Raw genomic sequence first — 141,484 nt, 5'->3', positions numbered from 1 at the left:
GGCCAAACAAAAATAAATAAAAAACACACACACACGACACACACACACACACACCCACACACACGACCACACACCACACACACACACACACACACACGACACACACACACACACACATCACACGCCTCCTCTCGCCGGTGCCCCTCACGTCTCTTCCCCCCTCCCACCTCACCCAAATCCCCACGCTCCGCAACATCCCCAGCCGCACCATCACCCTCACCCGTGCGCCGCGGAGAGCAGCAAACTCCAGCCTCCTCTCCCCCCTCACGTGCGCCGCTCCCGGAGAGAGGAGAGCGCGGGCCCGGGCCTCCTGCTCTCCCCCTCACGTGCGACGCTACCCGGAGAGGGGAAGCGCGGGCCTCTGCCTCAGGGAGCGGGCCGGACGAGTGAGTGAGCGGCCTTGCTCACCTCACTCCCCTCACTCCCCTATCACCCAACCCTCACACCCCCCTCACCCTCCCCCCCTCCTCCCTCACCCCCCTCACTGCGCGCCATCCCCTTCACCCTACCTCACCACCAGGCGCCGCTACAGTCAGTGGGGGAGCGAGCGCCCGGGACACAGCGGGGGAGGCGGCCACAACACGGGTGAGGGAGCTGCCGGACGGGTGAGGGAGCTGCCCGGACGGTGAGGGAGCTGCCGGACGGGTGAGTGAGCGGCCGGACGGGTGAGGGAGCTGCCGGACGGGTGAGTGAGCAGCCGGACGGGTGACTGAGCGGCACCCTTCACCTACCCTCACCCCCCTTCACCCTCCCCTCACCCACCCCTCACTTCCCCTCCCTTCCACCTCCACCTCCCTTCACCCCCCTCCAGCCCCCCCTCACCCCCCCTCCACCTCCCCTTCACCCCCCCCTCCACCCTCCCCTTCACCCCGGCCCTTCACCTCCCCTCCACCCCCCCTTCACCACCCCTTCACCCCCCCTTCACCTCCCTCCACCTCCCTTCACCCCCCCTCCACCCCCCCTTCACCTCCCCTCCACCCCCCCTTCCCCCCCCTTCACCTCCCCTCCACCCCCCCTTCACTCTCCCCTCACCCACCCCTCGACTTCCCTCCTTCCACCTCCACCTCCATCACCCCCCTCCACCCCCCCTCCACCTCCCCTTCACCCCCCCTCCACCTCCCCTTCACCCCCCCTCCACCTCCCCTTCACCCCCCCTTCACCTCCCCTCCACCCCCCCTCCACCCCCCCTTCACCCCCCCCCCCTTCACCTCCCCTCCCACCCCCCTTCAACCCCCCCTCCACCTCCCCTCACCCCCCTTCACCCCCCCTTCACCACCCCTCCACCCCCCCTTCACCCCCCTTCACCTCCCCTCCACCCCCCCCTCCACCTCCCCTTCACCCCCCCTTCACCTCCCCTCCACCCCCCCTTCACCCCCCCTTCACCTCCCCTCACCCACCCCTCACTTCCCCTCCCTTCCACCTCCACCTCCCTTCACCCCCCTCCACCCTCCCTCCACCCCCCTTCCCACCCCCCTCCACCTCCCCCATCACCCCCCCTCCACCCTCCCCTTCCACCCCCCCTTCACCCCCCCTTCACCTCCCTCCACCCCCCCTTCACCCCCCTCCACCCCCCCTTCACCCCCCCTTCACCTCCCCTCAACCCCCCCCTTCACCTCTCCTCCACCCCCCTTCACCTCCCCTCCACCCCACCTTCACCTCCCTCCACCCCACCACCTCCCCCCTCTTCCCCCTCCTCCCCCCCTTCCCCCCTCCACCCCCTTCCCCCCTCCACCTCCCACCTCTTCCCCCCTCCTCCCCCCCCCTTCCCCCCCTCCACCCCCCTTCCCCCCTCCACCTCCCCTCCACCCCCCCTCCCCTCCCCTTCACCTCCCCTCCACCCCCCCCCCCTTCACCTCCCCCTCCACCCCCCTCCTTCACCTCCCCTTCACCTCCCCTCCACCCCCCTTCACCTCCCCCTCCACCCCCACCTTCACCTCCCCTCCACCCCACCACCTCCCCCCTCTTCCCCCCTCCCCCCCTCCCCCCCTCCCCCCTCCACCCCCCCCTTCCCCCCTCCACCTCCCCCCTCTTCCCCCTCCTCCCCCCTCCACCCCCCTTCCCCCCTCCACCTCCCCTCCACCCCCCCTTCACCCTCCCGCTCCACTCCCCCCCCCCCCTTCACCTCCCCTCCACCCCCCCTTCACCTCCCCTCCACCCCCCCCTCACCTCCCCTCCACCCCCCCCTCACCTCCCCATCCACCCCCCCCTTCACCTCCCCTCCACCCCCCCCCCTCACCCTCCCCCTTCACCTCCCTCCACCCCCCCTTCACCTCCCCTGCCAGCCCCCCCTCACCTCCCTCCACCCCCCCTTCACCTCCCCTCCACCCCCCTCACCTCCCCCTTCACCTCCCCTCCACCCCCCCTTCACCACCCTCCACCCACCCCCTCACCTCCCCTTCACCTCCCCTCCCCCCTTCACCTCCCTCCACCCCCACCTTCACCTCCCCTCCACCTCCCTCCACCCCCACCTTCACCCCCCTTCACCTTCCCTTCACTCCCCCCCTTACAACCTCCCACCACCTCCCCACCTTCACACCACCTCCCCCACCTTCACACCACCTCCCCCCACCTTCACACCACCTCCCCCCACCTTCACACCACCTCCCCCCCCCTTCACACCACCTCCCCCCCCTTCACACCACCTCCCCCCCCATCCCACCACCTCCCCCCCTTCCCCACCAGCCTCCCCCCCCCTTCCCACCACCTCCCCCCCTTCCCACCACCTCCCCCCCCTTCCCACCACCTCCCCCCTTCCCACCACCTCCCCCCACCTCCCCCCTTCCCACCTCCTCCCCCCCCTTCCCACGCTCCTCCCCCCCTCTTCCCACCTCCTCCCCCCCCCCTTCCCACCACCTCCTCCCCCCCCCTTCCACCACCTCCCCCCCCTTCCCACCACCTCCCCCCCCTTCCCACCACAAAACCCCCCTTCCCACCTCCTCCCCCCCCCCCTTCCCACCTCCCCCCCCCCCCTTCCCACCTCCTCCCCCCCCCTTCCCACCTCCTCCCCCCCCTTCCCACCTCCCTCCCCCCCTTCCCACCTCCTCCCCCCCCCACCTCCTTCCCACCTCCTCCCCCCCCTTCCCACCTCCTCCCCCCCTTCCCACCTCCTCCCCCCCCCTTCCCACACACAATGTATACACACACACGTGTATACACACACACGTGTATACACACACACACGTGTATACACACACACGTGTATACACACACACATGTATACACACACACGTACACATACCCACACATGTATACACACACACACACATACAATGTATACACACAAACATGTATACACACACACATGTATACACACACACATGTATACACACACACATGTATACACACACACACACACACACGTACACACACACACACACACACACACACACACACACACGAACGCACGCACGCACACACACACACACACACACACACACACACACAACACACACACACACACACACACACACACACACACACACACACACACACACACACACACACAATGTATACACACACACACACACACACTATCCCCAGCACCACCACATCAGCACACCGGTATCCCATGCCCCCCTAGCACACTGGCATTCTCGGCTCCCCGCCATTCCCAGCCCCCATCAACACCATCAGCACTCACACATCGCCACCTTTGCACCTCCCCCATCGGCACACCCACATCCGCACCCCCACATCAGCACCAAACCCTCCCAAATCAGCACACCGATACAATGACCATAAGTACAGCCACAGCAGCACTACCACCGCACATGGGCCGCGTGGACCACTCCCCACCCAAATGCACCCCCATACCACAAACATCCCGGGCAACGCCGGGGCTCTCAGCTAGTGTATATATATATATATATATATATATATATATATAATATATATATATATATATATATATATATATATATACACAGTGGTTGACAAATCACCAAAAAATCTACTCGCCACACAAAAAAATCTACTCACCACCTAGTACCAAACGTGTGCTGCTTGGGCCAATATTTACTCGCCCGGGGGTTAAATCCACTCGCCCGGGGCGAGCAAATGTATAGGTTGTCGAACACTGTATATATATATATATATCATTATATTGTGACAAACGGCTTACTCCGGGGCTCCGTCGTTTGTCCGGGACTGTTTAGAACACGGTCCTTTAGGGTAGGTTAAATGATGAGGCGTCACGTACTGTTCCTTTAAACAGGCTATGCCTGGTTTATTCAGTCCCAGGCACTGAGACTGCCACAGTGCATACAACAGAAAACAGATCAAAACAAAAGCTGCTCACCTGAGCGATAACTTAACTTAGATATCCCTGACTCAGGGTTGGAAGTGGCTTTTCCACTTCCAACATCAAAACACGGTACTTTTGCAGTCTTACACAAATGAACAGAAAGATTGAACCTGTTGGGGAAGAGGCTTCTCCCCTCTGTAGTTCAGCAGCCTTCCAGCCTCCTGGCTCTTGTGGGGAGACCAGAGCAAACAGGAAATCAGTCTTTCATACCTGATTCCTAATTAGCATGACAGGTGACAGAAATCAGGCAGCAGACAAACTCTGGTCTGGATCTCTCATCCCTCAGTTCAGCGCTTGCCAAACTGTGGGATGGAGTGTATGTATTATAAGGCTGCACTCCCAGGCCAAACAGGATAGAAACTGTCTAGTATCCTGGGAGCCCTATATACGGAATTTATTACCATCCCTTGGTTTCTGTCACATATCCTCCCCCCCAGCTCAGACCTCGAGGGATGAGCGACCATGGATATTAGGAGTGCATCCTTGACAACCCGTCAGCATTGCCATGTTTGTGCCCTGACCTGTGTTCCACAGAAAATTTAAAGGGTTGTAGGCTTAGGAACCACCTGGTCACTCTAGCATTCTTTTCCCTGTTTTGACACATCCAGGTAAGGGGTGCATGATCTGTGACCAACCGGAATTTTCTCTCCCAACAGGTAGTATTTGAGCGTCTCTACAGCCCACTTTATTGCGAGACACTCTTTCTCTACTATGGAGTAATTTTTCTCCTGGGGATTTAGTTTCCTACTTAAATAAAGGATGGGGTGCTCCTCACCTTGAGACTCCTGGGAGAGTACCGCCCCCAGCCCTACCTCAGATGCGTCGGTTTGGACTACGAACTCTTTGGAGAAGTCAGGTGTGACCAACACTGGTTGGGCACAGAGAGCTTCTTTCAGGCTTCTAAAGGCCTGTTCGGTTTCGGGGGACCACTTTACCATTAGCGGTCCTCTTGCTTTTGTGAGGTCAGTTAGTGGGGTTGCCTTAGTTGCAAAATTGGGAATAAACCTTCTATAGTACCCAATTAACCCCAAAAAGGTCCTTACTTGTTTTTTTGTAACTGGCCCTTGGCCAATTTTGTATCGCCTCCACTTTGAGTGTTTGGGGTTTGAGTAAACCTCTGCCAATAGAATATCCCCAGATACTTGGCCTCCTCCAGACCAATAGTGCATTTAGCGGGTTAGCAGTTAGTCCAGCAGACCGGACTGCGTCAAGCACAGCTTGGACCTTTGGAAGGTGGGATTGCCAATCTTCACTATGGATTACCACATCATCCAGGTAGGCGGCAGCATACCGAGCATGTGGTTTTTAAAATTTTATCCATCATTCTTTGGAATGTGGCGGGAGCTCCATGTAAGCCAAAAGGCAACACCTTATACTGAAAGAGGCCGTCTGGGGTTGAGAAGGCTGTCTTTTCTTTTGCCCTTTCTGTGAGGGGAACCTGCCAGTACCCTTTTGTTAGGTCTAGGGTTGTGAGATATCGGGCTTTGCCCAGTCTCTCTACAAGTTCATCTACCCTGGGCATAGGATAAGTATCAAATTTTGACACCGCGTTTAGTTTCCGGTAGTCATTACAAAACCTTGTTGTACCATCTGGCTTTGGGACTAAGACTATAGGGCTGTTCCACCCACTTTGGGATTCCTCAATTACACCCTAGTTTTAGCATTTTTTTAACCTCTAAACTTATAGCCTTTCTTTTGGCCTCTGGATTCGGTACGGTTTAAGGTTAACTCGGACCCCTGGTTCAGAGACTAGGTCATGTTCAATTACGCTAGTTCTACTGGCCGTATAGAGAAGATTTCTTTGTTTCTTTTCACTAAATTCTGAACCTCTCGTTTCTGATGAACAGACAGGGTTTCAGCTATGCTAACCTCTGGGTCAGTTTCTTGATTCTCTGACGGACCTGGGGGTACTAGGGTTAACAAGACTTCTCTATCTTTCCAGGGCTTGAGTAGGTTTATATGGTAAATTTGCTCAGGTTTCCTCCTACCTGGCTGTCTTACCTTATAATTTACTTCTCCCACTCTTTCAAGACCTCATATGGCCCATGCCATTTAGCAAGGAATTTACTCTCCACGGTGGGAACCAGAACTAGTACCCCTATCACCTGGAGAAAAAATTCTGACCCTAGCACCCTTATTATATGTATTCCTCTGTGCTTCTTGAGCTTTCTCCATGTGTTCCCTCACTATGGGTAGGACTGCAGCAATGCGGTCCTGCATCTGGGCAACATGCTCTATTACACTTCTGTAAGGGGTAACCTCGTGTTCCCAAGTCTCTTTGGCTATATCCAGTAAGCCCCTTGGGTGTCGGCCATACAATAGTTCAAACGGGGAGAAGCCTGTGGATGATTGGGGAACTTCCCTAATGGCAAATAACAGGTACGGTAACAAACAATCCAGTTTTTCCCATCTTTATCAACCGCCCGCCGTAACATGCTCTTTAAGGTTTTATTGAACCTTTCCACTAAACCATCTGTTTGTGGATGATAGACTGAGGTTCTGAGATGCTTGATTTTTAGGAGTTTACATAGCTCTTTCGTTACTTGGGACATAAATGGTGTTCCCCTGGTCAGATAGAATCTCTTTAGGAATCCCGACCCGGGAAAACAGAACTACTAACTCTTTTGCTATGTTTTTAGCTGAGGTGCTACGTAGGGGAACTGCCTCCGGATATCGGGTGGCATAATCTAATATTACCAATATATGCTGATGTCCCCTAGCAGACTTTATTAGGGGTCCTACTAGATCCATAGCAATCCGGTCAAATGGTACCTCTATTATGGGAAGGGGTACCAATGGGCTGCGGTACGCCTTGAACGGGGCGGTGATCTGACATTCTGGGCATGAGGAACAATAATTCGTAATTTCTGCCAGAACCCCAGGCCAATAGAAGCTTCGGAGAACCTTTTCTTTTGTCTTTTCCACCCCTAGGTGTCCCCCCAATGGATGACTATGTGCGAGGTGTAATACTACGTTACGGAATGTCCGTGGTACCAACAATTGTTTAGTTGTAACTGATTCCTTTTATCAACCCGATATACTAGGTCGTTCTCTACCTCGAAGTAGGGGTAAGCAAGTGACCTATCTGGTTGGCCAGGAGTACTATTCTGGTCCCGTATATTTCCCTTGCTACCGCTAATGTGGGGTCCCTCCCACTGGGCCTTCTTAAAACTCCCCAGGACTGACCTCTAGGTCAGCGAGGGTCTTATCCGGTTCTGGGGTGGTAAGTGTCTGCTCAACATCTTGATTTGGGGTATTCCCTACCAAAGTAGTGATGGGGAAGGGAATTTTACAGCACTTCCTCCTTTTCCCCCTTCTTATTTGGGCCCCTCGTCAACCTCCATTTCTGAAAAAGGGAAAGGATTTGTTTCTTCTAATACTTCGTTATGGTCCGCTATTGAACTCTGGGCGCTATTCTGAGCGGGGGGACCACATTTTTAGAAAATGGGGAAAGTCGGTCCCTATTAACACATCATGTGCCAGTTTGGGTACAATACCCACCTTGAAATCTAAAGAACCAAACTCTGTTTCAAAAAAACATCAACAGTGGAATATTCATGATTATCCCCATGTATACAACAAATTGCCACTCTTTGTGAACTGTTTCCCTGTTTCTTCTTAATGGGCAAGAGGTATTCGGACACTAGTGTGACCATGCTCCCAGAGTCAAGAAGTGCCCGAACCCTCTTACCATTAACCTTTACAAATGCCCACAGATGGTTATTCAAGGGGTCCTCTGGGCTAGGGCCCATACATTGGGACAACAGCGAATAAGGTTCCACGCTGTTGCATTGCATGGGCTCATCATTTAGTGGGCAGATTTTTGCTGTGTGGCCCCTCTCATGACAATTTACACATTTAGGTACATAGTCTGTCTCCCACTTAGAGCCTTTTCCCGGCTCCCCATGTTGGCTATTGCCCTTAGTGTGCGAACCACTGTTGCTGGTGCTGCGTGAAGGTGGTCGCCGCTCTTCAACGCCCCTTAACCCCGGTACCCTTTTACCATCTCTGGAAGAGTCCTGGAACCTCGGGTAGTGGGGTTGCTCCACGACTGTGGGTTGCGGGTGCTCTTCTGCTGCATTGTACCTTTCTACGAGGGCCACAAGCTCATCCGCATTGTGGGGGTCACTCCGACTGACCCAACGGCGTAAGGCAGAGGGAAGTTTCCTCAAGAACTGGTCCATGACCAACCGTTCCACGATGTGGCTGGCTGAGTTGATCTCGGGTTGTAGCCACTTCCGGGCGAGGTGGATTAGGTCATACATCTGGCTTCGGGTGGCTTTATCCATCGTGAAGGACCATGCGTGAAACCTTTGGGCGCGAACAGCCGTGGTTACGCCGAGGCGGGCGAGGATCTCGAACTTCAATTTTGCATAGACGTTAGCTTCGGCTGGCTCTAGATCAAAGTAAGCCTTCTGGGGTTCGCCGCTTAGGAAGGGTGCGATTAGACCAGCCCACTCAGCTTCTGGCCATCCCTCTCTCTGTGCCGTGCGTTCAAACGTGAGAAGATTGGCTTCCACATCATCCGAGGGTCCCATCTTCTGAAGGTAGTGGCTTGCCCTGGTCATTTTCGGAACTGGGGCTGCCGCTGCCAGTGGAAGGTTACTGATAGTCCCCCTCAGGATCTCGAGTTCCTGCTGAAAGCCCTGAGCGAACCGCTGTTGCTCCTCTCTCAGCAAGCGGTTTGTCTCTTGCTGGTTTGCATTCGCGTTTTGCAGGGCTTCATTCGTCTGTTGCTGGTTTGCATTCGCCTGTTGCTGGTTGGCATTAATCTCTTGCTGGGCTATTAGCAGCTGTTGCTGGGCTGCATTCGTCCGCTGCTGGTTTGCATTAGTTTCTTGCTGGGCTATTAACAGCTGTTGCTGGGTTTCATTTGCGTCTTTCTGGGCAGCGACATTGCGTACCAGCGCACCCACCACGTCTTCCATCTTGTTTGCAGAGGATGAAAAAAACTTTTTTTTTTTTTTTTTCCAAAGTTCTTCAACCCGCAGACCCCCTAGTGTTCTGCCCGCATTCTCCACCATATGTGACAAACGGCTTACTCCGGGGCTCCGTCGTTTGTCCGGGACTGTTTAGAACACGGTCTTTTAGGGTAGGTTAAATGATGAGGCGTCACGTACTGTTCCTTTAAACAGGCTATGCCTGGTTTATTCAGTCCCAGGCACTGAGACTGCCACAGTGCATACAACAGAAAACAGATCAAAACAAAAGCTGCTCACCTGAGCGATAACTTAACTTAGATATCCCTGACTCAGGGTTGGAAGTGGCTTTTCCACTTCCAACATCAAAACACGGTACTTTTGCAGTCTTACACAAATGAACAGAAAGATTGAACCTGTTTGGGGAAGAGGCTTCTCCCCTCTGTAGTTCAGCAGCCTTCCAGCCTCCTGGCTCTTGTGGGGAGACCAGAGCAAACAGGAAATCAGTCTTTCATACCTGATTCCTAATTAGCATGACAGGTGACAGAAATCAGGCAGCAGACAAACTCTGGTCTGGATCTCTCATCCCTCAGTTCCAGCGCTTGCCAAACTGTGGGATGGAGTGTATGTATTATAAGGCTGCACTCCCAGGCCAAACAGGATAGAAACTGTCTAGTATCCTGGGAGCCCTATATACGGAATTTATTACCATCCCTTGGTTTCTGTCACAATATATATATATATATATATATATACGGGGCGGGTGGATTTAACCCCCGGGCGAGTAAATATTGGCCCAAGCAGCACACGTGTGTTTTTTAAATTTCCCGCGCTTGCGCTGCTGTTTTTACCGCGCTCGCGCTGGAGAAAAAAAAAAAAAGCCGGAGTTCATGTTGTTGGGGGAGATTACTCCGCCTCCGGCTCTCTGAGCAGTGGCCTCCCTCCTCAGCGCTTCTACTCCTCCCGCTTCCGGCAGCCAGCCGCTTCCATGCCTATCTGCCTCAGGCCCCTGCAGGGCCATCTGTCACCCCTCCCATCGGGCCATCCGCTCCCCCCTCGCACCGGGGCATCCGCCCCCCCCCCTCGCACCGGGCCATCCGCCCCCCCTCGCATCCGGCCATCCGCCACCCCCCCCCCCCCCATCGGGCCATCCGCCACCCCCCCCCCCCCCCCTCACACCAATCTCTCCCGGCCTCCGTGACCCCAAACTCTCCCGGCCTCCTGACCCCCCCTCACCCCACGCGGCGTTGATGTGCCGGCTCTACGGACAGTCTGCCGATCTGTCAGCTGTTAAGGAAACCCCTGATGGCCAGCTCAGTTGTTAGCAGGGGAAGTCCCCTAACCGGAGCCTCTCACTGCTCTAAGCAGGGGAAATCCCCTAACCGGAGCCTCTCCCTGCTCTAAGCAGGGGACATCCCCTAACCGGAGCCTCTCCCTGCTCTAAGCAGGGGAAATCCCCTCACCGGAGCCTCTCCCTGCTCTAAGCAGGGGAAATCCCCTCACCGGAGCCTCTCCCTGCTCTAAGCAGGGGAAATCCCCTCACCGGTGCCTCTCCCTGCTCTAAGCAGGGGAAATCCCCTAACCGGCCCTTCTACATCTATCAGTGAATACTGCGGCGTCGGCGTCCCACTCTGTAGGGGGCGCGGCCCCTTGCAGAGGCCCTCCTGCCGTGCGGAGGCCCCGCTGCCTTGTGCGACCCCCTGCCTTGAGTGTTTGTGTGTGTGAGTGACAGACTGTGAGTGTGAGTTTGTCTGAGTGAGTGTGAGTGTCTGTGAGGGTGTCACCCTCTCTCCCTCTCCCTGTGTCACCCTCTCCCTGTATCACCCTCCCTCTCCCTGTGTCACCCACCATCTCCCTCTGTCACCCTCTCCCTGTGTCACCCTCCCTCTCCCTGTGTCGCCCTCCCTCTCCCTGTGTCGCCCTCCCTCTCCCTGTGTCGCCCTCCCTCTCCCTGTGTCACCCTCCCTCTCCCTGTGACACCCTCCCTCTCCCTGTGTCACCCTCCCTCTCCCTGTGTCACCCTCCCTCTCCCTGTGTCACCCTCCCTCTCCCTGTGTCACCCTCCCTCTCCCTGTGTCACCCTTCCTCTCCCTGTGTCACCCTCGCTCTCCCTGTGTCACCCTCGCTCTCCCTGTGTCACCCTCGCTCTCCCTGTGTCACCCTCCCTCTCCCTGTGTCACCCTCCCTCACCATGTGTCACCCTCCCTCTCCCTGTGTCACCCTCCCTCTCCCTGTGTCACCCACTATCTCCCCCTGTCACCCTCTCCCTGTGTCACCCATCCTCTCCCTGTGTCACCCACCCTCTCCCTCTGTCACCCACCCTCTCCCTGTGTCACCCCCCCTATCCCTGTGTCACCCACCCTCTCCCTGTGTCACCCACCCTCTCCCTGTGTCACCCACCCTCTCCCTGTGTCACCCTCCCTCTCCCTGTGTCACCCTCCCTCTCCCTGTGTCATCCTCCCTCTCCCTGTGTCACCCTCCCCCTCTCCCTGTGTCACCCTCCCCTTCTCCCTGTGTCACCCTCCCCCTCTCCCTGTGTCACCCTCCCCCTCTCCCTGTGTCACCCTCCCCCTCTCCCTGTGTCACCCTCCCCGTGTCACCCTCCCTCTCCCTGTGTCACCCTCTCTCCCTCTCCCTGTGTTACCCTCTCTCCCTCTCCCTGTGTCACCCTCTCTCCCTCTCCGTGTCACCCTCTCTCCCTCTCCCTGTGTCACCCTCTCTCCCTCTCCCTGTGTCACCCTCTCTCCCTCTCCCTGTGTCACCCACCCTCTCCCTGTCACCATCCCCCTCTCCCTCTCCCTGTCACCCTCCCCCTCTCCCTGTGTCACCCTCCCCTCTCCCTGTGTCACCCTCCCCTCTCCCTGTGTCACCCTCCCCTCTCCCTGTGTCACCCTCCCCTCTCCCTGTGTCACCCTCCCCTCTCCCTGTGTCACCCTCCCCCTTTCCCTGTGTCACCCTCCCCCTTTCCCTGTGTCACCCTCCCCCTCTCCCTGTGTCACCCTCTCCCTGTGTCACCCTCCCTCTCCCTGTGTCACCCTCTCTCCCTCTCCCTGTGTCACCCACCCTCTCCCTCTCCCTGTCACCCTCCCCCTCTCCCTCTCCCTGTGTCACCCTCCCCTCTCCCTGTGTCACCCTCCCCTCTCCCTGTGTCACCCTCCCCTCTCCCTGTGTCACCCTCCCCTCTCCCTGTGTCACCCTCTCCCTGTCACCCTCCGCCTCCCTGTCACCCTCCGCCTCTCCCTGTGTCACCCTCCCCCTCTCCCTGTATCACCCTCCCTCTCCCTGTGTCACCCTCCCTCTCCCTGTGTCACCCTCCCTCTCCCTGTGTCACCCTCTCCCTGTGTCACCCTCTCCCTATGTCACCCTCTCCCTGTCACCCTCCCTCTCCCTCTCCTTGTCACCCTCCCTCTCCGTGTCACCCTCTCCCTGTGTCACCCACCCTCTCCCTCTCACCCTCTCTCTGTCACCCTCTCCCTCTCTGTCGCACTCTCTTCTTCGCTCTCTCTGTCGCACTCTCTTCTTCGCTCTCTCTGTCGCACTCTCTTCTTCGCTCTCTCTGTCGCACTCTCTTCTTCGCTCTCTCTGTCGCACTCTCTTCTTCGCGCTCTCTGTCACACTCTCTTCTTCGCTCTCTCTGTCGCACTCTCTTCTTCGCGCTCTCTGTTGCACTCTCTTCTTCGCGCTCTCTGTCGCACTCTCTTCTTCGCGCTCTCTGTCGCACTCTCTTCTTTGATCTCTCTGTCGCACTCTCTTCTTCGTGCTCTCTGTCGCACTCTCTTCTTCGCGCTCTCTGTCGCACTCTCTTCTTCGTGCTCTCTGTCGCACTCTCTCTGTCTCTCATTCTCTGTGTGTGTGTCTCTCATTCTCTCTCTTTCTCTGTGTGTCTCTCTTTCTGTGTGTGTGTGTGTGTGTGTGTGTGTGTCTTTCTCTCTCTGTGTGTGTGTGTCTCTCTCTCTCTCTCTGTGTGTGTGGGTGTGTGTGTGGGTGTGCCGCTCTCTGTGTGTGTGTCTGTCTCTCTCTCTGTGAAGCGCCGACGTCAAGACACTGGTTAAGGGGTTCAGGAAACTAGTCATTCACATCTGGCTTTTATTTGTAGATCCGACATTGACACACACACACACGCACACGCACACGCACACGCACACGCACACGCACACACGCACACACACGACTAATTGTAGTTTAATGTAATACAATAAATATATTTATGTCAAAAACGAATGTTCTTCTGACTAGGAATTTATTAAATGTATTTTATTTATATATTTTATTTTAAAGCGGGGTTGGGGGCGGGACTAGGGCGGAGTTGGGGGCGGGACTAGGGGAGGAGGTTGGGGCGGGACTAGGTGGCGAGTAGATTTATTGGTTGGGCGAGTAGATTTTTGGGTGATTTGTCGAACACTGTTATATATATATATATATATATATATATATATAAATGTGTGTGTGTGTGTGTGTGTGTTTGTGGTACGGTGCATCAGAATTAGTATCAAAATTAGGCTGGCAGAGCACCCTATATTGGAGTGATATTACATATGCAAGCTCATATACAATTGGCAAATGAAGCAGCTTTACTGAGATATATTAAGGACCAGGAGGAGTATACACATCTACATGCAGAAGAAACTATCTTTCCCTAGCACAGTGCCTGGGAAATGTTACTGTCTTGTTTCTAATCTACACAGTATGTGACACGTGATCCGTTTTGAACTCTAAAAACTACAACTCCCATGATCCCCTTAGTGTGAGCATGCGCAGTAGGACACAGAGCTGTGACCTGGATGTAGTCAGTGTCTCCACTTCCGGGTAAGAGAAGATGAAATAAAGTGGTGGAGGAAGCACACAGGAGACTTTTCTGTAAGTAACTTACTTTGTATTCAAAGCATCAGAGCAGGTATATGCAAACACGTGGCGTTTCAGGACAGACACGTCCTCTCCTCAGACCATACACCTTACTGCAATAAAATAACTATTTACTTGCACAAAGCGCTTAGCCTAAAAATACCTGTTGGGCAGCGTACCTAGTGTACTCAAATCTATACCTAAAGGTGAAGGATGTGACTGACCCCAAATACAGAGACCCCACGTGTATACATAATACTGACAGTGGGTTTGATCTTAATAACTTCTCCCAAAAATAAATGGGCAACTCTTATATCAACAAGATGAAAGCATTGAAATATATTCCCAATCAAAGGAGTGTAATAGATCAGTCCAAGGTTGAAGAAATGGCAGCTTTAGGGACAAGACAGACAAGTCTTCCAAAACTTGTCAAATCCTGAACTTGAACACAAATCAAATCCCAGACACAAAGGGAACAGAACAGTATCACCTGTGTTTACAGCCGGGCAGCCACTGCATGGTGTGGGAGACCACGCAGAGGCGTCCCGCACAGGGCGCGATCAGACTGCCTTAAGGCAATGATCGCGCCCATAGACCGTGCGGTCGGAGGCAGGAGGAGGTGCGCGTTGTGCAAGAAATCAGTTGAAACTGATTATTTGGCGTGACACGTGGGTCACGTGAGCGAGCGAACCAGCTCCGTGACGCCTCTAGGAACGCCCCCCGCGGCTTGTCAGTGTTTTTTTTTTAAAGAGCAGCTTGAACTGCTGCTTTAAATCCAACCTAGTGGCGGGAAACCATGAAATCACTTGGAGTACACGACTTCCATAAAGAGGATGAAATTACCATTTAACCCTTTGGGTGTCCTTTTGTGTAGCTGCTATGTCACCGCGTCTGGGCCCATGATGTAATAGCTACGTCATAGTAATCCTGCTGGTTTTCCTAGGGGAGATGACATTCTGTGCTCCTGTGCAGGGCAGGACAGATCTATCACTACGTGGGATAGAAGGGAGGGGGTCTCCCTGTCTGTGCTGTCATCAGTAAGGTAGCGATCACGTGACTCCTCCGTCACACAAAGGGTTAAAATAACTGTTTTACTTTTGTGTATTGTGAAAGAAATCCGGTTCTGTATTTCTCCAGGAACATGTATGTGTTTGACTAATGAGGGCATTATAATTACTTTGTTTTCTATGGAAGTGTTGTTTTTTTGTATGCAAAACGAGTTTTATGACAGTTCGCTACATTGAACCTATTAAATATGCCATTGTTTCCTGCCATTGTTGTTGGTTCACGTTCTTCCTAGAAGTGACTGCCCTTTAAATACCATTTTCCTACTCTGCTTCAGTTTAAATAAATCCTGAGATTACAAACCCATATGAGTTTGTGGTGCTACTATAGCGTGCAGTCTACTTTATCTACTAAACAAAGGAACAATATGGTATGTATTGGTTTTTATTATACAACAATATAGCTCATTGGTTTGTAACGATAAACACTTCGTATGTCTTTAAGAAATTGTAAAAACAAATCTTCTGCATCCTTTCTTAGCACTTTCCAGCAAATGTGATCAAGGTGTGATTGAAATAGCTCGTTAGGAACGCCCATCATTTTCTTCAAAATGCGTATTTTGGCATCCAACCATGACCTTTCAATCCCTTGCGTGTTTGCCCCCGACACTGGATCCATGTAATTTTCTTGATGATTCACCGTAAAATGCCTGTAACCAATGGCATTTAAATTTCCATATGCAGGCCACTCGTCGGAATGAATCACTGAACCAATTTCGCATTCCCGCTGAATACTTGATATCTCTATCACGCCGATGCATATAAAAATACCGACAATCAGAGCCTTGCTTGAGACCAATATGCAAAGTCAACTGACTATAGGAATTCAAATGAGGGTTAAACTGACAGAAGTGGACCACAGATCACCGGTAGACTGCACGCTATTGTAGCGCCGAGTTTGTACAATCAGCCTTTTCTCCTTGCTAGCTATCCTAAGCACTCCTTTTCCTCTCACCCCACACAAGTCTTTCCCCGTCTTAGGAACGCAGGGCCACACTTTTCAAAGCCCTTATTTAACCAGAGGCAGCTGTTGAAATTATGGATAACTGTGGTTGCTGTCACCTTCACTACTTTTCCTAGTTTACTGGGCAGCTAATGTCAAATCTATATTCTCCACGCACTATTACTCTGTGACAATTACCATCACTTGGGCTGCGCTTATAGTGCCTGCGTCGACGCTCTAAAACAAAACAATTTACTTCCGTCAACCAGCGCTTATAGTAATCGCAGATGGCGACGGAGCAACATTGCGTCTGGAAAAATTGGTAGTCGGTTCTATTTGATTTTTTAGAGGACAGTCGCCACATGTGACTGTCAAATTGCGCAGCCCGTCCTTAGTGACGTCACTGCCGACAGTCGCAAAAAAAACAATTTACAACTTTCGCGGGTGGCGACGTCATCGGTCGCGTTGCCGTCGCCAGCACTAAGCACGGCCTTATTGTCTTTCAAATCCTTGCAAAACCTCCTGAAACTACTGAAGAAACAGAAATATTCATTTTATTTATCCCCCAAGCAGCTTGTCAAATTATTTCCCTTATATCCCCTAAAGAGAAGAGTTACCCGTCTCACATGGTTTCTCTTACTGTGTTTCTATTGCTGTTTGTGTTCTGTATCCTCCCTTCCTCCCACACCCTTTATTTGCCTCCCAGGTACTGATCGGCAGGGGGTATTTTTCCTTATCCACTTTGCCTCCTCTGTTTACCAAACACTAGATTCACTAAAGTGCAATAGCCTCAATAGCACTTTAACAGCCACTCAAGTAAATGGCAATGAACATGTGATCACAGCAGCTCTTTGCCACCTCTCCTCTCACTCCTGTCTTCTCATAGCCTTGTTCAGCACCATTGCTGCCCGTATGTAAGCCTTAGGCTTGTTCCCCGCTGGCGGCTGCTGCAGCGCTCGCTATGGAGGCGCTGCAGGGACAAGAGCTGCCCCCTCAATGGGGCCGAGGCCTGATGTGAGGGCCAAGTTTTTGAACACAATACATTAAAATTGAGATTGGACCTAGCGACGGAGCGATAGGCCACGCCCCCATCACGCCCCCCTTTCTTTCCCCCCTGCAGACAATGGAATTCGGATGCACGAGCCACCATCCTCTGCGTGCAGCGCAGGCACTGGGGCCTACGGCCATAGTGAACCAGTGAACCAGTGAGAGCTGGTTCAGCCAATGAGGGCGAACCAGCTTTGTAACGCTCCCTGCCACGCGTCTGTACAAAAAAAGTATTTATAACACAAATTACATCACTTAAAAATAAATATTATGATATTTTGTCTCATAGCGTCCCGCAATTTCTGCTGTATTATTAATCTCTCTCTTCCCGCCACATTAGAACCTCTCAGGACCTCTCACCCCTCTTCCAGTCTCTCTCCCTCTCCCTGTATTTCTCACTCCCCCTCCAGTCACGTCTCTATCCGTCCCCTCAGTGTCTCCCCCTCCCTCCCCCCACTCTTTCCCTCCCCCTGTGTGTCTCCCTCTTCTTTCTCCTCCCCCCATTGTCTCACTCTCCTTCCAGCCATTGTCTCTCCCCTCCCCCCAGTGTCTCTCTCGCACTCTCCCTCCAGCCATTGTCACTCCACCCTCCCCCAGTGTCTCTGTCACACTCTCCCTCCAGCCATTGTGTGTCTCTCTCCCTCCTGCCAGTGTCTCCCTCCCTCCTGCCAATGTCTCTCACCTTCCCTCCAGTGTCTCTCTCATCCCCATGTCTCTCTTTCACCCCCTCCCCATGTAGCTCTTTCACCGCCTACTCATGTAGCTCTTTCACCCCCCCTCCCCATCTCACACACTCACCCCCCTCATGTCACACACACCCCCTCCCTCCATGTCCCAGTCCCACCCCCCCATGTCCAGTCCCACCCCCCCATGTCCCAGTCCCACCCCCCCCATGTCCCAGTCCCACCCCCCCATGTCCCAGTCCCACCCCCCCATGTCCCAGTCTCACGCTCACCCCCCCATGTCCCAGTTTCACGCTCCCCTCCCCATGTCTCAGTCTCAAAACTCCCTCCCCATGTCTCAGTCTCACACTCCCTCCCCATGTCTCAGTCTCACACTCCCTCCCCCATGTCCCAGTCTCACCCCCCCATGTCCCAGTCTCACCCCCTCCATGTCCCAGTCTCACCCCCTCCATGTCCCAGTCTCACCCCCCATGTCCCAGTCTCACCCCCCATGTCCCAGTCTCACCCCCCCATGTCCCAGTCTCACTCCCCCCTCCATGTCCCAGTCTCACTCCCCCCCCCATGTCCAGTCTCACTCCCCCCCCATGTCCCAGTCTCACTCCCCCCCCATGTCATGTCTCACTCCCCCCCCCATGTCATGTCTCACTTCCCCCCCATGTCCCAGTCTCATTTCCCACCCCCACATGTCCCAGTCTCACTTCACACCCCCCCATGTCCCAGTCTCACTTCACACCCCCCATGTCCCAGTCTCACTCCCCCCCCATGTCCCAGTCTCTACTCTCCCCCCATGTCCAGTCTCACTCCCCCCCATGTCATGTCTCACTCCCCCCCATGTCATTCTCACTTCCCCCCCATGTCCCAGTCTCACTTCCCACCCCCCCATGTCCCAGTCTCACTCCCCCCCCATGTCCCAGTCTCACTCCCCCCCCATGTCCCAGTCTCACTCCCCCCCCATGTCCCAGTCTCACTCTCCCCCCATGTCCCAGTCTCACTCCCCCCCCATGTCATGTCTCACTCCCCCCATGTCATTTCTCACTTCCCCCCCATGTCCAGTCTCACTTCCCACCCCCCCATGTCCAGTCTCACTCCCCCCCATGTCCCAGTCTCACTCCCCCCCCCCATGTCCCAGTCTCACTCCCCCCCATGTCCCAGTCTCACTCCCCCCCATGTCCCAGTCTCACTCCCCCCCATGTCCCAGTCTCACTCCCCCCCCATGTCCCAGTCTCACTCCCCCCCATGTCCCAGTCTCACTCCCCCCCATGTCCCAGTCTCACTCCCACCCATGTCCAGTCACCCCCCCACTGTCCCAGTCTCACTCCCCCCCCATGTCATGTCTCACTTTCCCCCCCCCCCATGTCATGTCTCACTCCCCCCCCCCATGTCCCAGTCTCACTTCCCACCCCCCCATGTTCCCAGTCTCACTCCCCCCATGTCCAGTCTCACTCCCCTCCCATGTCCCAGTCTCACTCCCCCCCATGTCCCAGTCTCACTCCCCCCCATGTCCCAGTCTCACTCCCCCCCATGTCCCAGTCCCCCCTCCCCATGTCCCAGTCCCCCCCTCCCCATGTCCCCAGTCCCCCTCCCCATGTCCCAGTCCCCCCCCCCATGTCCCAGTCCCCCCCCCCATGTCCCAGTCCCCCTCCCCCATGTCCCAGTCCCCCTCCCCATGTCCCAGTCCCCCCCCATGTCCCAGTCCCCCCCACCCATGTCCCAGTCCCCCCCCCCCCCATGTCCCAGTCTCACATCCACCCCCCCATGTCCCAGTCTCACTCACCCCCTCTCCCCATGTCACACACGCTGATGCAGGAAGCAAGGAGATGCTGCAGTGTATCTGTGTAGCTGTGTAGCGCCACCTAATGGCCAAAAGAAAAAATTGCTGCTACAGACGGCTTTTTTCTCTGCTCCTGGCAAAATCGCCGCTGCTTCCTGCGCCCCCCCTAAACAATCTTGCGCCCCCCAGTTTGCGCACAGCTGGCCGAAGCGATGGGAGGTGGGGGGTGGCAGGGTGTTGCCATGACAGTGGGGGAGGCGGGCGGGGGGGGAGTTTCAAGCCACAAACAGACATTGTTACCTAATCGGCACTGTGGCTCAAGGCTTTTTCCATAGTCCAGTTTCCAAATCAGTCCAGGGCATGTTATAAGCTCAGGTTGCTAATGCGAACATATTCCTGCTACAACACCTTGTTACAGCAACCCCCACTTTGTGTTTAGTTCCACCGGAAGAAAACTCACCTGTGTGTCACTTGTGTCATCTTGTCGGGGACTTTTTAATAATAAGTGGTTTCATTTATTTTTTAAGTAATAAGACAGTAGTCACTGGTGTGGCCTGTGGCTCCCATTCCAATCAAAACTGTGGGTAGATACAAGGGAGCCATCGTATATACATTGCTCTCCATTACTTCTGTTCTCCTCAAACTGTAGAGAAGAAACAAACATTATTAACAACTTGTATCTTTTTTCAGCTCTCCCTTTATAAAATAGACATTACTTTGAGACGCTCACTAACTGTCCCAATTTTAGGTTTGTAAATTGTGCGAGAAACGAGGAAGAAACAGAACCTTGTGGCGTTGCAGTACTCACAGGAAAATCTACTACAGAACCTGCACAGACCTCCCCCCACACACAGAGCTCCTGGTCTGGTTTGGAGATGAATATGGGAAAGAGCTTGGTATCAAGAGGGTACGCTGTGGAAAAGTAACGCGCCAGCACAAGGTAATCAGGAATATGTGTGTTACGTGGTTGTTACATCTCTATTGTCTTATTACTGATGTTAAATTACAAATAGTGATAGATCTACATACATGGTCAACTAGAACTTAATAATCACTAAATCTGATTTGAGTCAAAGGAACGGATACATCAAGCTGCTGTAACCAAAAATGCCATATTACCTCTGTAACGGAGCGGCCTTGTAGATTCTCACTCTCTTTCTGCTGTTGTACAGCCTGTTGTTGCAGAAGTACCTGGAATTGCTGTTCTTGTACAGCCTGGTTTTCAGCCCGATACTTTATCAGTTTTTCCATCTCCATTTTGGAAACTGCAGGTGTATTGTCTCAACTGACCACAGGGGCGCTATCCCACTTCTAACACCATTTGTAACAGAGCAGCCTTGTAGATGTGGTCAGGAAGGAGCTCACACAACACTTTCTTGTAACAAAAGTTCTTTATTCCCTGTATCAGGGGTTGCAGCAATTCGGTAACAAAACAGTATTTAACTTAAATAGCATACGTCTGCAAAACAACCGGACAGTACCTAATCGCTGGTATCCAAAAGGCAGTTCATGCTATCCCCATGACAGGCTCCCTGCAGCCTGTTCATTCACAGGTTGAGAGCAAAATGAGAGAGAGTGTGGGAAGTTTGCTGCCGGCTTTTTAAACCTCCCCTTTCCAATCAGCTTGCAAACCTACAAGCCGGGGTGTGGTTTTCCTGGTCTGCTCAGATGAGTTTTAACCCTGTACACTCACAACCTCCCATAAAAAAGTGCCTTATTATCGTGCAATGAATCAGCGTTGCAGCCCAAAAATAAAGCACTTTTTATCGGACCTGTTAAAAGCATCAGATCCGATTCAAAACAGGAATAATACCACATTTTCAAGTAAAAACTGCCATTCAAGTTCCTGTTTTTCCTATGTATATAATGGCCAATATACTGCCTATTATATACATAGGAAAATAGAAACAAGGCAGAGCACTGCCAAAGGAGAAGGCTCACATTAATAAAATTAGAAAGATTTTATTGGATCAAATAGGACCCTCGATACAAAAATAACGCACCTACGCATTTCGGGCTCGCATGCCCTTTATCAAGGTGTCAATCACAACAGTTAAAATTAGCATTTTTATGTTTACATTTTCGCGTCAGTGGGTGACGTCACGTGTCACCGACCAATGAGCTTCGCGCGTATTCACAAATTTGAACAAAACCAACTTTATTGAATCATTTCATTTAAACAACCCATGTCTATGGATCGGTGAAAGCGCGCTGTCATCCTAATTCTACCAGCCATGCAAACTATGCATGGAGGGGCACAATCTTATACATACAGTAGTATCAGGGAGCACTTAAGGAGATCTATACCTAGAGAGCAAGCATATAAACAACTCCCACACTGTTATCTATTATGCAAATGAAACAAATGCCAGAAGAACTATTAAAAACAAGCAATATGGTACACAGATAAAGATCAATAAATAAAGAATAAAAGACAAATAGTAAAAAATAGAACGGAAATTGAATAACAAAGAAATTATTTTACAAAAAACAATAATAATATATGATCAAAATCCTTTCTAAATAATAAACAATTTAAATAATAATACTGTGTATCCAAAGGCGTATCCAGGGTATTGATACAAAGTTTATGACGTTATATGGATACAATTAACTCTTAAAGCACCAGTTCTCACTTCTACCATAATATACAAAGGTAAGATGAGCTAAACCAGGGGTCATCAAACTCTTAGTCCTAAAGAGCCAAATATGAGTAGCGCAACGATTTAGAATTTTTCAAAGAGCCATAAATATATTTTTACACCCCCCCCCCCCATCACATCAGGCTGTCCCCCCCATCATTATTCCCCCCATCACATCAGGCTGGCCCCCAATCACCTTACCGCCCCACCCAATCAGATCAGGCTGGCCCCCATCATCATCTTACACCCTCCCCCCACCCCAACACATCAGGCTGCCCCCCCCCATCACCTTACTGCCTCCCCCCATCAGATCAGGCTGGCCCCCATCATCATCTTACACCCTCCCCCCCCACCCCCCCATCACATCAGACTGCCCCCACCCCCTAGGGTGACCTTGAAATTGAAAAACCGGGACACTTTTTTTTTTTACATAACAGTTTATTTATTGTAGTACAGGCATACCCCGCTTTAACATACGCAATGGGACCGGAGCATGTATGTAAAGTGAAAATGTACTTAAAGTGAAGCACTCCCTTTTTTCCACTTTACAATGCATGTACTGTACTGCAAACATCATACAGTATACATGCATAACTGATGTAAATAATGCATTTGTAACCAAAATAAATACAGTAGGCTTTATTCAAATAAAATGAATGGGAGCAAGCAAGGAGGTGAGAGGCGCGCACGCGGGTCAGTACTGTGTAGCAGCTCTCTCCTTCTCGCAGTCTCTCCCTCCTTCTTGCAGTCTCTCCCTCCTTCTCGCAGTCTCTCTCTCCTTCTCGCAGTCTCTCTCACTCAGTCAGTCAGTCAGTCTCTCTCTCTCTCTCTCTCTCTCTCTCTCTCACTCAGTCACGCACTCTCTCTCACTCCGTCACGCACTCTCTCTCACGCACTCTCTCTCACGCACTCAGTCACACTCACACACATTCAGTCACACACACACAGTCACTCAGACACACACACAAACACACATTGTCACTCAGTCACACACACACACACACACACACACACACACACACACACACACACATTGTCACTCAGACACACACACACAAGCAAAGATTGCAGCAGAAGATATTCTCCTCCCCCTCACTGTTGCTCCGTCGTAGCTCCGTTGTTCACATCACATGCAGAGGGGGGGGAGGGGGGAGGAGGAGGGAAGGAGGAGGAGGGGAGGAGGGAAGGAGGAGGAGGGGAGGGGGAAGGAGGAGGAGGGGAGGGGGGAGGAGGAGGGGGGAGGAGGAGGGGGGGGGAGGGGGGAGGAGGAGGAGGGAAGGATGAGGAGGGGGAAGGAGGGGGGAAGCAGAGCCAGGAGCAGTGAGTGCGGGCGAAATCACTGGTTTAGCTGCTGATTTATAGAGCGGGAGTGCAAGGGAAACGGAGACAGATGGGAGGGGGAACGGAGACAGATGGGAGGGGGAACGGAGACAGATGGGAGGGGGAACGGAGACAGATGGTAGGGGGAACGGACACAGATGGGAGGGGGAACGGACACAGATGGGAGGGGGAACGGACACAGATGGGAGGGGGAACGGACACAGATGGGAGGGGGAACGGACACAGATGGGAGGGGGAACGGACACAGATGGGAGGGGGAACGGACACAGATGGGAGGGGGAACGGACACAGATGGGAGGGGGAACGGACACAGATGGGAGGGGGAACGGACACAGATGGGAGGGGGAACGGACACAGATGGGAGGGGGAACGGACACAGATGGGAGGGGGAACGGACACAGATGGGAAAGGGGAACGGTGACAGATGGGAGGGGGAGGGCAGAGGGAACGGGGAGACCGGGCGCGCCATAGGGAAAAGCATGAAGGAGGTTGCGGGATTATTGAGCTGCGCACGCCGCCGCCGCATGCGCATGCCGCCGCCGCATGCGCATGCCGCCGCCGCATGCGCACGCCGTCCCCTGGTGTCCGTAATCGCGAAGCACGCGTACGTACACGGGTATGGTGCAACTAAAAATAAATGTACGTACTTGCGAGTGTACGTAAAGCGGGCGTACGTAAAACGGGATATGCCTGTACACTTATACTTTACTACCATTAGTCCTTGTTACATAGTTACGTGTGTGTGTGTGTTCGCGCGCACGTGTACGTGTGTGCGTGTGTGTCTGTACGTGATGACCTCACTAATCAAACAACAAAAAAAAGCCAGATGTGAATGATTCTGAACCCATTAACCAGTGTCAGGATGCCCTCTCTTCGCAATTTCTAAAGCAGCAATTTTGCCTGGGATCTTACCTGATCCGCAGTCCCTGAAGGTAGTGTACAGGAGGGGAGGTGTTCCCTACCTGTCTTCCGATGTCTCCCGTGTGAAACTTGAGTCAGATCTGGAAGAAAGTAGGGTAAGTTACTTCGGTGTAGGTATACGGCAGTTAAGATAAGACATAGAGGGTGAGGGAGACAGGGAGAGGGTGAGGGAGACAGGGAGAGGATGAGGGAGACAGGGAGAGGATGAGGGAGACAGGGAGAGGGTGAGGGAGACAGGGAGAGGATGAGGGAGACAGGGAGAGGGTGAGGGAGACAGGGAGAGGGTGAGGGAGACAGGGAGAGGGTGAGGGAGACAGGGAGAGGGTGAGGGAGACTGGGAGAGGGTGAGGGAGACAGGGAGAGGGTGAGGGAGACAGGGAGAGGGTGAGGGAGACAGGTTGAGGGAGGCAGGGAGGGAGAGGGTTAGGGAGAAAGAGAGGGGGAGGGTGAGGGAGAGGGAGAGGGAGAGGGTGAGGGAGAGGGTGAGGGAGACGGAGAGGGTGAGGGAGACGGAGAGGGTGAGGGAGACGGAGAGGGTGAGGGAGACGGAGAGGGTGAGGGAGACGGAGAGGGTGAGGGAGACGGAGAGGGTGAGGGAGACGGAGAGGGAGACGGAGAGGGAGACGGAGAGGGTGAGGGAGAGGGTGAGGGAGACAGGGTGAGGGAGACAGGGTGAGGGAGACAGGGTGAGGGAGACAGGGTGAGGGAGACAGGGTGAGGGAGACAGGGTGAGGGAGACAGGGTGAGGGAGACAGGGAGAGGGTGAGGGAGACAGGGAGAGGGTGAGGGAGACAGGGAGAGGGTGAGGGAGACAGGGATAGGGTGAGGGAGACAGTGAGGGAGACAGGGAGAGGGTGAGGGAGACAGGGAGAGGGTGAGGGAGACAGGGAGAGGGTGAGGGAGACAGGGAGAGGGTGAGGGAGACAGGGAGAGGGTGAGGGAGACAGGGAGAGGGTGAGGGAGACAGGGTGAGGGAGACAGGGTGAGGGAGACAGGGTGAGGGAGACAGGGTGAGGGAGACAGGGTGAGGGAGACAGGGTGAGGGAGACAGGGTGAGGGAGACAGGGAGAGGGAGACAGGGAGAGGGTGAGGGAGACAGGGAGAGGGTGAGGGAGACAGGGAGAGGGTGAGGGAGACAGGGAGAGGGTGAGGGAGACAGGGATAGGGTGAGGGAGACAGTGAGGGAGACAGGGAGAGGGTGAGGGAGACAGGGAGAGGGTGAGGGAGACAGGGAGAGGGTGAGGGAGACAGGGAGAGGGTGAGGGAGACAGGGAGAGGGTGAGGGAGACAGGGAGAGGGTGAGGGAGACAGGGAGAGGGTGAGGGAGACAGGGTGAGGGAGACAGGGTGAGGGAGACAGGGTGAGGGAGACAGGGTGAGGGAGACAGGGTGAGGGAGACAGGGTGAGGGAGACAGGGTGAGGGAGACAGGGTGAGGGGGAGAGGGTGAGGGTGAGAGGGGGACAGGGTGAGGGAGACAGGGTGAGGGAGACAGGGTGAGGGAGACAGGGTGAGGGAGACGGAGAGGGAGACAGGGAGGGGGAGGGGGAGGGAGACGGTGAGGGAGACGGTGAGGGAGACGGTGAGGGAGACGGTGAGGGAGACGGAGAGGGAGACGGAGAGGGAGACGGAGAGGGAGAGGGAGACGGAGAGGGAGACGGAGAGGGAGACGGAGAGGGAGACGGAGAGGGAGACGGAGAGGGAGACGGAGAGGGAGACGGAGAGGGAGAGGGAGACGGGGAGGGGGACGGGGAGGGGGAGGGGGAGGGAGACGGTGAGGGAGACGGTGAGGGAGACGGAGAGGGAGACGGAGAGGGAGAGGGAGACGGAGAGGGAGACGGAGAGGGAGAGGGAGAGGGAGAGGGAGAGGGAGAGGGAGACGGAGAGGGAGACGGAGAGGGAGAGGGAGAGGGAGAGGGAGAGGGAGACGGAGAGGGAGACGGAGAGGGAGAGGGAGAGGGAGAGGGAGACGGAGAGGGAGACGGAGAGGGAGACGGAGAGGGAGACGGAGAGGGAGACGGAGAGGGAGACGGAGGGGGAGAGGGAGGGTGGGTGGGAGAGAGGGAGGCTGAGGAGGAGAGGGATGGGGAGGGAGGAGGGGGAGGTTGAGGGGGTGGGAGGTTGAGGGGGAGGGAGGTTGAGGGGGAGGAGGGGAGGGGGAGAGAGAGTGAGGGGGACAGAGGGGGAGGGGGAGATGGAGGGAGGGGGGAGAGAGGCACACACACACTGGTACACACACATACACACACACTGGTGTACACACACACACACACACTGGTACACACATACACTGTGTGGTATACACACTGGTACACACACTGGTACCCACACACACACAGACACACTGGTACACACACACACACACACACACACACACACAGGTACACACACACACACACACACTGGTACACACATACACACACACACACACACACACACTGATACACACACACACACTGGTACACACACACACTGGTACACACACACACTGGTACACACACACACTGGTACACACACACACTGGTACACACACACACTGGTACACACACACACACACACACACACACACACACACACACACACACACACACACAGTGGAGTACAGACAGAGGCAGCCACGAGCAGGAGGCAGCCACGAGCAGGCGGCTCCCCGCCTCCCCCCACACCAAAGGGGGGGGGGGGGGAAGGGAGTGTCAGGACAGGAGGCAAAGGCACACAAACCCACCTCCTATCACTCCGGCCCGGGCGGGCAGAGGGGGGGAAGACACTGCGCAGCTGACAGAATAGCCAGGAGCGGGAAGAGAGACACGCACACACCACGTGGGCTCTGCAGAAGGAAGCTGAAGTCCCGCCCCCGGCACCCTCTGACCTGCAGCCAATCCCCTGCGGCCCGGCCGGCATGCTAAGTCCCGCCCCCCGGCAACCATTCATTCATTCAACATGGGGAAAAATGTACCTGCTCTCGCATGGCATCCTCCTCACCGCCGCTGCCCTCGCGCTTGCTGCAGCATGATCCACCTGCCGCCACAAATCCTAGAAGAGCCGCACGGTCGTGCCCTTAGAGCCGCAAGTGGCTCGCGAGCCGCGCTTTGACGACCCCTGAGCTAAACCAACATGGAATAGATGATAAAATAGTTCTTGAAATACATTACAGTACATATTAACCCATTAGGGTCAACTAGTCATCGGTTTCTAGTGGTGATAAATGGTAACCCAGTAATTAATAAATATATCATCAATATTAAAATACATTAATAACCTCCCTCAGTGGCTAACCGCTAAGGTAATGAAAGGAGTTGGTGGATGTACCATGTGATGAATGCCCTTTTTTGGGTGCTGGGTGTAATGCTTGCCCTCACCACAAACAAGGCCGGACCCCGGTACTGTGGTGGGAAGATATGACACCACGCACCCACGGCAACGGGCCAGGCCCGGTAGGCGGATCGTCTGTAATGCCGGGTCGGGGTTGGACAAGGTGGGATAGTAGAATACTTGCTGGGTCATGGGTCAGAGCCAGAAGAGAGGTATGAGCTCGAGTGCTGTGGTCCAGGGTTGGAGCCAGGAGAATGGTCAGTGTTGGAGAGCAGCGGATGGTCAGGAGGTAGCCGAGGTCGAATTCCAGAGAAGGGTCCTAAGTTCAAGCCGGGTGGGTACACAGGAGAGAAGGCAACGAGAGGTTAAAGCACAAGGCAAGGCAGAGATGTGGAAATGCAAGGTAACCATAGAACTATGCTCAGCAAAGTGTGGGGGTGAAAGCAGGAACTAAATAGCAGGGCTGGACGATGAGGGCTGCGGAACGGAGGCGCGACCTCTGCGGAGGCAGAGGCTGGTTCTCAGATGCAGGAGACAGGGAGAACAGCTGATCTGCTTGCCGCGCGGCTTGTGGTGCCATCGCTGTCCTCTAGGGGCTGAATAGGGCAGCTATAGGACTTTTGCAGCACAGAGAGTTAATCCTCCTTGGAATGGCTTTTCAGGTGCTTACTAATTAAGATAATCAGCCTGCTCTGACTAGTCAGGAAGTGCTTTAAAAGGCTGGAAACTGCAAGGCACAGTGAGACTGTTTTTCCCCAGAGAAGGAGGGTAGACAGAGGAGCTCCCCAGCTACAAGAAACTGGTTAAAGAAGCTGGTAGAGAGTGAGACTCTGCTGAGAGTGACAGCGAGTATGGAGGTGCAGTGACGGGGCTGTGTGTGGTAGTGGGGTCTGGGACCCATCATGGATGCAGCGTCAGGTGGAGTGAAAGGAGTAAGACTGCTGAGAAGTGCAGCTAAAGGAAAGAAAAGTTTGTCTACAGAAACAGAGATAAAAATGATGACAGTGTTAAGTAAAATGAATAAACAGAAGAAAAAGTCAGCAGAGAGCAGAGCCAAAAAAGTGGATGAAAACATGAGCAGTGAGCCAGAGGAAGGTACGACGGGTATGTCCTCAGATGAGGCACCTGAGAGCCCCAATCCCCAGGCACAGGGGCTGAGAAGCTCTCTGGAGAGAGGCCCAGAGATCTTCCTGAGAGAGGAGAGGAAAGATGATGCAGTATGTAACCCCAGCAGTGTTCGCAGGAACCAATACTGCTCCCCAGGGCAGGATGGGTCTCACAAACACGAGACCCAGAGACCCAGAGCAGAAATAGAGCCTGAGAAAGCAGAGAAGCAAGAAACAGCAGCTCACATCCCTGAGCATGGAGTCCCAGGTACAGACAGTGTGTGTGTGATTAGTGAGACCTCACTACCTGGGAGCTGTCTGTGTGATGCAAACATTGATCAACTGGCACTATCACAGAGCAGCCTGAGTGCTTCAAACAATGCAGAAGTGGCACTATCAGAGAGGAGCCAGAGTGGTGAAATTACTGAACCTGCACAAGAGCCAGAAAACAGCTCCAAGAAAGCACAGTCTGTGCACAGTGCGGGGGACGGAGTAAGGGGAGGAGCTGCAGCTGTTACCTGTGCAGCCTCAGGAGAAAACACTACAGAGGAGATTCCTGCCACAGAGGAAGCAGCCAGCAGCAGCACCGGAGGCCAAAGGCCACCACCAGCCACAGAAGTTGCAGCACAGAGGCCACCACCAGCCACAGACGGTGCAGCACAAAGGAGCATCCCTGGAGAAGCTGGAGAGAGACCAAAGAGAGCAGAAGGCAGGCAGAGCACGGGGTCCGCATGGAGAGGTGCCGGTCCAGAGTCCAGCAGTTACCCTCAATTCCCAAGCCCCACAGCCAAATGGATAAATGTGGTGAGACTGCAATATAAAGGTACTGGGGAAATCCCTGATAAATACTTTATTGGTAAAGTCCTTCTGAAGGAATCTATGGGGTTTCAGGCCTCTGACATGTTTGCCTTCATACATACCCCAGGTAACAGGGAGTATGATGTAAGCTTCAAAAGGGGTGATTTGTTAGAAGCTTTCTGGCATAGATTTGAGGACTTTAAATTAACACTTAGTTACATAGTAGATGAGGTTGAAAAAAGACGTACGCCCATCAAGTTCAACCTATGCTAAATTTAGACAACAGATACTTTATCCTTTATCTATACTTAATTATTGATCTAGAGGAAGGCAAACAAAACCCCCCAGAGTCATATCATCCAATGATGTCTCATACGGGGAAAAATAAATTCCTTCCTGACTCCAAGAATTGGCAATCGGATTAATCCCTGGATCAACATATTTCTCATGTATACTTATTTGGTATATCCCTGTATACCTTTCCTATCTAAAAAGATGTCCAACAAATCTATTGTATCTGCCATCACAGTCTCCATGGATAATGAATTCCACATTTTAACTGCGCATACTGTAAAGAACCCTTTCCTTTGTTGCTGGTGAAATTTCCTTTCCTCCAACCTTAAGGGATGGCCCGAGTCCTTTGTACTGCCCGTGGGATGAATAGTTCTTTTGAAAGCTCCTTGTATTGTCCCCGAATATATTTGTATATAGTTATCATATCCCCTCTTAGACGCCTCTTTTCTAATGTAAATAAATCTAATTTAGCTAGCCTCTCCTCATAAGTTAGATTGTCCATCCCCTTTATTAATTTGGTGGCTCTTCTTTGGACTCTCTCTAGTTCCATAATGTCTTTTCATAGGATTGGTGCCCCAAATTGTACTCCATATTCAAGGTGAGGTCTTACTAATGCTTTGTAAAGGGGCATAATAATGTTTACTTCGCTTCCATCCATTGCCCGTTTGATGCAAGATAAGATCTTGTTTGCCTTTGCAGCTACTGCATGACTTTGGGCACTATTGCTAAACCTTGCTTTCTTCAAGCACTCCTAAATCCTTCTCCATCAACGATTCCCCCAATTTATTCCCATTTAATTTGTAATTCGCCTTTTTATTCTTGCATCCCAAATGCATAACCTTACATTTATCTGTATTAAACCTCATCTGCCATTTTCCTGCCCACGTTTCCAGTCTCTCCAAGTCCTTCTGAAGAGAAATTACATCCTGCTCTGATTCTATTACCTTACACAATTTAGTATCATCAGCAAAGATGTAGACTTTGCTCTCAATGCCAACCTCAAGGTCATTAATAAACAAGTTAAAAAGCAGGGGTCCCAGTACCGATCTCTGAGGTACTCCACTCACGACTTTAGCCCAACCTGAAAAATTTATGACAACCCTCTGTTGTCTGTCCTTTAACCAGTTTTCAATCCACGTGCATAGACAGCTGAACCCCGTTATAACGCGGTCCTTGGGGTCCACAACCCCAAGACCGCGTTAAAATTTCACGGTATCAAGCCTCCTCATTACAGATTTAATTCTCCTCCATTTTGCCGCCTTACCAGTGCTCTCCTCTTCCTGCTGTCGACGTGATCATATATTTCTGCTCTGCTCATCTCTCTGCTCTCTTGCCGTCGCGTGCCATTTTTTTCAAACATTCAATTCAATGCTTTATTGACTACCAGACACAGACACAATTAAACATTAATACATTTTGTACAAAACACATGCAGGGATTGAACTCGGGACCTTCTGATACCAATGCCTTGCTTCTTACCTCTAGTCTACACCATAGGCTTGGTGTGACAATACATAACCTATAAATATATTTATCCTCTACAACACATTGCCACAGGGTACATGTCAATGTTAAATCTTAAATCTATTTCTAGATGTCTATGACATCACACATCTTCTGTGGTGTAGTGGTAGAACTCATAACCAACATATGAAAGGGTCCTGGGTTCAATTCCTGTATGATATGATATGTTATAATATAATTAAATTTTTTAATAAATTATTATTTTAATTATATTGTATAATTTATAAATAATATATAATTATTATTATTCTTTATTAAGTAATAATTATGTATTAATAATTATGTATTAAGTATTAATAATAATTCTATATTAATAATTATGAATAATTATTAATTAATAATACTATTATTACTAATTATATTATGATTAATAAGTATGATTATTAATTATCATTAATAATTTTTGCTAATTAATAAGTATTACTAATACCTACTAATTATTAATACCCAATTAGTAATAATAATTATTAATACTTAATTATTAATAAAACGTATTAATACTTAATTATTAATTATTAGTAAGTATTCATTGTTATTAATAATTAAGTATTAATAATTATTATTACCAATTGGGTGTTAATAATTATTACGTATTAATTAGTATTTATTAATACTTAATTATTAATAACAATTATTAATACTTACTAATTATTAATAATTATTAAGTATTAATATATTTTATTAATAAGTATAAATAATTATTATTAAGTATTTAGTAATAATTATTATTTAGTTAATTAACTGTTAATAATAATAATAATTAATAATCATACTTATTAATAATACATAATTAATCATAAAGAATGATTAATAATGAATTATTAATACGAATTATTATTAATACATCATTATTGATTAATAAATAATTATTACTTAATTAAAAATAATAAATAATTATATATTTATAAATTATACAATATAATTAAAACAATAATTTATTAAAAAACTTAATTATACCATTTCATACAGGAATTGAACCCAGGACCCTTTCATATGTTGGTTAAGAGTTCTACCACTACACCACAGAAGCTGTGTAATGTCATAGACATCAAGAAATAGACTTAAGATTTAACATTGACATGTACCCTGTGGCAATGTAATGTAGAGGATAAATATATTTATAGGTTATGTCTTGTCACACAAGTCCTATGGTGTAGAGGTAAGAGGCAAGGCATTGGTATCAGAAGGTCCAGAGTTCAATCCCTGCATGTGTTTTGTACAAAATGTATTAATGTTTAATTGTGTCTGTGTCTAGAAGTCAATAAAGCATTGAATTGAATGTTTGGAAAAAAACCATGGCACGCGACAGGCAGAGAGATGAGCAAGTGGACAGCAGGAAGAGGAGAGAGATGAGCATGTGGGCAGAACAGCTGGAAGAGGAGAGTGTAAGGCGGCAAAATGGAGGATTTGAGATGCAGGTAAGGCGGCAAAATGGAGGCTTTCAATTCGAGAGTCATGATCAGACCGCGTTATAACGGGTCGCGCTATAACGGGGTTTACCTGTATTATTACGGGGTCCAATTTTCTTTATTTTGTACACCAACCTCTTGTGTGAAACCGTATCAAAAGCCTTTGCAAAATCTAAGTAGACCACATCAACTGCATTACCCTGGTCTAAATTCCTACTTGCCTCCTCAAAGAAACAAATAAGGTTAGTTTGGCATGATCTATCCTTCATAAAACCATGCTGACTATTACTAATAATTTTATTTTCCATTGGGTATTCCTGAATATTATCCCGTATTAAACCTTCAAGAAGTTTCCCCACTATTGAAGTCAGGCTTACAGGTCTGTAATTCCCCGGTTGTGATCTAGCTTCCTTTTTTAAATATAGGCACCACATCTGCTTTACGCTAATCTTGTGATACTGAGCCTGTGGAAATGGAGTCCTTGAATATTAAATATAATGGTTTTGCTATTACTGAGCTTAACTCCTTGAGAACTCGTGGATGTATGCCATCTGGGCCAGGTGCCTTATTTACTTTAATTTTTTTCAAGTCGCTTATGAATTTCTTCCTCAGTTAACCAATTGTTCATTAATATGGAGGTTGTGGCTTCCTCCTGCGGCACTACTATTGAACTTGATTTTCCCTGGTAAACACAGAGGCAAAGAATTTGTTTAATACCTCTGCTTTTTCCTTATCTCCAATAATCTGTCTACCCATCTCACACTGAAAGGGTCCTATATTTTCTTTTCTCATTTTTTTGTTATTAAGGTACTTAAAGAACATTTTAGGGTTTACCTTACTTTCTATTGCAATCCTTTTTTCATTATTCATTTTCGCTAATTTGATTGCCCTTTTGCAATTTTTGTTACATTCCTTATAATTCTGATACGATGCCTCCGTCCCTTCTGACTTGAAGAATCTAAACGCCTTCCTCTTCTTGTCCATTTCCTCACCTACCTGTTTATTTAGCCACATTGGTTTTGATTTAATTCTTTTATACTTATTACCCAAGGGTATACACTGATAAGTGTGCTTTTCTTGCAATGTTTTAAAGACTGCCCATTTATCTTCTACATTTTTCCCTGCAAAAACATCATCCCAGTGTATTACTTGTAGATTAGACCTCAGTTTATTAAAATCTGCCTTTCTAAAGTTGAAGGTCTTTGTTGAACCCAAGTAATCTGTTTTTTTGATAATTTATTTCAAATGAGCCCATGTTATGATCACTGTTACCCAAATGTTCCAGAACTTGAATATTTGTTATTACTTCTACATTGTTTGATATGACCAAATCCAGTACTGCCCCTCTCCTGGTTGGTTCCTCAATAATTTGAGTCATATAATTGTCTTTAAGCACCCCCAAAAACCTGTTTCATTTTGTTGTAATGCTAATCTCATTGCCCCAGTCTGTCTGGATAATTAAAATCCCCCATTATGCAAACAAGCTTCCTCAATCTCGCAGATATTTGGTGGTTTATAGCATATTCCCACAAACATTTTCTTTATACTTTTACCTCCACTGCTAATTTCTATCCACAAAGTCTCTACATTTTCATCATTTCCTTCATAAACATCATCCCCTTCATAAACATCATCCCTTCTAATAGGTTTTAGATCCGGTTTAACATATAAACATACTCCACCTCCCCTTCTATTTGTTCGATCCTTCCGAAAAAGGGAATAACCCTCTAAATTAACTGTCCAGTCATGAGTTTCATCCCACCATGTTTCAGTAATGCCTATGATGTCATACAGTTCTTTTTTTTTTTCAGCCTGTACTATTATCTTATCTGCTCCTTCCTTTCTGCGCCCACTTGGTTTAGTCTTGAGAAGTTTTCTAGTATTATCTGTATTTACTATGGGTGTCTCGCTGCTTGTCAAACTCGCACTTGCCCCCATTCTACCTCCATAACACCTTGTATCCTCCTCTATTCCATTTAGTTCATTATCTGTTTCATTCCCCTCCTCCCTCCATCCTAGTTTAAAATCTCCTCCAACCTTTTTAGCATTCTCCCCCCTAGCACAGAAGATCCCTCTTCATTGAGGTGCAATCCGTCCCTAGAATATAGATGGCACCTCTCAGAAAAGGAGTCCCAGTGCTCTAAAAACCCAAACCCCTCCTCCCTGCACCACTTTCTTAGCCATGCATTAACCTCCCTGATCTCAGACTGTCTCCCTGTGGTAGTGCATGGCACTGGTAGTATTTCAGAAAATACTACCTTGGAGGTCCTTGCCTTAAGCTTTTGGCCTAGATCCCTGTAATCATTTTTTGGACCCTCCATCTTTCTCTAACTTTGTCATTGGTGCCAACATGTATCTAGACCGCCGGGTCAATCCCTGCCCCCCCAACAATCTGTCTACCCGATCCGCAATGTGCCGAACCCGAGCACCCGGGAGACAACAAACTGTTCGGTTCATGCGGTCATGGCAACAGATTGCCCTATCTACCATCCTAATAATGGAGTCCCCTACCACCACAATCTTTCTTTGTATCTGAGCATCCTGAGTCCCCTCTGTGCTGGAGGATCTATTCCCCTGGCTGCTAGAGGAATTAGTCCCCCCTAGCCTTGCCATTTCTGCCCCGATTCCCAATATCTTCACTCAACATGGCAAATCTATTGGGATGGTTCAGCTCAGAAACGACCTGCCTCTCCCTATTGCCCCTGCTTCCCCTTCTGTCACCCAGTTACCTACCTGCTCCTCACTAACAGCAGCCAAGCTACCTACCTGCTCCTCACTAACAGCACCACCATCTGCACCACTAGTCGAAGCAAGGGCCTGCTCAGTGAGCTCTAAACCCCTTTCAAGATTGCCAATGTCCCTCAATGTTGCAAGTTGCCTCTTCAGGTCAGCAATCTCTGACTCTAAAAACACCACCCGCTCACACCTCACAGCGGTATGCTCCTTGGAACAGCAGCTCCAAGTGCACATACATGTGGCAAGATGTGCATTGAGTGGAATTTTCAATCCTGCTCATCCTAGCAACTATGAAGTTTATAAGTACTAACAGTAAACTGTACTGCAATATACTATACCTTGTTTAACCGCTTCCTTGTTCAAACTGCTTCTGTTTCTTACTGCACACACTTTAAACAGTAAAACAAAGAACAAGGGGAGCAAGGGTTAAAGAGCAATAACAATCAGAGTTCTATACACATAGAATACACATACCTGACTTACAATGAGGTCAGGTACAATGGAGGGAGGAGGGGAAATAATATATAAATATCAAACGATACTTACACGGCCAAGTATAAGTACAGGTACAGTGAGGGTTATCTGTGATGATCGGTCTATCCTTCCCCAATCCAAACAGCGGGGGACCCGTGATTGCTGGCTGGCAATGAAGACCTTCACTCTGTCAGTCTTTTCTAAGCTCCCGCATGTGATGGTATAAAGATGGTGAGCCAGACGTGTTATCAACAAATCGATAAATTTATTGGTAGGGTATACAAATAACAATGCACTCACATAACAACAAACTCCCAGGTCGACGCCCGTAGTAGAGTGGCAAGCCCTGTAACGAAGGTCCCTGCCGCCGCGTCCGGAGGACAGGGGAGTGTGGTAATGACGTGCGGCTGCCAGCGACTGCTACGGAGGCTCCCGAGGGACATAAACAAACGGTCAGTAGGAGCTACGCGTTTCGCCGAGACTTCGGCTTCATCAGGCTCAAGAATGTCCAATGAGGGGTCCATACATCTTATATAGCCCCTCATACTAATTAGGAACAACCCCCACCTGTCTCAAAGTGGGAGGAATAGAGACTGGCTATGCCTCCAACAATCCATCTAGCTGATTAAGCATGCAGCTTAAACTGGTTTAACCCATAGCTCTGGTTAAGACATATGGAGAATCTTAAATCGCATTAGCCTAAGCTGGAGACTAATTATATAGCCAAAGTGAATAATGTGTTAAAGCAATGAATAGTTTATATAAGGCTGAAAACACCTGCAGCTACACCAATTCACACAATTACTGATCTTGTTTGCATACAAAATATATATATGGAGACATGATTCATTGTTTTATTAACATATAGCATAGTCAATAAAAATGAGTGCAGATTAAAAAAGGGCCAACCAGGACAAAAAGAATAAAATGTACAAGAACAAGGAAATTGCTAAAACATAGTGGTACAAGTTAAAATACACCATAATACTAAAACTAAAATTAAACATTCTTAAAAAACGTTATTATGTCTTAAAAAAGCTCAGAAAGATAATAATTGGAGAGCCTGAAAGGAAAGAAAAAGAAAAAAACACACCTTAAAGTTAAAAAATGGATATACCAAATGTACAAAATCACGTACTGTATAAATGACATTGATGAGCAAACGAGAAATGGGATGAATAAATGAATACAAAGTAGGGAAGGAGAGGAGTAGCTGGGGCCCTAGGGAAATGTGCACGTAATAGAAAACTAAAACGACTAAATAAAAGCCCCAATGTCTAAATCTACGTTAAGGCCATATGGGGCCAATGTTTTCAGCTGGTAGATCCAGAACGTCTCTCGTTGACAGAGACGTCTGAGTCTATCCCCCCCTCTCCAGTTCTCTATCACTGCCTCAATCCCCTGGGGATGACTATGGGTTGTGAGGCCTCTGCGAATATTGCCCATGTGGTCCAGTATGCGGACCCTAAGACTCAGTGAAGTCCGGCCCACATACTGGAGACCACATGGGCACACTAGAAGATAGACGACAAATGTCGTCCTACAGTCTATAAAGTGATCAGTCTTAAAACTCTTTTTAGTGATGTTGGAAGTGAAGTTTATTTTCTCTTTTGATGCTTGTCTACAGGCCTTACAGTAAAAACAGTTTAAAAAAAACCCACGGGTTTAGGCATCCAATGGGCGGGTTTAAATGGTATTTCCCATCTAAAGACACTAGGGGCCTCATGCAGTAAGCGTCGATTAAGTGAAATCGGCAAGCTTACCGATTAGTCATGTTAATGGCGATTTTTCCTCTCCGTATGCAGTAAGTGCCGAATACATTCAAAATCAACCAGAAAACAAATCCGCCCACTCTCACGATGATTATCCGATCACACACAGGTGTATCGGCGTCCGTGGCGGGGTGCTGTTAGGTTGCCCAATCACAAATCTTGCTGAATCAGGCGAAACAAGCATGTACAAGAAAAAAATAAAAACCGGGCGCTTCTCAAAGTGAATAATTAAATAACTATATAATATACGTGACAGTGATGTATAATTAATAATCAGTGCACAAAATTGTGTTTAGTAACCTTCACCAGTGTAAGAAAAATTATATAAATATTAAAGTGCAATACAATGAATAAAAAAGCAGCTCTACACCCTTAGGATGGACTGTTCAGGTCCAGATGGTTCTTGTGTAGATTTTCAAATTGGAGCGGAGCGCTGGGTGACTCAGGATTATGAAAAAGAAAAAGAAATACAATAGTGCAGATGGTAATGATATAAAGATATAATAAAATGTTCTCTGTAGTAGTGGTACTCACAGATTGCACTATCAAATATAAGCGTATCAGAGACCCTTCTCTCTCTGATGGGAGCCCTTTAATGGAAATCCCTCAGAGTGGTATGCTGATACTGGAAGCTTGTATTATGGTGGTTCAGTTATCCTCCCAGGGGTATGTAAAAGTGAAAGAGAGAACACACAATAGAGTAGTATAGTCTAAAATTGTATTGGCAGCAATCGATAATCATATGTATAATACACTCACATTTTGTAATAAAATTTGGTTCGTGGGAGAGGACAGCTGTGAATGGAGAACGCCGGTTGTTCCTGGAGCGGAGGAGCCCTTCCGCATACGTCACTGGTACCTTCGTCACGTCCTGTGGTGTCGTAAGTCAGGGCGGAAGAGGCTGCCTGGTGTGTCCGTCTCCTACTGGTTTGCCAGCAGTTGTCTCCCGGTTTCCTCAGCACAATCACCTCCCACAGCGGATCGATTCAACGCGTTTCGCTGTGGCTTCTTCAGGAATCGATTCCTGAAGAAGCCACAGCGAAACGCGTTGAATCGATCCGCTGTGGGAGGTGATTGTGCTGAGGAAACCGGGAGACAACTGCTGGCAAACCAGTAGGAGACGGACACACCAGGCAGCCTCTTCCGCCCTGACTTACGACACCACAGGACGTGACGAAGGTACCAGTGACGTATGCGGAAGGGCTCCTCCGCTCCAGGAACAACCGGCGTTCTCCATTCACAGCTGTCCTCTCCCACGAACCAAATTTTATTACAAAATGTGAGTGTATTATACATATGATTATCGATTGCTGCCAATACAATTTTAGACTATACTACTCTATTGTGTGTTCTCTCTTTCACTTTTACATACCCCTGGGAGGATAACTGAACCACCATAATACAAGCTTCCAGTATCAGCATACCACTCTGAGGGATTTCCATTAAAGGGCTCCCATCAGAGAGAGAAGGGTCTCTGATACGCTTATATTTGATAGTGCAATCTGTGAGTACCACTACTACAGAGAACATTTTATTATATCTTTATATCATTACCATCTGCACTATTGTATTTATTTTTCTTTTTCATAATCCTGAGTCACCCAGCGCTCCGCTCCAATTTGAAAATCTACACAAGAAACAAGCATGTATTTGATTGCGCGCCAGATTTAAAGGCAACGTGTACTGCTAATCATTCTCTGTGTTGTTGGGAGTGAGAGAGAGAGAGACGCACAGAGCTGGCTGATTGAACATTTGCATATTGACGGAGAGACTTGTTGTGTATTGGGTGAGCTTTGTCCATTGTTGTTTTGTTTACATCTTTGTCTTGTTTTATATGTGGAAGTGTTTCGTGTGATTGGCTGTACATTAGTTGTCTGTTTTTTGTGAGTGCTGGAAGTATGCCCGCAAAGCGTGGGAAGAGTGATGCTGGTGGGAGTGGGAGTGCTACTCGTGCGAGTACGCGTCGGAGTGAACGTACTGTTCAGGGGAGTGATGTTGCTGGTGCACCGAGTGGGAGTGCTGGTGCTGGGAGTGGGAGTGCTGTTGCTGGGAGTGGGAGTGCTGTTGCTGGGAGTGCTGTTGCTGTGAGTGGGAGTGCTGTTGCTGTGAGTGGGAGTGCTGTTGCTGGGAGTGGGAGTGTTGTTGCTGGGAGTGGGAGTGCTGTTGCTGGGAGTGGGAGTGCTGGTGGTGGGAGTGCTGGTGCTAGGAGTGGGAGTGCTGGTGCTAGGAGTGGGAGTGCTGGTGCTGTGAGTGCTGCTGGTGGCGCAGTTGCTGATGGGGTGTCTGGTGGTGGCGTGCTTGCTGGTGGCCAGCTTTTGGAGGCTCTTCCATTGGAAGAAGGAGAGTCCAGTCAGCACCAGCCAAGCTCTGACCCTAAACCTGCTCGGAAGAAACGTGTGGAGAAGCCACGTAATCCTCGCTTCAATGACCAGGAAAATACAGCTCTTGTCACTGGCATTCTGGAGCACTATGACAGTATATATGGACATTTACTAGGTAAGTGTACCTTTACATTTATTATTCAAATACATGTGATCCTAGGTCATCTGAGTTTTGTTCATATGCAAATATGGGTTCACAATATCTTTCTATGTTAATTAGTCTGGAAACACAGCTTTTTATCATGCCTTACAAGGACAACTAAACACAGGCGGTCAATTTGCCATAACTGCATACAATATGAATGCAACCTTGCTTACATGTATAGGTTTAGTAGTGAATGCTCATGTGCTTCACATATTACACATAAAACAGCATGTTTGCTATCTCTTGGAACAGCTAGCAGTGTAGGAAACTGGTGCTTCTATTATTAATCATTTACCTCATATATTTTATATGTTTTCCAAGGGCGGACAAGTTCAGCAAGCAGAAAAGAAATGTGGGACACAATAGTCATTGGTGTCAATGCGTGTGGGAATCATGTGAGGGACAAGCGGAATTGTCACAAGAGATTTGATGATATTAGGTCCAAATTGAAAAAGAAAATACAACACCAACGCGTGCATGCTACTGGCACTGGAGGTGGGCCCACACCACAACGTCTTATATTAAGTCCATTGGAGGAGCTGTTTCGGGCAAAATTACTTCCCGTCGTCGTGGAAGGCTTACCTGGTGACCGGGATATAGGAATTTACCCCTCACAATTTCCACCAGGTGAGAAATATTACTGTACTAGGTGTGTCGTTGCTTACAGTTATTTTGCATAGTTACACTGCTTTTTATACTGTCTTCACAATATAAGCATACCTGCATCTATATATGTATATGTCTGATTCTGTATATATATATATCTCAAAATAGACATATATGTTGTAGTCCTACTGAAAGCAGTAACTAATATAGCACGTGCCATTGCGTGCTCATTTACATGTGAATTCCCAAAATGCATTGCTGCAGTGGAAGCAATTGATGGTGGGCGAAGATGGGGAACAACAGGGTAGTACACATGTGTAACACATGTTAATCAGAAATTATTACTAGCTACAGGTACAGAACAGAAATATGTAGAATATTATTGTGTATTTTATTTATTTTACTCCGACAAACATGACATTACTGCCTATTTTAAGCATGCATCAAATATATTGCATGCAACGGCCTACAAACATCACTTGCACTAACACATCTATAGTTGTTTATGAAAAGGTCCATTTTTGCTTTAACTCATATACAGACAGCATAATGAGGCACACGTATCATATTTTATGTCATTGTTTTCATAACTTAAAAACTGCACACGACTATTTAGCTCATCTACCATTGTGTTAAAGCAGCTGCAATTAATATCTCATCACAGCATACACTTCAACAGAGGGGGTGGGGTTCAGCACACACACTAATTGCAGCCTCATTTTAGGGTCAACTTAGTTCACACCATTTTCACCTGTTTCAAGTAATTGAAAGGTGTGGTTGATTAGGCTTTTTGGGGAAGGGAATACCGTTCTTACAACCTGACTAGCACAACTGAAGTTAATCACACTCATTTGAAAGCTTCACTTTAGCTACTAAATGCCCCAACAACTCATTACTTATCAAAGCGTACCTCACACATTAGTTCACTCATATCTATAGTTGAACTACTACTATCAACGACACATTATCACACACTGCATGTGTTGTCTTGTTGAGTCACAGCCACATTCAGGTGTGCCACATCTTATATTAATGTACCACACATATCCTCTACCAAAAACAACACTTTTTGCAATATGACCACCTTCATGATAACCATTGTGAATGGTCAGCTCATGATAGTTATGTACATTATGATACTGATATCACTACACAACATATGATTTTTATGTACAAATTTTATCTATTTATCCTCACGCATTACTGCAGGAACATAGTATGTTTTATGTTAGGGAACTCAAAAGTTCTAAGTACACAGGCAAGTACATTGTTATTACAACTATTTATGTTCACTTTCACACACACATTTTGGGTTAAGGAAATGATGCTGTTAGGTACTCATAAATACAGAACATACAATAACTGTTTGTTCAATATTTACACATGTAAATGTAAAACTTATGTTATTGTTATATATAGTTGCCCCTGAAGGACATGTGTCACCTGAGACTGAACAAGTGTCTTCACCTGGGTCAGCCAGCTCAACACACCTAGAAGGTGAGTGTATCAGTTGGTGGCCATATAATATGTGCTCTTCTATATGTTATGTTGTCATGTTCATTATTTGTTTTGCACATCTTCTTTAAATAGGATTACTTAGTGTCAGTGAAAATGAAGTGTAAGGCAACTTGTATTGTGTTAGTGATGTTAACTATCATGTAGGAGTTGTGAGTTTACAGCAAGTTTTCAGTCACTCATATTTCATACTGAGTCCAAACATTATTCTTAAGTCAAGGTAGTTTTTAATGTGAGGTTATAAAACGTATGGAAACATGTTAGTTGTTACTTATGACACAGTACAATTACATAGTAACACAGCAGAGATTAACATGCCATTTAATAATGTGTACATTTATTTGTAGAACATGATGAAGAGGATTTTGATGATGATGATGATGATGATGATGCCGCCGCCGCCGCCATAGACACACAAATACAAGCAAGTGACCATGAAGAGGTTCCAATTGAAACTGTTTTACCGCCAAATCGTCCAGCAAAAACCACATATGATGCAATTGTAGCTTCTGAGGGAAAAATTGTGGAAGCAGAAAATCGTCGCCATTCTGACCTGATGACAGTGCTGGAAAGGATGATTGCACTGCAGGAAGAAACAGTTTCACAATTGGCACATCTCCACAGAGTCTTCATTGAAGTGCCTAAACAGTTGCAAAAAATCAACACCTCATTCGAAGCATTAGTTGTTCAGCAAACACAAGCTAATTACTGGAGAATGACTAATGTACCACAATTCAACAGCTCACAGGCAGGATCTGTTCATGCAGGTCAGTTTTCACCACATGCTTCTGATATTCATTCACCAGGCCCAAATGTTACCAGTCAAGTAGCAGACATTGCTGTGCAGGTTCCTGACGACATCCTACCGCTGCCATCTGTACAAATTCAGCAGCTGACACCTACAAAGGAGGCCACAAAAAGAAAACACAAGCAGTTACTACTGACCAGTTTTTGGTCAAAAACAACAAAAGACACACATGAAACAGACCAACCATCACTTGTGCAGTGTCTACCAACTTGCTCACATGTGTCAGTGGGCACAAGCCCTGTCCGTGAACAGTCACTACCCAAAAGCCCTGTAGGTGAGTCACTGCCCAAAAGCCCTGTAGGTGAATCGCTGCCCAAAAGCCCTGTAGGTGAATCGCTGCCCAAAAGCCCTGTAGGTGAGTCACTGGCCACAAGCCCTGTAGGTGAGTCACTGGCCACAAGCCCTGTAGGTGAACAGTCACTACCCAAAAGCCCTGTAGGTGAGTCACTGCCCAAAAGCCCTGTAGGTGAGTCACTGGCCACAAGCCCTGCCCGTGAAGTGCCAGAGGCCACTCAAAGTGGCTCTGTTGTACCTAAAGTTGGTGGCAAAAGAAAAAGGAAAATTCAAGAGACAACAAGCAGGCCTGTTACTCGCTCGCAAAAAGAACAAAAAAAATAAATTTTAAAATTCACAAAATATGTCTTTGGCCTTGTTTTGTTGACTTCAGATTATCTAATTACTATTGTATGTATGCTGAAGACTGTGTTGTTTCCAAACTTTCAAGTATGTTCTTGTACACGTGAAGTTTTGGAAATGTTAACACTACTAATTAATGAATAGTGTTATAAATATTTATGTTTTAATCGTCTGTTCAGTAATGGTCCACCAGGAGCCAGTTGCTAAGTTTAGAGAAGCTGCCATTGACTTTGCAGCAAAACATTGCATTTGGGTGTGTTAATTGATGTAATCATTGCATGTGCATATTATTTTCATGCAATTATAAAAGCACCTATTTAACTGCAAACATCTTTCTTGTACGTGTACAGCAGGATTTTGTGTTAAATATTACTTACCTTTGGTGACCATTGTAATGTTGTCCTTTAATCATTTATGTGTTCTTGTTTCAAGAACATCTCTGAATTTATACTAAAATATATGTAGTATGTATTGATATATGCACACACACACACACACACACACACACACTGTGTGTGTGTGTGTGTGTGTGTGTGTGTGTGTGTATATATATAGTACTATCTAAACTGGTATAGATGTATTTACAAAAAACATACACTTCATGCTTCCTTGTGAAAACACACTATTTTAATAATACAGGCCTAATGTTTGACAACTATACTAAGTGTGAGCCTCTAACATTATTGGGTGCAAACAAATGTTTATTACTTAATTCACTCATGTTTATCACCATTTAAATAGGTTTCATACAAGGCCTACTTACTGCCATCAATATGTTGTGTGTACTCCTGCAATATAAAAAAAAAAAAAAAAAAAGATACAATATATATATATATATATATATATATATATATATATATATATATACATATACATATATACACACACACACACACACACACTATACATATAGTACAATATACACTTTATATATATATATATATTTTTATGAGAGAGATATATTTATATATATATAGATACACACGTATTTAAACTCATGCAGACAGGTAGTTAACCAGACTTTCAAATACACACAGAAAAATATGTGGGGAAAAAACATTTCATTTTGCAGGTGTGTGTATTTACTGATATGGCTGTCTAAGCACTATTTTCACACAGTGCTCTTTGTTATTTTTCTAGAAAACTCAATGTTACTGAAATAAGTGTAGCAATGTTTTCACAAACGAGATAAAATAATGATACATGTTTTTCCCACATTCGCCTATCAGTAACCACAAAACTTAACCCAATTAAAAGGACACATCCAATTGGCGTTTGAAATAAGGAGTAAAATTAGTTACTTTTGTTGACCTTGAAAACGAAACACAGGAATTTGTTAGCCATTGAGCAGAATCATTTTGATGAGCAAAGAAGACAGAACTGCACACATCTTTTGTGCTACTCTGACATGGCTGATGTATTCGTTAACAATATGAATCCCCTTTTAGGGTATAAGTACATGGTTTCAGAAGCTATTTTAAACAGTCGCGGACACAAAGCAAGCACACGCCAAATCTATGATTTGATTCGAGCAAAATATCCTTATTACCAAAACCGTAGGCATGCGCGGAATTTTAATTCCTCAATAAGATTCACTTTATCAACTAATGACTTTTTTGAACGTGTGCAGGATAAGCTAGAACACACCTATGGTTTCTGGAAGATTGCAAAGGAAAAGCATTTTACCCTGAAAGAGGGCACATATATTGTTGTGAAAGGCATATTTATTCCTAATGCCAATAGCAATGGATCCGCTACTACTGTTCCGTGTGAATCGATACCTGCTGCAATATCTGCACCCTCCATTCCTGAAACCCACATTGTACAACAACAAAAGTACTATGATTATGTACCAAGCCTTTCAGCTGAAAATGCATTGGAATGGGAACCAGAAGAAATGAACCTACCTCCCGACCAATTGTTTGAAGAAAGCAGTGGCGATTCCTATGAGCGCTTCATGGAGGAGATGTGTGTCATACTGGATTCAGCGGGTGGGTCAAGCGTGGATGAAAATGCCTTGCATTTCTGGAGCCACCAGTTGCAGCCAGACGAAGAGTTAATTCTAGAAGAATGGTAAATATAACAACCGTTATGCGTTGACTGTGCGTTTAAATGTTTTTTTTTTTTTTTTTTTTTTTTTTTAACCACCATTTTCCCTTTCAATGCGTGGATACAGCGTAACATTGCAGACTGCATAACATGTAGCGATCACAAAGAAATTGTTTCCGAATACAATATAGTAGAACCTGAAAGAGTAGTACACATTGCTGACGGAATAAATATACGTACTTTCCTATCACTTTAAACATATTAGCAACATTTTACCATAACTCTAACACATACCTGTTTTGTTATCATGCTACATCTACAACATTTAAAAGCGGGTCCACCACGTATGACGTGGGACCCTTGTCATGGCCCAAGGCGTCCTTAAAAAGGATTACGGATGTAAGTCCCGCCCCCAAGCGACGTGCGCGCCTCAAAGCCTATTGGCTGTCATGTTTTGTTATAGTAACGGTAACTGCAGTGTGTCATGTGTGCGGCTCAGTGTTTGTAGCCGTAAAGTGGGCGTTAGCAGAATGTTAATTGAGTGGGAGGAGAGTTAGCGTGCGTTTCACGCTGGTTTAACATGACGTCACACGTATTGCATTTGCGCATTGTGTTATCGGCCGTCCTTTCTGTCCAAACACGTCTGTTTAAAAAGAATACAGATGTACTCGTTTAGAACGAATGTAGTTTCGTATTCATTGTATTTGAAATAAAGATTTTATGTTTAATGGTATTTTCAAGATGTATTGAACGCACAACGTACGCTTTGTTTTGCGCATGCGCTAACAGTTAGTGCAGCCAAGCGTGAAGTGCGTGCGCACACTAAGATGTGCGCGCACATTTTTCAGTATACAGGCAACGTTCACATCATATACATAGTTATGCCTGCTACAAATTTAAAGAAACATTACATACTGATGTACACTTGTACTTCTAACATATAAGTGAGTGACGTGTGTATGTACACAATCATATAGAGCTGTGTAACGCGTTGTCACGGATACATATATAGTAAGGTGCCATATTTGACCATCATGTGTTTGCTGTATTTCAGAGATGTCGGGGAAGATACAATCGGATCAATGTATGATTTCAGAAGAGTCTACCTTTATATGAGATGATTGTGAGGAGGAGCCACCGACTACTATACTACATATGGAACTAATTTTATATTGCTTGCAGCGCTTATTAACAAACAATTAAAAATGTGATACCCTTATGCCTATATTGCATAAGCACTTAATTAACATAATGATGTTGCAAAATAGTGCCTCATGAATTTTTATTGAGTGTTCTTTAATGACTACTATCATTTTATGGCATGGTGTGTTTTATATATAACAACCATTCCCACTCTGCTAACACATTTGTGAATTCTATTGTGTAATGGAACGTATGACTGTCGAAACTATGTAACAATAATAATAATAATAATAATAATTATAATATGAGCATGTTCATGTATAGCGCTGCTAGTTGTACACAGCGCTTTACAGACACATTTTTCAGGCTGAGGTCCCTGGCCCGTGGAACTTACAATTTATTTTTTGCCGCCTGAGGCACAGAGAGATAAAGTGACTTGCCCAAGGTCACAAGGAGCCGACACCGGGAATTGAACCAGACTCCCCTGCTTCAAACTCTCAGTGCCAGTGTGTGTCTTTACTCACTGAGCCACTCCTTCTCCCAATGTAAAGGACACTTACAACCAACTAGCCATTTCTTGTTAAAAATCTCTTGTTACATGGGTATGTTGATAAAATGGTTTGGGACTGTAGCAAATAATGTTATTGGCCAGATGTTGTGGTCCCCTACAATGCATGATGTTCTGAATATGACATCAACATCATGTAATGAAGTACGTTTCTGTGTATATTTCATTATCCTAACTAACTATAGTTTACTGTGTTTATTAAACGTTCTAAAAATACATAGTATAGTCAATATGATGATATAAGCTACCATAATAAAGCTGGTGTTATCATTTGTCGGTGTTATACATGGATCCTACACAAATTGATACAGACACAAACAGTTGTCTTACAAAGTGTGTCTATGCTAATGTGCACGTGATTGACGTTACAATTGTGAGAATACTTGATAATTATCATCATGATAATGATGAAGTGACGTGATTTATATTGCAAAAATATTACCAACATTGTCATATTGGTAAATTAGAAATGCTAAATGACAGTAACATTTGCAACAAAATTGTGTTTTCTGTTAACAGTTTTACACTTGGTACATGTAGGACACATCCACACACGTGTGACTTATACATACACATGTCACAAATGTAAATTAATGTTGACTATTAATTCCTAGCATTACAAAACACCAACATTGCTAAATATAAGATGTAGTACGCATTGTTGTGATTGCAGGCATTCATGCATGGAGTTTTAGGATCAGTCAATTTCATCCGTGATGAATGATCTCCCGTAAGTAAAGAAATAAGTACAGTTATCCCCTTGTCTCCAAACACCTCTATATTACATTAATGGAATTTATAAGGAAACATACATAAAATGTGATGAAATGGGAGTAATCATTTTCTAATACAATGCACATGAAAGCTCAAGAGTAGCTAAATGCATATACATGATACAGAAAGTACATATATGTAACATTTGTGTTTAAACCAATATGTTGGGTTTTGACTTCAAATAATTATAGGAAGATTGATGTAGGCACATCTTATGAGAGATGTCAGCAAATATACATACCATGATCAGTCATACTGGAGATATACCTATAATGCAAAGGAACAATATAGAAATTGCAAACATTGACATGCCATCTTCAGTACCGTAAACAACACAGCAAAGTGTGTATTTGGTGTTAAATGTGCAACACCATGTATATTTCATGACATTCAAAATGTAAATCAGCCTGGTGTACACATCATATGGATGTACATGTTACACTGCACCAATAACATTGTATGTAAGCATACTAGAAGCATGAATGAGTATGGGCATAATACACTGGCGACACACTTTATTCGAGCTCGGCTAGTCCCACGAATTCGGGTATACCCGGGTGTATTGAGGTTTGTGACTGTTTTCTGCCCGAGTGCATTGAGTTATTTTCCAAGCAGGGATTGAAGCATTTTATTCCCGCTGGCTGCAATACTGCACAGTATATATGTATATACTGCATTACAATTCATGAATTTATGCCATCTGGTAGACACGCGAAGCATTGCAGCCTATTAAATCCTAATCATTATCATTTAACAGATCAGCCGCCCATCAGCCAGGCATGAACCCAGGCTGGGAAGGCAAATGCAACGGGGCTTGTCAGAGGTGAGGAGTGGCGCATTCCAGGTATCTGCCAGGTACATACCGGGTATTTGCTCGAATAAAGTGTGTCGGTGCAGTATGTGTATTGTGTTAGCCTAAGGAACAACACAATGCTAAAATATTAGTGCTTTGTTACCCCAGTTGTATTCACATACACACAACTAAAGTACAATTGAAGAGGGATTATATAACCTGTGCAACAATAACATACCGGTGCCACATCCCTTTGTGCACACAGCAGAGAAAAGAAAGGTGTGCAACCCATATTCATCTGTGTCCTACCAGAAGGGTATATAAAAAAACATTATTGTTAAGATAACATAATGTAAGTATAAAAGTATAACTTGGAACATATATGTTTTTACTTACAAGAAAAAAATGAATTGATGAGATTCTGGCGTGTCTGGCCACCACTGGCTGTTTGTTCATTTTCAGCAGCTACATGGGTGGGATGCTCGTCTACCAAAGGCTCAGCTAGGTCTGATTGTACATTGTGCCTGAGTGCAACATTGTGCAAAATGCAACAGGCAAGGATAATATCAGACACTTTTTGAGGCTTGTATAGAAGAGCCCCACCAGTTCTGTCCAGACACCTAAATCTGGTCTTGAGTAGGCCAAATGTCCTCTCTATAACAGATCTTGTAGATATATGGGCTGCATTGTACCTCTCCTCTGCTTCAGTTTGAGGGTTTAGCACCGGAGTCAAGAGCCACGGCCTAATTCCGTATCCTGAGTCACCTATAATGAATGGAGCACACATAAGCTGACATTAGTGATCAAATTGTACAATGCCAACATTCCTACATAAAAATGTGTTTTGTGTTAGAACATGTAAATGTGTACTCACCCAGCAGCCAACCATGTTCAAAATGTCCCTCTTCGAACGCATGGAAGACTGAAGAGTTCCTCAGGATAGAGGAATCGTGACTGGAACCAGGGAATTTGGGTACCACATGCATTATCCTCATCGTGGCATCACATACCACCTGTACATTGAGTGAATGGTAGTGCTTCCGATTGCGGTACACATGCTCACTCTGACTAGGTGCAATCAAAGCAACATGTGTGCAATCGATTGCACCCAGCACACATGGTATCCCTGCTATATTATAAAAGCCAGTCCTGACTTCCAGCCACTCTGTCGCCTCTGTAGGAAAATGAATATAATTCCTAGCGCGTCTATTGAGTGCATAGAGAAACTGGGTCAAGGCCCGCGAGAATGTAGATTGCGAGACCCCGCCCACTATGCCCACAGTTGTCTGGTATGACGCGGAAGCAAGATAATGTAATGAGCACAGCATTTTAACAAGCCCAGGGACTGCACGACCTCTGGCTGTGAAAAAATCTAAATCTCCCCTTATCTCCTGATAAAGAGCTAAGATTGCTGCTGAACTCAAACGATAGCGACTTACAATCTCCTCCTCACTCATCCCATCTAACAGGGTTCTCTCCCTGTACAGACGCGGACGAGGCACAACTTGTCTCCTCTGTCTTCTCCTCTGATCTCCTGTCCCTCTCCCTGTCTCTGTCGTATCCGCGTGACTGTCCCTGTCACTGTCACTGTCCCTCGGTGTGTCCCTCCCTTGCCCTATATGATTGTCTTCATCATCAAGCATGTCATAGAAAAGAATGTTCCTCCGTCTCCTAAACAATCTCAACATTTTGAAATGAGTAGCTGTGAATGATCAGGTAATGGGCGTCCTTTAAATAGGTATGTGATGATGTCAGGTGACATAGTAAAATGCAAGGTGTTACATTAACATAATAAAGTACTTCTGTGGCAAGCTTTGTGCAGTTCTTGTTATAAGTATTTGTTGTGTGTATTCTGCAGGGAATGATGATATTTGGCAATGATGTGACGTGAACCTTTGTAGAAACATTGCTTGCAAATAAATAGTTGCATGTGCAATGCATGTAACACTTGTGAACGCAACAGTCAGTCATGTAATTAGACAAAAAGGCTGAGATTGACGTGGGAAAAGTTTGGTGTAACATGTGTAATTAGGCATGTTATTGTGACATGTTGACAACAATGAATAGTCGTGTGCATATGCATGCATTTCTGTAAGGAGGATAGTTGGTATAGAATGAGTTAACAAGGTGTCCCAATGCTGAATTACTGTACATGTGTGTATAAGTTAGGTTGAAGTGCTTGTAATGCTACGGTTACAATGTAAACATGCAATGTGATTGAGCGTCCAATAAGTGACGTCATGAAAATAGGGAGGACCCAAAACTAGATGTAAACATGAGAATACAGATGTACATGAACGTTTAAAGATGCGTGTCACATTACAAGCATTGTGTAATGTAAAGGAACATGAATATACGGTGTATGTGTGACATGTGTGTCATGTGTAACATCATGTAAATAATTGTTGCTCAGTTCAGTAAAATGTGTGATATGATGTGAGGTTCTCCTTTAAGAGTTGAGTATAGTATTTTCCCTTGGCACATCATCACATGATGAGTAATGTGACCCGCAAATGCTGCAAACATGTAAAAGTATAATGTTATGCAAATAATACACGTCAGCTGTGACACAATGCAGGGAATGCCCCCACACTGTAATGCAAATGACGTTTGTATTGTGAGCAATGAAACGTAAACAGTACTATACTGTTATACGTCCCCGCTCCATTGACTCCATTGATGTACAGAAGATTTTTTTTTCTAAGTGCCGTTGCGGCAGCCTTAGCGATCGTTCTCCCCTCCAAACTGCCAACTTTAGTTGGCGGGAGAAATTGGCCATAACATCTCAATTTCGTAGTGCCGATCAGCCCCGATAAGCTGTTTTTTTTGTTGAATCCAGCCGATTTAAAAAAGTGGCGATCAGTGGCGAAAACAGGCTTATCGGCAGCCGACTGGCCATAACAAAATAATCGGCTCCGAAACCTGGCGATATCAAGCACTTATCGGCGCTTACTGAATCTCAAACCCAATTTTGGCTATAAAATGGCGATAATTCCCTTATCAACGCTTACTGCATGAGGCCCTAGGTGCCAATTTCCCTTTTATATTTTCTGCTTTTTTAAAAATGATTCTAGGGACCTCTGGTAAATAATCTTTAAGCACTGTGTCTTTACGTAGAATATGCCAGTGTCGTTTTAAAATATTGTTGATTTTATAAACCTCTCGATTATACTTGGTGACAAAAGGTACTACATAGTCTAGGCTGTTCGTTTTTATCTTAGACACCAGTAGATCTTCTTTAGGCAGCTGTGCAGTCTTAGATATGGCTTTCTCAATAATAGCTGTTTGATAATTCCTCTCCTCAAATTTTGTTTTCAGTAAATTTGCCTGTTCCTTAAAGACATCATCCTCCGTGCAGTTACGGCGAATGCGCCGGAACTGGCCAAACGGGGATGATGACAACTGCTGTTGAGGAGAAAATTATTAGCATCAACTTCCTTGAAAAAAGTTTTACTTTTAACAATCTTGTCCTTGTCACGTACGACCCCTTGCTAGCACGCGACCTGCATATGGGACAAGGGTTAATACTGACGCTTTCAAGCGCACCCAATCTTCACCTCCGCAAAGGTTCGTCAAATGGACAATATCCCCTCTTACAGGATCAAGAATCTATACACAGGACGCAAGCTGCCCCACTCTTCACTCCCTCAAGGGTCCCTCAAATGAGTTGTATCTCTCCTCAAGCCGTCCCAATATACCACCGCCACGAACAGCACACAAGTGAGCACGTGACTTTAGATATGCAACCAGGGTTATTACACAAGGCTATTCTAGCAACCCCCCTTTCTCCTCTTCAAGGAACCAGCGAGTTAGTATTAACCCCTACTCAATTGCATATCATACCTATCCACTGCCACCACCTGAGGTTATGCAGATATGATAAAAGATCTTAGACTAACATATCCTCCAGGGCCTCAGGTTCCTGTTTATTATAGGAAAAACTATGCACTTTAACACAATATCAGTTGTGGTAACATGTGCCCGAATTTAGCAAGTTATTCTCTCCAGTGTGTACAAAGTTCATTCAGAGCCCAAAGCATTACTTATTAAATGTTTTAATATATATAAAAATACAGTGCTTGAATTACAGAAAAGGTATTACAAAATAGACATACAATTACAATATAAGGCAGAACAGCTTCTTAAAATAAAAGGGGTAAAACAGAAAATCCTATACAGTACATTACCACATGCTATGGATTTTTCCCAGAGAGGCACTGGTTCAGAAGATGAGGTCTGCCATGCTTTCCAAGCATGCCCCTGGTCAGATCTGACTTGTTACAATCTGGCCCAGACTTAAGTACAATTCTTTCTTAGGGCACCTTCATGAGCCCACGCCTTCTACAAAATACCTTGAAGCTGTTCTCCCCCAACCCTGTCTGTAGACCTTGATTAATTCAATTGACACCTTGAGTGGGCCATCCACACGGACCCCCCTCCCCAAGTAAATCCCTTTGAAATTCAGAGCAGTTCAAAGAAACAGTTCTGACCTGTTTCAGACTCAGCATTGTGTATTTTTCTTAAAAGTGTAGCTCATTAACCCCTTAAGCACCAGAGGGATTAAAAATACCCAATATCTCATGACATTATCATGACAGCCCTCAATGTATATAGTGAGATCAAGGAAGTTGATGCTATTATGGCTGCTTTGTGATGTGAAGGCCAAATTTAGATTGTTATTGTTAATATGGCCCAAAAACAGATCTAGATCACTCTGACTCCCTCGCCAGATAAAAATGACATCATCAATGTACCTCCTCCATAGGACTAGGTTTGCTCCAAAGGGGTTACCTGACCATATGTTGGCCTCCTCCCAGTACGCCATAAAAATATTAGCGTAACTTGGAGCAAACCTAGTCACCATTGCCGACCCGCATTTTGTAAAAAGAGGGTCCCATCAAACCAAAATATATTGTGTGTCAATATAAAACGTATCCCATCCAATAAAAAATGTTTTTGTTCAGGAGGGATTGAGGAATCCTTATCTAATGCCCTCCTAACTGCCTCATAACCATCGTCATGTTGAATGGAGGTATACAAAGAGGTGACATCACATGTCATCAATGTGAACTCCTCCTGCCACTGTACTTCAGACAGAATATTTAAAACTTGTAAGGTATCCCTCAGATACGATCTGGCACAGGTGGCATACGTTTGCAAATACAAATCAAGGTACTCTGATAGGTTCTGAGTGAGAGACCCAATCCCTGAGATAATGGGTCTCCCAGGTGGTTGCGACAATTTTTTTTGTGGATCTTGGGCAAGAATTAAAACACAGTCAAAACAGGTTTATCCCTCATTAGGTCCGCAAATTCCTTCTCACCCAAGATCCCTATCTGTTTACCTTCAGTCAACATAATAAGCATCTCCTCCTGATATTGCTTGGATGGATCCCGTTCCAATTTTTCATATGTGATGGAGTCATATAGAATCCGATGGGATTCGGAGAGGTAGTAGCAGGTATCCATTACCACCACCCCTCCGCCCTTGTCTGCTGATTTAATAGTGATACTCCTATCGTCAGTGAGTGTCTTTAATGCCTCACTCTCCTGTTTGCTCAGATTATCATGAAACCTCGTTTTACTGTTGGCTAATTTCTTGAAATCGTCTAAGATAAGTTGGTTAAACATCTCTAGATAGTGTCCTTTGCAGTGACTGGGGTTAAAATTAGATTTGTTCTTCAAATTAGAATGTACAAACCTATCAATTAGCACTCCATCGCCACTAGATGTCATATCAACCTGTGTGGATTGAAATGACCTTTGGCTCCCTACATCTTTATTGAGAAAAAAATCTCTTAACAGTGAGTTGGCGTAAACACTTGTGGGCATCCATAAAGAGGTCATAACCACTACGACCCCGTGTGGGAGTGAAATTGAGGCCCTTAGCTAAAACATTAGTCTGTGCTCCATCTAAAACATTTTTGCTAATGTTAAAAACACCTTTTAATGCATTGCTCTTTTGCTCTCTATGGGGCCTTCTTCCTCTCTTCCTCTTTTTTTGCCTTTCAACTCCAATGTGCCCGATACTCCCGGATCGTCCAGGCATGAGAAATGATTCTGCGTCACAATCGGTGACTGGGGTGCCTGCTCTAAAAAAGATACTGCGGCTTTGCTACGTTCGGCACGTTCCCAGATGGGACTCCTACGTGGATGACAATCATTCCAATTGTCTCTATAATCCCTTTTATTCTCATATCTTTCCTTAGGCCTTTCCTCCCTAGATCTTCTGGGGGATCTACCTTGTCTTGGAGAACGTTCCCTCCTATCCCTCTATTCATCCCTTGAGTTCCTATAATCCCTGGGATGGTGATAAGAATCATTACCTCCCTTCCTATGGTGATGATTAAAATACCTATAGTTATCACCCCGTCATAGTCTCTCTCATGATACGAACTTTCCTGGTGATAGCTCGTACTGGGATAGTTCTCCCTTTCCCTCTCTCTATAATACTGTGGGGTATTAGGCCTTCTTACATCTGGGATAGATGAGAAAGAGAAGAAATCTAACTGTCGTACTGGTGGTACAGTCGTGTCCTGACATGGACTACTTCTGACCGCTACAGTATTGGACGTCGACTTGCTTTCTTTTCCTGGTGTAGATTGACTCCTATCCCTACCTTTAGCTTGATCCTTGGCTGGTGCCTTGTCCCATTTCCTTTGCTTCTCGTCAATATAGTCCTCCTCATCATGTTTACATTTCTTATTTTTTTTGTTTCAAATTTTTTATTAGGCAGTTACAATATTTCACAACGTTATAGGTACATTTGATATATCAGCCTAATTCAGGTTTTTACTTTTCAACTGGGGGGGGGGGGGGGGGTAAGGAGATAGACTCAACGCCCCCCCTGACCCTTCGGGGGCTGTCGGGGTGACGTGAGTATGGAAACAGAAATGGGGTTAGAAGGAGATAGAAAGTGAGAGAGTGGGGGGGGGGGGGGGAAGGAGGGGGAGGGGGCATTGCTCCCCTTCTCTTTGGCTTCCCTTTTTAGGGCCTTAGTTCTATTTGTTGTGTCCCTCTATTTCTATAGGGGGTTTCGGCGCAGGAGCGCCATTTGAGTTATCCAGGGGTCCCAAATGTTATTAAAAGAGGTGGTGGATCTTTTCAAAATGGCGGATAATCTCTCCATATCCATCACCTCTTGCACTCTTTTTATCACTGTTTGCTTGGAGGGGGGAGACACCTTCTTCCAGGCGGCTGCGACCGCACATCTAGCAGCAGTGAGAATGAAGGAGACTAATTTGCCTGTTGGTCGGTCCAGCGTATCTAAGGGCCTGGCCAACAGATAGGTCAGCGGGTCAATGGGTATTTTGAGGTCCGTGACCTCTTCAATTAGTTTTTGAATGGTTTCCCAGTATCTTTGAATTTCCGGGCATGACCACCAGATGTGGGCCATGTCCCCCTTTTGACCGCAGCCTCTCCAGCATAAATCGGAAGCCTGGGGGTAGATTTGATTTATTCTAACTGGGGTAAGATACCAGCGAAATAGTATTATATATATATTTTCTTTGATTGTGGTACATATGGAAGTTCCTGAGGCATTTCCCCAAATACTTTCCCAATCCTCTGGGTCTATAACTGTATCCAATTCTGCTGCCCAATGCAGCATATAATCGTGCGTGGGGGCTCCGGGTGCCTTCTCCAGTTCTGCACAAATTTGCGTTATAAGACCTCTCTGGTGGCCTGTCTCTCTGCAGAGCCGTTTGAATCCAGTGAAAGGGGGAAATTCCAACGTTGGGGATAATGTTTGAATAAAGTGCCGAATGTGTAGGTATTTGAAAACGTTTAATCCTACCATTTCATATTTAGTTTGTAGTCTTTGATAACTCAGGAACTCCCCGAAGCTCAGGAGGTCGGCAACCACTTTGATATCTTTTGTTTTGAATTGATCGAATTGTCTGGGCTCACATCCAGGTGGGAATTTCGGATTTTCGTGAATTGGTGTAAGTTGGGATTGAGGTGTTGTGAGCTTAAATTTGTATTTGCATTTCGACCAGGTCTCCCATGTGTGTCTCATAGGGCCTAATTTGAGTTTGCTGTTCTGCATGTCTTCCTTACTCAGGGACCAAAGGCAGGCCGGCAGGGAGGGCTTCCCGGCATAGTGCGTTTCTATCTCTAGCCAGCAGTTTTGATTTGGGTTAGCGTTCCAGACCACTACCTGTCGCAGTTGTGCGGCTAGGTAGTATCTTGTGATGTCTGGGACTCCCATTCCTCCCCTCCTCCTTGCGGCCAAAAGAACCGTTCTGGGGACTCTGGGTTTCTTCCCTTGCCAAATGAATGGGAAGATTAGCTTTTGGATGTTTTTTAATTCCGAGCCGGGGATGTGGATCGGGAGAGTCTGAAAGTAATATAGCAATCTAGGGAGTATGTTCATTTTAACTAAGATCATTCTCCCGATCCAAGATATCTGGTATCCCCCCCATTTATTTAGATCTTGTTTGATTTTTTGGAACAGGGCCGGATAGTTATGTTGATATAATGATTGATAGGTCCTCGATATCTTGACTCCCAAATATTTGATACAGGAGGAGCTCCATCGATAGTTAAAGTTTAGTTTGAGGAGTTTCACCTCCGGCTCTGGCAGGCTTAGATTCAGGGCTTCCGATTTATCATTATTAATCTTATATCCTGAGATTTTTCCAAAATCTCGGCGTTCTTTTTGGAGGTTGGGTAGGGACATTTGGGGTTTGGAGAGAGTTAAGATGACATTGTCTGCGAATAGGGATATTTTGTGCTGCCTGTGGCCAATTTCTATTCCTTGGATGTCTATATTGAGTCGTATTGCCGATGCCAGTGGCTCTATGGTAAGTGCAAAGAGGAGAGGAGATAGGGGGCATCCCTGTCGAGTTCCATTTGTAATCTCGAATCTCTGGTTATTGCCCCCCGGTAATTTTACTGTAGCTGACGGGTTTTGGTAGAGTCTACGGACCCCTTCTAAGTATGCGTCTTTGAAGCCAAATTTGCGCATAGTATGGTCCAAAAATTGCCAGTTTATTCTATCGAACGCCTTCTCTGCATCTAAGCTTAAAAGTAGTGCTTTGGTCCCTGTGAGGTGTACATGGTCAATAATGTTGATTATCTTCCGAGTGTTGTCTGAGGCTTGCCTGCCCGCGACAAATCCTACTTGATCGATATTAATTAGTCTCGGTAAGATGGGGTTCAATCAGTTTGCAAGTATTTTACTGTATAATTTGAGATCACTGTTGAGGAGGGAGATTGGACGATAGCTTCCACATTGCATCGGGTCTCTGCCGTCCTTGTGTATGATAGCTAGGTTGGCTAGAGACATTGAGGGGGGAATTTGGTTCCCTTCCATAAAGTGGTTGAATGTTTTTAAAAGATGCGTGGATAGTGTGGGCAAGAATCTGTTGTAGTAGACATTTGTGAAACCATCAGGGCCAGGAGACTTAGTTATTTGTAGTGATTTGACCGCCTTTTCCAGTTCCTCTTTTGTAATCTCAGCATTGAGGACCGTGTTTTCCTCCTCTGTTAATACAGGGAGTTGACATTTGTCTAGGTATTGTGTTATGAGCTCTGTTGCTATAGGTTCAGGTCGGCCGTTTTTAGATCTCCCCGTATTGTATCTCCCCAGACCTACTCTTGATCGCTGTTATTTGTGATCTTTTTTGTACCCCTCTCAATTTACTGGCCAAGAGTCTATCGGCCTTGTTACCCTTGTCATAATATTGTTGATTGGTCCATTTGAGGGCCTTTTCAACATCCTCCAGCTGAGCTTGCCTAAGTTTTGTTCTGGCCATTAGCAATGTTTTGTATATCTTTTTTGAAGGGTTATCCTTATGGGTTTGTTCTATTGTTTTGATACTATCTGTGAGTTCTTTGATTATTGCTTGGCGGGCTTTTTTCCTGTGGGATGCGATGGAAATAAATTTCCCTCTGATAGTTGCCTTATGGGCTTCCCATAGGATTGCTGGAGAGGAGACTGTCCCTGCGTTGAAAAAGAAATAGTCCTTAAGTGAGGTTCTAATTTCCCTTTCAGTACACGCAAGCTGCGTGGAAAGACTTTGTGGCCATTCCTGTGAGTCGTCCTGCAACTAAACTAGTGACTAATTTTTTGCAATGAGGCTGTTGCTAAACAGGACATTATATATTGGTTACAGAGACAATGTACAGTACTTTACTTTCTGATCTGGAAAAAATAGAGGAAGAGATCTGGGAAGGAGGGTGGGTGTGGACTGGGGGATGGAGGTGTAAAGTTAAACTGTGGGAAAGATATGGCATTGCTCACCACCTCCCAAATTCCCTCTTTATTGGGGGGGACAGAGGGGTCTGTTTCTACAGTGGCCAGCCCAGACTTTGTTTCAAATGTGGGTCCAACAGGCATTTGAGTGCAAGTTGTGACAAGATCAGGTGCAGCGAGTGTGGGGTTCTGGGGCATAACAGGTCTGTCTGTCCTAATATTGTATTGTGTAATTTGTGTGGGGGACAGGGCCATTCTTTTAGGGAGTGTCCTGAGGCGGTGCATAATAATGCTCCCCAGGACAGTGGGGAAGCCATAGCAGAGGAGAACCAGATAAATGAGTTTGCTGCCATGGAGATATCCTCTGAGTCGGAGGAGGAGCAGGGGCCAGCAGAGGCAGGAGGGGAGCAGGGGCCAGCAGAGGCAGGAGGGGAGCAGGGGCCAGCAGAGGCAGGAGGGGAGCAGGAGCAAACAGGGCAGGATGGGAGTATGTAACTTCAGCAAAGAAAAAGACCAAAGGCAGGGGCTGCACTGGGCAGTTACAGTCATCAGGGTTACCCACCTCAAATGCCTTTGCTGCATTGACCTGGGGGGACATTATGGATGCAATGGAGGAAGGTGGAACACCGGAAGCCCTGAAAAGTGAGGGGGAGGAGGAGGGATTAGCAGATACTGTAAGAAAAGAAAGATGTGTCCGCCCCCTGACCCCACACAGCCTATAAGGTTTTGCACTGTGAACAGTGTTAGAACCGCAACTTCCCGTGGTATTACTTTTAGGAAATTCAAAAAATGGGATGATATTTATTTTCTACAGGAAATTAGATTGAATTCAGCATCTGGCATTTTTAATTCTAAGAGAGATTGGAGAGATGGGGCCTCCTTTTGGTCTATTGGGCCTGATTCTTATGATGGTGTTGGGTTTTTATTTAAGATTGCACATTTTCAGTGCATAAAATTAGTTGAAATTTCACCAGGTCGGTGTCTATTAATTGATATTATTATTGACAAAACACAATATAGGTTAATTAATGTTTATGACCTCAAAAAGGCGTGTGAGGAAAGAATCTATAAAACGTTGACCACCACTAGAAATGAGTTAAAAAACATCCAAATTGAAAGAGTGGAAATGGCCCTTAAATGGACAAACCAGAGGTACTACGACAAGGGTAACAAGGCCGATAGACTGCTAGCCTCTAAACTAAGAGGCGTACAAAAAAGATCCCAGATCACGGCGATTAGAGGTGGGTCTGGTGAGGTGCTATACAATGAGAAGAAAATAGCGGACGAATTTACCAAATTCTACTCTAAACTTTACAATTTGAAGACTCAGAAGGGGGCCTCAGAGTCGGCGAGGGCGGAAGCAATCTCAAGCTACCTGGCTGACTGTGATCTCCCCACACTGACAGAGGAAGGGAATTCCCACCTCAATTCCAAAATTACTAGAGAAAAACTGATTTCCGCGGTAAAAGCCTCTAAAATATCCAAAGCACCAGGCCCTGATGGCTTCTCCAATATCTATTACAAAAGGTTTCTCCCAATCTTAAGTACACACCTGCTGAGCCTGTTCAACTCATTCCTGGAAGGGAACCCTATCCCCTCATCAATGTCCCTAGCTAATCTGGCCATTATTCATAAAGAAGGGAAAGATCCGACACAATGCGGGAGTTACAGACCCATTTCACTTCTAAATAATGATCTGAAACTCTATAGTAAAATCCTGGCGAATAGGCTGAACCCTATTCTGCCAAGATTAATAAACATTGATCAAGTAGGGTTCGTCTTAGGGCGTCAAGCCTCAGACAATACCAGAAAGATTTTCGACATTATTGAACACGTCCACCTTACAAACTCCAAGGCAATGTTATTAAGCCTAGATGCAGAGAAGGCATTTGATAGAATTGATTGGCTATTTCTTACCAAAACGTTAGAGAAATTCGGCTTCAAAGACACATATCTAGAAGGAGTCCAAGCGTTGTACCAGAACCCATCAGCAATTGTAAAATTGCCAGGAGGAAACTCAGAGAGATTCCAAATAAGAAATGGTACAAGACAGGGTTGCCCCTTGTCCCCCTCCTCTTTGCTCTCACCATAGAACCTCTGGCGGCTAAAATTCGAAATAACATAAATAACGAAATAACATAAATATCCAGGGAAAAACAAACTACAAAATGTCTCTGTTTGCCGACGATATTATTCTAACGCTAACCAAGCCTCAAACCTCCCTTCCAAACCTCCAAAAGGAACTTGAGGATTTTGGGGGTATATCGGGATATAAAATTAATAGCGATAAATCAGAGGCCCTAAATCTCAGCCTAACAGAGCCAGAAGTGAAACTAATTAAGATAAATTTTGCGTATAAATGGAGCCCCTCATACATCAAATACCTGGGAGTGAATGTATCAAGGGACTACCAGTCACTATATCAGTATAACTACCCAGCTCTCTTTGACAAAATCAAAAAGGATTTGAGCAAATGGGAAGATTATCAGATATCATGGATCGGAAGGATGATTTCTTTAAAAATGAACATACTCCCAAGATTATTGTATTTTTTTCAAACCCTCCTGGTCCATGTCCCCGGCTCAGAGCTTAAAAACATCCAAAACAGGATGTTTCATTTCATTTGGCAAGGCAAAAGACCCAGAGTAGCCCGGTCAGTTCTGTTGTCACCACAGGGGAGAGGGGGCTTGGGGGTCCCGGACATTCAAAAATATTATCAGGCTGCCCAACTAAAGCAAAGCGGTACTGTGGAATGCAGACCCGACCAAAAGATGTTGGCTCCAAATAGAAGAACACTACGCTAAAATGCCTTCTCTGCCAGCATGCCTATGGAGTATGGAAAGGGGAGATATGCCACCGCAAAAATTTAAACTAAGAACGGCAAGACACACATGGGAAGTCTGGCTAAAAACCAAACTCAAATATAAACTCGCCTCCACTGGCTCACAACTCACACCAATATTTGATAACCCTAAATTCCCCCCGGGGTGCGCATCAAAACAATTTGATCAACTAAAGTCAAAAGGAATAAAGACACTGATGGACATATTGTGTCTAGGAAGTGTCTTAAGCTACCGGGACTTGAAAGCAAAATATAAGATCCCGGATTTGGATGCGTTTAAGTACCTCCAAATTAGACATTTCGCCCAAAAGATCTCTCCAAACCCGGAATTCCCCTTTCCCACTAGATTCGAGAGACTATGCAAGTCTGATTCAGACCAAAGGGGACTTATCTCCAGGATTTACTCGGAAATGGAAACTGGGGAAGGGCCTCCTAAACATGATTATATGCTTAAATGGGCCGCTGACCTTAATATAACTATCGAGGAGGAGGACTGGGAAGAAATTTGGGAAGCGGCCTCCGGGACATCTATATGCACCACCACAAAGGAAAATATTTATAAGATACTGTTCTATTGGTACCTCACGCCAGTGAGATTAAAACAAATCTACCCTCTGGCATCGAATCTGTGCTGGAGAGGCTGTGGTCAAAGGGGAGACATGGCCCACATTTGGTGGACATGCCCAGAAATTAAGAAATATTGTACTACGGTCCAAAATTTAATAAAGAGGTCACAGGCCTCGAGTTACCCATTGAGCCACTGACCTACCTACTGGCCAGACCAACTGAGGAAATTGGTCGACCAACTAGGAAATTAATCTCCTTTATCCTCACAGCGGCGAGATGTGAAGTAGCGTCTTCCTGGAAGAAGGTAGCCCCCTCCCCCACTAAGGGAATGATAAAAAAGAGAATCAATGAAGTGATGCTTATGGAAAAGCTCACAGCCTACCTAAAGCAAAAAACTAAACCATTCGAGAGGGTGTGGGAACCGTGGCTGACACTATAGGAAAGGACCCTCCCCCGGTCAAAACAGGAATCCCCCCATAAAGGACTATTAGCCCTATTAACTGGGACGCAGGTCGCCCAGTGGAGGACACACTCCCACGCCCCCCCCCTCCCATCCCTTTCCCCCTCTACTCCTCCATGTTCTCTCCTATCTTCTCCCTACTTTGGAACTTTACTAAGCTTCCCCCTCTTGGGGAAGTGCTCTTTCTGGGCAAGTTGCCTTGCCCCGCTTCCATAAAACTTGAAAATGGTGTAATGTATTGGGATGTAAATATTGACAATTGCATATATGTAACTGTGTATCTACCCAATAAAAATGTTTGGGAAAAAAAAAAAAAAGGCGTGTGTGGAAACTCTTATTTGAACAAATAAAGCCATATTTATTTACAAGGAAAACGGTGCTATTAGCTGGAGATTTCAATTGTGTAACATGTAATCAGGATCGTTCAGGGAGAAAAGGAAAAATAACATGATGAAGTTTTTTTTTAAATCAAATGTGTAGAGATGCAAACCTTAAGGATGGATATACGGTTATGTTTCCAGACAAGCCTGTTTATACCTATAGTAGGGGGGAATACAGAAGTCGTTTGGATAGAAGTTATGTAACCAGCGCTGTTGAAATTGGTACAATTGGTTTAAAGCCAGCAGCATTTACTGACCTACGCTTGTTAGAGGCCACTATTAATCTTATAGAAGCCAACATATTGGTAGTGGAGTTTGGAAATTAAACTCTAAACTGTTAGAGCAGGAATCCTTAAGGCAGCTATTTGAAACCTTTCTGATAAATAGGAATCCTACGCAGTTTTTGTTTTCAAACTATGCAGAATGGTGGGAAAATGTTAAAGCAGATATAAAAATGTTCTTCAAAAAAGAAGCTAGGGTTGGTATATCAAATGCACAGCAGAAGTATTTTCAGTTGAGAAATAAACTGACAAAACTGAATTCAGAACTACAACTGGGGAGAGAAGGTTTGGGAATGGAGATAGCAGAAATAAGGAAGAAAATGCTAGAGGACCAGTATAACAGGTAGAAAACTCTACAGGAGGTGAGCAATTTTGGGAACCAGATTTCCTATACTCCAGACCCCTTTGAGTCCTGTAAGGGGAGTAGAGAGAGGAAAATAATTCCAGGTCTGTTAAATGAGGAGGGTGTAGTGATGCAGACAAATAGGGAGATATTAGATCTAGTCTCAAGATTCTATGGCGACTTGTATACATCAGAAGTCCCTGCACTGAGTGAGATAGGGCAGTTTCTAAATCATTTAAGACTACCAACCCTTGATAAGGAGGAGACAGAGGCCCTTATAAGACCCATCAGTAACTCTGAGCTAGATGATGCCATAGCATCTTTACAATTAAAGAAAACTCCTGAATCAGATGGTCTAACTGCTGAGTTTTATAAATGTTTCAAGGATGTTTTAGCGCTGCTCCTAGCTCAGCTTTACAATTCCATTTTAGTTTCCCAAGAACTAGGGAACTCCCATCAGGAATCCTTATTAGTATTATTATATAAAAAGGGTAGTAAGCATGATTTAAAAAATTGGAGACCCATAGCATTATTAAATTTTGACGCCAAGATTTTAACTAAGATTCTGTTTATTAGGTTAATTAGCGTATCAGGTTCGCTGATTAGTGAACGGCAGTGCTGTGAGATGAAAGGGATAAAGATAGTGAATAACCTGTTATTGGTAAGTGAAATTTTGAGTACAGCAGGACAGGCTCAATGAAGGGATATGTGCTAAGTATAGATCAAAGCAAAGCCTTTGATAGAGTTAATCATACTTTTCTATTTTCTGTCCTAAAAAGGTATGGGATCCCCAATAAATGTATAATGTGGCTTATGTCTCTGTATAATGGAGCATCAGGAATCCCAAAAGTGAATGGGTGTCAAGGAGAGCGGTTTAATATAAAATCTGGCGTTGGGCAAGGATGTCCTTTAAGTCCCCTGTTATATGTTTTTGCAATAGATCATTTTTTATGACTTTTGGAAGGCAATATAAACATAAAAGGGTTTTTGTTACCAGTCCCTTCTCAGGAAAAAATCAAATGTCTTGCTTATGCAGATGTTACAATATTTGTAACCAGTTCTGAGGAAGTGGAAGTGAGAACTTTAATTGACAAATATGGAATGGTGTCAAATTCAAGGATACTGTAAATCATGAGAAGTGTCTCCAGTTGGATATTGTCTCCTGACCCTGATTTCCAGTTAGCTGGTGGATTTCCTGAACCACAAAATGACATTAAGATTTTGGGCATCACATTTGGGAAAGAGGACACGAGTGAGCAAAACTGCGAGCCGAAATTGGATATCTGTAACTGGAAAATCCAAAGGTGGAAGAGGTGGAAAATGAGCTTTGAAAATAGAGTACGAGTCTTAAAGACCTTTTTATTATCATTTTTTGTTTACGTCAATGTGGTTTTCCCACCAACAGATAGAATAAACAAAGTATCCGGCCGTTCCTCCTTCTCTTACCGTGCACCCCAATACTGGGACAACCTACCAGAGACTCTCACATCCACCACCAGTTTAAGTTCTTTCAAATCTAAGGCTGTCTCATATTTTAATCTGGTCTGTAACTGTTACATACTCCCATAACATATATTTTCTTTAACTGTGCATGCAATGTCTTGTATATAGTATACCCTGTTTATTTATGTAACTGTATTTGCAACCATGTATTATTTGTCTTAACTCTGCGCCCAGGACATACTTGAAAACGAGAGGTAACTCTCAATGTATTACTTCCTGGTAAAATATTTTATAAATAAATAACTAATGTTACAGGTTAGCAGTATGTTCTTTCAGTTATTTTCGGTAATCGCTGTGACGGTATGAGGAAATATGACTGCTGTTTATAAAGGTTAAGTTTGCCATTTACCCCTACCTGTCAGTAATACATTGGTATTATATATGTTATGTATACAGGCAGTCCTCGGTTATCGGCGTTGGATAGCGAAACGTTGTAAAGCGAAACACGTTTTCCCATAGGAACACTGTTTAAATGAAAGGTTCCATTCCTGAAGGCATTTTTAACACTAAAATACACCAAATATTTTACGCAGACAATAAGATATGCAGCGCACACATAAATTATATAGTGTATATACTGTATTATATATATGAAAAAAAGAAAAGAAAAAACAGGAGCACACCTAGTGCATTAACATAATAAAATTTGTATTTCAAGGAACATAAAATCTGACAAATGCCCACTCACAAGGATAAAGCAATAAAATAGCGTGTATGAGATTGGCTCTCATTTGCCTTTGACTCGCTCCTCTCTGTGTAGCTCCAAGTCCTGGCGTTGTCACGTGACTTCCCTTGTGTAGCCGGTGAGCCGATGAACCGGAAGCGGAAGCTCACATGCAGTCTTCGGCTGGGGAGGGACCCTCTGGACGGCAAAGGTCCTCCAGGTCCTCTATGGTTGTGTGGTATCGGAGCCGTCTGATACACACATCGTCACGGAAACGCGTAGGGCGTGACTAGCTTGAGACCGCCATTTGCCCACGAGCATCGAGGCCTGTTGCTGCCAGAGACTCTTCACTCGTGGATATGTTTTTCCAATAAATTAATTTTATAAACTCTTGTGTTCTGTCTGGCGTTATTGATCCCTGGTATGGGTCCTGGTCTCCCGTGACACCATGTTCATGCTCTATAACAGTGTAAGGGAGGTCACGTAGCATGTGACCAAAATGTGCTTATCTTACCAAATAATATCTTCCAACAAATGAAGTATATGTGTGGTGTCCTTAAGATGTGATTTAAGATTCTGAACTGGTTTCTGGAGAAAAAAAATCTATATAAGCTGAAAGGTTTGAAGTAATGGATTGTACCCCCAAAATAATGGTTCTTCCGGAAGGGTTAACAGCATCTTTATGTAATTTGGGTAAATAATAAAAAAAAACGGGTAATATGGGCTTCCTAACTAAAATAAATTCAAATTCATCTTTGTTCAAGATGTTTTTCTTCAATCCAATACTCAAGAGGTTCTCCAACTCCAAAAGGAATTCATCCGCGGGATTCTTAAATAATTTTAAGTACGTGTCGGTGTCATTAAGTAACCTCGGAGATTCCTTAATGTAGCTGTCCTTATCAAGGACAAATACACCCCCAACTTTATCCACTGATTTTATCACTATTGAGGTGTCATCTCTGAGGGACTTAATGGCTTTATATTGACCAATATTCAGATTCTGTTTATAAATGTATTATATTTTTCCAATTGTTGCAGGTTTTTTTGTACCAATTTCTCAAACAAATCTAAACATCCTCCTTTGAGGTAAACTAGGATAGAATGTAGACTTCCTTTTGAACGTGGTGCATGGAGTAGATTTTGCTACAGTGGACGTGATACATACACCTTTTGATTCAGTGTGTACTTGTTGTTTAATAAAGTATTTTAAGGGATAGATTCCTAACGAACTTCCCACATTTATATATGTATCAAATCAAATGCTTTGAGTTTATTTGACGGTGCAAAAGCAAGGCCTTTACATAACACCCGCTTTTCTTCAATTGTAAGTATTTTCATGCTCAAATTGAAAACACCCTCATAATTCTGTTCTATGTTGTGCACCTCTTCGTTTTTTGCTTTTCGTCCTCCTCTACCTCCTGGCTGATTGACCTTTCCCTTTTCCCTATTAATGGGTTTAGTATTGGTTGTGTTTGGTTCACATGCTCTCTCCCACCATTTATTTTCCCGCTCATCTCTAAAAAAGGAGTGCAGGTTTCTAGTGGTACATACTTATTAGCAGTATGACATTTCAAGAAATCATTTCGATCAGGAGATTGCTCTGTTCTTTTATGTTTATTTTGTTATATATAATATTATATATTGATATTGATCCCTGGTGCTAGTCCTGGTCTCCCGTGACAATCGCCTTAATCCAATTAAAAGAAACATTGTTTACTTAGGAGTTGAACAAGGGGGTAAAAACATGGTGAATGCGGAATTGTTTTTTGGTTTACATTTTCTATACCAGAATATAGTTCCTGTAGTCGGCAACAAAGACACACTCTTGTGGCCATCAATGCTAAAAACTAGGTTTTGGGCTCTAAGAGACTGGTTCACAGGGGGCCCGGTAGTAATAATAATAATAACTAATATGTATAATCCTCCAGTTTATATGAAGAAAGTTGTTAAACAAATAAGAAGTTGTAATTTAACTGCGAAAGAACTAATGGACACTCCCAGGAAAGTGTTATATAAAATGGTCCTAGGTAGGGCCTTCTTAGCGCCAGTTGGATTTTTCCATTGTCCGTCAGTCAGAGCTCAGGAGGCAAGAGGGATTTTCAGGGAGAAGCGAATCCCTTGGAAAACGAGAGATGTTTTGTGGTTGACAAGTCATGGGAAGAACTATGTCATGACAAATGGGAAGCACCAGAAGGAAGCGAGCAAGGACTGTCCCAGGGAGAGGTGTGTTGGCCAATGGGAGACCGTAGAGCATCTTATAAAGGATTGTAGCTTCTCACAGGCAGTTTGGGGAAAAATCGCACACAGACTAGGAATAAAACATTTGCATTCACAGACATATACAGAGATAGTGTTTGGGTTTGCTTCTAAATATCTGGGCATTAACATCAGCACCCTGAGAGTGATCAATGCCACCATTTTGTACCACCTTTGGACATCCGGGCTTTAGTGTCAATAAGAAGGAAAGAACTTTCTGAGGAGGAAACGCTACAAATAATGGTGGCTCAGATCAGAGGGCAGAAACAGAGGGAAAAAAGTAGAATAGAACAGAAACTGGGAAAAACTGTGGAAAAATGTATATATTTGAAACAATTGTATTGAATTTGTGTTTTTCTTCCCCTCCCGATGTAAGTATGTAATATTTTGACAGTGTGTTTTTGTATTGTATATATGTTGCATGTATTTAAATAAATAAAATTGCTGAGCGAGATGGTGCAGTGACAGAGCTGTGTGTGGAAGAGGAGTCTGGGACTGATCATGGATGCAGCCTCAGGTGGAGTGAAAGGAGTAAGGCTGCTGAGAAATGCAGCTAAAGGAAAGAAAAACGTGTCTACAGACACAGAGATGAAAATGAAGGCAGTGTTAAGTAAAATAAAGCAAAAGAAAAAGTCAGCAGGGAGCAGAGCCAGGAAACTGGAAGAGATCATGAGAAGTGAGCCAGATGAGGCACCTAAGTGCCCCAATGCCCATGCACAGGGGCGGAGCAGCTCTCTGGAGAGAGGCCCAGAGATCTACCTGAGAGAGGAGAGAAAAGATGACACGGTATGTAACCCCCGCAGTGTCCGCAGGATCCAATACTACTCCCCAGGGAGCAGCAGCTGCAGTACAGAGTGGGTCTCCCAAACACAGACCCTTGAGACCAGCAGAGCAGAAAGGGAGTCTGAGCAAGCAGAGAAGCAAGAAACAGCAGCTCACACCCCTGAGCAGGTACAGACAGTGTGTGTGTGTAATTAGTGAGTCCTCACTAACAGAGATCAGCCAGAGTGCCGCAAACCCTGCAGAGCTGGCACTATCAGAGGGCAGCCAGAGTGCTGCAAACACAGCAGATGTGGCACTGTCAGAGAGCAGCCTGAGTGATGAATACTTTGAATCTGCACAAGAGCCAGCAAGCAGCACCAAGGATGCACAGTCTGTGCGCAGTGCGGGGGAGGGAGTAATAAGAGGAGCTGCAGCTGTTACCTGTGCAGCCTCAGGAGAAAACACTATAGCTGCAGTGGAGGAGAGAGACCAGAACCAGCCACAGACAGTGCAGCATAGAGGCCACCACCAGCCACAGACGGTGCAGCACAGAGGAGCATACCAGGGGAAGCTGGAGAGAGACCGTGTCACGGTGGACACAAACTTATCAACGCTTTTATATTTTGGGATTCTCGATTGAACGCAACAAGGAGGCAAAATAAATTGTGATTTATTTCCTTGCTAGACAGACACACGACAACATCAGAATACACTTAATACAACACTTACAGGGATGGAGAAACAAAATAAATTGTCCTTTGCAAGAAAGTGTAAGAAATGCAGTCTCTGTTTAAAGTCCACTTGGCTAGATCGCAAGTTGCCGATCTAATAATTTTGCCAAATCAAAGCATTTCGTTGAAGTTCGTAGGAATTCGTTCGGGAGTCACCACGGCTAACATATTCCGAAGTTTGGGGTAAATTCTTGGTTGCGATGTTATGAGCCCCTTGCGTCTTGGAACTGCTACCGCTGTACTTGAACGAAATCCTGCGTAGAGCGTAGTCACATCACAAATCGTATCTGGATCACACTGGGGATAGTCTGGCGGGCGCAGTTATAGGGTTCACCAGTCTATCCTTAACATGTACACCCAATCCCCTCCATGGGTATATTTAACCCACCAATCTCCGTATTGCCCGCAGTTTGCAAAACCGGGCAAAAGGGCTTTCCGGTTTTCAAAGCGCATGTCAGCTTGACACCCATGCAACTTAGCATACGTGGGATACACCCTTTTTCTGGTGCCCCTTAGTCTGGGGTTTGGCCCCAAGGTGTCAATGGCCGGGATCTAGCACTCATCAAGATTCCGGCCATGTTTACACTTTGGTGCTCTGAGGTTTTTCATCCCTGTCACTTCGCTAGACTGAGGGTCTCCGGCTTAGCGGGACCCCTTTGAAGTGCAGGAAAGAAAATACCCTCAGCTCATTCACCCCTAGCATATTTACATGCCAAAGGATTTTTCCCGGGCTCACAGAAAAAACTGTTCCTGCCTGTACACTTTAAATTCACAGTATTACACACCTTATTAAAACATCATGTTCTAGGTGTACCACAACTGTAATTTTTACATGTATGTTTGTGTTTTATTTGTTTATACTTGCCCACCAAAAACCAGGGTGTTTGCGAGTTAGCCTGCTTCATTGAAACGGCTTTCTTGTGGGAACTCAAGTTCACCCAGTTTCCACGTCAATTTACCTACTTCCCAACGGCAATTGACTGACTGACTTTCAAGTTCTGCAGGCTAACGAAGTACGGATACATTGTATCGGTAAAAGCACTTCAAGTCTAACCGCAAGCCACTTATTCAATTGACTTGCGGTTACGGAGTCAAGAGCTTGAAATGGATACCCATATGATACAGCAGACCTCCCATACACAGCGCTGGCTTGGGCGCTCACCATGCCATCTTGTGCCTAAAAAGAATATAGCACACATTGCATTTACTTCTATTACAGCAGGCAGGGAATAGCCTGCAAATGGGCGTTAAGAAGATGGGGACAGGGCAAATACAGCAGTGCAGTGCAAATTATTTTAACCCCTTAATTCCCAATGCTAGTTGGGGTTAATCAGGCGGTTATAATACCTTTTATTTAGGCCTGACTAACCCTCTCCTCTCCACAGACCAGAGAGAGCAGAAGGCAGGCAGATCATGGAGTCTGCATGGAGAGGTGCCGGTCCAGGGTCCAGCAGTTACCCCCAGTTTCCAAGCCCCACAGCCAAACGGATAAATGTGGTGAGACTACGATGTAAAGATACTGGGGAAATCCTTGAAATCTATGGGGTTTCAGGCCTGAGACATTTTTGCCTTTATACACACCCCAGGTAGCAGGGAGTATGATATTAGCTTTAAAAGGGGTGATCTGTTGAAAGCTTTTTGGCATAGATTTGAGAACTTGAAACTCACAGACCTGTGGAAAGACTTTGTGGCCATTCCCGTGAGTCGTCTAGCAACTTAAATAGTGACTTATTTTTCGCAATGAGGCTGTTGCTAAGCAGGACATTATATATTGGTTACAGCGACAATGTACTTTACTTTCTGACTTGGAAAAAATAACGGAAAAGATCTGGGATGGAGGGTGGGTTTGGATGGGGGGCTGGAGGTGTAAAGTCAAACTGCGGGAAAAATATGGTATTGCTCACCATCTCCCAAATTCCCTCTTTATTGGGGGGGACAGAGGGGTCTGTTTCTACAGTGGCCAGCCCACACTTTGTTTCAAATGTGGATCCAACAGACATTTAAGTGCAAGCTATGACAAAATTAGGTGCAGTCAGTTTGGGGTTCTGGGGCATAACCGTTCTGTCTGTCCTAATGTTTTACTTTACAATTTGTGCGGGGGACAGGGTCATTCGTTTAGGGAATGTCCTGATGCAGCGCATAATAATTGCCCCGAAGACATTGAGACAGCCCTAGCAGAGGAGACCCCTGTAGTGGAGGACATCCATGTATTTTTTCAGCCCTCTTCTTTGTTGCCAGATACGGGGATAGATGCATATGGGACTAGATCTCCAGAGACATGTAAGGCCCCAGGTAATAAAGAGAGTACTGGGCTGGAGATATCCTCTGAGCAGATGGTGGAGCAGTAAGGTTAGGGGCAAAAGCCACACTGTGGATATATCAGGGACTTCCACTTCTAATGCCTTTCATGTACTGACCTGAGGGGATATTATGGAAGAGGGAGAAGCATCAGAAGCCCCCAAAAGTGAGGGAGAGGAGGAAATAGCGGATACTGTAAGGAAAAAAGATGTATCTGCCCACTGACCCCAAGCAGCCTTTTCAAGTGACACTGTGAATAGTAACAGTATTAGGTCTAACTTTCCCTGTGGTATTGCAGAGTGGGACTATGAATATTTGATATTTTGGATTTGTGTATTTTTTCTGTGTAGTATGTAATATTTGATGTTTTTTTGTATTGTATATGTTGCATGTATTTCAACAAATAAAATTGATGAGAGCTGTGCTGAAGCAGTGACATCTGGTTACAGAGGACCTACAGGAGTTTTTGAGCTACCGTGGGGCAGAATCCCAGCGAGAAGGAAGGACAATAGACTGTGCAGAAGCAGTGACGTCTGCGCCAACACCTGGACTTACAGATAACCCAAACCCTTATTTGATGTATTCAGAGACTTTATATGCTCAGCAATAATAATATCTGTTTGGGGTGGAATGAGCTTAGCTATCCATCCGGCTTAGTAAGGGTTGAAGCTGAATGTGTACTGCACCGACACACTTTATTCGAGCAAATACCCGGTATGTACCTGGCAGATACCTGGAATGCGCCGCTCCTCACCTCTGACAAGCCCCGTTGCATTTGCCTTCCCAGCCTGGGTTCATGCCTGGCTGATGGGCGGCTGATCTGTTAAATGATAATGATTAGGATTTAATAGGCTGCAATGCTTCGCGTGTCTACCAGATGGCATAAATTCATGAATTGTAATGCAGTATATATATATATACTGTGCAGAATTGAAGCCAGCAGGAATAAAATGCTTCAATCCCTGCTTGGAAAATAACTCAATGCACTCGGGCAGAAAACAGTCACAAACCTCAATACACCCGGGTATACCCGAATTCGTGGGACTAGCCGAGCTCGAATAAAGTGTGTCGCCAGTGTAGTTGGATCCCTGAAAGGGATAGGATTTTATTATTTGGTTTTCTTAAAGGGACGGTGGGCCCGTTGTTTGATTTAATCCCTGTAAATAAACCCCTGCTTAGAAAATAGTGTTTCCGGCCTTAACTTGGGACAAAAGAGACTGCAACGTGGTGTGGGCATCACAATATATAATCGTGTTTAATAAAATGCAATGTTTGTATGGGGAGAATCCGTAACACAAGTACAGACTCATTGTCCCTACCACCATTGTATATGTACTACTGCACCGACACACTTTATTCGAGCAAATACCCAGTATGTACCTGGCAGATACCTGGAATGCGCCGCTCCTCACCTCTGACAAGCCCCGTTGCGTTTGCCTTCCCAGCCTGGGTTCATGCCTGGCTGACGGGCGGCTGATCTGTTAAATGATAATGATTAGGATTTAATAGGCTGCAATGCTTCGCGTGTCTACCAGATGGCATAAATTCATGAATTGTAATGCAGTATATATATATATATATATATATACACTGTGCAGTATTGCAGCCAGCGGGAATAAAATGCTTCAATCCCTGCCTGGAAAATAACGCAATGTACTCGGGCAGAAAACAGTCACAAACCTCAATACACCCGGGTATACCCGAATTCGTGGGACTAGCCGAGCTCGAATAAAGTGTGTCGCCAGTGTATATATGTTAAAATACAATAATTGTGCATTTGGTTCCTGATTTAACAATGGAGATTTAGCAGAAAGTTGGGTCATCCTATAACTATTAGAGATCTGGTACATGGTGCGGTAACGGGAACACCCGGTGACTGATATGTGAGCTTCTAATGAGACGTATTCTATTCATTGTACAAACATTTTTTAATTATACCTTCACAACTACGATATTAAGTCGATAGTTTATCAAAGATTTTGTAAAGATTTCTGCCACTTTAATTGGTGTTTTGCAGCTAGTGAGATTTTCTTTTAAATCATTAAATATTATGATCCACTTTAAATGTATGATCCACTACATCTACTCTCCCGGCCCTAATGCTGCACATGTTGTGCTAAACCGTTCATTTTTACAATATACATCTACAGTTTAATTTCATCCTGAACTTTTTGTGATATGCCAACTTACCTCTCCTGCATGACCTTTTGTAAGACAGTTTGTGTAACAGTGCCTTTTATCTCGTCTAGTACAAAGACAAGCACCAATAATCCACCCATGCCAACACTGCAAGGTTGCTTTCAGCAGTCAGGATTACCTCTTCAAACATCTGAAGTTCAAGCACCCAAAGGAGTATATGGAAAAGATGAGGACAGAACAATCTTGCAACATTCCAACAAATATGACAGAAAATGCATCTTTCAGCCAGTCAAGGCAATTAATAAACAATGTAACTGCTTCTCATTCCAAAACATATATATTAGCAGCTGCCACCGGAAAAGATCTTGGAGAAAGTGGGAAGAGTCTGACTTGGTTTTCAGATCAGAACGCACAGAAGAGAACACAGACCGGGGAGAGACCGCATGTATGTGGGGAATGTGGGAAGGGATTTAGTGTGTTATCCAGTCTGAACACACACATGAGAACACACACTGGGGAGAGACCGCATGTATGTGGGGAATGTGGGAAGGGATTTAGTCAGTTATCCACCCTGAACACACACACGAGGACACACACTGGGGAGAGACCGCATTTATGTGGGGAATGTGGGAAGGGATTTATTGACTTATCCACTCTGAAAACACACACGAGAACACACACAGGGGAGAAACCACATGTATGTGGGGAATGTGGGAAGGGATTTAGTAATTTATCCAGCCTGAACACACACAAGAGGAGACACACAGGGGAGAGACCGCATGTATGTGGGGAATGTGGGAAGGGATTTCATGCGTCATCAAGCCTGGAGAGACACAAGAGGACACACACAGGGGAGAGACCGCATGTATGTGGGGAATGTGGGAAGGGATTTAGTCAGTTATCCAGCCTGAAAACACACACGAGGACACACACAGGGGAGAGACCGCATTTATGTGGGGAATGTGGGAAGGGATTTAGTGACTGTTCCAGTCTGAAAACACACAAGAGATCACACACAGGGGAGAAACCACATATATGTGGGGAATGTGGGAAGGGATTTAGTGTGTTATCCAGTCTGAAAACACACAAGAGAACACACACAGGGGAGAGACCGCATGTATGTGGGGAATGTGGGAAGGGATTTAGTGACTCTACCAGTCTGAACTCACACAAGAGAACACACACAGGGGAGAAACCACATGTATGTGGGGAATGTGGGAAGGGATTTAGTCACTTATCCAGGCTGAACACACACAAGATGACACACACAGGGGAGAGACCGCATGTATGTGGGGAATGTGGGAAGGGATTTAGTATTTTATCCAGCCTGAACACACACAAGATGACACACACAGGGGAGAGACCGCATGTATGTGGGGAATGTGGGAAGGGATTTAGTCAGTTATCCAGCCTGAACTCACACAAGAGAACACACACAGGGGAGAGACCACATGTATGTGGGGAATGTGGGAAGGGATTTAGTCACTTATCCAGTCTGAAGACTCACAAGGACACACACAGGGGAGAGACTGCATGTATGTGGGGAATTTGGGAAGGGATTTAGTCAGTTATCCCACCTGAACATACACAAAAGGACACACACAGGGGAGAGACTGCATGTGTCTGTGGAATGTCGGAAGGAATTTAGTGACTTATCCAGTCTGGACACACTAGGACAAACACAGGGAGAGACCACATGTATGTGGGAAGGGATTTAGTGATTTATCCAGCCTGAGGAGACACAAGATGACACTCAGGGGAGAGACCGCCAGGCATGTTTAGGGATAACCAGCGACTAAGACGCTCACATATAAGTGCACACGTGTATCTGTATTGCACTAAATCACAATGAAAAGGGATTTTAGTTTATGGTGCATAAAACGAGCATTTTAAAAGGTTAAAAAGTTATAATGTTTTAAATGCAGGTTATTTGTATCGTTCTTATTTTAGTTTTATTGAAAGAAAAATGTTCTTAATAATTTATATTTCCATGCTGTTGGTTCTAATAAAATATGCGTTCTCCATTATGCTGAAGCGGTCTGTAGCCTCACTCAGCTGTGAATTGGAATAGTTTTGCAGCAACCAATTTGCCGTCGACATTAGGCTGCAGACGGACCCTCCGCCACCAGATGCTTCTAATGTAAATTTTATTACTGTTTTGGGTATGGGTTAATTTAAGGGATTTCGGGTAGGGGTTTTTAGGGTAAGTGCTTGGGGTATGGGGTTTTAGGGTAAGGGATTAATGTGTGTGGTTTTAGGGTAAGAATTGTGTGACGTACTTCATAATAAAGGTGAAGGAACTGTGTGGGGTTAGGGAGGGGGCACGGGACAGGAAGCCCCTCGCTCACCTCTGGGTTTTGTTTGGGGCTAGTTCAGTTTTGGCGGGAAAGTGAACTTTGTGTTACCAGGCAGATGTGGGACAGATGTCAGGTGATTGGCTGAGGAGTAGGTGCTCGGCAGGTGGGCAGAGTGCTGTGTTTGGGCAGACCAGAGGCAGCGCGTGGCTAGGAAGTTTGGGCAGGAAAATGGAAGGTACGGTATATGGAGACGGAGCAGAAGTGTAACGATGCGCAGAACACGCCCCCAGCGGCGTGTTCCTTCCTTCCTGTTTACTTCTGATCGCCGCCCTCTAGCTGAGAGTCAAGATCCTGTGTCTTTAAGGATTCTGAAGCAAGCAACGCCATCTTGCTTTCTGGCAAACCCCGCCCCTCTTCCTCCTGACAGGAAGTAAGCCTCTCTTTGCATTTAGTCTTTTTCTACCAGCCCTGGTGCCTGCTAGTACTCATCGCATACTGTGCCTGTCTGGACCTCCTTGGGACCTTTACTTATCTCCTGTGGATTCCGGAAGACTGGGACAGTAACTCTTATACTACTGAGGTTAGTTTATCGTCGGGTAATGTAGGTACCTGCTTAGTAGGGTTCACCTTGACGTGGTAGCAGGCTTATAATTCCTTGGCCAATGGATTAGACTAAGAACCCTTATGTTATGTTTAGTTTCGCTGCACCTTGCTGTTTCTGTCACTATAGACAGAAAAAAGGATCCGGGGCCCATCTACTCCAAAAAAGTTGAGTAGTCACCAGCAGAGGAGTTAAAAGTTATACGTTATTAAACTACATAAAATCAAAAAAACGAACAGCACAAACACTCCCACGCGTTTCACGCCCACTGTGGCGCTCTTTCAAGGAGTACAGGGAAGGGGGAGGCTCTGAGTATTTAACACACTCCCCATCTTACAAAACAGCTGTCTAGAATAATCAATTGATTGTGTTTTGCAGGAAGAAAAGTGAAGAGCAAAGAAGACAAGAAAAAAAACAAGAAAAACACATAGCTAAAGATAATTCATTATTTAATTCATATAAACAACTGAAAAAATACATAAAGCATTAATTCAATAATAAAATAAATAATACATAAGAATTGTTGTACCAACGTTATTCCAATACTTAATTTTTAATCAGTTACATAGGAAACTATTATGCCTCACGGAGACTGACCGGCCATATAATAAAGCACTGGTCAACATAAGATATGTGCAGAGTTAACCCATTACCATATAAGTTAGATCAAAACGACACCTAACTAGGGTAAATGGTTCAATACACCTATCCTCTTAGAGGGATAAAAAATTGGAAAATCAGTAAGGTCAACATATCAAATGAAAATGTCCACCTAGCACAGAAAAACATTATGAAGTAGCATTAGTGTCTGTATTGGCACATCACTGATATATACAGAGAATGACTATGTATAAGACGTAAAACTTTATACACAACATGACGGGAATTGGCCAAATAATGGCTTAATACATAGTCTAGATAAGTAAATTAATAGACTCATGATAAGTTCACTGTAATATTATAAGAAGCTTTTTAAATCCCAATCAATGTTTAACCCATTGGGTACTAATGTGTTAAGAGTAAAAATCCAAAATGCCTGCGTCTGTGAAGCAGATTGGCTCTATCATCACCTCTGTAGTGTGGTTTAACAGACTCCAGTGCTACACACTCAAAATTTGTCAGACTCCCTTTTTGACAGGTGTCAAAATGCCTAGAGACTGGATGCATTTGATCTCTCTTTGTGATAAGTCTCAAATGCTCAAGTATGCGTTGTTTGAGTGGTCTTGTCGTTAATCCCACATAACGCTTGTTACAACCACACTTGAGCATATAGACAACATGGTCTGTGTTGCATGTAATGCATGACAGTATCTTGAACACTCTACTAGCATCAGACCCTGAATTTTTTTTCGTCTTTACAAGATATTTACATATTTTACAGTGGTGACAGGGATAGCAACCAATAAGATTAGGAAAAAATCCTTTAGTTTTAGAAATTAGTCTAGGCACACTAGGTGATATTAAATTACCCATTGTTTGAGATCTCTGGAAGACCACACGGGGATCATGGGTCACCATATTTTTAAGAAGAGGGTCAGTAGCCAATATGTGCCAATATTTTTGGATTATCTTTTTGATGTCATTTGCTTGGTTGCTAAACCTGGTAACAAAAAAAGGTGGCAGATTGTCAAAATCTTTTTTGCATGATTGATTTCTTTTTGATTTTGAAGTCAAGACACAACCTCGCGTTTGAATAAGATTCTCTCTAGGCTCCAATTTTGCATTAAGGTAGGCTTCCTCAAGGATCCGAGGATCATAACCCCTTGCCTCAAATCTCTCAATCATCTCCAATGATCTTATCTCGAAATCCTCAATGCTCGAACAATTTCTGTGGTGATAAGTGCCAAGCAGGGCAATCATAGGAGCTGACACCGGAATAAGGGGATAAACGGCTGGCAATTGTTTACACTTGCTCTTGGAGCTTATACACAGTTGCCGTTTTTCTGTTTCTGTCACTATGCCTTTAAGAAGTCTGGACGTTCTCCAAGAAGCAGTCCTTCTCTGGATGTTGTGTATGTGAAGTGACTAACCAAATGTGGCGCTCATATACATTTAATAGTGATAATAATGATACTTATACAAACACAATGGTCGATTGCAGCTGTAACCTGGTGTAGGATTGCTTTCTCAATCCTCATGGAAAATGGAGAATGGATCATCAGGAAGCGCATACCATGTGGAAACATAAGAAAGAAAAGTGCTTTTTGTGCAATATTGTGCAAACAGTGTTGTGGAAAGTTGCTAGCACAGAATGTGTACACAGGATACTCACAAACGTGAGGTGGAGTATAGGCACATAAAGGTATCTTTATGGACTGGCTTCAGTCTCTGGTGCAAGGTGATGCCACAGCAAACAGATTCCCAGATGACCTTAGGGTAGGAAGACACTGGACATAGCGTAGACTGTAGGGCATTTAATAAAAAAGGTAGACAAAATCCAATCTACTCACATATTAATAGGTTAAAAACAGCATTTAGATCGCAATGATCTCAGCAATTCGCGCTCTTTTGCTTCCACCGGATGGGGCCTCACTCTCAGGTCTCCCTCCTTCATATATATATATATATATATACCATTTTGTTGGCAATTGATTACCAGCAGATCTCAGTTAATCAATTGCCAACAAAATGGTATATATACTGTTCATACTCCATACAACGTCACTCCTGAGGAAACCAAGAACGGTGAAACGCGTAGAGTGACGTTGCCTCTACCCACCGGAACCTTCGGATACGGATGACGTCACTTCCGGACGCCGGAACGCATCCGTGACCCGCACAGAAAGGAAGGAGGGAGACCTGAGAGTGAGGCCCCATCCGGTGGAAGCAAATGAGCGCGAATTGCTGAGATCATTGCGATCTAAATGCTGTTTTTAACCTATCAATATGTGAGTAGATTGGATTTTGTCTACCTTTTTTATTAAATGCCCTACAGTCTACGCTATGTCCAGTGTCTTCCTACCCTAAGGTCATCTGGGAATCTGTTTGCTGTGGCATCACCTTGCACCAGAGACTGAAGCCAGTCCATAAAGATTTATGTGCCTATACCCATAAACCTTTATGTGCCTATACTCCAACTCACGTTTGTGAGTATCCTGTGTACACATTCTGTGCTAGCAACTTTCCACAACACTGTTTGCACAATATTGCACAAAAAGCACTTTTCTTTCTTATGTTTCCACATGGTATGCGCTTCTCTGGATGTTACCTTGTGCTCTGGACTCCATGTTCCATGTTTCCTGGTTTCCGTTTCTAGACTCCTGTGCTTAAGCATTGGTTTCCCACAACCCCCGCGTTGGTGCCTGAGAGCGCGCGCACTCCCACTCTGCTGTCAGAGCGTGCGCGTGCAGCTGGATCACTTGTGTCTCTGAGCAGGCACCGCACCTCCGGACGCATCGCGCATTCTCATGCGCGCGGCGCGGTCACGTGACTGCGTGCGCTGATCCCCAGCTGCACGGCAACTTACTCCCTTCGTATCCCCTGCGGCCTCCCCACCTCGCTAGCGGGTCCTTCCCTTTCTTCCCTGCGCTTGTGAGGAGAGCACAAGTGTGACAGTATGCTCGGCCCAACAAACGGACCCCCAGAGGTGGCCCCGCCTTCCTCCATGTTCCATGCCATGTTCGTGTCCATGTTCCTAGTTCCTGTGCCCCTGTATCGTTGGGAGATCCTAATCCCCCCTAGTCTAGTAAGGATCGTTCGGAGTCCGATCCTGAAGGGGGGGATACTGTAAGGAATCGGGGAACACGCCCCCTGCGGCGTGCTCCCTCCTTACTTGCCGCATCTCAGTTCCCGCTCTCCTTATAGAACATGCACGCACCCGCGGTTCCCTACTCGTACCACGGAGCCCGGCCACCCCTGGTCGCGTTACGCATTCTCTCATGTGTGGCGCGTACACGTGACGGCGTGCGCCGCCCTCCAGCTGCGAGTCAACTTTCCCTTTTTCCCTCTATTTCTAACTCTGAATCTCCCATTCCAGCCCTTGAGGTTTTTCCTGCTTTAACCCCTGCTGGCAGTCCTGTGTGCTTTCCCCGTCAGAGAAATAATCCTTTCTACTTCCACGTTCTAAGCTTAAATTTCTAATTTCTGTTCCCAGGGTCATTCCTGTATTAACCCCTGTGGGGCACCCCTATGAGCCTCCTTTGGTAACTCCCTGTTCTTCGCCAGCCAAGGTTACGTCCCTAGCTCCAGAAGAGAAATCCCTTGTGTCTCCCATTACAGAGGAAAAGCTCCCTATTTTTTACTCTCAGGCACTATCTGGCGTATTCTCTACCCATGCTTAGTTTCTCTGATGTCTCTCTGTATGGCATGCGCCGTCCTCTAGCTGCGAGTCAAGATTCCCTGTTGATTCTCTGTGTGGCGGGTGCTGCCCTCTTGCCTAGTTTTCCTGATGTCTCTCTGTATGGCATGCGCCGCCCTCTAGCTGCGAGTCAAGATTCCCTGTTGATTCTCTGTGTGGCGGGCGCTGCCTCTAGCTGCGAGTCTTCCTTCCGATGCATCGCTGCCCCTTAGTCTCTTGGATTGCTCGGAGTTCTATCCTTAAGAGGGGGGTATTGTATCGATGCGCGGAACACGCCCCCTGCGGCGTGTTCCTTTCTTACCTGTTTACTTCTGATCGCCGCCCTCTAGCTGCGAGTCAAGATCCTGTGTCTTTAAGGATTCTGAAGCAAGCAACGCCATCTTGCTTTCTGGCAAACCCCACCCTCTTCCTCCTGACAGGAAGTAAGCCTCTCTTTGACTTTCTCTTTGCATTTAGTCTTTTGCTACCAGCCCTGGTGCCTGCTAGTACTCATCGCATACTGTTCCTGTCTGGACCTCCTTGGGACCTTTAGTTATCTCCTGTGGATTCCGGAAGACTGGGACAGTAACTCTTATACTACTGAGGTTAGTTTATCGTCGGGTAGTGTAGGTACCTGCTTAGTAGGGTTCACCTTGACGTGGTAGCAGGGAAACGTGGTGTGTGTGGTGCTCAAATTTGGGCAGGTATCTTCATAAGACATATAACATATTGAGACCATTTGATATGGTGGTCCGGTGATGATGGAGTGCCCCTCAATTAAACGCAATAAAATGCATGATTACTGTAGGGGAAGTGACTGGTGGAGTCAGTTGGGACAACCACAGGGATGTACACAATAATCACCCAAACAGTAAGGAACAATGTCCATAAGCAGCAGGATTTAAATAAGGCACAATGGCACTTTACCTGCTCCAGGGGGCACTCTCAGGATCTATAGCGTGCAGTCCATCCGTGAGTAGATACAGGAAAGCAGTGGATGCAGATAGAGCACAGCTCCAGACACCCTGCAATGTCAAGCAGGAAAAACAAACCAGGCCACTCCGCAGTAGTATAAAATCAGTTCTGTATTGATGCCAGCTTAACACATACAGGGAACAAAAATAGGACAAATAGAACGCACCTACGCGTTTCGTACAGGGTACTTTATCACGTAGGTGCGTTCTATTTGTCCTATTTTTGTTCCCTGTATGTGTTAAGCTGGCATCAATACAGAACTGATTTTATACTACTGCGGAGTGGCCTGGTTTGTTTTTCCTGCTTGACATTGCAGGGTGTCTGGAGCTGTGCTCTATCTGCATCCACTGCTTGACGTGGTAGCAGGCTTATAATTCCTTGGCCAATGGATTAGACTAAGAACCCTTATGTTATGTTTAGTGTCGCTGCACCTTGCTGTTTCTGTCACTATGCCTTTAAGAAGTCTGGATGTTCTCCAAGAAGCAGTCCTTCTCTGGATGTTACCTTGTGCTCTGGACTCCATGTTTCCTGGTTTCCGTTTCCAGACTCCTGTGCTGAAGCATTGGCTTCCCGCAACCCCCGCGTTGGTGCCTGAGAGCGCGCGCACTCCCGCTCTGCTGTCAGAGCGTGCGCGCACGTGCAGCTGGATCACTTATGTCTCTGAGCTTGGCTCCGCACCTCCGGACGCGTCGCGCATTGTCATGCGCGCGGCGCGTTCACTTGACTAGGTGCGCCGATCCCCAGCTGCGCGGCATCTTACTTTCTTCGTAACCCCTGCGGCCTCCCCACCTCACAACCGGGTCCTTCCCTTTTCCCCTGCGCTTGTGAGGAGAGCACAAGCGTGACAAGAAGCCGATAAGGAAATTGCCTGAGGTTAGGGGACATTGGCTGTCCCGCTCCCCAAATTATGTGTTGTAATAACAGCTATATATACTGTATATAGGGTTTTGTGCTGTCGCAGCATGATGACAGTGGGTTAAAAGTGCAAATGCTGTTTAGCATCATTCTCTGGTTATTGATCATTATATACTGACTGAGGCCAGGGTAAAGTTGGGCAATTGGTCTTTCCAACACAGAAACATGAAAAAAACCTACTTTAAAAAGGTTAGTGTCTCCTCCTCCCAGGGCTTAAGCTCACCCCACCCCATCCCACTTTTTTAAAGTAGAAGGTTTTTTTCGTGTTTCTGTGTTGTACACACCCACTGCGGTCATTCTCCCTTCAGCAGAGATAAATGAGAATTGTCACAGTTTAGTGTTAGAACCTGCTTTACTGGTCATGCCGTGATGCTCTGGCCAAAGGGTTTAACTAAATAACCCTTACGAGAATACTAATGAAATCTTTGACTATATATTTTGTCGCATTGGGCATTGTGATGATTTGCCATTCTGGCGGTTCTGTCCCCTTAACCCTCACCTGTCTGTTAGGATCTAGAGGCACTCAGAGAGGGCATTTTAAAGGTGATTCGCATGCACGGTGTGCGGGCTCCATAGGTCCCGCCCCCTGGATGCGTTTCCGTCCCATGTCCAATGACGCGCGACGCATGCGCAGTGCACGCTCTCCGAAGTCCTGTGGTCTCCGCCCCCGACTCTGCCTACGCTCTGACAGAGGTACGCGGCACAGCGTTCATGCGCGGGCTCCCATCTCTCCTCGGGTCCCGCCTCCGGTCTCCTCCCCCGCACTGACGTGGGTGCCGTAGCGCACGGGTTCGCGGTCAATAGTGGTTCCACCTCCACTCCTAATCGGCTGCACAATAGTGCGCACCTGCGCGATCCAGCAGCCTATCAGTGAGGGCGCCACTACTTCCTGGTTACCTCCCATTGGTACGAGGCCCTTTATACCCTGAACTTCCTTTCCTTGCAGAGCATAAGCTTTGTTTGTGACGCTGCATCTCGCTGCAATCCTGTAAACTGCCTTGCCTGTGTGTGTCATCAGCATAGAGGTGATAATTAAACCCAAAAGATGTTATTAGGTCACCTAGAGAGAGTGTACAGAGAAAAGAGAAGAGGTCCCAGGACAGAGCCCTGGGGTACCCCCACAGAGAGATCAGAGGAGGAGGAGGTGTTAGCAGAAGAGACACTGAAAGTACGATGGGAGAGGTAGGATGAGATCCAGGATAGAGCTTTGTTCCGAATACCAAGAGTATGGAGAATGTGAAGGAGAAGAGGGTGGTCCATGGTGTCAAATGCTGCAGAGAGGTCGAGTAATATGAGCAGAGTGTAATGACCTCTGTCTTTGCAAGCATGGAGGTCGTCAGTTATTTTAGTGAGGGCTGTTTCCGTGGAGTGAGCAGTGCGGAAGCCAGATTGTAGAGGGTCTAAGAGAGAACAGGTGTTGAGAAAATGGAGCAAGCGAGAGAATACAAGACGTTCAAGGCGTTTAGAGGCAAAAGGCAGGAGGGAGACAGGTCGATAGTTAGAAAGACAGGTAGGGTCAAGCTTGGTGTTTTTGAGTAATGGTATGACTGTTGCATGTTTGAAGGAGGATGGAAAGGTTCCAGAGCAGAGGGAGGAGTTAAAAATGTGTGTGAGCGTAGGGATTATAGTAGGAGTATGAATGAACCCCATGGAGGGCCATATTTCCTGCATATACACTTGTGCTAAGTACATGTGTCGGAAGCAAATGTGCACACATATGTACAGAGCCTCAGGGTAAACAAGGTATAAAGTACACAGTAGCACCAATATAGGACGGGTGGCATGTACACCATAGATATGGTATATAGCCAGGTTGTCAGGCACTACAAAGGAACCCTACAAGAATATAGTGGGAAAAGAGATGTATTGGTGTAGATATGTACTACCCTGACGAATCCGCCTAAAAAGTAAAAATGGAACCTACTAAACTGATAATAAATAGCGAGGCCCTATATACCTGGATCCCCCTAAGCCCCAACATGAACTGGGTATAGAGCTACCTTGAAAAATCCAGTATATCAAAGAAATGCCAAAAAAAATGAAACCTTCATTGAGTCCATGAGGCGTCAGTGTATTCAGTGTGGATCCACCTACATTCACATTGTAGAAACTTTTGATCCCAGTTGCCCTTTCGAGGGCCCCAGGATATGTGCGCAATGCCTATGAAGCGTAGGTTAGAGGTATCTCCTTGATGTATATCATTTACGTGCCTGGCAACCGGCGTATCCAGCCCAATACGGACGGATCCCAGATGTTCGAGGATCCACACTTTGAATGCTCTGTGGGTTTCCCCAACATATTGCTTCCCACATGAGCACTGTATGAGATACACCACCCCGGTGGTTAAACAATTAATAAAGTCCTTCACTGTATAGGTAGTTTGTAGTGACGAATCAGTGAATGTTTTACTGACCTTAATAGATGGACAGGCCTTACAGTGGCCACAGGCAAAGGACCCTAGCCATGTGCATGTAGAGTGTGCCTGAAAATGGCTCTGTACCAATCGTATTGGAGGTTCTGTGCCCTCCTACAAACCATGTTAGGTGCTTTCTAAAGAATCTTAGACAAATCGTCGTCTTGGAGTATAATATGCCAATGCCTATTTAGAATCCAGCGAACCGACTCCACTGATTACTGAAGGTACCAATGAAGCTCTTCTTTAATGGGGCAGGATGGTGACTAGACGCATGAAGAAGTGTGTTTTTGTCCGTGGGTTTGTGATATAACCTCATAGCCAGAGTGCCCTTGAATTTATACACCATAGTGTCAAGGAATGAAATTTCAGTATCGCTATGACAAAGTGTAAATCTTATCGAGGAGGGGATGTAGTTCAAATGCTCCACAAAGGTCATCAGTTCTGAGACGTTGCCACTCCAAATGATAAAAATGTCATCAATGTAGCGTCGGTACTTCCTGATATGGTGTGCATATAGGGCATCGTGTAGAATGTGGGTCTGCTCGTAGACATCCATATATAAATTGGCATACGAGGGCACCATGTTCGAACCCATGGCCATTCCACTGAGTTGTAGATAACAGATCTTCTCAAATTTGAATTTTTTTTTATTCAAAATAACTTCCTTGAGTAGTAGTAAGAACTCTGATGGTGGACCAGTAGTTGTTGCCATGCCTGAGAATTTACTGCGAATAGCGTCTAGGCCCTTGTGATATGGGATGTCTGTGTAGAGGCTTGCCACATCAAGTTTGATCAAAGTACACTCCGTAGGATCAAAGGCTAGGTTGCTGATATGTGCCATAAAGTCTGTGGTGTCTTTCACGTAGGAGGCCATCTGCGAGACTAGATGCTGTAAGTAAAAATCCACATGTTGCAATAATGGATGACACAAGGAGATTCGAGCTGATATGATGGGTCTCCCGGGAGGCTGTGTAGCTGACTTATGTATTTTAGGAATGGTGTACAGGACAGGCATTCTGGGATGTTGCTGAGTGAGAAACTTGCTTGTGTCTTCGGAAATCCACATATTAGACACCCCTAATTGTATAATGGAGTCGATTTCCGCTTTATGCACAGATGTAGGATCCCGAGGCAAACGTTTGTAGTTTTTCTCATCTGCCAACTGGCGTTCAATCTCTTGTTTATAATAGAGATAGTTCAACACGACAATACCTCCACCTTTATCGGCGGCTCTGACAATGATGCTCTTGTTTTGTCTTAAAGCCTTCAGCGCTTGTCGTTCATCATTGCTTAAATTCTGGAAGCTGGTCTTATGATTCCGTATTTTGCTTCGAGTTTCTTTCCCCAAGAGATTCATAAATGTAACAATGTTACAATTCGAAACTTGTGGATCGAACGTGCTTTTAGCCTTAAAGGTAGTGACTGCAGTGTTGGAGATGGAAGGTAAACCAGGTTTGGAAAAGAAATCCTTCAATTTGAGGTGCCGGTGCAACATATACAGATCCACCTCCCACTTGAATGCGTCTTGTGCATACGTGGGCACAAATCCTAGGCCCTTCTGCAGGACACTGATCTTTGCTGTTGTTAAAGCATGATCGGAGAGGTTGAATATTACCATCTCTTCGGAGGTTCCTTCGATCCCCTTCCCTTGCCGAGGGTGCGTTCAGGATAGCGCCGTCCTCCGGCCTCCTCTCTTGACCTTTCTCTGACATCTGCGTTCCCCAGTGGTGGCTTGGTTCGTCCGACTTTGCCATGGCCTAAAAAAGAAGACTCCACTGGTGCATCGGATTGGTCTGTGTCACTCGTATTGTATCCTGATTTCTTGTATGCACCTCTCTGTCTTCGAGGTGGGCCTCGCTTCTGTCCACCGCCCCATGTAGCTGGATCACTCAAGTCTGGCAACCACCGATACACCTTCCTCTCCTTGTAGTCAGACTTAACAATCTTCAATTTGTCTCTTTTGTATTTAATCAGATTGTTTCGATACATGTCAATCGATGTCTGTAATTTATCCGTAATTTATCCGTCCAATTTGTGGACGTATCAGCTTCCAGGGTTTCACCATGCTTGGAATTAATATCATCAATTTCTTGTTTGATTTTCAGTATCTCTTTACTGGACTGGTCAATGACTAGAATAACTAAATCAAAAGAGCATTTATTTAATATGGCTATGCATCGCTTACAAAATTCAGGATCTGTCCTTCCAATGGTTGGTTCTTAACTCTAAACCCACGGGGCAATATTTTTTCTTTGTGATAATGCGATAACGTAACGCCATGCAGGTAATAGTCCACTTCTCTTCAGTTTAATCAAGTCATTATACCCATCTACAGCCTTGTCAGGTCCCAGTACAGATTCAAAGGATTCTGTGTAACGGATCTTAGAAATTTCTGCCTCACTGAAACTAGCAGACTCAGAGATTTATGAAAAAATTCCAAACGTGTCAGCAAATTCCTCCATGGCAAGGAAAATATATGAAATTCACCAGCAAACCGTTAAAAACTGATAAATAGCCACTTGTATTTGAGTACACACAACTCAAACCATTGACAATGGTTGTAATTGTGACCAAAAAAGGAAAAATGGCAGGTGCCCAACTCATATAGTATACACAAAAAACAAGGGCAGTTGGCACACAGTAAACTACTGATCCACTGATGCTTATCCCATATGCACACATAAAATGAATATTTACCAGATGTTGGTCCGGGAAAAAGAGACAGCACACAGCCAGGTAAGTACAAAAGAACTGTATTCACATAAGAAATACACGGCACTGCATCCAACGTTTCGGTCAGCAAGATGTGACCTTCAGGGATGTGCAGAGAATGAGTGCCAGTGATACACCATACTGCACCGACACACTTTATTCGAGCAAATACCCAGTATGTACCTGGCAGATACCTGGAATGCGCCGCTCCTCACCTCTGACAAGCCCCGTTGCGTTTGCCTTCCCAGCCTGGGTTCATGCCTGGCTGACGGGCGGCTGATCTGTTAAATGATAATGATTAGGATTTAATAGGCTGCAATGCTTCGCGTGTCTACCAGATGGCATAAATTCATGAATTGTAATGCAGTATATATATATATATACTGTGCAGTATTGCAGCCAGCGGGAATAAAATGCTTCAATCCCTGCCTGGAAAATAACGCAATGCACTCGGGCAGAAAACAGTCACAAACCTCAATACACCCGGGTATACCCGAATTCGTGGGACTAGCCGAGCTCGAATAAAGTGTGTCGCCAGTGTATATACCCAAAATAATCAAAATCTTCAACTCACCCGTGTGGGCCCCACAAAGCCCGCGAAACCGCGTGTGTGTGATGCCTGTGACCCGCAGCTCTGCCGTGGAATGCACCGCCATCTTGGAAATCCAAGTACTGTAGCTGTACCTTGTCCGTCGCGTCTCTTGATGACGCGACAGTCTGCGGCCGTCATGCGCATTTATACCGCTGCTGCCCATTGTCGCCATGTGCACCAAGCATGGGGGCGCTACCAGATCCAGGAGCCAATACTTTCAACCACGCATATATGTAGCTAATAGTATCAAGAATGTATTGGCACCTACTAAAAATCATACAGACAGCAATGCATTCTTGAGGATATCAGGTAACCATTAGTGTGGTAGGGGCAGGTGCATTATGTGCACGTTTTTGGATTGTAGAAGGGAATTTACCTCTGGGATCCAAGATAGCTTACCTTTTAAGGTTAAGGGTTTCATCAACTGCCTCTCCACTCATGTGTTTTACCTGCTTACTTGTGGTTGTGGTCTCCATTATGTTGGAAGGACCACAAGACTTTTGAGCACTCGCTTTCTTGAACACAGAAGGAATATCATTAATGGTGTTGATAATCACTTTGTTTCTAAACATTTCCTTCTGGTTCATAACAAATCACCAGCAAGCTTGCGTCTAATGGGTCTTGAGGTCATCCCTTCTTCTATTTTGGCAAGAGAACGGTTCAAATTACTCTCCAGGAGGGAGAGCTTTTGGATCTTTAAGTTAAATTGTCTGGTCCCCTTTGGTTTAAATGAGAATCTCGACATTAGTATAATTGTATAAAATGCGAGGCTCTCTAAGCATCATTTTCTGTATCACATACACTATATACAGTATGTAGGTTATGGTGACACATCTGTCTCCATTTCATTTTGTAGCAGGTCTACACATGTTATCATTTCACTTGGGGTGTGTCTGTTTTTCCTAATGTGAACCCAGGTTCCAATCTCTGTCTTTTTGCTTGGGGTTTGTTCTTTTAATTATATATTTTAATTATATTATTTATATGTATATATATTTTTTTATTCAAGCCAATCTATTTATATACTCACGTTGGTTTGTATAATTGTTTTATTATTGTTTTTGTCATCTTTTCTGTCACAAATGATGTCAATAGTGAATTGATCATACATTTGCATAATAGTTGCAGTTCATTATGTTTATTATGCCTTTGTTAGTTATTGGCCACGAGCTAAATGAATTATAGCATGTGTGTGTATGTATATTATGATGCCTTCCTGGCACGTCATCAGTCCCCTCACGAAGTTCGCAGTCGCGGACGAAACGCGTAGGGCTGACGTCACTAGAGTCTCGCGGTACTTCCGCGTCCCTATTGGAGAGACTTCCAGTGAACTTTTTAGGAGCCTATTGATTGCCTGTTGTCTGGCGGAGGACCCCTTGATCAGCTAGCACAAGCTGTCTATGCTATGAGAGACGCCATCTGCCCAGTGTGATCGCAGTGAGTTGGTTGTGTCCCATAATCCATCTACCGGCTGGGCATTCGAGGCTCCTTAAAAGATACCTTTTATGTGAACATTGCATATTTATTTCTTGTAAGTGTGCATTGCCTATCACCTATTTTTATAAATAAAGATTTATCTTCCTACTGTGAAGATAATGCACTAGGGGGTGCGCTTTTTTCTTTTTCATTTCAGTTGTGAAAGTGATTCCTCCTTTGGATTGCCCCCCCCCCCCCCTATAACAATTGGTTATTAACTTCTCCCTTAATTGTTTTAATTTAATTATATATTTTTTTGGGGGTCTTATTCATATTTTTATGTTTAAGGTTTGAGGACATTTTGTTTGTGGTATTGCGCTGTTGTGATTTAGTGTGTGTGTGTGTGTGTGTGTGTGTGTGTGTGTGTGTGTGTTTGTATATATATATATATATATATATATATATATATATATATATATATATATGAGACAAAGTATATCGCATGCACGCCAAGTGTAAAGGTTACCCAAAAACTGTCATAAGTATATGATATATAATCAATAGACATTGGTGCTCAAAGGATAATGATAATATAGCACAACAACAAAATATCCATAAAATGAGTACACGGGTATACCGAAATAGATAAGTGTAATCAAATTTATTAATAATTGATAAAAGCAGGGGATGAAATGTTACAAAGGGAGGGGGTCTCCAAACAGACGATTCAAATTACCATGGGAACAAAATAAAGTGCAGGGACAAATCAATGGCTGAAATGGTGTGCAAACATCATGGGCTGAATTAATATATAAAATATATGTATAGTACTGTTAATAGACTAAGCAGATAACAGCCAACTAGCACAACCAAAACCACACAAAACACACAGTAATTCAGTGCAGCAGAAACTGTGTACTGGTAGGTAGATGGAAAGGATATAATCAGCCTCATCCAGTGGTTGCTGTGATAAGTTCAGAAATTGAATGCCATTGAAATGAGTCCAGAGATACAGTATCTAAAGCATGTAATAGGATAAGGTGGAATTGATAATACATCACCAAAGTCTGATAAGGTAGAGCCAATTGCACGAAAAGTCCCTTATGCTGAAAAGTCAGGGGTCCCCCTCCAAACACTCCCACTCCAACGCGTTTCAACAAATGGTCTTCTTCTGGGAGTGGAGTATGGAGGAGTGAGCTTGGTATATATAGTGGAGTCAGGATAGAAAATTTCGCGCCAGAAGTGGTGGTAAAAACAGCTGATTCATATGTTTAATCAGCGCGAGTGAGCTGTAGAATCCAAACAGTGACATCATCATCTCGCGAGAACACCTCAGTCTCATGGCATGGCATGAGACAGCCCAGCGACACAGACGGCATCATCACGTGGTCGCGCGTCACCATGGCAAATAGAGCAGCTATTAAATCAGTGCGAAGATGTTGAGGAATTACATAATTACATCATCTCGCGAGCACGTCTCAGACATCATCACTTTCTCAATCATTATAATGATAAACATAACTATATTGTTGGATTTATATATGTATATGAACTTTGATTATAAGAGAGTAGTGTGTTTGAAAGGTCTAGTTTAAATTAGGATTAAATTAACCAATATGTTCTTTTAATGCAAAAGTGTATTTTTATTATAGTTCAAAACAATTACCCATATTGTCATGGATTAAACCCTGATAATGAATTGAGTTGGTTAACTAAATTAATTGATCTACAACCACACTGCTCTCTTTCATTCTATGATGTAACCATACCCCTCCCTTGAATTAATTCAATATGTATGTATTTTGTCTATGCCAGCCTCAAACAGTTCATTTAATAGCCTTAAAATGAATTAGTTTAACAACCATCCAAAACTGTACTGTATGTGCAGAAATAATTGTATCAAGTTTATTATATTATATTATATATATGTATGTACATAGATTTAGCATCAATGTATGTGCTAGAAATATATTAATTGATAGTTTTGCACAATTCAATTGATTATCATGTGTATAAAATTAATTAATTATAAGAAGTCTTCATGGATTGGTCGTGACGTCAGTCCGGAGCATACCCAGTGGAGCAGAGGCGCCGTGGCGGCAACACACGACGGGTCGGAGCATGAGTATTACTCAAAATGCTTTTTATATTTGGAATCTTGTGAGTTTTGAATCGTGATGTCCATGTTTTATTAAATTTTATTTTCGTTAATACACGAAGATCGGGCGCTTTCTCTTCTTTTTTTCCCATTAGGTCTGTCAAGGGAGGTTGTTGTGCCCAAGTAGAAGGCTGCCAGTATCTTGACAAATTATTGTCAGACTTTTCCAGATCACATCATTGGTTTGGTATCTGATTGTTTCATACTGGTATGGACATTTTTCCAATCACTTGATTTTTAACCATTTGTGTTTTTTATATTATTTTTATTCATACATTTTTTATTTTGGTATGTGCATTGTAATACATTACAGTATATATTGATCTAGTGCACTTTAGACTTGTCAGTATTTAACATCATATTGTGGTTATTCGTTAACACACTAGAGGTGTTCCATATATAATCAACATCCAATTATACACCATACTAGTCATTACATCCAGATATACTAGGCGCATATAGATATATAGATGCCTTACTATCTTGGCGCCAACTCGTGACAGGAGCTGGTGGTGACTACATAGGGTGACCAGATTTTGAAAATGAAAAACCGGGACACAAAAAAAATTATTAATACAACAAAAAACATTACTAAAAAAGAATATTATAATGATATTTATCTAATAGTGTCACCATTGATGCTGTATTATTCATTCTACCTCTAGATAGAGGTGACTGGGAGGGATGGAGAGAGGTGGCTGGGAGGGAGGAAGAGATAGAGGTGACTGGGAGGGAGGGAGGGAGGGAGAGAGGTGACTGGGAGGGAGGGAGATAGGTGACTGGGAGGGAGGGAGGGAGAGAGGTGACTGGGAGGGAGGGAGAGAGGTGACTGGGAGGGAGAGAGGTGACTGGGAGGGAGGGAGAGATAGAGGTGACTGGGAGGGAGGGAGAGATAGAGGTGACTGGGAGGGAGAGATAGAGGTGACTGGGAGGGAGGGAGAGATAGAGGTGACTGGGAGGGAGAGATAGAGGTGACTGGGAGGGAGAGATAGAGGTGACTGGGAGGGAGAGATAGAGGTGACTGGGAGGGAGAGATAGAGGTGACTGGGAGGGAGAGATAGAGGTGACTGGGAGGGAGGGAGGGAGGTGACTGGGAGGGAGGGAGAGATAGAGGTGACTGGGAGGGAGAGATAGAGATGACTGGGAGGGAGAGATAGAGGTGGCTGGGAGGGAGAGATAGAGGTGGCTGGGAGGGAGGAGAGATAGAGGTGACAGGGAGGGAGAGATAGAGGTGACAGGGAGGGAGGGAGGTGAAAGGGAGGGAGGGAGGTAACAGGGAGGGAGGGAGGTGGGAGGGAGGGAGGGGAGAGGTGACGGAGGGAGGGAGAGAGGTGACGGAGGGAGGGAGAGAGGTGACAGGGAGGGAGAGAGGTGACAGGGAGGGAGGGAGAGAGGTGACTGGGAGGGAGAGATAGAGGTGACTGGGAGGGAGAGATAGAGGTGACTGGGAGGGAGGGAGAGATAGAGGTGACAGGGAGGGAGGAAGGGAGGTGAAAGGGAGGGAGGGAGGTAGGGAGGTGACAGGGAGGGGGGAGGTGACAGGGAGGGAGGGAGAGAGGTGACGGAGGGAGGGGTGGCGAGAGGTGACAGGGAGGGAGGGAGAGAGGTGACAGGGAGGGAGGTGACAGGGAGGGAGAGAGAGAGGGAGATAGGGTACGGGGAGGGAGGGAGAGATAGAGGTGACTGGGAGGGAGGGAGAGATAGAGGTGACTGGGAGGGAGGGAGAGATAGAGGTGACAGGGAGGGAGGGAGAGATAGAGGTGACAGGGAGGGAGATAGAGGTGACAGGGAGGGAGGGAAGTGAAAGGGAGGGAGGCAGGTAGGGAGGTGACGGAGGGGAGAGGGAGGTGACAGGGAGGGAGGGAGGTGACAGGGAGGGAGGTGACAGGGAGGGAGGGAGAAAGGTGACAGGGAGGGAGGTGACAGGGAGGGAGGGAGAGGTGACAGGGAGGGAGGGAGAGAGGCGACAGGGAGAGAGGTGACGGAGGGAGGGAGAGGTGACAGGGAGGGAGAGGGGTGAAAAGGAGAGAGGTGACAGGGAGGGAGAGAGGTGACAGGGAGGGAGGGAGGTGACAGGGAGGGAGGTGACAGGGAGGGAGGGATGTGACAGGGAGGGAGGGATGTGACAGGGAGGGAGAGAGAGAGAGAGGGGGAGAGGTGACAGGGAGGTGGAGAGAGAGGGAGAGGTGACAGGTATGGAGAGGATGACAGGGAGGGGGAGAGAGAGACACACACACACACACAGAGACACACACACAGAGACACACACCCAGACAGAGACACACCCAGACAGAGACACACACCCAGAAAATTATATAAATAATTTATTGACATTAATTAAAATTAAATAAAAAATGAAGACATTAATAGGACATTCCTCATTGTCATTTTCTGACCTGACCTTGGGGCTTGTATATATAATATAAAAATGTGCTAAATAAATAGCAGGGGAAAGCAGAAATATGGTTGTGCATTATTATAAATATATATGTTGCTACTTACACTTACAGTACTTATTGTACAGACTGTGTCACACGTGCAGCGGCAGCTCTGCCTCTGAGCAGCTCCAGACTGTCTGACACATCTCCTGTGCTCCTCGTGGCAGTCACTGTCACAGGTCAGTGACATCACTGCCATCCCATGGATCACTGCGGCCCCTCCCACCCGGCATCTGTCCAATCCCCTGCAGTCTTGCTGAGCTGCTCCCATCCTCCTCAAATGGCCACCAATCTCCTGCACCGTTACTCCCTGGTAGTGTAGTGTGGTGTGCTCTGCTCATACTCTGCCCCCGCCCCTCGGCATTCTCACCCAATCCCGTGCAGCCTAGCATTCTACTATGAAGGAGTATGCCGGGGCAGGGCTTTGTAGAATGCCGGCCGGCACGCAGGGGATTGGTTGAAGGATGTCTAAAGCCCCACCCCCCGGCTGCATTCTATTCTACAAGTGAAAAAACTCACCAGCTGAGTCCCGCATCCTCCTCCCGCAGCTCCGCCGCCGCAGACTAGCGCACCGCCGCCCGCTCCACATCACATCTATGTACCGGGACAAAGGCCACAACCCGGGACATTTATGGGACAGGCAGGCAACCGGGACAGTAATGAAAAAACCGGGACTGTCCCGGCAAAATCGGTACAAGAGGTCACCCTATGACTACAGGCTGTGTAGTTTTATCCTGCCTACCTGGGACTCCCCTTACCCTCGCAGATGACCACATTTAGAGATTTCTCTCCCATGTATGGTTCTTGTTGAAATCTTGTAAGTGTACTTCTTATGGGTTGCTGATTTTTTAAATAAATGTACCTTTATTTTTAAACACTTACGTGCTATGGAGCTTGCGCTACTGTTGGCTAGTGGTTGGCTATACCACTCCATAAACCCCCCCCTTGCATATCAACCCCCCCTTGCACATCACCCCCCCCTCCCCTTGCACATCACCCCCCCTCCCATTGCACATCACCCCCCCTCCCCTTGCACATCACCCCCTCTCCCCTTGCACATCACCCCCCTTCCCCTTGCACATCACCCCCCCTCCCCTTGCACATCACCCCCCTCCCCTTGCACATCACCCCCCCTGCACATATCCCCCTGCACCTCACATCACCTCCGATCACGGCAGGACTGCGCGCACTCGCTCACTCACAAGCAGCGGGCACCGGAAGTGCCGCACTTGAGAGCGGGCTCGGCTCGCTGGAGGAAGGGGAGAGCAAGCTCGGCTCGCTGGAGGAAGGGGAGAGCGTGCTCGGCTCGCTGGAGGAAGGGGAGAGTGGGCTCTGCTCGCTGGAGGAAGGGAGAGGGGGCTCGGCTCGCGGGGGCAGGGAAAGGGAGCTCGGGAGGAGGAGGGGGGGGGAAAGCAGCCACCACGGGCCGCACAGTGAGTGCCGGCGGGGCGCATGCAGCCCGTGGGCCGCGTGTTGTGCAGGCCTGTCCTAGAGTGACTATGGGTACTGCATACACACACCTGTGGCTCCATGAGATCTGAGCCTCCGCTAGCTGGGAGCATGGGGTAACACTTATCTTTTTTTTTTTTAACTTTGTTTTTATTGATTTTGTTTTACAAGGTAAAGCATCAGTTATTACACATTGTGGTCCAAACATTTTGTCTGCTGTTGGTGACGCAGCACCTTGTGTCCTACTACTCTAAGGACGAACAGGGATAGACATACTGACAAAGACAAAAGGGAAAACAACCCCTAGGGGATGGGGGGGAGGGGCGTAGGGTAACACTTATCTTAATGGCAGCGCCTCCACTTACCCAGGATCCCCGTCGAGTAAGATTTCCCTGGGCGAGAACAATAGCAATGCACATATGAATGAAACTGTTTACTGCACCGCATAAAGGAACCCTTATCACACTATATGGCAACAACACATATCACATCATAACTTATACTTATAACGCTAGTGGCTCTGCCACTCTCTTAAGGAGTAATGTCAATGTCCCATCACCGCGTGCCCCCACACTGTGTCCATGTACTGTAATTGTATATAGGCTCAGTCCTTTGGCCACTCCACTTAGTGTCCCCAAAGAGTGTTCCCTAAGGCGGGATCAGCGCCTGTTGACCGGTGTTGGTGCACTTTGTTAAATACCTTCCGGTCACTGCGGTGACACTTCAAAAAGGATCCGCCAGCGCAGTTGGTCTGATGTCGCGATGCTAATCAACCAGGTCCCAGATGACTAGCAGCAACCGCGACTCTGCACACTTTGTCCCTATCTGTTATTCAGTAAGGGGTGACGTTCCTATCACACTATAGGGCTTCCCTGCAGCACACAACCTACGGTGACTCAGGGAATCTTTTAGGGCCGTTAGGGAGAATCTGACCTATGCAGGTGGGTCACGGACCTCCTGCACTCACACTACCTCTTCCCTACTCCTCCGGTGCCCTCTGGCTAGCGTGGCCTCTCCCCCACACTTCCCTTTCCTGCTAATCCAGCCCTCCCATTGGCTCCCTGGCGTCAGGTGACTTCGCTAGAGCTCCTGGGAGTTGTAGTTACCGGCTGAGCCTCTTCCTTATTGGCCAGCCGTTCACGCCTGCGTGACCTTTCTGTGTTCTGACCTCTTACTCCCCGCTATTGCTCAACAACATGGCGGCGCCCTATGCTATCGAGCCGCTGAGGAACCTTCACCACTACATTTGAAATGCGCTGCAGCAACGGAAACATATACACATCCCTACATTCTCCCCCTCGCAGAATCCAACGTACCCGCTTGGGACTATAACCATAACATATTTACACATACTGTACACCTTACTCTGTATACTCTACATGAGGTTATACATTTCACTGAACATGCCAATTACAGATCTTACTTTGTGGCGAGCCCACTGCTGAGCCTCATAATGGGGTGCCCAAAATTGATCGTAAGCCATCCTCATTGGAGGTTGACCAGTTCTTTGGCTTCTGCGAAGCTGCTCTTCGGTTATTTCCTCTGGGGAGTAACAAGTCTCATTTGGCATTTCAAATTCTGCTCTTGAGGGGCTCAATAGATCTACACAATCTTTTTGAGGCACAAAGCACGGGCTCTGCGGGTCTAGTGGCTGGCTCATTGGAGTCAGCGTATCTGTCGTTGGACCAAGGGGTTCTTTACCCATAGCTCCTTCGGGAGATGCCCCCGCGGTCGGAAGGCCCCATTGAGAGGTTCCTTCCATAGGATCCTCAGAGGTGGCATTTATTACAGTCTCTGGGCCATCCTCTGTGTTATCAGCTTCTCCATCAAGTGGAACAGTGGGCACTTCCAACTCATTGTCCCCTACTTGTGGTATAGGAAGAAGATGGTTTCTATGCCATACCTTTATCCGTCCTTCGGAGTCCTTGATGCGGTATACCGGGAGGCCAGGCATCTGTGATTCCACTTCAAACACCCCATCCCTCCATCTGTCTTCCAGTTTGTGTTTTCCAGGAATGCCCAAGTTATGGAGGAGAACTGCATCCCCGGGGCGGTTTTCTTTATGTCGCACCTTGTGATCATAGCGCCTTTTATTACTCGCATTTAATTGCGCCGCTGCCTTCTCGGCCAATTTGAAAGCCTGCTGCAAACTGTCTTGTAACCTTTGCACATACCAAAAATGCATCCTATTGGATACCCCATCGGTAGATATCCGTAGTCGCACATCCACTGGTAGCCTAGCTTCTCGTCCAAACATTAAGAAGTACGGAGTATACCCTGTAGACTCATGTCGAGTACAGTTATAAGCATGCACCAACGTCTCCACATGCTTACTCCACTCAGTCTTCTGGGGGCCTTTCAGCGTGCCCAACATGTCAAGTAGCGTTCAGGTGAATCGTTGGGCATGGCATCCCCTTCCGGATGGTACGGGGTGGTCCGTGACTTGGTGATATTTAACAACTTCAGTAGTTCTCAAATGAGAGTACTCTCGAAGTCCCTGCCCTGATCAGAATGCAATCGGTTCGGCAATCCATAATGAATTAAGTATTTCTCCCATAGCACTTTAGCCACTGTCACTGCCCGTTGGTACTTAGTAGGAAAGGCTTGAGCGTATCTTGTATAGTGGTCTGTGATCACCAGTACGTTTCCAATGCCCCGAGTGTCGGGCTCAATGCACAAGAAATCCATATACACCAAATCCATGGGGCCAGAGCTTGTCAGATGGGCCATTGGGGCCGCCCGAGTGGGGAGTGTCTTTCTCTGGATACAGCGAGTGCACTGCCGGCAATGCATCTCCACCGATTCTCTCATTTTTGGCCAATAGAACCGGTCACAAAGCAACCCGAACGTTTTGTCAATGCCCAGATGGCCATGATCATCATGTAGTGCCCGGAGGACCATGTTTCTTAGAATTTGAGGCAAGAATAATTGTCGCCGGTCGGGATGATTATGGTACGGTATGACCCGATACAGTAGGCAGTTGTCCAGTTCAAATTTTCCGAACTCCTTCATTAATAGTTTCACCAGTTCTCTGGGGGCTTGCTTAAGTATGGAAGGATTCTCTTGTTGCAAGGCTTGACGAGCTAGTTCCACCACTGGGTCTTGAATCTGATATTGCACCAGTTCCTTCCAGGAAATAATCTTATCCTCCGTGATATTCACCCCTTCTGGATGTCGGTACGCTCTAGGAACTGCTCTGGATTGACACCCTAGTGAATCTACTATTCTTAACTCTGAAAACGCCACTTGATCATTGACCACAGCCGCTAGAGAACACAGTGCACGTATGCCAGGCCCTGGAATTTCTTCCCACACTTCCTCGTCTATAGTAGGTTGGAGGCCGGGTCTCCACGACAGAGCATCTGCCCCTATGTTGGTGGGCCCTGGTTTGTACTTAAGATTGAACCGATAGTTGACCAGCGCCGCAAGCCACCGGTGACCCGTCGCATCCAACTTGGCGGACGTACTGTATTGATGTAGGTCATTGGATTGTTGTCAGTCCTGACTTCGAACTGTACACCATACAGATATCATGTAGCTTATCCACTACAGCCCACTTGAGGGCTAAGATCTCCAACTTGTGGACTGGATAGTTTTGTTCACTTGGGGTCAATTTTCGACTAGCATACGCCACCGGTCGAAGTCCAGTATCATGTTTCTGATGCAACACTGCTCCCAAGCCATTGAAGCTGGCATCTACGTGCAGGACGTATTCTCGATCGAGATCGGCATAGGCCAGCACTGGGGCGTGTGTTAGATTGGTCTTCAGTCCTAAGAACGCCTGTTCACAGGCAGGGGTCCATTTCTCCCCAAAGGGTGTTTGTGCAGTGGTAGCTTTCCTTCCTGGGTCTTCAGGATAAATCTTTAATAGGTTATTCAGGATCTTAGCTTTGCTTGAGTAACCTTCCACACATCGGCGGTAGTAACCGCAAAACCCCAGGAAGGACCGGACGTTATTGGGTCTGGGCCAATTCACCACCGCCTCTATTTTCCCCGGATCGGTTGATATCCCTTCCGCTGATACAATATGGCCCACATATGTCATGGACGTGCGGCAGAACTTGCATTTGTCCATGGACAGCTTAAGCCCCTCCTGTCGGAGTCGATTCAGCACCTTTAACAACCGCTCCTCATGTTCCTCCAGGGTTTTCCCGAACACTATAATGTCGTCCAGGTACACCAGGCATTCTTGCGGGTTCATGTTCCCCAGCGTCTTTTCCATCAACCGCTGAAAGGTTGCGGGGGCTCCACATATCCCCTGCGGCATTCGCGTGAACTGGTAGAACCCTAGCGGGCAGATGAAAGCTGTTCTCTCTTGATCTTCCAAGTCCATGGGTACCTGATATTACCCAAACCTCAATTCAGCCCCCTGAACTACTTGATCCCGGACAAGGCGTTCAGGAGATCCTCGATTCGCGGGAGAGTGTACTGATCGGGTACAGTACGATTATTCAACGTCCGATAGTCCACACATACACTGGCGACACACTTTATTCGAGCTCGGCTAGTCCCACGAATTCGGGTATACCCGGGTGTATTGAGGTTTGTGACTGTTTTCTGCCCGAGTGCATTGCGTTATTTTCCAGGCAGGGATTGAAGCATTTTATTCCCGCTGGCTGCAATACTGCACAGTATATATATATATACTGCATTACAATTCATGAATTTATGCCATCTGGTAGACACGCGAAGCATTGCAGCCTATTAAATCCTAATCATTATCATTTAACAGATCAGCCGCCCGTCAGCCAGGCATGAACCCAGGCTGGGAAGGCAAACGCAACGGGGCTTGTCAGAGGTGAGGAGCGGCGCATTCCAGGTATCTGCCAGGTACATACTGGGTATTTGCTCGAATAAAGTGTGTCGGTGCAGTAACCGTAAGGTCCCATTCTTTTTGCGTACTACTATGATAGGCGAGGCATAGGGACTTTGTGATCCTTGAACAATACCGGCTTCCTCCATTTCGGCTAACAGCCTCCTCACCTCTTCCACATCTCGGGGTGCTATGCAGCGGGACCGTTCGCGGAACGGCATTGTGTCATTCAGTCGAATGGTATGGCGGGCACTGCGACTGAACCCCACGTCCATATCCCCTATGGAAAACACCTCCCACCGAGTTTCCAGCTTGATCTGCAATCTCCCCTTCCATTCCTCTATCAACGGCGAGTCTCCGAAGTTGAACGCCAACTTTGGAGTTACGGTATGAATGGTGGCCACCAGGCATCTACCTTCTGCCTTCCTCTCAGGGGTCACCGGGTAGATTCGACCTAGCTGCTGCCGATGATCAATACGCTTGGGGTAAAGAGAAAGGTTTCTCACATATACTTAAGTTCTGGACGGGATTCTTCCCGCCCACTTCTTCACCGAGGCCAACACCTCGTATCCGAGTCGCTGGTCATCAAGTGCCGTGCTTTCCAACGAGAATAGTCGATCCTCCGGACGTATGGCGGGTTAATGACACGTTGCAACCATCATTTTTCCTTCTCCGGGAGGAATCTCGGTCACCCCGCGCTCTTGATTGAACAACATCCCATGTTCTTCTTAGGTTGCAATTCTACCGCAAGCCCCTTGTAATGCCGGGCAAGTAGCGAGAGCCAGCAACGGTAGTTCACCCGCTTCCTGCAAATACATGCGGATCACCGCTTGTACGATATCTGTATTGGTCCCCAAGATTATAGGAGCGCTGGGATGGTCCTGGGGTTCCGGGCATACTAACGCTTCCACCTCCATTGGATGATGCTTGCCTGTGTTCAACTGAGAAATATCCAGGTGTACTTTCACCACTCCATCAATAGGGTAGTCTTCATGGCTCAGTCCTCTCAACCTCAGGGAGTCGGCAGATAGTAGCGGGTAGTACGACCCGTTGATCGTAGAAGGGTCAATACACTATGGTTACCTGGGATCCAGTATCCATCAGCACCGAGGCATAGATACCTTCAATCACCACCTTGATGATGGCCGCCGGTCCAATTCGGCTATTCATCGGGGACTGGGCCGCCGCTTCACTGGCTTGAGGAGTACACAGCATGGACTTGACCGGTCGGGATGCTGTTCTTCATTGGGAGGGGCAGTATGTTCGAATATGCCCCATCTTTCCGCAGGCATAACACTGGAGGTGGCTGCGGGAGGGGCTATCTTGGAAGGTCGGAGACGTTCGCCCCGAAGCGGGGCGCTCCCGGGCAGCCGTAGGTTCTTCAAGGTCCTCCTTTTCCGGGTTCACATCCCCAACCGTCTCAACTTTAGCTTCTGACTTCTTAGCTTCTTTGGCAATCACCCCCATCTTCTTTCCCGGGGTCAGGTCATGCCACAACAGCACAGTCTCATGTGCCTGCACTCGATCCATCAGGTCATCAAAGTCAGGGCTTGTCCCGGCACTAGACAGCCACTGACTCGCACGGACACCGGATGCAGCGGAAGAAGTCCCCTCAGCAATTGTGTGGAGCGTAGTCCGTCGGCATCCACCTTTTGCACCACCTTCCTTCTCACCAGGGTCCACAGATCCAAGTGTAGACGCCTAAGAAAGTCAGACACCATCTCTCCCTCCTTCTGAGCCAGGGCGTAGAACTTGGCCATCAGAGCAAACGCATCCACTGGAATCCCTTAGGCTTTGGTAAGAGCGTAAATGATGCCAGCCGTACGGCATCCGGGTGGTCGTCCCATTAACAGTGCACTATGTGGGAAGCTGGGGGTCGCAGGCATTCGATTATACGCTGCCTCCGGACAGCATCCGTGCAGGACCATTCAGAAAGTACCTGTTCAGTATGATCCAACCATTCTTCAAAGCCGACTTCTCCCAGAGGGGTTGGTTTGTCGCCAGAAAACACCTTCAGCTTCCGGTATTGATGGGACTGTGTGGATTGTTGTATGGCTTCTGCTAGCACTGGAAGGGACACATTATCAGACAGACTATTCCCAGCAGGGGCATAGGCATCCAGTCTAGACATACTGCTTCTACTTAGCGCCGGCCTAAGGGTGGAGGGGGTGAATGAAGCGCCTAAACCCATTGCAGCGGGCCAGCAGGGTTTCAAGCTGCTCTCGGGTACGGAAGGGGTTGACAGATAAAAACAGAAAGAACACAGCGCACAACGCTCATGGTGCATTAAAAATGATAATGACATAAACAATAAATAAGGTGAGTATCGTGCGTACATCAAGATGATGTTAAACAAGCATTTTTTGGGATATTGTTACCCAAACACCACGTGGAAGCCGGATCAGATGTCCTCACATGGATATGGAAGCTGGTTCCTCGGACACAGGTTCCTGCTTAGGTGAGTATTGAGTCTCTGAAAGTTCTTTCTCCCATAAACGAATCAACACGTATGCAGCTCTCCCATAGAATGCTGCTTCAAAGCAGAGCTCCACGCCAGCTGAAATCCTCTCTCTCCCCTCCGTTCAGACCCTTCCAGGTTAGTGACGTCACCGCGGGGTTCTCGCCGATTTCACTGGGTCAGCTCGCCGTAGTAGGACAGTACAGTTGAAGGCAATACTGTTAGTAGCTTTTCCAACGCGTTTCGAAACCCGTGGGTTTCTTCATTCATTCTGTTTTTATCTGTTAGCTTTAGGGGGTTCCTGAGCCCTCCCTATACCGCAGCTGCAGACGCTCTGATTTGTTCATTTAAGGTCACCTATTTTACCTTATATATTCATCACCTCACTTACAACATTAGTTGCGCACTTTTTCTTTATCTATTCACGGAAGGGGTTGGTTGGGACTATGCTTGGCGGGCCACGGTAATCCTTCTGTGGCGTGGATGCAGTCAAGGGTTCGGTGTCATCCACCAATACTAGCGGGTAATAAAGGCCCGGAGCTTCGGGTAGGATTAATATTGAGGGAATGGGTTCAGGGCATACTGTATATCCCGGTATGTAACGAATAATATTTTACGCCAGTTATGCTCCCCGTCATAATAGTGGTCTTTCACTCGGGCAGTGTCCAGGAACGGGAGTTTCCTTACTTGATCAGTCACAGTGCCCAGGGAGATGGCAGCGGGGACGTGTCCAATGGCAATGGCACAGGTCAGGGGTATTTGGTGCCGCTGGCCCACTTACGCACCTCTGGCTGTGAAAGCACAAACATGGCGGAAATTTTTTTTAGGGCACAGTGAGAAAAAAAATATAGGGCACCCCAGGTCTGAGATCTCAGCAGCGCCTCCACATGTAGCCCTCTTTATTACACTCTAGAGTGACTACGGGTACTGCATACACACACCTGAGGCTCCAGGAGATCTGAGCCTGGGGTAACACTTATCTTAATGGCAGCGCCTCCACTTACCCAGGATCCCTGTCGAGTAAGATTCCCCTGGGCAAGAACAATAGCAACGCACATATGAATGAAACTGTTTATTGCACCGCATAAAGGAACCCTTATCACACTATATGGCAACAACACATATCACATCATAACTTATACTTATAACGCTAGTGGCTCGGCCACTCTCTCTAAAGGAGTAATGTCAATGTCCCGTCACCGCGTGCCCCCACACCATGTCCATGTACTGTAATTGTTTATAGGCTCAGTCCTTGACCACTCCACTTAGTGTCCCCAAAGAGTGTTCCCTAAGGCGGGATCAGCGCCTGTTGACCAGTGTTGGTGCACTTTGTTAAATACCTTCCGGTCACTGCGGTGACCGGTGACACTTCAAAAAGGATCCGCCGATCCAGCGCAGTTGGTCTGATGTCGCGATGCTAATCAACCTGGTCCCAGATGACTAGCAGCAACCGCGACTCTGCACACTTTGTCCCTATCTGTTATTCAGTAAGGGGTGACGTTCCTATCACTATAGGGTTTCCCTGCAGCACACAACCTACGGTGACTCAGGGAATCTTTTAGGGCCCTCAGGGAGAATCTGACCTATGCAGGTGGGTCACGGACCCCCTGCACTCACACTACCTCCTTCCCTGCTCCTCCGGTGCCCTCTGGCTAGCGTGGCCTCTCCCCCATGCTTCTCTTTCCTGTCTCCTGCTAATCCAGCCCTCCCATTGGCTCCTCAGGTGACTTTGCTAGAGCCCCTACGAGTTGTAGTTACCGGCTGAGCCTCTTCCTTATTGGCCAGCCGTTCGCGCGCTTGCATCGCGCCTGCGTGACCATTCTGTGTTCTGACCTCTTACTCCCCGCTATTGCGCAACAAAATGGCAGCGCCCTATGCTATCGGGCCGCCGCGGAACCTTCACCACTACATTTGAAATGCGCTGCAGCAAGGGCAACATATACACATCCCTACAACTCTATATATATGTACATTATGTATACATATACAAACACATATAGACACACACACAATGTGTTGTGTGTGTATGTATTGGGTAGGTGGGGGTTTTGTATGCATTTTGGGGGGGAGGTTGTATATATTTGGGGGTGGGAAGTTTTTTGGTATATACCTTGTTGGTGGAATTGTGCGTGGGGGGGTACAGAATGAGTGAGCGTGGGGTAATTGACGGAGGGAGAGGGGGTGAGTGAGGAAAAGAGGGAGTAAGAGTGAGAAGCAGGGAAGAGAAATACATGCGAGGCGGGAGGGTGAGACAGAAGGGAGAGAAATACATGGGAAGGGGGGTTCATGAGGTGTGAAATGGGGGGGGGGGGGATGGGAAGCCTGCTTAAATGTTTGTCCCGGGCCCCACGATTCCTGTTGGCGGCCCTGCATATATCTTAATATATAAAATCGAATGGTTAGTGAGGTTAGTGCTATCTGCGGTGAATCTGATTGGCCAGAGGCTGAGGACCAATCAGATTGCTGTGTGTGACGTCACCCAACTGCCACTCTTCCCCCTCGACACACACACACACACACACACACACACACACACACACACACACACACACACACACACACACACACACACACACACACACACACACACACACACACACACACACACACACACACACACACACACACACACACACACACACACACACCTCTCCCCCCCTTCCTCCCTCGCGGTCTCAGTAGAGGTCCGCCGCTCATCTCATCTCCCCCCCCTTCCTCCCTCGCGGCGCCAGTAGAGGTCCGCCGCTCATCTCTCCCCTCCCGGCGCTCATCTCTCCCCTTCCTACGCTCACGTCTCCCGGCGCTTCACTCATCTCCATCACCGGCGGGGGAACAGGCAGCGGACCCCCTTCCTCCCTCGCGGCGCCTAAGATGGCGGCGCGGCCGGGCCCCCTTCTTCCCTCGCGGCGCCAAGTGAGAAGATGGCGGCAGCCGGAAGTAGAGGTACGCCCCCCCGCCTTTCACGCCCCCCCCCCCTGCTTTTCACGCCCCCCCCCCCTGCCTTTCACGCCCACCCCCCCCTGCCTCCGGGCAACGCCGGGTATATCAGCTAGTATATATATAAATGTGTGTGTGTGTTTGTGGTACGGTACATCAGAATTAGTATCAAAATCAGGCTGGCAGAGCACCCTATATTGGAGTGATATTACATATGCAAACTCATATACAATTGGTAAATTAAGCAGCTTTACTGAAATATATTAAGGATCAAGAGGAGTATACACATCTACATGCAGAAGAAACTATCTCTCCCTAGCACAGTGCCTGGGAAATGTTACTGTCTTGTTTCTAATCTACACAGCATGTGACACGTGATCCGATTTGAACTCTAAAAACTACAACTCCCATGACCCCCTTAGTGTGAGCATGCGCAGTAGGACACAGAGCTGTGACCTGGATGTAGTCAGTGTCTCCACTTCGGGGAAAGAGACGATGAAGAAATAAAGTGGTGCAGGAAGCACACAGGAGCCTTTTCTGTAAGTAACTTACTTTGTATTCAAACCATCAGAGCAGGTATATGCAAACACGTGGCGTTTCAGGACAGACACGTCCTCTCCTCAGACCATACATCTTACTGCAATAAAATAACTATTTACTTACACAAAGCGCTTAGCCTAAAAATACCTGTTGGGCAGCGCACTTAGGGGCCTATGCAGAGAGCAGCGCTAGAATAAATTGGAGAGTTTAAGAAAAAGTAGCTTTAATGGAGAGTTTTATTCTCCATATGCAGAAATGGGCGAAATCCGCTACTTTTAGCGTTACTGCATGTGGAGAATTGTAAATGAGGAGATGCGCGCAGCTGAAAGGGAGAAAAAAAAATTGCGCATTTTTTTTTCTATAGCCGGCGAGCTCCTGCTTCTTGCCAACTTTAGTTGGCGGAGAAAATTGAAGAAAATCGCGCCAAAAACAGCCGCTAGATGGCGAGCGCGCCTTTCTGAATTTGGATATTTTTCAGACTGGCGAGATGTAGTTTCTCGCCAGCCGCGCGGCGAGATTTTCAAATAGAAAAAAAAAATGGCGCTTTTTTCCTACCTCGCCATTTTCGGCTGTTTTTAGCGCGATTTTCGCTGGAAAATGGCGAGATTGTTAATAGCGCTGTTCTCTGCATGAGGCCCTTAGTGTACTCATAAAGCTATACCTAAAAGGTGAATGATGTGACCGACCCCAAATACAGAGACCCCCACATCTGTAGAGAATACTGACTGGGTTTGATCTTAATAGATCAGTCCAAGGTTGAAGAAATGGCAGCTTTAGGGACAAGACAGACACGTCTTCCAAAACTTATCAAATCCTGAACTTGAACACAAATCAAATCCCAGACACAAAGGGAACAGAACAGTATCACCTGTGTTTACATCCGGGCAGCCACTGCATGGTGTGGGAGACCACGCAGAGGCGTCCGCACAGGGCGCGATCAGACTGCCTTAAGGCAATGATCGCGCCCATAGACCGTGCGGTCGGAGGCAGGAGGAGGTGCGCGTTGTGCAAGAAATCAGTTGAAACTGATTATTTGGCGTGACACGTGGGTCACGTGAGCGAGCGAACCAGCTCCGTGACGCCTCTAGGAACGCCCCCGCGGCTTGTCAGTGTTTTTTTTAAAGAGCAGCTTGAACTGCTGCTTTAAATCCAACCTAGTGGCGGGAAACCATGAAATCACTTGGAGTTCACGACTTCCATAAAGAGGATGAAATCACCATTTAACCCTTTGGGTGCCCTTTTGATGTAGCTGCTATGTCACCGCGTCTGGGCCCATGATGTAATAGCTACGTCATAGTAATCCTGCTGGTTTTCCTAGGGGAGATGACATTCTGTGCTCCTGTGCAGGGCAGGACAGATCTATCACTACGTGGGATAGAAGGGAGGGGGTCTCCCTGTCTGTTCTGTCATCAATGAGGTAGCGATCACGTGGCTCCTCCGTCACACAAAGGGTTAAAATAACTGTTTTACTTTTGTGTATTGTGAAAGAAATCCTGTTCTGTATTTCTCCAGGAACATGTATGTGTTTGACTAATGAGGACATTATAATTACTTTGTTTTATGTGAAAGTGTTATGTTTTTTTGTTTGCTAAACGTGTTTTATGACAGTTCGCTACATTGAACCTATTAAATATGCCATTGTTGTTGGTTCACGTTCTTCCTAGAAGTGACTGCCCTTTAAATACCATTTTCCTACTCTGCTTCAGTTTAAATAAATCCTGAGATTACAAACCCATATGAGTTTGTTGTGCTACTATAGCGTGCAGTCTACTTTATCTACTAAACAAAGGAACAATATGGTATGTATTGGTTTTTATTATACAACAATATAGCTCATTGGTTTGTAACGATAAACACTTCGTATATCTTTAAAAAATTGTAAAAACAAATCTTCTGCATCCTTTCTTAGCACTTTCCAGCAAATGTGATCAAGGTGTGATTGAAATAGCTCATTAGGAACGCCCATCATTTTCTTCAAAATGCGTATTTTGGCATCCAACCATGACCTATCAATCCCTTGCGTGTTTGCTCCCGACACTAGATCCATGTAATTTTCTTGATGATTCACCGTAAAATGCCAGTAACCAATGGCATTTACATTTTCATATGCAGGCCACTCGTCGGAATGAATCACTGAACCAATTTCGCATTCCCGCTGAATACTTGATATCTCTATCACGCCGATGCATATAAAAATACCGACAATCAGAGCCTTGCTTGAGACCAATATGCAAAGTCAACTGACTATAGGAATTCAAATGAGGGTTAAACTGACAGAAGTGGACCACAGATCACCGGTAGACTGCATGCTATAGTAGTGCCGAGTTTGTAAAATCAGCCTTTTCTCCTTGCTAGCAATCCTAAGCACTCCTTTTCCTCTCACCCCACACAAGTCTTTCCCCATCTTAGGAACGCAGGGCCACACTTTTCAAAGCCTTATTTAACCAGAGGCAGCTGTTGAAATTATGGATAACTGTGGTTGCTGTCACCTTCACTACTTTTCCTAGTTTACTGGGCAGCTAATGCCAAATCTATATTCTCCAGACTATTACTCGGTGACAATTACCATCACTTGGGCTGCGCTTATAGTGCCCGCGTTGACGCTCTAAAACAAAACAATTTACTCTGTCAACCAGCGCTTATAGTAATCGCGACGGCGACGGAGCAACATTGCGTCTGGAAAATTGGTAGTCGGTTCTATTTGATTTTTTAGAGACAGTCGCCACATGTGACTGTCAAATTGCGCAGCCCGTCCTTTAGTGACATCACTGCCGACAGTCGCAAAAAAACAAATTACAACTTTCGCGGGTGGCGACGTCATAGGTCGCGTTGCCGTCGCCAGCACTAAGCACGGCCTTATTGTCTTTTCAAATCCTTGCAAAACCTCCTGAAACTACTGAAGAAACAGAAATATTCATTTTATTTATGCCCCAAGCAGCTTGTCAAATTATTTCCCCTATATCCCCTAAAGAGAAGAGTTACCCGTCTCACGTGGTTTCTCTTACTGTGTTTCTATTGCTGTTTGTGTTCTGTATCCTCCTTCCTCCCACACCCTTTATTTGCCTCCCAGGTACTGATCGGCAGGGGGTATTTTTCCTTATCCACTTTGCCTCCTCTGTTTACCAAACACTAGATTCACTAAAGTGCAATAGCCTCAATAGCACTTTAACAGCCACTCAAGTAAATGGCAATGAACATGTGATCACAGCAGCTCTTTGCACCTCTCCTCTCACTCCTGTCTTCTCATAGCCTTGTTCAGCACCATTTCTGCCCGTATGTAGCCTTAGTCTTGTTCCCCGCTGGCGGCTGCTGCAGCGCTCGCTATGGAGGCGCTGCAGGGACAAGAGCCGCCCCTCAATGGGGCCGGGCCTGATGAGAGGGCAAGTTTTTGAAAAATACATTAAAATTGAGATTGGACCTAGCGACGGAGCGATAGGCCACGCCCCCCATCACGCCCCCCTTTCTTTCCCCCTGCAGACAATGGAATTCGGATAAGCAAACAAAAGAAAAATTCGTGCGCCTGGTGATCTGTTCCTGAAACCACTCACCGTAAAATGGATTATTAAATAAATCCAAGTGTGATTTAAAAAAAAAAAAAAAAAAAAATTTTTTTTAAATAATAAATTGAATGGAAACGAAAATACACCTTGATGATGTGAGTAGTTAAATCCTATGAATACATATACTTTTATACCATTAATAGGTTATGTGACATGAACCATTAGGAGTGAGAGGGGTTAATTGTGGTTATATCACAAAAAATGGCAGACGGAACCAAAATGATCCAAACACATAAGCAGCTTCCAATGCAAGGTACCCAAACCTTGCTGAATAAGGACAATAAAGAAAACAACCAGGGAAGCGCTATATTGGTTGGGATCAGGCTCAGCAGCCAATTTTATGTATAAACCACATATAAAACAATAGCATAAAATAGCATGAATGAATACACAAAAATATAATATATAAAATGAGTAACACAAGTCTCTGCCAGTTGGAGATTGTCCAGGTGATCAGATAGGGGCATTAACTTGCACTTACATCACCTGGAGAATCTCCAACTGGCAGAGACTTGTGTTACTCATTTTATATATTATATTTTTGTGTATTCATTCATGCTATTTTATGCTATTGTTTTATATGTGGTTTATACATAAAATTGGCTGCTGAGCCTGATCCCAACCAATATAGCGCTTCCCTGGTTGTTTTCTTTAATGGAATTCGGATGCACGCGCCACCAGCCTCACGTGCAGCGCAGGCACTGGGGCTATGGCCATAGTGGTCCCTACTGCACGCGCGTCTGACTGCCTGGCGGCGCGTGCATGGGTAAAATCTGCAATCTGTGGTCTATGATCAGGGGTGAGCAAACTTTTTATGCCGAGCCCCCCTTTTCATCCATGAAATTTCTCGGGGCCCCCCTGCCTGATGTAATCAAAATCACATGACGTCAGCGCACGTGAGCTGGTTCAGCCAATGAGGGCGAACCAGCTTTGTAACGCCCCCGCCACGCGTCTACAAAAAAAGTATTTATAACACAAATTACATCACTTAAAAATAAATATTATGATATTTGTCTCATAGCGTCCCCATTTCTGCTGTATTATTAATCTCTCTCTTCCCGCCACATTAGAAGCTCACAGGACCTCTCACCCCTCTTCCAGTCTCTCCCTCTCCCTGTATTTCTCACTCCCCCTCCAGTCCCTCTCTATCCGTCCCCTCAGTGTCTCCCCCTGTGTGTCTCTCTCTTTCTTCCTCCCCCATTGTCTCACTCTCCTTCCAGCCATTGTCTCTCCCTCCCCCCAGTGTCTCTCTCGCACTCTCCCTCCAGCCATTGTCACTCCCTCCCCCCAGTGTCTCTCTCACACTCTCCCTCCAGCCATTGTGTGTCTCTCTCCCTCCTGCCAGTGTCTCCCTCCCTCCTGCCAGTGTCTCTCTCCTTCCCTCCAGTGTCTCTCTCATCCCCATGTCTCTCTTTCACCCCCTCCCCATGTAGCTCTTTCACCCCCTCCTCATGTAGCTCTTTCACCCCCCTCCCCATCTCACACTCTCACACCCCCTCATGTCACGCACACCCCTCCCCCATGTCCCAGTCCCACCCCCCCATGTCCCAGTCTCACCCCCCCATGTCCCAGTCTCACGCTCACCCCCCCATGTTGCAGCCTTTGCTCTTAAGCAGAAATGCTTTTAAGTAGAAATCTTTAAAGTAGTATGGAAGTTTAAAAAGGAAGTTGGAACCATTGATCTGCTTCTCATCTCATCTCATCTCTTGTCTTTTCTCAGGTAAAAACATCTCAAATTGTCTGTGTGTCCTGCAATCCTCATACCCTGCTGTCTATTTAACTAATTTTAGTTCAATTTAAGTAAAAACATCTCAAATTGTCTGTGTGTCCTGCAATCCTCATACCCTGCTGTCTATTTAGCTAATTTTAGTTCAATTTAGGTAAAAACATCTCAAATTGTCTGTGTGGAAATCATCCCCCTATTGCCTTAATTTAATTCATCTTTCACACTTGTGCAAGACAAAACCCAACTTTGAAAAACAATTTGGTTTAACATCCCTCACATGTGCTAATTAAGTTTGTTGTACCAACCAGGTGACTTTCTAAATGTATATAAGTAAACTTACAACAGCCATTGCTGCTTGCAGCCTTTGCTCTTAAGCAGAAATGCTTTTAAGTAGAAATCTTTAAAGTAGTATGGAAGTTTAAAAAGAAGTGGAAAAAGTGGACACAATCTACTGCTTCTGATTCCTGCATTTGAACTACGCTGGAAAGGAGGTTATCATCCCACACTGCACATCTCAACACATTGCTATTGCTGTGATGCCACCTTTACTTTTTATATTTACTGTAACCTCACTTATTTTCAAATTATGCACTTCCTTCCACCAGCCTCATCATGTCTCTAACTCTATTCATATTTCGCCATCTCTCCTTACTTCACCACTTCTCAGTTCACATGAACTCCTCTCTTACCTGCGCCCTCTGTCACCACACAGTTATGTCGCCTGCACTAAAACACACCCCTACAAATCATCCTCACACATTCTCTTTCTGTCCATGCTTCTCCTCCTTGCTTCTGGGGATATCTCTCCCAATCCTGGTCCCTGCCTTATTTCTACTTGCTCTCATCCTCGCCTTCCACATGCAACTTCTACTCCTTCTGGTGTAAACCCCTCCAACCTTATACCCATCCCCTGCCACCCTCCCTCTTCTCTCCCTTTCTCCTGTGCCCTTTGGAATGCTCGCTCCCTCTCTAACAAGTTCCTCTCTGTGCATGTCTTCTTTCTCTCTCACTCCCTGCTTCTCTTTGCTATAACTGAGACCTGGCTCACTCAGTCTGACTCTGCTCTGGAAGCTGCCCTCTCCTATGGTGGCCTTTCCTTCTCCCACACTCCACGCCCTGGTGGCAGGGGTGGAGGCGTGGGGCTCCTGCTCTCCTCTCTCTGTCGTTACAGAACAGTTTCTATTCCCCCCTCTCTTGCTTTTCCCTCCTTCGAGGCTCACACAGTCCAGATCTTCTCTCCTCTCCCGGTCCATGTGGCGGTCATCTATCGCCCACCTTCCTCTACTCATCCCCCTTCTGCCTTTCTATCTCACTTTGAATCCTGGCTCTCTTTCTTTCTCTCCTCAGACTCCCCTGTTCTTCTCCTTGGGGACTTCAACTGCCACATTGATGACCCCTCTCTCCCTTGGGCTTCCCGCTTTCTTCTCTAACCTCTTCTTTTGGCCTTCAACAGTGGACTGCAGCCAGCACCCACAAGGATGGCCACTACTTAGACCTGGTTTTCACTAAAAACTTCTCTCTCTCTGATTTCTCCATTTCCCCTTTTCCTCTCTCTGACCATCACCTCATCTCATTTTCTCTCTCTCGCTTCTCTCCATCTCCATCTCGCCCTCGTTTTTGCAGAAACCTGCGCTCTATTAACCTCCCAGCTCTTGATTCCACTTTACGCTCCTCCCTCTCCTCTCTCAGTTCTGCTTCAGACCCTGACAACCTGGTCAGGAACTACAACTCTGCCTTATCTTCCTCTCTTGATCTTCATGCCCCACTTTCTCTCTGCCGTCCTCGCCCTTCTAACCCCAGACCCTGGCTAAACTCCCACACACGCATGCTGCGTTCCTCCACTCGTTCCTCTGAACGCCTCTGGAGGAAATCTCATACGCTCGCAGACTTCATTCACTACAAATTTATGCTATCCTGTTTCAACTCTGCCCTCTTTCAGGCTAAACAAACCTACTTTTCATCACTAATCAACACACACAAGTCTAACCCACGCCGTCTCTTTTCTGTCTTTGACTCTCTACTCAGACCACCCTCAGCTGCCTCCTCTTCTTCCTCCATCTCACCTCAGGACTTTGCTGACTTTTTTAAGAAAAAGGTGGAGTCCATACGGCAGAACATCCCATCTGTTGCCTCCTCCCATCCCACAATGCTTCCCAACTCTCCTCCTGTCTTTCTTGACTCTTTTTCTGCTATCTCAGAGGAGGATGTATCACTGCTGATCTCCTCTTCTCCCTCTACCACTTGCCCTCTTGATCCCATTCGCTCCCATCTCCTAAAACCTCTTGCTCCTTCTATAATCCCTATGCTCACACAGATCTTTAACTCTTCCCTCTACTCTGGTACCTTTCCTTCATCCTTCAAGCATGCAACCGTTATACCATTACTCAAAAACAGCAAGCTTGACCCTACCTGTCCTTCTAACTATCGACCTGTCTCCCTCCTGCCTTTTGCCTCCAAACTCCTTGAACGTCTTGTATTCTCTCGATTGCTACACTTTCTCAACACCTATTCTGTACTAGACCCTCTACAATCTGGCTTCCGCACTGCTCACTCTACTGAAACAGCCCTCACTAAAATAACTGACGACCTCCACGCTGCCAAAGACAGAGGTCATTACACTCTGCTCATATTACTCGACCTCTCTGCAGCATTCGACACCGTGGACCACCCTCTTCTCCTTCACATTCTCCATACTCTTGGTACTCGGAACAAAGCTTTATCCTGGATCTCCTCTTACCTCTCCCATCGTACCTTCAGTGTCTCTTTTGCTAACACCTCCTCCTCCTCTATTGATCTCTCTGTGGGGGTACCCCAGGGCTCTGTCCTGGGACCCCTTCTCTTTTCTCTCTACACACTCTCTCTAGGTGACCTAATCACATCTTTTGGGTTTAAATATCACCTCTATGCTGACGACACACAAATTTACCTTTCAACCCCTGACCTTACACCTGCTATACAGACCAAAGTTTCTGAATGCCTCTCTGGAATATCATCCTGGATGGCCATCCGCCGACTGAAACTTAACATGGCAAAAACAGAGCTCCTTATACTACCTCCCAAACCTGGCCCTACTACATCCTTCCACATTGCTATTGGAAATACGATCATTCACCCAGTAGCCCAAGCACGCTGCCTAGGGGTCACACTTGATTCCTCTCTCTCATTCTCCTCTCATATTCAAAACGTTTCTAAAACTTGTCGCTTTTTCCTCCGCAATATCACAAAGATACGCCCTTTCCTCTGTTACTCAACTGCCAAAACTCAGACTCAGGCCCTCATTCTCTCACGTCTCGATTACTGCAACCTCCTGCTGTCCGGCCTTCCTACCTCTCACCTGTCTCCCCTACAATCTATCCTAAACACTGCTGCCAGAATCACTCTACTCTTTCCTAAATCTGTCTCAGCGTCTCCCCTGCTGAAATCCCTCTCCTGGCTTCCGATTAAATCGCGTATCTCACACTCAATTCTACTGCTCACTTTTAAAGCTTTACATTCTTCTGCCCCTCATTACATCTCAGCCCTAATTTCTCGCTATGCACCATCACGACTCTTGCATTCTTCTCAAGGATGTCTTCTTTCTACCCCCTTTGTATCTAAAGCTCTCTCCCGCCTTAAACCTTTCTCACTTTCTGCCCCACACCTCTGGAATGCCCTTCCCCTCAATACCCGACTAGCCCCCTCGCTATCCACCTTTAAGACCCACCTTAAGACACATCTGCTTAAAGAAGCATATGAGTAGCACTGGATAATCATGGACACATGACACAAAGCTTGGCCCCCTGCAGACGCACTTACTAGTATTCCCTCCTACTGTCTCTGTACGTTCTCCCTACCTACCAATTAGATTGTAAGCTCCTCGGAGCAGGGACTCCTTCCTTAATGTTACTTTTACAGTATGTCTGAAGCACTTATTCCCATGATCTGTTATTTATATTTGTTATTTATATGACATGTATTACTACTGTGAAGCGCTATGTACATTTTATGGCGCTATACAAATAAAGACATACATACATACATACATGTCACAGTTTCACACTCCCTCCCCATGTCCCAGTCTCTCACTCCCTCCCCATGTATCAGTCTCACACTCCCTCCCCATGTCTCAGTCTCACACTCCCTCCCCCATGTCCCAGTCTCACACTCACCCCCCCATGTCCCAGTCTCACACTCACTCCCCCATGTCCCAGTCTCACCCCCCATGTCCCAGTCTCACACTCACTCCCCCATGTCCCAGTCTCACCCCCCCATGTCCCAGTCTCACCCCCCCATGTCCCAGTCTCACCCCCCATGTCCCAGTCTCACCCCCCATGTCCCAGTCTCACCCCCCCATGTCCCAGTCTCACCCCCCCATGTCCCAGTCTCACCCCCCATGTCCCAGTCTCACCCCCCATGTCCCAGTCTCACCCCCCATGTCCCAGTCTCACCCCCCATGTCCCAGTCTCACCCCCCATGTCCCAGTCTCACCCCCCATGTCCCAGTCTCACCCCCCATGTCCCAGTCTCACCCCCCCATGTCCCAGTCTCACCCCCCCATGTCCCAGTCTCACCCCCCCATGTCCCAGTCTCACCCCCCCATGTCCCAGTCTCACCCCCCCATGTCCCAGTCTCACCCCACATGTCCCAGTCTCACCCCCCATGTCCCAGTCTCACCCCTCATGTCCCAGTCTCAGCCCCCCATATCCCAGTCTCAGCCCCCCATGTCCCAGTCTCACTCCCCCCCCATGTCCCAGTCTCACTCCCCCCATGTCCCAGTCTCACTCCCCCCCCATGTCCCAGTCTCACTCCCCCCCATGTCCCAGTCTCACTCCCCCCCCATGTCATGTCTCACTTCCCCCCCCATGTCCCAGTCTCACTTCCCACACCCCCATGTCCCAGTCTCACTTCCCACACCCCCATGTCCCAGTCTCACTCCCCCCCATGTCCCAGTCTCACTCCCCCCCATGTCCCAGTCTCACTCCCCCCCATGTCCCAGTTTCACTCCCCCCCATGTCCAAATCTCACTCCCCCCCATGTCCCAGTCTCACCCCCCCCATGTCCCAGTCTCACCCCCCCCATGTCCCAGTCTCACCCCCCCATGTCCGTCTCACTCCCCCCCATGTCCCAATCTCACTCCCCCCCATGTCCCAGTCTCACTCCCCCCCATGTCCCAGTCTCACTCCCCCCCCCATGTCCCAGTCTCACCCCCCATGTCCCAGTCTCACCCCCCCCATGTCCCAGTCTCACCCCCCCCATGTCCCAGTCTCACCCCCCCATGTCCCAGTCTCACCCCCCATGTCCCAGTCTCACCCCCCCCATGTCCCAGTCTCACCCCCCATGTCCCAGTCTCACCCCCCCATGTCCCAGTCTCACCCCCCCATGTCCCAGTCTCACCCCCCCCATGTCCCAGTCTCATCCCCCATGTCCCAGTCTCACCCCCCCCATGTCCCAGTCTCACCCCCCATGTCCCAGTCTCACCCCCCATGTCCCAGTCTCACCCCCCCATGTCCCAGTCTCACCCCCCCATGTCCCAGTCTCACCCCCCATGTCCCAGTCTCACCCCCCATGTCCCAGTCTCACCCCTCATGTCCCAGTCTCAGCCCCCCATATCCCTGTCTCACACTCCCATGTCCCAGTCTCACTCCCCCCCCATGTCCCAGTCTCACTCCCCCCCCCATGTCCCAGTCTCAACCCCCCCCCCCCATGTCCCAGTCTCACTCCCCCCCCCATGTCCCAGTCTCACTCCCCCCCCATGTCCCAGTCTCACTCCCCCCCCCATGTCATGTCTCACTTCCCCCCCCATGTCCCAGTCTCACTTCCCACCCCCCTATGTCCCAGTCTCACTTCCCCCCCATGTCCCAGTCTCACTCCCCCCCCCATGTCCCAGTCTCACTCCCCCCCCCATGTCCCAGTCTCACTCCCCCCCATGTCCCAATCTCACTCCCCCCCCATGTCCCAGTCTCACTCCCCCCCATGTCCCAGTCTCACTCCCCCCATATGTCCCAGTCTCACTCCCCCCATATGTCCCAGTCTCACTCCCCCCCCATGTCCCAGTGTCACTCCCCCCCATGTCCCAGTCTCACTTCCCCCCATGTCCCAGTCTCACTTCCCCCCCATGTCCCAGTCTCACTCTCCCATGTCCCAGTCTCGCCCCCCCATGTCCCAGTCTCACCCCCCTCATGTCCCAGTGCCACCCCCCTCCCCATGTCCCAGTCCCCTCCCATGTCCCAGTCCCCCCATGTCCCAATCCCCCCCCCCATGTCCCAGTCCCCCCCATGTCCCAATCCCCCCCCCCATGTCCCAGTCCCCCCCATGTCCCAGTCCCCCCCATGTCCCAGTTTCCCCCCCCCCATGTCCCAGTCCCCCCCCCATGTCCCAGTCCCCCCCATGTCCCAGTCCCCCCCCATGTCCCAGACCCCCCCCCCCCATGTCCCAGTCACACTCACCCCCTCTCCCCATGTCACACACGCTAATGCAGGAAGCAAGGAGATGCTGCAGTGTATCTGTGTACCTGTGTAGCGCCACCTAATGGCCAAAAGCAAAATTGCTGCTACAGACGGCTTTTTTTCTCTGCTCCTGGCAAAATCGCCGCTGCTTCCTGCGCCCCCCCCTAAACAATCTTGCGCCCCCCAGTTTGCGCACCGCTGGATGTGAAGCGATGGGAGGTGGGGGGGGGGGGGTGGCAGGGTGTTGCCATGACAGTGGGGGGGGGGGCAGGGGGGAGTTTCAAGCCCAAACAGACATTGTTACCTAATCGGACTGTGGCTCAAGGCTTTTTCCATAGTCCAGTTTCCAAATCAGTCCAGGGCATGTTATAAGCTCAGGTTGCTAATGGAACATATTCCTGCTACAACACCTTGTTTCATCAACCCCACTTTGTGTTTAGTTCCACCGGAAGAAAACTCACCTTTGTGTCACTTGTGTCATCTTGTCGGGGACTTTTTAATAATAAGTGTTTTAATTTATTTTTTAAGTAATAGGAAAGTAGTCACTGGTGTGGCCTGTGGCTCCCATTCCAATCAAACTGTGGGTACATACAAGGGAGCCATCGTATATACATTGCTCTCCATTAACTTCTGTTCTCCTCAAACTGTAGAGAAGAAACAAACATTATTAACAATTTGTATCTTTTTTCAGCTCTTGTATAAAATAGACATTACTTTGAGATCTCACTAACTGCCCGAATTTTAGGTTTGTAAATTGTGCGAGAAACGAGGAAGAACAGAACCTTGTGGCGTTCCAGTACCACAGGAAAATCTACTACAGAACCTGCACAGACCTCCCCCCACACACAGAGCTCCTGGTCTGGAGATGAATATGGGAAAGAGCTTGGTCTCAAGGGGGTTACACTGTGGAAAAGTAACGCGCCAGCACAAGGTAATCAGGAATGTGTGTTATGTGGTTTTTACATCTTTATTGTCTTATTTCTGATGTTAAATTACAAATAATGATAGATCTGCATACACCATTACGGGTCAACTAGAACTTAATATCACTAAACCTGTTTAAAACCAGAGACAGAACATGAAACACAGACAGAGCTGAGTGCTACATCCTGTGACACAAATACACAGTACAGTGCCTTAATATATATATCTTATCTATATATATATTTCTCAAACCATTGTATGCGTGTCTTTTTGTCCTGTGTCTCCCTGTGTCTAGGGGCAATCGCATTGGACCTTTGGCCCGTCACTCCGCCTCAGGCCAATGAGATGGCTCCCTTGGCCCGCCCGCCCGCCCCCGCACACCTCCCATTGGCCGGTGATGTCTAACAGTGACACACACACACACACCAGCTGGCGCCACCTCCCGCCCAGGTAAGTAACTAAACCGCCGCCTCCCCTCCCAGCGCACACGCCTGCCGCCGCCTCAAACCCCTGTGCCTCCCGCTGCCTCACACCCCTGTGTCTCCCCTCCCAGCGAACACCTCTGCCGCCGGGGCCTCCAAACCCTGCGCCTCCCCTCCCAGCGCAAAACCTCTGTGCCTCCCCTCCTAGCGCAAAACCCCTGTGCCTCCCAGCGCAAAACCCCTGTGCCTGCCTCTGCCCTCCCTTCCCGCATTGCCTCCAAGCTCACACCCCGGCCGCTAGAGTCAGCGGGGGAGCGGCCACAACACACTGCCTCCCACCTCAGATCCGCATGGGAGCGGGCGGACGGGTGAGGGAGCGGACGACGCATGCACGCTGACATTCTCTCAACTGACCACAGGGGCGCTATCCCACTTCTAACACATATGTAACAGAGCGGCCTTGTAGATGTGGTCGGGAAGGAGCTCACACACCACTTTCTTGTAACAAAAGTTCTTTATTCCCCGTATCAGGGTTTGCAGCAATTCGGTAACAAAACAGTATTTAACTTAAATAGCATACGTCTGCAAAACAACCGGACAGTACCTAATCGCTGGTATCCAAAAGGCAGTTCATGCTATCCCCCTGACAGGCTCCCTGCAGCCTGTTCCCTCACAGGCTGAGAACAAAAGGAGAGAGTGTGGGAAGTTTGCTGCCGGCTTTTTAAACCTCCCATTTCCAATCAGCTTGCAAACCTACAAGCCGGGGTGTGGTTTTTCCTGGTCTGCTCAGATGAGAGTTTTAACCCTATACACTCAAAACCTCCCATAAAAAAGTGCCTTATTATCGTGCAATGAATCAGCGTTGCAGCCCAAAAATAAAGCACTTTTTATCGGACCTGTTAAAAGCATCAGATCCGATACAAAACAGGCATAATACCACATTTTCAAGTAAAAACTGCCATTCAAGTTCCTGTTTTTCCTATGTATATAATGGCCAATATACTGCCTATTATATACATAGGAAAATAGAAACAAGGCAGAGCACTGCCAAAATTGCAAGGAGGAGGCTCACATTAATAAAATTAAAAAGATTTTATTGGATCAAATAGGACCCTCGATACAAAAATAACACACCTACGCATTTCGGGCTTGCACGCCCTTTATCAAGGTGTCATTCACAACAGTTAAAATTAGCATTTTTATGTTTACATTTTCGCGTCAGTGGGTGACGTCACGTGTCACCGACCAATGAGCTTCGTGCGTATTCACAAATTTGAAAAAAACCAACTTTATTGAATAATTTCATTTAAACAACCCATGTCTATGGATCGGTGAAAGCGCGCTGTCATCCTAATTCTACCAGCCATGCAAACTATGCATGGAGGGGCACAATCTTATACATACAGTAGTATCAGGGAGCACTTAAGGAGATCTATACCTAGAGAGCAAGCATATAAACAACTCACACACTGGTATCTATTATGCAAATGAAACAAATGCCAGAAGAACCATTAAAAACAAGCAATATGGTACACAGATAAAGATCAATAAATAAAGAATAAAAGACAAATAGTAAAAAATAGAACGGAAATTGAATAACAAAGAAATTCTTTTACAGAAAACAATAATAATATATGATCAAAATACTTTATAAATAATAAACAATTTAAATAATAATACAGGCATACCCCACATTAACGTACGCAATGGGACCGGAGCATGTATGTAAAGGGAAAATGTACTTAAAGTGAAGCACTGCCTTTTTTCCACTTATCAATGCATGTACTGTACTGCAATCGTCATATACGTGCATAACTGATGTAAATAACGCATTTCTAACAGGCTCTATAGTCTCCTCGCTTGCGCACAGCTTCGGTACAGGTAGGGAGCCGGTATTGCTGCTCAGGACGTGCTGACAGGCGCATGCGCGAGCTGCTGTTTGCCTATTGAGCGATATGTCCTTACTCGCGAGTGTACTTAAAGTGAGTGTCCTTAAACCGGGGTATGCCTGTACTGTGTATCCAAAGGCGTATCCAGGGTAATGATACAAAGTTTATGACGTTATATGGATACAATTAACTCTTAAAGCACCAGTTCTCACTTCTACCATAATATACAAAGGTAAGATGAGCTAAACCAACATGGAATAGATGATAAAATAGTTGTTGAAATACGTTACAGTACATATTAACCCATTAGGGTCAACTAGTCATCGGTTTCTAGTGGCGATAAATGGTAACCCAGTAATTAATAAATACATCATCAATATTAAAATACATTAATAACCTCCCTCAGTGGCTAACCGCTAAGGTAATGAAAGGAGTTGGTGGATGTACCATGTGATGAATGCCCTTTTTTGGGTGCTGGGTGTAATGCTTGCCCTCACCACAAACAAGGCCGGACCCCGGTACTGTTGTGGGAAGATATGACACCATGCACCCACGGCAACGGGCCAGGCCCGGTAGGCGGATAGTCTGTAATGCCGGGTTGGGTTGGACAAGGTGGGATAGTAGAATACTTGCTGGGTCGTGGGTCAGAGCCAGAAGAGAGGTATGAGCTCGAGTGCTGTGGTCCAGGGTTGGAGCCAGGAGAATGGTCAGTGTTGGAGAGCAGCGGATGGTCAGGAGGTAGCCGAGGTCGAATTCCAGAGAAGGGTCCTAAGTTCAAGCCGGGTCGGTACACAGGAGAGAAGGCAACGAGAGGTTAAAGCACAAGGCAAGGCAGAGATGTGGAAATGCAAGGTAACCATAGAACTATGCTCAGCAAAGTGTGGGGGTGAAAGCAGGAACTAAATAGCAGGGCTGGACGATTAGGGCTGCGGAGCGGAACGGAGGCGCCACTTCTGCGGAGGCAGAGGCTGGTTCTCAGATGCAGGAGACAGGGAGAACAGCTGATCTGCTTGCCGCGTGGCTTGTGGTGCCATCGCTGTCCTCTAGGGGCTGAATAGGGAAGCTATAGGACTTGTGCAGCACAGAGAGTTCATCCTCCTTGGAATTGCTGTTCATGTGCTAACTAATTAAGCTAATCAGCCTGCTCTGACTAGTCAGGAAGTGCTTTAAAAGGCTGGAACCTGCAAGGCACAGTGAAACTATTTTTCCCCAGAGAAGGAGGGAAGACAGAGGAGCTACCCAGCTACAAGAAGCTGGTTAAAGAAGCTGGTAGAGAGTGAGAGACACTGCTGAGAGTGACAGCGAGTATGGAGGTGCAGTGACGGGGCTGTGTGTGGGATTGTGGTCTGGGACCCATCATGGATGCAGCTTCATGTGGAGTGAAAGGAGTAAGACTGCTGAGTAATGCAGCTAAAGGAAAGAAAAGTTTGTCTACAGAAACAGAGATAAAAATGATGACAGTGTTAAGTAAAATGAATAAACAGAAGGAAAAGTCAGCAGAGAGCAGAGCCAAAAAAGTGGATGAAAACATGAGCAGTGAGCCAGAGGAAGGTACGACGGGTATGTCCTCAGATGAGGCACCTGAGAGCCCCAATCCCCAGGCACAGGGGCTGAGAAGCTCTCTGGAGAGAGGCCCAGAGATCTTCCTGAGAGAGGAGAGGAAAGATGATGCAGTATGTAACCCCAGCAGTGTTTGCAGGAACCAATACTGCTCCCCAGGGCAGGATGGGTCTCACAAACACAAGACCCAGATACCCATAGCAGAAATAGAGCCTGAGAAAGCAGAGAAGCAAGAAACAGCAGCTCACATCCCTGAGCATGGAGTCCCAGGTACAGACAGCGTGTGTGTGATTAGTGAGACCTCACTATCTGGGAGCAGTCTGTGTGATGCAAACATTGATCAACTGGCACTATCACAGAGCAGCCAAAGTGCTTCAAACAATGCAGAAGTGGCACTATCAGAGAGGAGCCAGAGTGGTGAAATTACTGAACCTGCACAAGAGCCAGAAAACAGCTCCAAGAAAGCACAGTCTGTGCATAGTGCGGGGGACGGAGTAAGGGGAGGAGCTGCAGCTGTTACCTGTGCAGCCTCAGGAGAAAACACTACAGAGGAGATTCCTGCCACAGAGGAAGCAGCCAGCAGCAGCAGCGGAGGACAAAGGCCACCACCAGCCACAGACGTTGCAGCACAGAGGCCACCACCAGCCACAGACGGTGCAGCACAGAGGCCGCCACAGATGGTGCAGCACAGAGGAGCATCCCGGGAGAATCTGGAGAGAGACCAAAGAGAGCAGAAGGCAGGCAGAGCACGGGGTCCGCATGGAGAGGTGTCGGTCCAGGGTCCAGCAGTTAACCTCAATTCCCAAGCCCCACAGCCAAATGGATAAATGTGGTGAGACTGCAATATAAAGGTACTGGGGAAATCCCTGATAAATGCTTTATTGGTAAAGTCCTTCTGAAGGAATCTATGGGGTTTCAGGCCTAAGACATGTTTGCCTTCATACACACTCCAGGTAACAGAGAGTATGATGTAAGCTTCAAAAGGGGGGATTTGTTAGAAGCTTTCTGGCATAGATTTGAGGACTTGAAATTAACACTTGGTTACATAGTTACATAGTAGATGAGGTTGAAAAAAGACTTACGTCCAAGTTCAACCTATGCTAAATTTAGACAACATATACTTTATCCTTTATCTATACTTACTTATTGATCCAGAGGAAGGCAAACAAAACCCCCCAGAGTCATATCATCCAATGATGTCTCATACGGGGGAAAATAAATTCTTTCCTGACTCCAAGAATTGGCAATCGGATTAATCCCTGGATCAACATATTTCCCATGTATACTTATTTGGTATATCCCTGTATACCTTTCCTATCTAAAAAGATGTCCAACAAATCTATTGTATCTGCCATCACAGTCTCCATGGATAATGAATTCCACATTTTAACTGCCATTACTGTAAAGAACCCTTTCCTTTGTTGCTGGTGAAATCTCCTTTCCTCCAACCTTAAGGGATTGCCCGAGTCCTTTGTACTGCCCGTGGGATGAATAGTTCTTTTGAAAGCTCCTTGTATTGTCCCTGAATATATTTGTATATAGTTATCATATCCCCTCTTAGACGTCTCTTTTCTGATGTAAATAAATCTAATTTAGCTAGCCTCTCCTCATAAGTTAGATTGTCCATCCCCTTTATTAATTTGGTGGCTCTTCTTTGGACTCTCTCTAGTTCCTTAATGTATTTTCTTAGGATTGGTGCCCCAAATTGTACTCCATATTCAAGGTGAGGTCTTACTAATGCTTTGTAAAGGGGCATAATAATGTTTACTTCCCTTCCATCTATTGCCCGTTTGATGCAAGATAAGCTCTTGTTTGCCTTTGCAGCTACTGCATGACTTTGGGCACTATGGCTTAGCCTGCTGTCTACAAGCACTCCTAAATCCTTCTCCATCAACGATTCCCCCAATTTATCCCCATTTAATTTGTAATTCGCCTTTTTATTCTTGCATGCCAAATGCATAACCTTACATTTATCTGTATTAAACCTCATCTGCCCTTTTCCTGCCCACGTTTCCAGTCTCTCGAAGTCCTTCTGAAGAAAAATTACATCCTGCTCTGATTCTATTACCTTACACAATTTAGTATCATCAGCAAAGATGTAGACTTTGCTCTCGATCCCAACCTCAAGGTCATTAATAAACAAGTTAAAAAGCAGGGGTCCCAGTACCGATCCTTGAGGTACTCCACTCACGACTTTAGCCCAACCTGAAAAAGTTCCATTTATGACAACCCTCTGTTGTCTGTCCTTTAACCAGTTTTCAATCCACGTGCATATATTATTACTGAGTCCAATTTTCTTTATTTTGTACACCAACCTCTTGTGTGAAACCGTATCAAAAGCCTTTGCAAAATCTAAGTAGACTACGTAAACTGCATTACCCTGGTCTAAATTCCTACTTACCTCCTCAAAGAAACAAATAAGGTTAGTTTGGCATGATCTATCCTTCATAAATCCATGCTGACTATTACTAATAATTTTATTTTCCATTGGGTATTCCTGAATATTATCCCGTATTAAACCTTCAAGAAGTTTCCCCACTATTGAAGTTAGGCTTACAGGTCTGTAATTCCCCGGTTGTGATCTAGCTCCCTTTTTTAAATATAGGCACCATGTCTGCTTTACGCCAATTTTTTTGGTACTGAACCTGTAGAAATGAAGTCCTTGAATATTAAATATAATGGTTTTGCTATTACTGAGCTTAACTCCTTGAGAACTCGTGGATGTATGCCATCGGGGCCAGGTGCCTTATTTACTTTAATTTTTTTCAAGTCGCTTATGAATTTCTTCCTCAGTTAACCAATTGTTCATTAATATGGAGGTTGTGGCTTCCTCCTGCGGCACTACTATTGAACTTGATTCTTCCCTGGTAAACACAGAGGCAAAGAATTTGTTTAATACCTCTGCTTTTTCCTTATCTCCAATAATCTGTCTACCCATCTCACACTGAAAGGGTCCTATATTTTCTTTTCTCATTTTTTTGTTATTAAGGTACTTAAAGAACATTTTAGGGTTGACCTTACTTTCTATTGCAATCCTTATTTCATTATCCATTTTCGCTAATTTGATTGCCCTTTTGCAATTTTTGTGACATTCCTTATAATTCTGATACGATGTCTCCGTCCCTTCTGACTTAAAGAATCTAAACGCCTTCCTCTTCTTGTCCATTTCCTCCCCTACCTGTTTATTTAGTCACATTGGTTTTGACTTATTTCTTTTATACTTATTACCCAAGGGTATACACTGATAAGTGTGCTTTTCTAGCAATGTTTTAAAGACTGCCCATTTATCTTCTACATTTTTCCCTGCAAAAACATCATCCCAGTGTATTACTTGTAGATTAGACCTCAGTTTATTAAAATCTGCCTTTCTAAAGTTGAAGGTCTTTGTTGAACCCAAGTAATCTGTTTTTTGATAAATTATTTCAAATGAGACCATGTTATGATCACTGTTACCCAAATGTTCCAGAACTTGAATATTTGTTATTACTTCTACATTGTTTGATATGACCAAATCCAGTACTGCCCCTCTCCTGGTTGGTTCCTCAATAATTTGAGTCATATAATTAATTGTCTTTAAGCACCCCCAAAAACCTGTTTCCTTTTGTTGTAATGCTAATCTCATTGCCCCAGTCTGTCTGGATAATTAAAATCCCCCATTATGCAAACATGACCTAGTTTTGATGCATTCTCCATTTGCAAATGTATTTTAACGTCCTCAATCTCGCAGATATTTGGTGGTTTATAGCATATTCCCACAAACATTTTCTTTATACTTTTACCTCCACTGCTAATTTTTATCCACGAAGTCTCTACATTTTCATCATTCCCTTCATAAACATCATCCCTTATAATAGGTTTTAGATCCGGTTTAACATATAAACATACTCCACCTCCCCTTCTATTTGTTCGATCCTTCCGAAAAAGGGAAAAACCCTCTAAATTAACTGTCCAGTCATGAGTTTCATCCCACCATGTTTCAGTAATGCCTATGATGTCATACAGTTCCCTTGCAGCTATTAATTCAAGCTCCCCCATTTTATCTGTCAGGCTTCTTGCATTAGCAAGCATGCATTTAAGTTTTTTTTTTCAGCCTGTACTATTATCTTATCTGCTACTTCCTTTCTGCGCCAACTTGGTTTAGTCTTGAGAAGTTTTCTAGTATTATCTGGACAGTATTTACTATGGGTGTCTCGCTGCTTGTCAAACTCGCACTTGCCCCCATTCTACCTCCATACCACCTTGTATCCTCCTCTATTCCATTTAGTTCATTATCTGTTTCATTCCCCTCCCCCCTCCATCCTAGTTTAAAATCTCGTCCAACCTTTTTAGCATTCTCCCCCCTAGCACAGAAGATCCCTCTTCATTGAGGTGCAATCCGTCCCTAGAATATAGATGGCACCTCTCAGAAAAGGAGTCCCAGTGCTCTAAAAAAACCAAACCCCTCCTTCCTGCACCACTTTCTTAGCCATGCATTAACCTCCCTGATCTCAGACTGTCTCCCTGTGGTAGCGCATGGCACTGGTAGTATTTCAGAAAATACTACCTTGGAGGTCCTTGCCTTAAGCTTTTGGCCTAGATCCCTGTAATCATTTTTTGGTCCCTCCATCTTTCTCTAACTTTGTCATTGGTGCCAACATGTACCAAGACCGCCGGGTCAATCCCTGCCCCCCCCCCCCCAACAATCTGTCTACCCGATCCGCAATGTGCCGAACCCGAGCACCCGGGAGACAACAAACTCTTCGGTTCATGCGGTCATGGCAACAGATTGCCCTATCTACCTTCCTAATAATGGAGTCCCCTACCATCACAATCTTTCTTTGTATCTGAGCATCCTGAGTCCCCTCTGTGCTGGAGGAACTATTCCCCTTGCTGCTAGAGGAATTAGTCCCCCCTAGCCTTGCCATTTCTGCCCCGATTCCCAATATCTTCACTCAACATGGCAAATCTATTGGGTTAAGCTCAGAAATGACCTGCCTCTCCCTATTGCCCCTGCTTCCCCTTCTGTCACCCAGTTACCTACCTGCTCCTCACTAACAGCAACCAAGCTACCTACCGGCTTCTCACTAACAGCACCACCATCTGCACCACTAGTCGAAGCAAGGGCCTGCTCAGTTAACTCTAAACCCCTTTCAAGATTGCCAATGTCCCTCAATGTTGCAAGTTGCCTCTTCAGGTCAGCAATCTCTGACTCTAAAAAGACCACCCGCTCACACCTCTCACAGCGGTATGCTCCTTGGAACAGCAGCTCCAAGTGCACATACATGTGGCAAGATGTGCATTGAGTGGCATTTTCAATCCTGCTCATCCTAGCAACTATGAAGTTTATAAGTACTAACAGTAAACTGTACTGCAATATACTATACCTTGTTTAACCGCTTCCTTGTTCAAACTGCTTCTGTTTCTAACTGCACACACTTTAAACAGTAAAACAAAGAACAAGGGGAGCAAGGGTTAAAGAGCAATAACAATCAGAGTTCTATACACATAGAATACACATACCTGACCTACAATGAGGTCAGGTACAATGGAGGGAGGAGGGGAAATAATATATAAATATCAAACGATACTTACACGGCCAAGTGTAAGTACAGGTACAGCAAGGGGTATCTGTGATGATCGGTCTATCCTTCCCCAATCCAAACAACGGGGGAACCGTGATTGCTGGCTGGCAATGAAAACCTTCACTCTGTCAGTCTTTTCAAAGCTCCCGCATGTGATGGTATAAAGATGGTGAGCCAGACGTGTTATCAACAAATCGATACATTTATTGGTAGGGTATACAAATAACAATGCACTCGCATAACAACAAACTCCCAGGTCGACGCCCGTAGTAGAGTGGCAAGCCCTGCATCGAAGGTCCCTGCCGCCGCGTCCGGAGGACAGGGGAGTGTGGTAATGACGTGCGGCTGCCAGCGACTGCTACGTAGGCTCCCGAGGGACAAAAACAAACGGCCAGTAGGAGCTACGCGTTTCGCCGAGACTTCGGCTTCATCAGGCTCAAGGATGTCCAATGAGGGGTCCATACATCTTATATAGCCCCTCATACTAATTAGGAACAACCCCCACCTGTCTCAAAGTGGGAGGAATAGAGACTGGCTATGCCTCCAACAATCCATCTAGCTGATTAAGCAGAGTACAGGGAAAACGGCGGTGCATCTGCTGCTGCTGCTGCTGAAGATTGGAAACCACAAACTGCAAACCACAAAATATCCTAGGTGCAAAACTTTATTTTAGGGCATAGTAACAGCCAATAAGAACACTCTGACGCGTTTCCCGTGGTATCCCACGCTTTATCATGGGATACCACGGGAAACGCGTCAGAGTGTTCTTTTTGGCTTTTACTATGCCCTAAAATAAATTTTTGCACCTAGGATATTTTGTGGTTTGCAGTTTGTGGTTTCCAATCTTCAGCAGCAGCAGCAGATGCACCACCGTTTTCCCTGTACTCTCTTCAATTGTTCCTTGGTAGGAGCACGCAGGACAGGACCAGGATATCCCCAAGGTCAGCAGTGAGTAATCCATTTACTTCATTTATGTGATCAGTCCCACACACGGTTACCTAGACCACAACATAAGACTTACCTATATGGCTAGTGGCATAATCTATGGGAGTGTGTTAAACATTGGACTATCTGGAATCCTGAGTCTTATGAACTGTCCTATGCTACGAAGATGTTTATATTTTTATATCATGATCAAACATTGCCTACTCCTGGTTAGCATCACAAGTGGGAATTAACCCTCCCCTTCCCTTCCATGTTTAGCTGATTAAGCATGCAGCTTTAGCTGGTTTAACCTATAGCTCTGGTTAAGACATATGGAGAATCTTAAATCGAATTAGCCTAAGCTTGAGACAAATTATATAGCCAAAGTGAATAATGTGTTAAAGCAATGAATAGTTTATATAAGGCTGAAAACACATGCAGCTACACCAATTAACACAATTACTGATCTTGTTTGCATACAAAATATATATATATGGAGACATGATTCATTGTTTCATTAACATATACAGTAGCATAGTCAATAAAAATGAGTACAGATTAAAAAAGGGCCAAACAGGACAAAAAGAATAAAATGTACAAGAACAAGGAAATTGCTAAAACATAGTGGTACAAGTTAAAATACAACATAATACTAAAACTAAAATTAAACATTTTTAAAAAACGTTATTATGTCATAAAAAAGCTCAGAAAGATAATAATTGGAGAGCCTGAAAGGAAAGAAAAAGAAAAAAAAAACACATTAAAGTTTAAAAATGGATATACCAAATGTACAAAATCACGTACTGTATAAATGACATTGATGAGCAAACGAGAAATGGGATGAATAAATGAATACAAAGTAGGGAAGGAGAGGGGTAGCTGGGGCCCTAGGGAAATGTGCACGTAATAGAAAACTAAAACGACTAAATAAAAGCCCCAATGTCTAAATCTACGTTAAGGCCATATGGGGCCAATGTTTTCAGCTGGTAGATCCAGAACGTCTCTCGTTGATAGAGACATCTGAGTCTATCCCCCACTCCCCAGTTCTCTATCACTGCCTCAATCCCCCGGTATATCAATCCTGATGGATCTCCCCCATGTGCAATACTGAAATGTTGGGAGACACTATGGGTTGTGAGGCCTCTGCGAATATTGCCCATGTGTTCCAGTATGCGGACCCTAAGACTCCGTGAAGTCCAGCCCACATACTGGAGACCACATGGACACTCTAGAAGATAGACGACAAATGTCGTCCTACAGTCTATAAAGTGATCAGTCTTAAAACTCTTTTTAGTGATGTTGGAAGTGAAGTTTATTTTCTCTTTTGATGCTTGTCTACTGGCCTTACAGTTAAAAGAGTTAAAAAACCCACGGGTTTAGGCATCCAATGGGCGGGTTTAAATGGTATTTCCCTCCTAAAGACACTAGGTGCCAATTTCGCTTTTATATTTTCTGCTTTTTTTTAAATGATTCTAGGAACCTCTGGTAAATAATCTTTAAGCACTGTGTCTTTACGTAGGATATGCCAGTGTCGTTTTAAAATATTGTTGATTTTATAAACCTCTCGATTATACTTAGTGACAAAAGGTACTACATAGTCTAGGCTGTTCGTTTTTATCTTAGACACCAGTAGATCTTCTTTAGGCAGCTGTGCAGTCTTAGATATGGCTTTCTCAATAATAGCTGTTTGATAATTCCTCTCCTCAAATTTTGTTTTCAGTAAATTTGCCTGTTCCTTAAAGACATCATCCTCCGTGCAGTTACGGCGAATGCGCCCGAACTGGCCAAACAGGGATGATGACAACTGCTGTTGAGGAGAAAATTATTAGCATCAACTTCCTTGAAAAAAGTTTTAGTTTTAACAATGTTGTCCTATTCACGTACGACCCCCTGATAGCACGCGACCTGCATATGGGACAAGGGTTAATACGACGCTCGCAAACGCACCCACTCTTCACCTCCGCAAAGGTCTGTCAAATGGACAATATCCCCTCTTACAGGATCAAGAATCTATACACAGGACGCAAGCTGCCCCACTCTTCACCCACTCAGGGGTCCCTCAAATGAGTTGTATCTCTCCTCAAGCTATCCCAATATACCACCGCCACGAACAGCAAACAAGTGAGCACGTGACTTTAGATATGCAACCAGGGTTATTACACAAGGCTATTCTAGACACTCCCCTTTCTCCTCTTCAAGGAACCAGCGAGTTAGTATTAACCCCTACTCAATTGCACATCATACCTATCCACTGACACCACCTGAGGTTATGCAGATATGATAAAAGATCTTAGACTAAAATATCCTCCAGGGCCTTAGGTTTCTGTTTATTATAGGAAAAACTATGCACTTTAACACAATATCAGTTGTGGTAACATGTGCCCGAATTTAGCAAGTTATTCTCTCCAGCGTGTACAAAGTTCATTCAGAGCCCAAAGCATTACTTATTAAATGTTTTAATATATATAAAAATACAGTGCTTGAATTACAGAAAAGGTATTACACAATAGACATACAATTACAATATAAGGCAGAACAGCTTCTTAAAATAAAAGGGGTAAAACAGAAAATCCTATACAGTACATTACCACATGCTATGGATTTTTCCCAGAGAGGCACTGGTTCAGAAGATGAGGTCTGCCATGCTTTCCAAGCATGCCCCTGGTCAGATCTGACTTGTAACAATCTGGCCCAGACTTAAGTACAATTCTTTCTTAGGGCACCTTCATGAGCCCACGCCTTCTACAAAATACCTTGAAGCTGTTCTCCCCCAACCCTGTCTGTAGACCTTGATTAATTCAATTGACACCTTGAGTGGGCCATCCACACGGACCCCCCTCCCCAAGTAAATCCCTTTGAAATTCAGAGCAGTTCAAAGAAACAGTTCTGACCTGTTTCAGACTCAGCATTTTGTATTTTTCTTAAAAGTGTAGCTTATTAACCCCTTAAGCACCAGATGGATTACAAATACCCAATATCTCATGACATTATCATGACAGCCCTCAATGTATATAGTGAAATCAAGGAAGTTGATGCTATTATGGCTGCTTTGTGATGTGAAGGCCAAATTTAGATTGTTATTGTTAATATGGCCCAAAAACAGATCTAGATCACTCTGACTCCCTCGCCAGATAAAAATGACATCATCAATGTACCTCCTCCATAGGACTAGGTTTGCTCCAAAGGGGTTACCTGACCATATGTTGGCCTCCTCCCAGTCCGCCATAAAAATATTAGCGTAACTTGGAGCAAACCTAGTCCCCATTACCGTCCCGCATTTTTGTAAAAAGAGGGTCCCATCAAACCAAAATATATTGTGTGTCAATATAAAACGTATCCCATCCAATAAAAAGTTTTTGTTCAGGAGGGATTGAGGAATCCTTATCTAATGCCCTCCTAACTCCCTCATAACCATCGTCATGTTGAATGGAGGTATACAAAGAGGGGACATCACATGTCACCAATGTTAACTCCTCCTGCCACTGTACTTCAGACAGAATCTTTAAAACTTGTAAGGTATCCCTCAGATACGATCTGGCACAGGTGGCATACTTTTGCAAATACAAATCAAGGTACTCTGATAGGCTCTGAGTGAGAGACCCAATCCCTGAGATAATGGGTCTCCCAGGTGGTTGCGACAATTTTTTTTATGGATCTTGGGCAAGAAGTAGAACACGGCCAAAACAGGTTTATCCCTCATTAGGTACGCAAATTCCTTCTCACCCAAGATCCCTATCTGTTTACCTTCAGTCAACATAATAAGCATCTCCTCCTGATATTGTTTGGATGGATCCCGTTCCAATTTTTCATATGTGACGGAGTCATTTAGAATCCGATGGGATTCGGAGAGGTAGTAGCTGGTATCCATTACCACCACCCCTCTGCCCTTGTCTGCTGATTTAATAGTGATACTCCTATCGACAGTGAGTGTCTTTAATGCCTCACTCTCCTGTTTGCTCAGATTATCATGAAACCTCGTCTTACTGTTGGCTAATTTCTCGAAATCGTCTAAGATAAGTTGGTTAAACATCTCTAGATAGTGTCCTTTGCAGTGACTGGGGTTAAAATTAGATTTGTTCTTCAAATTAGAATGTACAAATCTATCAATTAGCACTCCATCGCTACTAGATGTCGTATCAACCTGTGTGGATTGAAATGACCTTTGGCTCCCTACATCTTTATTGAGAAAAAATCTCTTAACAGTGAGTTGGCGTAAATACTTGTGGGCATCCATAAAGAGGTCAAAACCACTAGGATCCCGTGAGGGAGTAAAATTGAGGCCCTTAGCTAAAACATTAGTCTGTGCTTCATCTAAAAATTTTTTTTGCTAATGTTAAAAACACCTTTTAATGCATTGCTCTTTTGCTCTCTATGGGGCCTTCTTCCTCTCTTCCCTCTCTTCCTCTTTTTTTTCCTTTCAACTCCAATGTGCCCGATACTCCCGGATCGTCCAGGCATGAGAATTGATTCTGCGTCACAATTGGTGACTGGGGTGCCTGCTCTAAAAAAGATACTGCGGCTTTGCTACGTTCGGCACGTTCCCAGATGGGACTCCTACGTGGATGACAATCATTCCGATTGTCTCTATAATCCCTTTTATTCTCATATCTATCCTTAGGCCTTTCCTCCCTAGATCTTCTGGGGGATCTACCTTGTCTTGGAGAACGTTCCCTCCTATCCCTCTATTCATCCCTTGAGTTCCTATAATCCCTGGGATGGTGATAAGAATCATTACCTCCCTTCCTATGGTGATGATTAAAATACCTATAGTTATCACCCCATCCATAGTCTTTCTCATGATACGAACTTTCCTGGTGATAGCTCGTGCTGGGATAGTTCTCCTTTCCCTCTCTCTATAATACTGTGGGGGATTAGGCCTTCTTACATCTGGGATAGATTTCTTCTCTTTCTCATCTGACTGTTGTACTGGTGGTACAGTTGTGTCCTGACATGGACTACTACTGACTGCTACAGTATTGGTCGTCGACTTGCTTTCTTTTCCTGGTGTAGATTGACTCCTATCCCTACCTTTAGCTTGATCCCTGGCTGGTGCCTTGTCCCATTTCCTTTGCTTCTCGTCAATATAGTCCTCCTCATCATATTTACATTTCTTATTTTTAAGGCAGGCAGGGACCTTCGTTGCAAGGCTTGCCACTCTACTACAGGCGTCGACCTGGGAGTTTGTTATGTAAGTGCATTGTTATTTGTATACCCTACCAATAAATATATCGATTTGTTGATAACACGTCTGCCTCACCATCTTGATACCATCACATGCGGGAGCTTTGAAAAGACTGACAGAGTGAAGGTCTTCATTGCCAGCCAGCAATCACGGTTCCCCCGCTGTTTGGATTGGGGAAGGATAGACCGATCATCACAGATAACCTTCGCTGTACCTGTACTTACACTTGGCCGTGTAAGTATCGTTTGATATTTATATATTATGTCCCCTCCTCCCTCCATTGTACCTGACCTCATTGTAGGTCAGGTATGTGTATTCTATGTGTATAGAACTCTGATTGTTATTGCTCTTTAACCCTTGCTCCCATTGTTCTTTGTTTTACTGCTCTTGTCTAGGGTTTGGATAATCCTTATTGGGGTTGCAGCAGAAGGGTTTGTTAGCCACCCAAGTCTTCCCTCATTATTGTCTAGGGGCACCTTTTCCTGCATTGGTATTTTACACACTTTATTACTTTTTGTGGGATCTGTTTTTGTAGGTTAGCGCCCAGGTTCTTTTGCTTTTACACACTTTAAACAACCAGCACTTCAAATCAAGCACACAAATCAGTCAGTACATGCAAGCTGTGTGGAAAGACTTTGTGGCCATTCCTGTGAGTCGTCCTGCAACTAAACTAGTGACTGTAATTTTTCGCAATGAGGCTGTTGCTAAACAGGACATTATATATTGGTTACAGAGACAATGTACAGTACTTTACTTTCTGATCTGGAAAAATAGAGGAAGAGATCTGGGAAGGAGGGTGGGTGTGGACTGGGGGATGGAGGTGTAAAGTTAAACTGTGGGAAAGATATGGCATTGCTCACCACCTCCCAAATTCCCTCTTTATTGGGGGGGACAGATGGGTCTGTTTCTACAGTGGCCAGCCCAGACTTTGCTTCAAATGTGGGTCCAACAGGCATTTGAGTGCAAGTTGTGACAAGATCAGGTGCAGCCAGTGTGGGGTTCTGGGGCATAACAGGTCTGTCTGTCCTAATATTGTATTGTGTAATTTGTGTGGGGGACAGGGCCATTCTTTTAGGGAGTGTCCTGAGGCGGTGCATAATAATGCTCCCCAGGACAGTGGGGATGCCATAGCAGAGGAGAACCAGATAAATGAGTTTGCTGCCATGGAGATATCCTCTGAGCCGGAGGAGGAACAGGGGCCAGCAGAGTCAGGAGGGGAGCAGGGGCCAGCAGAGGCAGGAGGGGAGCAGGGGCCAGCAGAGGCAGGAGGGGAGCAGGGTCCAGCAGAGTCAGGAGGGGAGCAGGGGCCAGCAGAGGCAGGAGGGTAGCAGGGACCAGTAGAGGCAGGAGGGGGGCAGGGACCAACAGGGGCAGGAGGGGAGCAGGGGCCAGCAGAGGCAGGAGGGGAGCAGGGGCCAGCAGAGGCAGGAGGGGAGCAGGGGCCAGCAGAGGCAGGAAGGGAGCAGGGACCAGCAGAGGCAGGAGGGGAGCAGGGGCCAGCAGAGGCAGGAGTGGAGCAGGGGCCAGCAGAGGCAGGAGGGGAGCAGGAGCAAACAGGACAGGATGGGAGTATGTAACTTCAGCAAAGAAAAAGACCAAAGGCAGGGGCTGCACTGGGGAGTTACAGTCATCAGGGATACCCACCTCAAATGCCTTTGCTGCATTGACCTGGGGGGACGTTATGGATGCAATTGAGGAAGGTGGAACACCGGAAGCCCTGAAAAGTGAGGGGGAGGAGGAGGGATTAGCAGATACTGTAAAAAAAGAAAGATGTGTCCGCTCACTGACCCCATACAGCCTGTAGGGTTTTGCACTGTGAACGTTAACCCTGTTAGAACCGCAACTTCCCGTGGTATTACTTTTAGGAAATTGAAAAAATGGGATGATATTTATTTTCTACAGGAAATTAGATTGAATTCAGCATCTGGCATTTTTAATTCTAAAAGAGATTGGAGAGATGGGGCCTCCTTTTGGTCTATTGGGCCTGATTCTTATGATGGTGTTGGGTTTTTATTTAAGATTGCACATTTTCAGTGCATAAAATTAGTTGAAATTTCACCAGGTCGGTGTCTATTAATTGATATTGTTATTGACAAAGCACAATATAGATCAATTAATGTTTATGGACCTCAAAAAGGCGTGTGAGGAAACTCTTATTTGAACAAATAAAGCCATATTTATTTACAAGTAAAACGGTGCTATTAGCTGGAGATTTCAATTGTGTAACATATAATCCGGATCGGTCAGCGAGAAAAGGAAAAATAACATATGATGAAGTTTTTTTTTTAAAATCAAATGTGTAGAGATGCAAACCTTAAGGATGGATATACAGTTATGTTTCCAGACAAGCCTGGTTATACCTATATTAGGGGGGAATACAGAAGTCGTTTGGATAGAAGTTATGTAACCAGCGCTGTTGAAATTAGTACAATTGGTTTAAAGCCAGCAGCATTTACTGACCTACGCTTGTTAGAGGCCACTATTAATCTTATAGAAGCCAACATATTGGTAGAGGAGTTTGGAAATTAAACTCTAAACTGTTAGAGCAGGAATCCTTAAGGCAGCGATTTGAAACCTTTCTGATAAATAGGAATCCAACGCAGTTTTTGTTTTCAAACTATGCAGAATGGTGGGAAAATGTTAAAGCAGATATAAAAATGTTCTTCATAAAAGAAGCTAGGGTTGGTATATCAAATGCACAGCAGAAGTATATTCAGTTGAGAAATAAACTGACAAAACTGAATTCAGAACTACAACTGGGGAGAGAAGGTTTGGGAATGGAGATAGCAGAAATAAGGAAGAAAATGCTAGAGGACCAGAATAACAGGTAGAAAACTCTACAGGAGGTGAGCAATTTTGGGAACCAGATTTCCTATACTCCAGACCCCTTTGAGTCCTGTAAGGGGAGTAGAGAGAGGAAAATAATTCCAGGTCTGTTAAATGAGGAGGGTGTAGTGATGCAGACAAATAGGTAGATATTAGATCTAGTCTCAAGATTCTACAGCGACTTGTATACATCAGGAGACCCTGCACTGAGTGAGAGAGGGCAGTTTCTAAATCAGTTAAGACTACCAACCCTTGATAAGGAGGAGACAGAGGCCCTTATAAGACCCATCAGTAACTCTGAGCTAGATGATGCCGTAGCATCTTTACAATTAAAGAAAACTCCTGAATCAGATGGTCTAAATGCTGAGTTTTATAAATGTTTCAAGGATGTTTTAGCGCCGCTCCTAGCTCAGCTTTACAATTCCATTTTAGTTTCCCAAGAACTAGGGAACTCCCAGCAGGAATCTTTATTAGTATTATTATATAAAAAGGGTAGAAAGCATGATTTAAAAAATTGGAGACCCATAGCATTATTAAATGTTGACAACAAGATTTTAGCTAAGATTCTGTTTATTAGGTTAAGTAGCGTATCAGGTACGCTGATTAGTGAACGGCAGTGCTGTGAGATGAAAGGGATAAAGATAACCTGTTATTGGTAAGAGAAATCTTTGAGTATAGCAGGACAGGCTCAATGAAGGGATATGTACTAAGTATAGATCAAAGCAAAGCCTTTGATAGAGTTAATCATACTTTTCCATTTTCTGTCCTAAAAAGGTATGGGATCCCCAATAAATTTATAATGTGGCTTAAGTCTCTGTATAGTGGAGCATCAGGAATCCCAATAGTGAATGGGTGTCAAGGAGAGTGGTTTAATATAAAATCTGGCGTTGGGCAAGGATGTCCTTTAGGTCCCCTGTTATATGTTTTTGAGAAAATCTGTGGTATCTTGTATGAAGCTGTTGGTGCTTCTGACTAAAGGTTTGAGGATAGTCTCCACTAAGCCTGATATTTGTTCCGTGAGTGTATCCATACCTGTTATAATTGGTCTGCCGGGGTTTCCTGGTTTGTGGATTTTAGGAAGCATGTAGAAGATCCCAACTCCTGGGTTGTCAGGTATTAGTTGCTTCAATTGTGTTTGCAGGTGGTTTGGGAATGTTTGAATGAGATTCATGAGTTGCTTTGTATATTCCTGGGTTGGATCATGCGTGAGTTTCTTGTAGTAGGTGTTGTCTGTGAGTTGTCTATTGCCTTCTTCTATGTATTTATTTGTGTTCATAAGCACCACTGCGCCTCCTTTATCTGCTGGTTTGATGGTGATGTATAAAATATAACATATGTAATATATAGTATAATATAATATTATATAACACACACACATATATATATATATATATATATATATATATATATATATATATATATATATACATATATATACACACACACACACACACACACACACACACACACACACACACACACACACACACTGTTGTAAGAGCGTTTGACAAGCCATTTTGGCGTTGTAAAAATGAACATAGGTATACATTGCATAGCGTTGGATAAGCCATTTGTTGTAAAACGAAGCGTTGTAAAACGAGGACTGCCTGTATATGTATGTTTTTGCTTGGTTCCAGCACCTCAGTAATCAGGGGTTAATATGTTTGCAGTAGAATTGTTGCAAATGTTTTGTTGCAGTCCTACCCACCAATCAGGGCCTTGGCATGTAGGCAGCTCCTGGCCCTGTGTGTTTCAATATTATGGTTTAAGTATATAAAAAGGTGGGTAGGGAGACCCCTAGCAGACAGAGCCTGCAGAGAGTTACAGAGGTGTTGTTGCGACAGGGAGAAACTGCAGTGTCCAATCCAGTGCTGGTCTCAGGCCTGAAAAACAGTCCTGTAGGCACTGGGCAAAGAAAAAGAACCGGGGAAATCTCTGCAAATAGGTCCCTGCGACTAGTTAGGCAGGATAATCCGCAATTTCCCCAGTTGGATACGTGTGATGTTTGGGTCTTTTGCATAGTTGTGGATATGTTTTTCCAATAAATTAATTTTATAAACTCTCGTGTTCTGTCTGGTGATATTGATCCCCGGTACTAGTCCCGGTCTCCCGTGACAGGCTATTTTCTGGTGGCAGCAGTGGGATTGCCAGACTTAGCACCGATATTCTTCAGGGAATATCTGTCCGGAGTGAGGTCTCCATTTTGAAGACCACAGAACTCAGAGTTACAAATGTACAATACTCAGACACACACCCTTACCAGTCCCTGTAGTTTAGTCAACGTACAGACAAGACTACAAGGATGCCAGCCAAGTATCGGTCCTGGACCAAGGACCGGATCGTTCTCCGGTGTGAGGAGTGCGGAATACCTACCGGAAACCGCAACAAGACGCAGCTGATTGCCAACTTGCTAGCGTATGAGGCGCAGCACTCAGGGGTTAGAGCTGAAGAGTCTCCCTCACACGGTAACCTGGTCACCGGAGTTTGAGGGGTGCCTTCTCAGCTCTCAAGGCTGCCCTGGCAAGCGCTCTGATCCTAGCAGCTCCCGACTATGATAAGCGGTTCCTGATTCAAACTGATGCCTCTAACTTTGGCATTGGTGCAGTGTTGAGTCAGGTGGGTGCCAATGGGGTTGAACACCCCATAGTGTACCTGAGCCACAAGTTATTAGATCGGGAGGCTGCTTATGCTACGGTTGGGAAAGAGTGCCTGGCTATAGTATGGGCCCTCGGGAAGCTTCAACCATATGTGTA

General features: G+C 46.3%; 3 protein-coding genes across 4 annotated transcripts in view; all 3 read left to right on the top strand.

Annotated features, from left to right (window-relative positions):
* Nucleotides 1-20,382: 20,382 nt before the first annotated feature.
* LOC142466744 (uncharacterized) lies at nucleotides 20,383-76,895 on the top strand. The gene is made up of 3 exons (XM_075572105.1): nucleotides 20,383-20,512; nucleotides 71,689-71,800; nucleotides 74,851-76,895. Exons 2-3 carry the CDS (start codon nucleotides 71,728-71,730, stop codon nucleotides 76,302-76,304), a joined length of 1,527 nt encoding a protein of 508 aa, XP_075428220.1. The 5' UTR covers nucleotides 20,383-20,512; nucleotides 71,689-71,727; the 3' UTR covers nucleotides 76,305-76,895.
* On the top strand, nucleotides 41,768-44,178 carry LOC142466745 (uncharacterized). Its single transcript, XM_075572106.1, has 2 exons — nucleotides 41,768-42,528; nucleotides 42,894-44,178. The coding sequence occupies exons 1-2, from the start codon at nucleotides 42,432-42,434 to the stop codon at nucleotides 43,970-43,972; spliced, it is 1,176 nt and encodes a 391-aa protein (XP_075428221.1). The 5' UTR covers nucleotides 41,768-42,431; the 3' UTR covers nucleotides 43,973-44,178.
* A 30,753-nt stretch (nucleotides 76,896-107,648) lies between the features above and the next one.
* LOC142466743 (uncharacterized) overlaps nucleotides 107,649-141,484 on the top strand; it is a 78,675-nt gene continuing 44,839 nt past the window's right edge. Inside the window, exons 1-3 of one of the 2 annotated variants that reach the window (XM_075572104.1) lie at nucleotides 107,649-107,732; nucleotides 120,189-120,374; nucleotides 120,663-120,817. The gene's annotated coding sequence lies outside the window, so the exon portion shown is untranslated. The remainder of the gene's footprint in view (nucleotides 107,733-120,188; nucleotides 120,375-120,662; nucleotides 120,818-141,484) is intronic. The other variant, XM_075572103.1, reaches the window with a different exon arrangement.

Source organism: Ascaphus truei, chromosome 15 (genome assembly GCF_040206685.1).
Source record: "Ascaphus truei isolate aAscTru1 chromosome 15, aAscTru1.hap1, whole genome shotgun sequence".
Classification (NCBI taxonomy): Eukaryota; Metazoa; Chordata; class Amphibia; order Anura; family Ascaphidae; genus Ascaphus; species Ascaphus truei.
Note: the sequence above shows the minus strand (reverse complement) of the source record. Positions and strands in the feature narration are given on the sequence as shown.

Coding starts and splice junctions, on each gene's coding strand:
- LOC142466745 (XM_075572106.1), top strand. CDS start 42,432: ATGTTATTGTTATATATAGTTGCCCCTGAAGGACATGTGTCACCTGAG. Junction 42,529..42,893: donor CAGCTCAACACACCTAGAAG/GTGAGTGTATCA, acceptor ATTTATTTGTAG/AACATGATGAAGAGGATTTT.
- LOC142466744 (XM_075572105.1), top strand. CDS start 71,728: ATGGAGAGGTGCCGGTCCAGGGTCCAGCAGTTACCCCCAGTTTCCAAG. Junction 71,801..74,850: donor CAGCCAAACGGATAAATGTG/GTGAGACTACGA, acceptor TATCTCGTCTAG/TACAAAGACAAGCACCAATA.